Consider the following 144,179-nt stretch of genomic DNA (forward strand, 5'->3'; position numbering starts at 1 on the left):
GATGGAGCAAAAAAGGAAAAACAAACTCATGAAAATGGTCAAGAGTTTAGTGATGGGGTGGCAGGAGGGATGCATAAAAAGGATAAGTGGTAATAAAAATAAATTTCAAGAAATTAAAAAATAGTCATGAGATGTAATGTGCACCGTAGGGAATATAGTCAATAATATTTGAATAGCATATATGGTCAGGTGTGTGCAAAACATACTGGGGGTTGGGTGATTACGTTGTAAGTTATTTAAATGTCTAACTACTATTCTGTACACCTGAAATTAAAGTAGTATTGAATATCAGTCATAATTGGAAAATAAAAACTAAGGTAGAAGAAGTAGCAAAGATCTCAGATGGACAACTGAACTTTATACCTTGAGTAATTAGAAAAGGAACAATCAATGTATAAAGTTAACAAAAGGAAGGAAATAATAATTAGAGCGGAAATAAAATGAGACTAGAAAGAAAATAGAAGAGAAACAATAAAACAAATATTTGTCTTTTTGAAAATAGAAACAAAATTGACAAATCTTTAGCTAGACTAACCAAAAAAAAAAAAAAGAAAGAAAGAAAAAAGAAAAGAATAAGAGTATTGAAGTGAACAAAATTATAACTGAAAAAGAAAACATTACTGAACAACAGTGTACTATGCTCTGGTTATTAACCCCAAAGAAGTAGGGTATTATTTATTGGTTACTAATGCCAGGGGAGAACTTTACACTTTGCCCATTTTATCTTGGTATCAGAGTCATTAATAAACACACAATGCAGACAAGCACTGGATGAAACACTTTACATTGAGAAGAGACAGAACAAAACTAGAGGTATTTCAGTCCCTTGTGGTCAGCTGGTCTCTCTCGGTGGCTGATAAAAGGCAATTTTTCTATACACCTTCCTTTTATGCCACAGTGAGAAGACCCTGTCCCTTTCCCACAGAGGAAATATAAAACAATGGGTTGGCCAGGTTCCACATTTCTTAAAATTTCCAAATGGAGAAAAGAGAGCACACATTGAGCATGGAACAAGGAACAATATTCCCACACAAGGGGGTAAGCCCAGCTCAATCTGTGTAGGCTCTTTATCTCTTGGTAAGTAGACTTCCAAACGCAAGTTTCATTTTTATATGGCCAAGTTGGGGCTAAAAGACTACATGTTCAAGACTACATCTCCCTCAACTTACACCACCACAGAAATACAAAGGATCACAGTAGACTACTATGAACAATTATACACCATCAAACTGGATAATGTAGAAACAACGAATAAATACACAGAAACATACCAAGACTGAATCATAAAAAAATAAAAAATCTGGACAGACCAGGAATTACTAAAGAGGTTGAATCAGTAATCAAAAACCACGCAATAAAGGAAAGCTTAGTGTAAGATGATTTCACTGGTAAATTTTACCAAACATTTATAGAAGAATTAATGCCAATACTTTCAAACTCTTTCAAAAAAATTGGAAGAAAGGAAGCACTCCTAAACTTATCTTTTGAAACCAGCATTACCCTGAAAAAAAAGGTAGATAATGACACTACAAGAAGAATGCCAGACCAATATCTTGAGCATTGATGTAAAAATCCTCAACAAAATATTGTCAAGACAAACTTAACAGCACATTTAAAAAATTATACACCGTGGTCAAGTGGGAGTTATCCCTGGAATGCAAGTATGGTTTAACATTCACAAATCAATAAACACGAGACACCACATTAATCAAATGAATGATAGAAATCATGTTCAGCCCTGGCTGGTGTGGTTCAGTTGGTTGGAGCATTGTCCCATAGACCAAAGGGTTATGGGTTTGATTTCCAGTAAAAGCATATACTCTGGTTGCAGATTTGGTCCCTGGTTGGAGGGCATATGAGAGGGCAACCTACCGATGTTTTTTTCTGACATCTCTTTCCCTCTCTCTTTCCCCACTCTCGTCTCTCTCTCTCTCTCTCTCTCTCTCTGTCTCTCTGTCTCTCTCTCCCTTCCTCTCTCTGAAATTGATGAAAAAAAAAAGTGTTCTCAGGTGAGGCTTAACAGAAACCACATCGATCCTCTCAATAGATGCAGAAAAAGTGTTTCACAAAATCCAATAGGCTTTCATAAGAAAAGCTCTCAACAAATTGGGTATAAAAAGTCATATGTTAAAATTTTAAAGACCACACATGACAAACTCATATCTAGTACTATATTCAATACTGAAAAGCTGAGAGTTTTTCCTCTAAAACCAGGGACAAGTCAAGGTGTTCACTCTTATCATTCCTCTTCACCATTGTAATGGAATTTACAAATAATGAAATTAGGCATAAAAAAGGCATCCAGACTGGAAAGAGAAATGCAGATGACATGTATATATACTTAAAAAACTCCAGAGACTTCATATAAAATCTGGAGGAAAAAAATACAAATTCAGTAAATTTGCAGGATAGAAAATTTTTACACAAAAATTAGTGTTTCTGTAAACTAATAATGAACTATCTGAAAAATAAATAAACAATTTTATTTATAATAGGATCAAAGCAATAAAATATGAATTTAGAGGAGATGAAAGATCTCTATACTTAATTTTTTTTAATTTTGAAAGAAATTGAAGACACAAATAAATTAAAAGATAGCCTATGTTCATAGATTAGAAGAATTATTATTGTCAAAATGTCTATACTATGCAAGGCAATCTATAATTTTAATGCCACTACTATCACAGAAATAGAAAAAAAATTCTAAAATTTGTATTGAACCCCAAAAGTTCTGTAATAACTAAAGCAATCTTGAGATAGAGCAAATCTAGAGAAATTACACTTTATAATTCAAACTCACATACTACATAGCTATTGTAATAAAAACTTATGAAATTAGCATAAAAACAGACACGTAGATGAGTGGAGCACAATTGAGAGTCCAGAAATGAACCCATGTATACATGGTCAACTAATATTACAAAAGAAGTAAAAAATACTCAATGAGGGGAAAGATAGTCTCCAATAAACAGTATTGGAAAAATTGGATATCTACATTTGAAAGAATAAAATTGATTCTTTAATTTATACCACACCCAAAAATCAACTTGAAATAGGTTAAAAGCTTAAGTGTAGACCTAAAACCATAATTCTCCTATAGAAAACATAGGGGAAAATCTCCTTGACTTTAGTCTTGGCAACAATTTTGGATGTATAGATATGACACCAAAAACACAAACAACAAAAGCAAAAATAAACAAGGAGGACTACATCTAAAAATTTTCACAGCAAAAAGAAAAAACCAACAAGATGAGCAGACAATGTACAGAATAGGAGAATATGTTTGCAAACTATGTATGAGATGTGTGGTCAATATCCAAAATACTATATAAAAACCCTTCAACTCTGAGAAAGTCCCTATTCATGTCCTCTGCACATTTTTATTTGAGTTATTAGTGTTTCTGCTCTAAGAAAACATACAAATGGACAGCAAGTTTATGAAAATATGCTCAACCTTACTAATCATCAGGGAAATGCAAATCAAAACTACAGTATCATCTCATATCTGTTAGAATTACTGTCATCAAAAAGACAGGGGAATAGTCTTGGAAGTTCTAGCCGCCGCAATCAGACAAGAAAGAGAAATAAAAGGCATCCAAATTGGAAAAGAGGTAGTAAAACTGTCATTATTTGCAGATGACATGATAGTGTACATAGAAAACCCTATAGACTCCACAAAAAAACTACTCAACCTAATAAGCGAATTAGGCAAAATAGCAGGATACAAAGTCAATATTAAGAAATCGAAGGCATTTTTATACACCAACAATAAAAACTCAGAGGTAGAAACTGAAAGAAAAATCCCATTTACCATAGCAACAAGAAAAATAAAATACCTAGGAATAAACTTAACCAAGGAGGTAAAAGACCTGTACTCAGAAAACTACATAACACTGAAGAAGGAAATTAAAGAAGATACAAATAAATGGAAGCATATACCATGCTCATGGATGGGAAGAATCAACATCATTAAAATGTCCATACTACCCAAAGCAATTTATAGATTCAATGCAATCCCTATTAAAATACCAGCAACATATTTCACAGACCTAGAACAAATACTTCAAAAATTTATATGGAACCAAAAAAGAGCCCGAATAGCCACAGCAATTTTGAGGAAGAACACAGTAGGAGGAATCACAATACCTGATATCAAACTATACTACAAGGCCACGGTAATCAAAACAGTCTGGTACTGGCATAAAAACAGACATATAGATCAATGGAACGGAATAGAGAGCCCAGAAATAAACCCAGGTTCATATGGTCAACTAATATTTGACAAAGGGGGAAAGAACATCAAATGGAGTGAAAAGAGCCCCTTCAACAAATGGTGTTGGGAGAACTGGACAGGGACATGCAAAAAAATGAAACTAGACCACCAACTTACACCATACACCAGAACAAACTCAAAATGGATCAAAGACTTAAATGTAAGCCGTGATACCATAAAAGTCCTAGAGGAAAAAATAGGCAGGAAAATTTCAGATATCCCACGTAGCAACATTTTCACTGATATATCTCCTAAGGCAAGGGAAATAAAGGAAAGAATAAACAAATGGGACTACATCAAACTAAAAAGTTTCTGCTCAGCTAAAGAAAACATCAGCAAGGTGAAAAAGAAACCAACCATATGGGAAAATATATTCGCCAATGACATGTCAGACAAGGGATTGATCTCCAAAATATATAAAGAACACATACGACTCAACAACAAGAAGACAGACAACCCAATTAAAAAATGGGCAAAGGACCTGAACAAACACGTCTCCAAAGAAGACATACAGAGGGCCCATAGACATATGAAAGTATGCTCAACATCACTAGCCATAAGAGAGATGCATATAAAAACCACAATGAGATACCACCTCACACCAGTCAGAATGGCCATCATCAACAAATCAACAAACAACTTGTGGTGGAGAGGATGCGGAGAAACGGGAACCCTGGTGCATTGTTGGTGGGAATGCAGACTGGTGCAGCCACTATGGAAAACAGTTTGGAATTTCCTCAAAAAACTAAAAATGGAACTGCCTTTTGAACCAGCAATTCCATTGCTAGGATTATATCCGAAAAATCCTGAAACACCAATTCAAAAGAACCTATGCACTCCAAATGTTCATAGCTGCACTATTTACAATAGCCAAGTGCTGGAAACAACCTAAATGCCCATCTGTAGATGAATGGATCAAAAAACTGCGGTACATTTACACAATGGAGTTCTATGTAGCAGAAAGAAAGAAGGAACTTCTACCATTTGCAACAACATGGATGGAACTAGAGAGAATTATGCTTAGCGAAATAAGCCAGGCAACAAAAGAAAAATAGCTTATGCTGTCACCTACGTGAAATAAGTCAGATAGATAAGCCAGAGAAAGACAACTATATGTATGTCTCACTTATATGTTGAATCTAAAATATGCCAACTCATGAAAATATAGAGCAGAATCGTGGTTTCCAGGGGCCTGAGGATGACAGAAATGGGTAAATGTTGGTCAAAGGCTACAAACTTCCACTTTATAAAATTGATCAATTCTGGGTTTGTAATGTACAGTTGGTGACTATAGTTAATGATATTTATACTTTGTACTTGAAATATCCTAAGAGAATGGGTCTTAAATGTTCCCACTATTAAAAAAAATGTGGTATGATGGACATGTAACCTTATTGTGGTATTTATTTTGAGAGATATATATAGATATATATATATAGATATATGTATCTATCTATATATATATAAAATCAACATGGATAGACCTTGAGGATATCATGCTAAGTGAAATAAGTCAGACAGAAAAAGTTAAGAACCATATAATTTAACTCATATGTGGGATATAAAACTGAAAGCAGCAAATGAACAAACAAGAAAAACCTACTTCGTTCTTGTTTTCTCAATTGTTTTGTTCATAACAGTGATTCTAACAGGTATGAAGTGGTATCTCATCTCAGTTTTGATTTTAATTTTCCTAATAACTAGTGAAGCTGAGCATCTTTATGTATATCTGTTCACCATTTGTATGTCTTCTTGGGAAAAGTGTTCAGGTCTTCGGCTAATTTTTCAAATTGGATTGTTTGTTTGGTGTTGAGTTGTATAAGTTCTTTATATAATTTGGATATTAACCCCTTATTTGAGTTGTTGTTTGCGAACAACTCCCATTTGGCTGGGTTCCTTTTTGTTTTGTTGGTGGAGTCTTTTGCTGTGCAGAAGCTTATTAGTTTGATATAGTTCCATTCATTTATGTCTGCTTTTACTTTTTTGCCTTTGGGGTCAAATTCATAAAATTCTCTCTAAGACCAAGGTCCATAAGTATATTTCCTATTATTCCTTCTATGCAATTTATTGTTTCAGATATTATATTTAGGTTTTTGATCCATTTTGAGTTCATTTTTGTTTATAGGGACAAACAGTAGTCTAATTTCATTGTTTTTGCATGCGGTTTTCCAATTTTCCCAGCACTATTTATTGAAAAGCCTTTCCTCCATTGTGTGTTTTTGGCTCCTTTGTCAAAAAGTATCGGCCCATATACATGCGGTTTTATTATTACTTTTTATTATATATGTGAGTTGGATTATATTTAAATTTTATTTTATTTCTATTTGAAGTCAACTATGCCAAAAATGTCTATATCGATGTCAATACCTTTGTAATGACTATTTTTACTTTAAAAATAAATGAAAATATTCCCTTTTATGTGTTATAGAATAAGACTCAATGCTCTAAGAATTATAAAATTTTCTGTCTACAAAAATATCTGGGTCTGGAACCTTTGAAAGTGTTATTACATTAATTAAATTTTAATTTTTTTCATTTATTTTATTGTTCAATTACAGTTATCCCAGTTTTTCCCCTATTGCTTTCCCATGCCCAGCTCAGCCCCCATTCCCACAGTCAATCCCCACCCTGTTGTCCATGTCCATGGGTCCTTTATACTTGTTCTTTGGCTAGTCCCTTCTCCTTTCCCTGTTACCCTCCTTCTCCCTCCAATCTGGTCACTGCTTTTTAAAAAAAATTTTGTTTTTTTTGAAGTATATTTTCTTGATTATATTGTTACAATAGTTCCAATTTTTTTCCTTTGCTCGCCTCCGCTCAGCACCGCCCTCCCCCAAGTCCATGCCCATGGGTCGTACATACAAGCTCTCCTGCCTCGCCCTTTCACATATTCTTCTTCCTCTTTATTTTAATTAATTAATTAATTATTTTAACAATAAAAAATAACAATCCCTCCCTCTCAGACTTAAGACCCTTTACAATCTTATAAAGGACAATGGACGACGGTCTCGAGCTCTTCTAGCTGCTTCAAGCTGGACACGGTCGTCGTCCTACCTACCCTTGGGTCCAGAAATCCCTAATAAGAGGGGGGCTGTGGAGGGAAGGGTGGCCTTCCCACATGGGGAAGGATCGTGCAGACTCCAGGTCGGTTGGCTGTCCCCAGACAATGACATGCTTGATTTAACAGGCTGGCATCCTTGTATTCTGGAGGCAACAGATTTGGTAATAGGGTTAAAAGACATCATTCAATCTATAACCACTAGATGACAAAAGACAGGTATTAATTTTTCAATGTCCCACATTAGGGAAAAGAAGGGCTTCTTTGGAGGAAGGTGTGCCAGGTACATCTCACCTGTCCAAAACCCTTTTGCCCATTATACTTAGTTTGGGCTGAGGGAAGTATTTTAGGTTTCCCCCCTCTCAGACCTCTGGGCTCTTTCTGTCCAAGCCATTAGGACAGAAAAGAGAAACCAGTTTTAAAGTGAAGCCCACAGACCACCCCATTCTTCACCAAGCCAGCCACTTAGTTCAGCCAAACCATTGAGTCTCAGGAGACAGCGCTGCAGACAGGATTAAGTGAGGCCTATACATACAGACAATTGCTCAGGTAACGAGATCATAGGCTTATGCCCCTTGAAAACAGAAAACACATGTTAATTCATGTAACAGAACCCACATACAAGTCTCTAAATCTGTAGGACTGTCTTATCAGAAAGACATCCAGTGGCAAAACATTTGACATTCTTCTTGCCTGTAAATTAAACATCTTTGATGATACCACAGACATAGTTTAACTTTCAAATGAAAACAAATTTTAAATGAAAAGAAACTTTAAAGACAATTAGCTGCACTACTTTATAGTCTACCAATGAGCATTGTGATTTTCCTTGAATCACGATTTTTCTCCCCAAGATTACCCTCCTGTCATTAAAGGAACTGCATTAAGTTCATTTTTAATTTATCCTGTTCATTTGAATAAACACAACTAGAGCAGAAAATGATCACTTATGATCTTCAGTTCTGCTTTGCTGGAACTTACGCAAGGAAAATTTAGGGTGACCTTCAGTCTGCCCTTCAGGGCACAGAAGCAGAACCATATACCTGGCATTCCACCTTGCCTGTAAACACCTGTATTTTCCAAGTCCTTCTGGTTTTCCATTGTGCCTTAAGGTTCCTTCTAGCCATCTTTCAGGAAAACAACCTTCATTCCTTCCCTGGAAAGATTGCCATGGACCACGCATCCAACCAAGGTACCAGAGCTTTTATCTCGTGGGCTTTTATCACCTTTGAAAGTCAATCCCAGTCCCTCAGGGCTTTTTGGTAACAACAAGAACCCAAGCATGTCTCCTTTAGGCATGACATCCCAGTCAAAGTCTTAGGCAAAAAAAACCTCTATTAACAACCGGTCTTTTCAGTTTTATGCAAAGAAACTTATGTCATTACTCACTTTTTTAGAATGCCAAACTCTGGAGGGATTAGATAGGGAGAAAACATACAGTGTCAAGGAAAATTCTTGTCCTTCTAATATTCACTGAACTTGCATTTCCATTATTTATATTTTCATTTTTCCCCCCACTAAAAAACTTTGTTGTTTGTTTTTTCATTATGGTTGTCCCACTTTTTCCCCCCTTTTGCTTCCCTGCATCCTGCCCCCCCTTCTCCCACATTCAGTCCCCACCCAGTTGTCCATGTCCATGGGTCATTTATACATGTTCTTTGACTACACCCTTCCCCTTCTTACCCCCTTCTCACCCTCCCATCTTTCCCTTAGTTGCTGTTAATTTATTCCTTGTTCACATACCTCTGGTTCAATTTTGCTCATTTGTTTGTATTGTTCTTTAGTTTCCTGTAATAGCTGATAGCATAAGGTATTTTTCTTTCATTGCCTGGCTTATTTCGCTAAGCATAATTCTCTCTAGTTCCAATCATGTTGTTGCAAATGGTAGAAGTTCCTTCATACTTTCAGTATTTACTCATTGTCATTTTCCCTCTTTGTACTTGTGTTCCTCTCTGTCTCTCTCAGTTTCTTCATCTTCTTAAAGCAGACCCTTTAGCATCTCTTGCAATGCTGGTTTGGTGGAAATGTATTCTTTTAGCCTTCTTTTGTCTTGGAAGCTCCTTATTTCACCTTCCATTTTGAATGAGAGACTTGCTGGGTAGAGTATTCTTGGTTGTAAGTCTTTGTTTTTCATTGCGTGGAATATTTTTTGCCATTCCCTTCTAGCTTGTAGTGTTTCTCCTGAGAAATCTGATGATAGCTTTATTGCAGGGCCCTTGTATGTTATTAGTTGTTTCTCTCTTGTTGCTTTTAGGATTCTCTCTTTGTCTTTGAATGTTGCCATTTTAATTATAATGTGTCTTGAAGTGGGCCTAGTGGGTTCATCTTCATTGGGACTCTGTGCTTCCTGGACTTGTGTGACTCTTTCTCTCCTCATGTTAGAGAAGTTTTCTGTCATTAGTTTTTCAAAGAGTTTTTCTATCCCTTGCTCTTCTTCTTCTCCTGGAATTCCTATGATACTGATATTATTATATTTCATGTTTTCCTGCAGCTGTCTTAGAGCCTCTTCATTCTTTTTCAGTCTTTTTTCATTTTGCTGCACTGTCTGGGAGTTTTTGTGTACATTGTCTTCCAGCTTGCTGATCAGTTCTTCTGCTTCCTCTAGCCTGCTTTTAATTCCTTCTACTGTGTTCTTCAATTCAGAGATCATATTCTTCATTTTCTCCTGGCTCTTATTGATAGCTTCTGTGTCCTTTTTCATGCTGGTGTATTTCTCAGTAAGTTCCTTGTAGTTTTTCTGGAGTTTCTTGTAGTTTCCCTGGAGTTCCTTGTATTTTCCGCTGAACTCATTGATCTTCTGCATAATCCATGTTTTGAATTCCATATCTGATAGTTTGCTCCCCTCTATTTCATTTAGCACTCTTTCTGGGAATTCTTCCTTTTTATTTTTGATGGGGGGTTGTTTCTCTGTCTCCCCATTTTTGTGACTCATTGTTTGTTGCTGCTTCTTAGATCGATCTGCACTTCTTGGATGTGCCCCTGGTGGTGTCAGATTGTGTACCAGTCTGGCCCTAGGAAGCCTGTTGGAGACTTCCAGGGATCTACTGCCTTTGTCTGACTTCTTTAGTTGTTAATCTATTCAATCTGTGATTAGCCTTTAGGCTTAAGAACCATGGGTGTGGCAGCTTAATTCCTGTAGGCAGGGCTTTTGCTTCCCCTCAGGCTGATGCCACTTTGAGTTGGGGAAATGTTCTGCCTGCAGCACTGGGGAAGAGCCAGCACCGGGACCCCAGTTCCTCCCTCAAAGCCACCACACCAACCCCTCCCAAGCGTCCCCAGTCCTCTCTGCCCTCCCTCCGCTCAAGCCCAGGGTAAGTGGGAGCAAAAATATTTTCGTATGTGATCCACTTAAGAGCTCTTTTTATCCAGCTGTTTCTCTCCAGCTAGCAAGAAACCCTGTGGCTTTTCACTTTTCACAGCTGGATACTACTTTACTTTCCACTCTGTTGCTGTAGTCTGGGAAACTCAGCTGGGGGTTTAGATCCTGCCCTTCTCAGGGGGAACCCCTGGGTGTTGAGCTGTTTCCCAGTCCCTTCAGCTGCCACCCATGTGAGCCTAGCCAGCCCTTCCATGTCTCCACACTCCCTACTGGTCAAGTTGTGATATAGCAGTCTTTTCTGTCTCTCCATGGTTATAAGACTTCTCTCCAGCTAGTGCTCTGTTGGTTATTCCAGTTGATTTCTCCAAAATTAAGTTGTAAATCCAGACTAGTTTTGGGATGAGGTTAGTGTAGCTTCCACTTACTCTTCTGCCATCTTGTTTCTCTCTTTTTTTATTTTTTAAGTTATTCTTTTTTTCTTTTCTTTTGTTAAAATTTACTTATTTGTTTGTTTAATTTTAGAGAGAGGGGAAAGGAGAAAAAGAGGGAGAGAAACATCACTGTGTGGTTGCCTCTCCTGCACCCCCAACTGGGGACCTGACGTGAAAGTCATGTGCCCTGACTGGGAATCGAACCAGCAACACTTGGTTCGCAGGCCGGCATTCAGTGCACTGAGCCACAGCAGCCAGGGTCTGGTCACTGTTTTTAATTGTTTTATTTTTTTCTGTCATATTTTGCTTACTGTTTTTTTTATTGTTACTGTTGTTGTTTTTTTAAGTATCAATATTCCAGATTTTAAATTTAAATATTTCTAGTAGATAGAGAGATATATTGGTGGATAAATAATGATGTTTTGCAAAGAAATATAACCTAGTAACTGCCTGTCAAATCCCACCTATGAGTTAGATAGAGTTAGTCCTTTCCCAAAGTTGACTATTTCCCTTGTGGCAATGGCTGATATTTGTTTTGCCCTACAATCATCCTTAAAACTTATAAGTTACTTTTAAATATTTAAAAGTCTTGAAATTCCTTATACATATCTGCATTTTTAGTTTCTCTCGAGAAGTTAGATGACTCAGGAACTCCAGCCTGCATTTTATGTAGAGTTATTACTCTTACTGAGTGTAATAACTTTACATAAAATTTGTACTTTTTATTTCACTTCTGCTATTCATGTCACTTAAAACATCATCAGGCTTATTTCACTCACATTACATGCTTAGTCCCAGTAGACACTTGAGTTTACTAGCTGGAGAATAGAGTTTGAAATTTAAAACACAAAATTTATTTTAAGATTGTGCACTTAATAACTATGTAAAGTTCCAAAATATTCATCATCTCTCTAAGCTCTAATTTCCTCATATGTTTAAAGGGAATAAAATACCTACTTTCCAGAATACTTATGAGTGATAAATTAGATAATATTTGAAAAGTACTTAGTACATTATCTGGCATATAGTTGCTATTTCATAAGCTTTTAAGTTATTAGAAATTTGTATTAATTAAAAAATTGGTGTTAAATTGTGAAATAAATAAGGTTAAAAACTGGAAACAATAAATGAATGAGCAAGAAAAACAAACAAAAACTCATAGACACATACAACAGTTTGGTGGTTACCAGGGGGAAGAGAAATAGGAGAATAATAAAGGATAAATGGGGTCAATATTAATATACGGTGACAGAGGAAGATCTGACTTTGGGTGATGGGTACACAATGCAATGTACAGGCGATGTAGCATAGAATTGTATTTGAAAAACCTGTACAATCTTATTAAATATTGTCAACCAAATAAATCGAATTTAAAAAATTTTAAAAGGTTATGTAATTTTGAGGTAAAATATCTCTAATTAATTTTATGTGCTATCACTTTACTTCAGACAAAAGTTAGTTTTAAATAAACTAATTGGCAATCTGTTATTATTCCAGTGAACAGTGAAGCAGGCTCAGGAATTCCAGATACAGCAGAAAATATTCCACCTATGAATCCATCAATTAGTGACCTAATATTTCAATTTGATTTAAACAAAGTCATAGGTAAGTAGACATGATGTTTGGGCATATTAGAACACTGTCTAAAAGCTAAAGTACTTCAAATATATAATTCTGTCTTTAAAAGAAAACAAGAAATTCAAACATAAGGCAGTACCAGCTTTACTTAAACTATAATAAGTAGAAGATACAGAAGACAAAAATATATAAAATATGACATTAGAAATATAAAGCATGGAGCATGTAGTAATGATCTAGACATTTTAGAATTTATTCAAACTTAAACTTTTACCATCTTAAAATAGACTGCTATAGATAAAAATGGTATATGTAAGCATCACAGTAACCACAACCAAAAGGCCTACAAAAGATGCACAGAAAATGAAGAAAAATGAACCAAAACAAATCACTAAAGAAAACCAGAATACCACAAGAGAAGACCTCAAGAGAAGATGAAAGGAATAAAGAAGAACTACAAAGAACAACCAAAAAACAATTAATAATATGTATTAACTACATATCAAAATTAATTTAAATGTAAATGAATTAAATCCTTCAATAAAAAGACATGTCTCATTTTTATGCTGCTTACAAGAGACTAACCTCAAATTGAAAGACATATACAGGCTGAAAGTGAAGGGAGTGAAAAAGATATTCCATGCAAATTAAAATAAAAACAAAGCTGGGAAGTATGCTCATATCTGACAAAATAGAGTTTATAATAAAGGATAAAAAAAAGACAAAGAAAAACATTATATAATGATAAAGAAGTCAATCCTATAAGAAGATATAACAATTACAAATGTATTTGCACTGAGCCTAGGAGCACCTAAATATATAAAGAAAATATTAATAGACATAAGGGAGAAATTTACAATGATATATCAATAGTAGGGGATATTAATAGCCCATTCATAACAAAGGATATATCATCCAGACAGAAAATAAATACGGAAATAATGGCTTCAAAAGTGACATTAGAGAAGGTAAGATGGCGGAGGAGTGAGGAGAGGTTGCGGTTTTAGGCTCCGGAGACCCGTCTGCAGTTTGGGCTAATTGCAGACAGAACATCTCAGTGAGCAGCTGGACATTGGTGGGAGTTGAGCCAAGGCACTGCTGGATTAGAGAAAATCCATCTGGGAACAACCTGTTTAGTGAGGATAGCGGAGAAAAAGGGGACGAAACGGGATTCCTGACTGGGGTGGCTGCCCGAGCTGCGGCGGGAAGCACACAAAGGATTTTTGGCGACCACAGGCTTCCTGGAGAGGAGGCAGGCCGAGAGCAGATCTCTGCCCGCTGGCAGAGACGGGACTCAACCAAGTGGCATTGGCGCCGAAGGACAGGAGACAGCGTGCTGCTGGGCAAGTGAGAACATAATTCTCCTTTATATTTTTCTCTAGTGGACGGTGGAGAGGGGAGGAAAGTTTGGGGGTGGTAGGCTATTCTGGAGGAGGCCAGGTGCAGAGGCGCGCTCATCCACTCCCCAACCCTACCCTTGGGTCGCGGGGCGCGCATAGGGAAGTGCTCTCACTCACTGGCGCAGGTGCGTGGGGACGTGAGTCCAGGCGTCCCTCGGACACTCCCCAACAGACATAAGATCAGTGCCCCTAGGGGCACAGGGAGGGCCCACTGAACAGGCAGAGAACCGTGCACAGACACCCCTAGACAGCTCCCGTGGGCGCAGGGCCCCAGGCCGGAAAGCAGACCACTAGCGCAGGCTCTGTTTGTGCCCGCCCTGACGGATGAGGGAAGGTGGGAGGCTGCGGCACGGGAACAGCGGGAGGAGGCGACCCACGGACGCTCGCTTCCACTGAGCACAAGTGTCCCCGGCCCTGCCCTAAGAGGCCAGAGACCAACTCCCGGTGCTCGGCTCAGCGGGACTGAGGGCACGGGGCGGCGCGCGAGCACGAAATCACCTCAGCCCGGGGACAGGGCCGCCAATCCCGGGGAAAGCTCTCGGGCCCCCCGAGAATGCAGGGGCGCGCGTAGGGATTCCTCCGTGCGAACGCGGAACTGCCGCAGCCCAGCAACAGCAGGAGCCAATCCCGGTGAAAGCTCTCCGGCCGCCCGCGAGTGCAGGGACACGCGCAGGGATTCCTCGGCGCAAACGCGGAACTGCCGCAGCCCAGCGACAGCAGGAGCCAATCCCAGGGAAAGCGCTCCGGCCGCCCGCGCGGGCAGGGTCGTGCGCTGGGACACCTCGGCGCGAACGGGGAACCACCGCGGCCCGGCAGCAATGGGCTCCAACCTCGGGGCAAACTCTTGGGCCGCCTGAGCGCGCAGGGGCTCGCGCGCAAGGGCTCGAGCGCAAGGGCACCTCAACTGGCTCCAGCGGGCAGCAAGGGAGCGCGCCGTGCCGGCAACCGCCGGCGCGCACCATAGCGGCAACCGGGGGCGCACACCAGTCCTGCAAAAAACAAGAACCTCTGACCTGCCACACTAGACCAGCTGCGGACCCAGAAAAAGAAGGCAACACACCAAGGCTAAAACGGAGTAAAAACATCGCTTTTTAAAAAAAATTTTTTTTTCCAAAATTTTTCTCCCAAATTTTTTCTCCCTTGTTCTTTCTTTCTTCTTAATCATTTCTTTTATTTCCTTCTTTCTTTATTCTTTTCCTGGGGTTTTTTTGGGGGGTCTTTGGGGGGTATATATATATTTTTTTTCAATATTTTTTTTTCTCTCTCTTTTTTCTTTCTTTCTTCTTTATTCTTTCTTTTCTATCTTTCTTTGTTCCTTTCTTTCTTACCTTTTGGGGTTTTTTGGAGGGGTTTGTGGTAAATTTTGTATTTTCTCCTCTTTCTCTCTTTCTTCTTTTCTTCTATTTTCTTGGGGATTTTTTGGGGGGTGTTTTTCCTTCACCTCTTCCAATAATAACAAACTTTATCTCTAACGTGTTGCATATAACCTCTCCTTCTCATCCTTTCTCTTTAATCGTTGTTTATTCGTTTGTGTGTCTAGCTTAGCCCCCCATCACTCTAAATAATATAATATAATTACTATATAAACCCAAATACAATACAATCCCACTTTCTTACTATATTATGTATTTTTCTATCCTTTTCTTCTATTTTTTTAACATACAATGTAAATATTACTAACTGGCTTGCACAGTCTCAAATATTACTAATCTATCACCCCCTCTATCAAAAATTATATTTTTCCTCCCCAAAAACAACTCTTATCTATTCTTCTTATAGTATAAAAGCTCAAATCTCTTTACATTTATATTAATACGGGCTAGTTGGCTAACGATAGCAGGATAGAGCGGGGGATACTTTTTGAGGGTGTGGGTCTCCTGCCTGGGCTGTGTGTTTATGTCTTTAACAGCATATCCACAAAAGAACTCAAGACAAAGCGGATAGAGTGATTCTCAACCAACTAGCCAGAAGGAAGATCTATCAAAGAATGTATGAAATATAACCGAACAGCATAAACAAACGACATAAAGGGTAACTGAAGAACATCAGGCTCAGGATATCAAAGAGACTGCACCACTGAAACTCCCAGACCCTCGATAAAGAATATTACACCACAAAGGAGGGAAGTCAAAGAAGACTACACCCCCCAAAAAGATAAATAAATAAATAAATAAAAACAAAAAGAATCCAACATGGTAAGACACAAAAATAACCCCTCAATGAAAAGAAAAGAGGAATCCTCAGAAAGAGAGATAGATGAAATAGACATAGCCCAAATGTCAGACATGGATTTCAAAACAATGGTGGTAAAGAAGCTCAATATACTCGACATCCTTAAAATCAACTATGACAACCTTCAAGGAAGTTACCAACAGCTCCAAGAAAATTACAGGGAACTTGCAGAGAACTACACCAGCATAAAAAAAGACATAGAAATTGTTAACAAGAACCAGGAAGAACTTAAGAATACAATCTCTGAACTGAAAAACACAGTAGAATCAGTCAAAAGCAGACTAAATGAAGCAGAGGATCGGATTAGTAAGTTAGAAGATAATGTAGAGAAAAACTCCCAGACAATACAGCAAAATGAAAAACGATTGAAAAAATATGAACAAGATGTAAGGGAATTACAGGATAGCATTAGGAAAAATAATTTAAGGATCATCGGAATACGAGAAGAAGAAGAAAAGGAACATGGAATTGAAAATCTGATAGGAGAAATAGTGACAGAAAATTTTTTGAACCTGATGAGAGAAAAAGCTATGCAAGTCCAAGAAGCAATGAGAGTTCCAATCAAGAGGAACCCCCAAAAACCCACTCCAAGGCACATCATAGTTAAAATGGCAACATTCCAAGACAAAGAGAGAATCCTAAAAGCAGCAAGAGAAAAGCAGCAAATAACATACAAGGGAGCTCCGATAAGGCTATCAACTGATTTCTCAACAGAAACATTACAAGCCAGAAGGGAATGGTCAAAAATATTTCAAGCAATGAAAAACAAAGGCCTACAACCAAGAATACTCTACCCAGCAAGACTCTCATTCAAAATAGAAGGTGAAATAAGGAGTTTCTCAGACAAAGGAAGACTAAAAGAATACATCTCCACTAAACCAGCATTGCAAGAGATAATAAAGGGAATATTCTAAGAAAAAAGAAGGTAAAAACAAGAGAGGAGAGGAACAGAGGTACAAAGGGAAATGAATAAATACACGTCAATAATAACCTTAAATGTAAATGGATTAAATACTCCAATTAAAAGACATAGGGTAACGGAATGGATAAGAAAACAGGATCCACATATTTGCTGTCTACAAGAAACACACCTCAAAACAAAAGATTTACACAGACTGAAAGTAAAGGGATATAAAAAAATATTCCAAGCAAACGGACCGGAAAAAAAAGCCGGGGTAGCAGTTCTCATATCAGACAAAATGGATTTCAAAGCAAGGACAATAAAAAGAGACAAAGAAGGACATTTCATAATACTTAAAGGAACAATCCATCAAGAAGATATGACTTTGATAAACATATATGCACCCAACATAGGAGCACCCAAATACATAAAGCAAATACTAGAAGACCACAAAAAGGATATCAACAACAACACACTCATAGTAGGGGACTTCAACACTCCATTATCAACAATAGACAGATCATCCAAGCAAAGAAACACCAAGGATATACAGGCATTGAACAACACACTAAAACACATGGATCTAACTGACATATATAGAACTTTTCACCCCAAAGAAGCAAAATATACATTCTTTTCAAGTGCACATGGGACATTTTCAAAGATAGACCACATGATAGGTCACAAAACAAGCCTCAACAAATTCAAGAAAATTGAAATCATATCAAGCATCTTTTCAGATCACAATGCCTTGAAACTAGAAATCAACCTCAGAGAAAAAAAATCAAAGACACCCAAACTAATGGAGATTGAATAACATGCTATTAAATAATGAATGGGTTAACAATGACATCAAAGAAGAAATCAAGAAATTTCTAGAAACTAATGATAATGAGCACACAACAACCCAAAACCTGTGGGACACAGCAAAAACAGTCCTGAGAGGGAAGTTTATAGCAATACAGGCATATCTGAAAAGGATAGAAGAATCTCAAATAAAAAACCTAACCACAATGCTACAAGAACTAGAACAACAACAACAAACAAAGCCTAGGGCAAGAAGAAGGAATGAAATCATCAAGATCAGAGCAGAACTAAATGACATAGAGACTAAACAAACAATCCAAAAGATCAACAAAACTAGGAGCTGGTTCTTCGAAAAAATAAAAAAACCCGACAAGCCTCTAGCCAGTCTAATCAAGAAAAAAAGAGAGAAGACACAAATAAACAAAATCAGAAATGAAAGAGGAGAAATCACGACTGATACCTCAGAAATACAAATGATAGTTAGAAATTACTTCAGACAACTGTATGACAAGAAATTTGACAATCTAGAAGAAATGGAAAAATTTCTAGAAACATACAACCTTCCAAAACTGAATCAAGAAGAAGTGGAAAGTCTCAACAGACCAATAACAAAGAAGGAAATTGAAACAGTAATCCAAAATCTCCCGGCACACAAAAGCCCTGGACCGGATGGCTTCACAGGCGAATTCTACAAAACATTCAGGGAAGAACTAACTCCTATCCTCCTCAAACTGTTCCAAAAACTCCAAGAAGAGGGGAAAATCCCAAACTCTTTCTATGAAGCCAGTATTATCCTAATCCCCAAACCAGGTGAAGACACAACAAAGAAAGAAAACTACAGGCCAATATCACTGATGAACATCGATGCTAAAATCCTCAATAAAATATTGGCAAACAGGATCCAGCAATACATCAAAAAGATCATACATCATGATCAAGTGGGCTTCATTCCAGGGATGCCAGGATGGTTTAATATTCGCAAATCAATAAATATAATACATCACCTAAACAGAATGAAAGACAAAAATCACATGATCATTTCAATAGATGCAGAAAAAGCATTTGATAAAGTACAACACCCATTTATGATGAAAACACTCAACAAAATGGGAATAAAGGGAGCATATCTTAACATAATTAAGGCTATATATGAGAAGCCTGAGGCCAACATCATACTCAATGGACAAAAACTGAAAGCATTCCCCCTGAACTCAGGAACTAGACAAGGTTGTCCACTCTCTCCACTCCTTTTCAACATAGTGTTGGAAGTCCTAGCCACAGCAATCAGACAAGAAAAAGAAATAAAAGGCATCCAAATTGGGAAAGAGGAAGTAAAACTTTCATTATATGCAGATGACATGATAGTATACCTAGAAAATCCTATAAACTCCACTAAAAGACTACTCGATATAATAAGTGAATTTGGCAAATTCGCAGGGTACAAAACAAATATACAGAAATCTAAGGCATTTCTGTACACCAACAATAAAATAGCAGAGACAGAGACAAAAAAGAAAATACCATTTACTATAGCAACAAGAAAAATAAAGTACCTTGGAGTAAACTTAACCAAAGAGATAAAAGACCTGTATTCTGAAAATTACATAACATTGAAGAAAGAAATTAAGGAAGAAACAAATAAATGGAAGCAAATACCATGTTCTTGGATGGGAAGAATCAACATCATCAAAATGGCCATACTACCCAAAGCAATTTACAGATTCAATGCAATCCCTATTAAAATACCAATGACATATTTCACTGACCTAGAACAAATACTCCATAAATTCATATGGAACCAAAAAAGACCCCGAATAGCAAAAGCAATCTTGAGACAGAAGAACATAGCAGGAGGAATCACAACACCAGATATCAAACAATACTACAAAGCCACTGTAATCAAAACAGTCTGGTACTGGCATAAGAACAGACATATAGATCAGTGGAACAGAATAGAGAGTCCAGAAATAAACCCAGGCCTCTATGGTCAACTAATCTTCGATAAAGGAGGAAGGAACATAAAACGGAGTGAGAAGAGCCTTTTTAACAAATGGTGCTGGGAGAACTGGATAGGGACCTGCAAAAAAATGAAACTAGACCACCAACTTACACCACACACAAGAATAAACTCAAGATGGATCAAAGACTTAAATGTAAGCCGTGACACCATAAAAGTCCTAGAGGAAAACATAGGCAAGAAAATATCAGATATCTCACGTAACAATCTCTTCACGGATACATCTCCTAAAGCAAGAGAAATAAAGGAAAAAATAAATAAATGGCATTACATCAAACTGAAGAGTTTCTGCTCAGCAAAAGAAAACATCAGCAAGATGAAAAGGAAACCAACCATATGGGAAAACATATTTGCCAATGACATCACAGACAGGGGACTGATTTCCAAAATATATAAAGAGCTGATATGACTAAACATCAAGAAAACAAACAACCCAATTAAAAAATGGGCAAGGGACCTGAACAAACACTTCTCCGAAGAGGACATGCAGAAGGTCCATAGACACATGAAAAAATGCTCAACATCATTAGCCATCAGGGAGATGCAAATAAAAACCACAATGAGATACCATTTTACACGAGTCAGAATGGCCATCATCAACAAATCAACAAGCAACAAGTGCTGGCGAGGATGTGGAGAAATGGGAACCCTACTGCACTGTTGGTGGGAATGCAGACTGGTGCAGCCACTATGGAGAACAGTATGGAATTACCTCAAAAGATTAAAAATGGAACTGCCTTTTGAACCAGCGACTCCACTACTAGGATTATACCCGAAGAATCTTGAAACACCAGTTCAAAAGAACTTATGCACTCCTATGTTCATTGCAGCACTGTTTACAATAGCTAAGTGCTGGAAACAACCTAAGTGCCCATCTGTAGATGAGTGGATCAAAAAACTGTGGTACATTTACACAATGGAATACTATGCAGCAGAAAGAAAGAAGGAACTCCTGCCATTTGCAACAACATGGATGGAACTAGAGAGAATTATGCTTAGTGAAATAAGCCAGGCAAAGAAAGAAAAATACCATATGATATCACCTAATACAGGAAACTAAAGAACAACACAAACAAAGGAACTAAATAGAACAAAGAGCAGAATAGCAGTCAATAGGGGGGAGGGGAGAGGGAGAGAAGGGGGATAAGTAAGGGAAGGGATTAGTCAAAGAACCCATATAAAAGACTCATGGACATGGACAACGGGGAGGGATATGATTGTGGGAGAGGGGGTGGGTTAGGTGGGGGAGAGAAATTAGGGGAAAAGGGGACAACTGTAATTGAAAAACCAAAATAAAAAAAAAGTTTATAAAAAAAAAAAGTGACATTAGATCAGATCAACTTAGTAGACATTTATAGGATATTTCACCCCAAAAATTCAGATTACACATTTTTCAAGTGCCCATGGAATATTCTGAAGAATGGATTACATACTACACCATTAAATCAGCCTCAATATATTCAAAAAGATAAAAATTATATCAAGCATCATAAGGGCATAAAACTAGAAATCAACTATAGGAAGCAAGCTTGAAAGAACACAAAATATTTGGAAACTAAACAATATTCTATTAAACATCCAATACATCAAAGAGGAAATTAAAAATTACTTTAAAAAATAAAAATAAAAACAAAAATTTACAAAGTATATGGGATTCAATAAAAGCAGTTCTAAGAAGAAAGGTCATAACTATACTGGCCTACTTCAAGCAACAGGAAAATTCCTAAAAATTAACTTCACTTAGAAGAACCAGAAGTAGAATAATAAATGAAACCCAAAGTAGAAAAAAAGAAAACATCTTAACTCAGAGCAGAAATAAAATAAATATTTTTAAAACAATAAAAAAGATCAATGAAACCAAGAGCAGATCCTCTGAAAAAATAAAACTGACAATCTTATATAGTGAAATTTATCAAGAGAAAAGGAACTAATAAATAAATAAAATCATAGGAGGTACAACCAACACTATAGAAATACAAAGAATTATTAAGGAATACTCTGTTATATGTTAACAAATTCAAAAATCTGGAATAAATGGATAACTTTCTAGAAGCATACTACTTACCAAACTGAGCCAGGTAAAATAGAACATATATATAAATCAATTAACAGTCATGAAATTGAAACAAAAACTTGAAAACTCCCAACAGACAAAAGGCTAGGACCAGATGGTTTCACAGGTGAATTCCAGCAAACATTTTTTAAAAAGTTAATATCTATTCTTTTTAGACTATTCTAGAATATCAAAAAGGAAAACACACATTTGAATTTATTTTATGAAGCCCTGGTTATCCTGATATCAACCTCAGACAAACACGTCACAGAAAAAGAAATCAACAAAATATTAGCATACCTGATTTAACAATACATTAAACAATTATACACCATGACTGTGGGATTGATCCTACAGTTTCCTTTTTTTAATTATATTTTATTGATTATGCTATTCCAATTGTCCCAGTTTTCCCCCTTTGTCCCCCTACAACCAGCACCCCCACACTCCCCAGCAATCCCCACAACATTGTTCATGTCAATGGGTCATGCATATAGGTCTTTGACTACTTTAATTTATATACTGTACTTTACATCTCCATGGATATTCTGTAACTACCTATTTGTACTTCTTGATCCCCTCACCTCTTCACTCATTTTTTTATACCACCTCCCACCTGGCAACCTACAAAATGCTCTCTGTATCCATGATTTTGTCTCTTTCTTTTTATGTGCTGAGTTTGTTTTTTAGATTCAATTGTTAAAAGATATGTATTTATTGCCATTTTATTGTCCATAGTTTTGATATTTTTCTTAAATAAGTCCCTTTAACATTTCATTTAGTAATGGTTTGGTGATGATGAACTTCTTGATTTTTTCTTGTCTGGGAAGTTCTTCATCTTCACTTCAGTTCTAAATAATATCTTTGCTGGTTAGAGAAATGTTGGCTATACGTCCCTACTTTTCACGACCTTGAATATTTTTTGCCAATTCTTTCCAGCTTTCAAAGTTCCTTTTGATAAATCAGCTGATAGTCTTATGAGAACTCCCCTGAAGGTAACTATTTGATTTTCTGTTGCTGCTTTTAAGATTTTTTCTTTATCTTTAACCTTTGGCATGTTAATTATGATGTCTCTTGGAGTGGGCCACTTTTGCATCCATTTGTTTTGAACTCTCTGTGCTTCCTGGGCTTGTATGTCTATTTCCCTCACCAAATTAAGGAACTTTTCTTTCATTATTTTTTCAAATAGATTTTGAATTTCTTGCCCTTCTCTTCTCCTTCTGTCACCCCTATGATGCAAATGTTTGAATGTTTGAACTTATCCCAGAGGCTGCTTACACTGTCCTCATTTTTTTGGATTCTTTTTCCTTCTTGTTGTTCTAGTAGGTTGTTTTATACTTCCTTATGTTCCAAATAGTTGATTTGATTCCTGGCTATATGCACTTTATTGTTGTTTTCCTATAAATTGTCCTTTATTCAATTGGTGTATCCTTCATTTCAAGGATGGTTCAACATCTGTAAATCAATAAACATGATACACGACATCAACTGAATGAAAGATAAAAATAATGATCTTCTCAATAGAGGAAGAAAAAGCATTCAACAAAATTAGCATATCATCTTATGGCAGAAACTATCAACAAAATGGGTATCAAAGAAACTTACTTCAACATAATAATGGCTATATATGATAAACTCCTGCTAATATCAAATAAATCATGAAAATAATGTAAAATTTTCTCTAATATCAGGAAAAAGACAAGGATGCCCAAGTTCTATTCAACACAGTACTGAAAGTCCTAGCCATAGAAATCACATGAGAAAAAGAAAGAAATAGCATCCAAATCAGCAAGAGAGTAATAGAACTTCACTAATTGCCGATGCCATAACACCATATAAAAAGTCCTAAAGACTTCATAAAAAATTAATAGAATTAATATGCCATATGCTTCTGTATGCCAATAATGAGCAATCAGAAAAATAAATTAAGAAAAAATCCCATTTAATTTGCATGAAAAAGTATAAAATACCTAAGAATAAACTTAATGAATGAGGCGCAAGACCTTTACTCTGAAAACTTTAAGAGAATGAGAGGATACAAATAAATGGGAGGACATACCATAATTGTGGACAAGAATAATTAATTTCTTAAAATGTTTTTATACCTAAAACAATATATTGTTTCAATGAAATCTCTGTTAAAATACCAATAGCATTTTCTTCAGAACTAGAAAAACCAATTCTAAGTTTCATACGGAATCACAAAAGACTCACACAGATAAAAGAAACCTTGAGAGAGAGAGAAAAAAAAGAGAGGTATCCTACACTAAAAGATCCAGAAATAAATCCTCACTACTTTAATGGAGTTAACAATAAAACATGAGATAAAAATCTCTTCAAAAAGTTATGTTGAATTAGTGTTTCAGGATTCTTAGGATATATTCCCACCAGTGGTATCAGTAAGCCAAAATGTAGATCCATTTTTAACTTTTTGAGGAAACTTTGTACTGATTTTCACAGTGGTTGCACCAACCTGCATTACCATTAACAGTGCACTAGGGTTCCATTTTCTCCTTATCCTGGCCAGCACTAGTTTGTTGATTTATTAATAAAATCCATTTTGGATTTTATTAAGTGTTTCCCAGAAATGACAAAGCTAACATGAAATGTTAAAGGAACTTATTCAAGAAAATATCAAAACTATCAACATTAAAATGACAACAAACTCACAACTATCAAGAACTGAATCTAAAAAATAAAAACAAAACCCAAGTAAGCAAACCAGAATAGGAACAGAATCATAGGAATGGGGATCATTTGGAGGGTTATCAGCTGGGGTGGGGATGGGGATATGATGCAGGAATTAAGAAGCATAATCAATTGGTACAAAATAGACAGGGGGAAGTTAAGAATAATACAGGAAAGGGTGAAGCCAAAGAACTTATATGTGTGACCCATGGACATGAACTAAGGACGGGTGAGATTGCTGGAGGGAAGGGGGTACTGGGCAGAGGGGAGCAAAGGGGGAAAAAATGGAACTGCTGTAACAACATAATAAAATATACTTAAAAAAAAAAACCCACCACTCAGTCCAGTCAAACCATTGAGTCTCAGGAGACAGCAATGCAGATGGGCTTCTCAAATGAGGTCTATACTGTGAAAACAATCACCCAGGTAATGAGAAAGGACACATAGGTTAATTCACACAACAACCCACAAACCAGTCTCTGAGTCTACAAGGCTACCTTTTGAGAAGACATTCAGTTGCAAGGCTTCTGCTGGAATGATATTAAACAGTGACAATCTGAAAAATTCTTCTGATGCATAAAGTGAACATTTCTGATGATATCATATACCCAGTTCAACTTCTAAGTGAAAACAAAACTTTGAAGACAGCTACATTACAGTCTAATGTCCATCACTAAGCATTATAATTTTCCTTGAAACATGATTTTTCTCTTTAAGATCACCCTTATTATCCTCAAAGGGATTGCACTTAAGTCCAGTTTAGTTTTTGCCTATTCATTTTTATAAACACAACAAGCACAGCAATTGATCACATGGGCTTTTTGAATCTGTTTTGCTGGAACTTACACAAGGCACCTTTATATTGAACTTTAGTCAGCCATTCAGGGCACAAAAGCCAATCCACACAACTTCCATCTGGTTTGCCTGAAGTACCTATATTTTTCATGTTCTTGAGGTTCCCATCATGTCTTAAGATTCCTCCTTGCCATCTTTCAGGAAAACAACCTCTGTTCCTTCCCTCAAAAGACTGCCACAAACCACACAATAAAATGAGGTACTAGACCACTTCTCCAGAGGGCTTTCATTAGCTTTGAAAGTCAATATCAGTACACCAAGACATTCTGGTAACAATCAGAATCCAGGCATGCCTCCTTCAGGCACAGCATTCCAGTCAAAATTTTGGTTAATAAAATCATCAATTTCAATTTGTCTAATTGGTTTATGCAAAGAAATTTTATGCCATCACTCACTCATTAAGAATACCAAATTCTGGAAGGGTCAGGTAGGGAGAAAAATACAAAGCCTGAAAAAAAACTTTGCCCTTCCAATATCTATCAAGATTGTATTTCCATGCCTTATACCTTTTGTTGTTTACTTTCCACTTGATGTGAAGTTTTATCCCTCCCCGAGAAACCTAAATTTCCTTCTGAAACTGAAGTAAATCAAAGCACAAACCAAATACAGAATATCAAAAGTGGGAGAGGAGTAGATCCAGTCTTAGGATCTTTACTCACATCAACTGGTTCTACCAACCAGTTCCACAGATGACCTCTTCTAGGTCTAAATGGCCTGAAGCCCCAATGGTATAGATACTCTCTCACCTAACAGTATATCCACCGGTCTCCTGGAAGAGACAGGACCTCTCATCCCCAGTTGGTACACTCATCAGCATTCAATGGCACAAAGTCCCAGTGGTAGAGGCACTTTCTTGCCACAAGTGCACCCACTGGTCTCCTGGCAGAGAAATGACCTCTCACCAACCAGTCTCATGACAGAGACATGCTCCTTTTCCCCTCACTGGGCTTTATGCAATACCAAATGACCATTCTTAGGTCCCAAATGGTAGAGGCATTCTCTCCAACCAGTCTCACAGATTACCTCTCCTAAATCCCAATGGCCAAACAGTAGAGACAGAGGATTTCTGACTTATATGATACAAAACAACAGAGTTCTAACCAAGTCCCCATGAGATTATAAGGTAAGCAAAAAAAAAAAAAAGCAAAAAAAAAAAAAAAGCAAACAAAGATTAACCACACCCAAGAGCTGATAGAGTTAGAACCTGATCTGATAAAAATACTGTAGTAGCCTGCCCCAAAGTGAACTTTTCAGCTTCCTGGAAGATGTCTTTTCTTTTAGGTTTAAAACTTTCAAAACCTCTTATGGCCTTTACAAGTGTCTATACACCTTCTAAAACTTTCACAAACCTTCTATATACATTTACTCATTCAAAAATAATGACAACTTCCTTTCAATCCTTGTTTTTTCTCACAATGAGAAAGACCATATTTTAATTCAGTATCTGGCAGCTAAGAGTCCCTAGCTTTGCAAGCACATAAATAAAATAAAAGAAATATTGTCACTTTGCATTGGGGGTTGCTGTCTTTTCCAAAACAGAAATTTCAAATATCCTTCTAGAGTGCAGGTCTAGCTCTCCCTTTCAGAATCAACCACAGCAGCAGGATTTCAGTCTGCCTCGGACAGTGCCTATTTTAGCTGTGTGGTGGATGCAGGGCTTCATTTCTATTAACTTTAGGGAAAAGTGTGTTGTCAATAGGACATCACAGGGACCAATCATTCTTTGGCTATCTCCTGTTTGGGACCTTGAGTCTTCCAGATCTTTAGTAAAACTCATTCTCCCAGCTGGAATGGATGTAGGGGCTCATCAGATGGATAGATGGACCTGCAATGAGCAAACTTATACAAAATGTTTAGTGTTTGCCCTAAATGTACATATTGCTTAATTCTTGACTTGTGCACCAAATCTAAAGGAGGTGTTCCTAAAAGAGAGATTTGGAGGAATCTCCCAAAACTATTTTTAAAAGCACTCAATTTAAGCCCACTTCTGGGTGCCCCCCTAATTTGGAGCAGGGCAATGGGAAGTACCTGGTCACATTTCAAATGCATTTTCTGGCATATTTTTGCCAGGGTCGTCTTTATTGTGCAATTCATCCTCTCAGTTTTTCCCATAGATTGAGATCTTCAAGATGTATGTAATTTCCATCTCGTACATACTATTTGTAGTGCCATTCAACCTTCTGGGAGATCTCCAAAGTGAATGATGGTCCTTGTTGCTCTGAATCCTGTGAGGAAGTCCAAACATAGAAATTATTTCTTTAAGTAAAAATTTAGCTACCTCAGTTGCCTTCTCTGTTTTAGTAAAGTATGCTTCTACCCATCCGGAAAAAGTATCCATAAAACTAACATTTGAAATTCCCTCTGGATTTAGACATCTCTGTAAAGTCTACTTGACAGTCCTCAAATGGGCATAACCCCTTATATTGTACTCACTTTTATGTTGGGGCATGCTCCGTCTTTGGGATTATTCTTGAAAGATATCTGACAGGCTTGGGTGATCCTCTGAATGGTCCTGTGCAAATAAGAGTGCTTTAAATGTGGCCTAATTACATCCATCAAAGCATCCCTTCCATAATGGGTCTCTTCATGTAGGTGTTTGAGGATGGGATATACTAGAGCCTCAGGGAGTAAGATCATATACCATGGGTGTTGATCTTTCACATAAAATTAGGATCAGTGTTAGAGAATCTCCAGGTAGTGGGGTTTAAACTTTGATAAATCCAAACAGGGGGCCAAAGCCCCTAGACATGATGGCCCTCTTGCTGCTTGTCTTGCTGCTTTATCAGCAGTTTGGTTTCCCTGGTTCATCTGGGAACCATCCCTTCAGTTTCCTGGGCAGTGCATTATGGCAACCTGGTGTGGTAGATTCACTGCCTCTAACAGTTGTAAAATCTTTTCTGCATGTTTGACCACCTTGGTCCCCTAGGTTAGGAGCCCTCTCTTTCCATATTGCTCCACAGGCATGGACTACCATGAAGGCATATTTGGAATCCATGTAGATGTTAACCTTCTTTCCCTGGGACAGCACTAAGGCTCTCATAAGAGCTACCAACTCAGCCTTTTGTGCTGAGGTTTCCAGTGTAAGGGCTTGGGCTTCTATTACCTTGTCTATGGTGACTACTGCATACCTGGCTTGTCCATGAAGCTGCTTTTGTCTGTTATAGCTCTCAGTCTGATGCTGCAAGTGGCTGGGCCAGTAGATCCAGCCTGCTAGAATAAACTTGGTCAATGACCTCAAATCATGCTGGAGGGTTGGGTCTCCCTCCATGTCTGAGAGCAGAGTGACCAGATTCAAGGTTGTGGTCATCTGCAAGGTAATGTTTGGATTGTCCAACATAATGGCCTGGTGTTTCCCCATGCACCTGCCATCAACCAGTATCTTCCTTTCTGTTCCAATAGAGTTAAAACCTGGTGTGATAACAATACTGTAGTAGCCTTCCCCAAAGTGAAATTTTCAGCTTCCTGTAAGATGTCACAAGTAGCTGCTACTGCCTGGAAGCATGGTGGCCATCCCTTTGTCATCCAACTTCTTTGAGACATAGGCTATGGGTCAGGGAATGTTTCCCAGAATCTGGGTTAGTAACCTCAGTTCAATCCCCTACCTTTCATAAATGTACAATTTTAAAGGCTTCTATAAATTGGACATTCTGAGTGCAGGAGCTGAAACTAGCTTTTCCTTCAAGGCACCAAATGCTACCTGACAATCCTTTGCCTATTTGAAAGGTTCAGAGTCCAGTCCTTTCAATGAATCATAGTGGTTTTACTATAAGTCCAAAGTTTGGAAACCAAATTTGGCAAAACCTAGTAACCCCTTCAGCTCTCTGGGATTTTTAGTGTAGCAATTGCTTGTTTTCTATTCACCAACAAACTCCTAGAACTGTACCTTATTTCAGTTGAAGTCCCAAGAAGCCACCTCCTGTTTGCAAATACAAGCCTTGTAAGGTGTTGCCTTATATCCCCTTTTTGCCAAATGATTTAGAACTGTGATGATGTTGAGCAAACAGTCCTCACAGGTGATAGCGATCAATATATAATCTACATATTGCAAAAGAACTCCTAGTTTCAATAGAATATTCCTTATGTCTTTTGCCAATACTTCCCCAACTATAATCAGGGAGTTCTTAAGGTCCAGCAGTATTGTTGTGTGGCATTTGTTTCTGAGTCCTGCTATTTAAGGGCAAGCAGTAGTTGAGCCTGTTCATCTATTGGGATGTGGAAAAATGCATCTTTCAAGTCTAGAACTGAATACCATTTGCTAACTCTAGGCATCATGGTCCCTAGAGTATAGGGGTTGGGTACCATGGGATGAATATCCTGAACAATGTCATTTAAGGCTCTATGATCCTGCACAAACCAATATTGATCAGGGTTAGGCTTCCTGACTGGCAAAATGGGAGTATTATAGGAAGAACGGCATGGTTTAATTAATTTCAGTTTTATTCATTTTTAATTTAATATTTATTGCATTTTTCCATTATATTATACCCCCAGCATTCACCACACTGTTGTCTATGCCCATGAGTCCTTTTTCCTTTTTGCTCAATGTCTTCATCCCCTCACCAACCCCAGCTGTCACCCTGCTCCCTATCTATGAGTCTGTTAGCATATCCATTGTTAGTTCAGCTTGTTCATTAGATCCCATATCGTCGTCGGCAGCCGTCCGTCTCGAGAGACGATGGTGTAGCTTCTTAAGAGTCTATCTGCACCGCCGAGAATGGCTGTGCAGTCCGACTCGGGAGTGACACGGTATCTGTCTCCTCCCGTGTTGAATCGACATCTTACAATGACGCTGGAGTGTCCTCTCCAGTGAAGCTGAAGCTACAGAGCCTGGGCAGGATGATATGGAGGGTCTGCTGTTGCCCATGCAGCAGACCCCCCCTCTCTTCGCAGCTGAAGGGTCCAAGGGAAAGACGGAGTCAATACAGCTTGGCTTCAGGTGCGCCGCAGGAGTTGCCGGTGTTGACTGCAACGTCAAACCGCCTTAGGGACTCCGGCTCCGGATTTTCTGTCGGGGTTTACTCCCTTAGCCTTTCCCCTGAAGAGGTATGCCTCAAGGCAGCGGAGGTTTTTTGGAGTCAGAGTTTTCCTTCTCTGATGTGCCCTGACTGGAAGATCGAACCAGCAACACTTAGCTCGCAGGCCGACGCTCAATCCACTGAGCCAAACCAGCCAGGGCTGTAGATCCCATATATGAGTGAAATAATATGGCATTTGTCTTCCTCTGACTGGCTTATTTCACTTAGCATAATGTTTTCCAGGTCCATCTATACTGTTAGAAAGGGTAAATTTTTTCTTTTTTATGGCAGAGTAGTATTCCATTACTCTCAATTTTAAGAACTTTGCAATATTGGTTGAGTCCCCTCTAAAGTCTCCCTTTTAATCCCTTTTCATCCATGGAGCCTGTGCCACATATTTTAGGTTACTTTTAATGGGTTGGCCATTAACTGCTTTACCTGGGGTTCCATCACCCCAAATGGTTCTACCTATTCATAGATCTCAGGTGGGATGAGTTCACCTCTGGAGAGCATGTGACAGTGGGACCTCTACATGTAATAACTTCTTTCCAAGAGAAAAAGTTATTTGTGCATGTAATTCACAAAGTAAATCTTTGCCCAACAATTGAATGTGACAGTCCCACATGTAGAGAAAACTATGTACAATCTTCTGATCCCCAACCTGGCATTCTAGGAGTTGAAGGAATGCCTGTTTCTGTAATGGTTACTCCAGTAACCATTACTGCATTTTAACTTTTCTTAGTTAATTTCATATTCAACACTGAATATATAGCTCCTGTATCTACAAGGAAATAAATTGATTTGTTCCTCACCATCAATTGTACCTGGGGCTCCTGTGGGGAAATAGTAATAGGTCAGGAGATGTCCAAGGGGGCCCCTGGGCCTCCTTATTTGTCATCAAACTCCCCTCATCTTTTTAACATTTCTCAGTAAGGGTTTTCATCTCCATTTCCCTTTTGAATTTTGAGCATTCCTTTCTCCAATGGCCCTCCTCCTGGCAATAGACACATTGATTGTCTCCTAGTGGGTCTTCCTTCCTTCAGGGTCCTGCTTCTTCCTCTGGTTGCCCCACCTTGTTTCTAAGAACATCATGCCCTGCTCTAACTTCCTTTCTTCTCAGGCATTTTAAACTTAAAGGCTATCTCTACTAGCTGAGAAGGATTCATTCCCAATGTCCCATATAATTTCTGGAGTTTCCTCCTAATATCCAGGGAACTTTGTCCACTAAAGGTCATGTTCACCATCTGCACATTTTCTGATGCCTGCAGGTCAGCATCATTGTGCTTTCTATAGGCCTGGTAGGTCCTCTATAATAATTCACAGGAGTCCTCATTTGGCTTTTGCTGAAGGGCCTGTATAATATTCAGGCTCTTTTGCTTGGGCATCACCTTCTTAAGCCCTTCCAGTATGCACTTTCTGTAATATTCCAGGAAGGCTAGGTCCCCACCACTTGGGTTCCAGTCAGGCTCTGTCAAGGGAATTACCCCTGTTGGGTTTGGGGTCCCATTGGAATTCTCTTGGTGGAGACATTGGGCCTCTTCATTAGCCTAATTTCTAACCAGGTGTCTCTCATCTGCAGTTAACAAGATGTTAAGAAGAGCCTGTACATCTGCCCAGTTTGGACGATGAAAGGCAAAAATGGAGACAATATCTGTAATTCTCTGAGGATCTTCCCTAAATGAAGGGTTGGAATTCTTCCAATTCAGTACATCTGAAGTGGAGAACAGAGTATGGGCCTGATAATAGCCAGTGGGCTGGCCTTCCTGAATTACTCCTCCAACAGAATATTGCCCCAAAGGGAACTACCTTGCTCCACATAGGGATGCTCCATGGCCAAATTGGGTGCCCGGATGGGCCTTTGAGGGGGAGACCCATGCCTCGTCATATAGGGGAAAAGCTATTGGCTCTATTGGCTGTAATTCAGAAGTAGCTAGTAAAGAGGGTGATAGCAGGAGAGGTTCTCCTGCCACCAATCCTGAGTACCCTACATTCAGAGCATTGATGAGGTTCATTCTCCTTTTCTTCCTGTGCCTTACTGTTAGGGTGAGGTTTTGAGGCCTCTGCCCTTCTCTGCACCATCATATGGTTCTCTGTCCCTAGCAAAACCCTATTATGCAATGAGATAAATGCATTGACATAACAAATTTTATCCCATCTGTGGAACTGTTGGAAACACCATTTCAATTGCATGATGGTACAATAACTTAGGGAGCCATGCCCAAGTCACCTTTCCTCACAATCCAAAACATCCATAAGCCACAATAAATCAATACCTACCTGGATGTTAGATAATGACAGTATATGTTCCAGTCCATGAAAATCCTACCCAGTGGCTCGCTCTAGGAGCCAGCAAAGAACTGCCCTTACTGGCCTGGATGTACAGGCCAAAGTCTATAAACAGAAAATTAAAAAAAACCTGAGAGGATATAAACAAAACTGGTATCCATGACCCAATTATTTCAGAGTACTCACAAGCAAATCTTCTGCCAACCTATCTCACAAACTGTGGTCCCCACACAATGGCCCCTCCAAAGCAGCCTTCATCATATCAGTACCATTTCATTTTCACCTTCCAGGTATATTTAGGCAACTGGTACCACAAGTGGGCATGCAGATAAACTCCTGGAGAACTCTTGGGTCAACCAACTACAGACAGCTAGTATCCCACCGGAGTCACAATTGCTATTACCAAACAGCATGTGAGATCCTGCTGCCTGCTGCTACCCTCTAGGCAAAATTTCAGAGGCAAAGGTTTAGTGATAAAGGAAAGGAGTCTTTATTAAAAAACTACACAATTTTGGAATAAAGCTTTCCACATGCATTAGTCAGGTGAACTTATCAATTAGGGCTAAATTCTTTAACTTTTTGTTACAGCTTTAAGCACTTAAGCCTATCGAGGGTAAAATCTTTAACTCCTCAGTTCTCCTATCATTCCTCCTGTAAGTTTTAAATTATATTATTTCTATAGGATTGGTTTATAAAGTAAAACAACATAAGATACAAAAGCTACACAATTTTGGAAGAATGGCAGTCTTATGCCTCAGAGCTGGTCCCCTCTAGAACATCCAAAGAAAAATAACCTTGTCATCCTCTGCCAGGCCAGCTCAATTCTAGGCATACACAAATTTCAGACAACACCAGAGCTGTACCCAGAAGGAGAACCCAGAAGACAAGACTAAAATCTTAAGAGATGAATTCCACCTATTTCTTTTTCATAATTTGTGTTAATTTTCCTCCTCATAGATTTTTATTTTATTTTATTTTTTGGTTTTTGAATTACAGTTGTCCCATTTTTCCCCCATTGCACCATCCCCCACCCAGCCCACCCCTTCTCCCACAATCATATCCCTTCCCGTTATCCATGTCCATGAGTCATTTATACACATTCCTTGACTAAACCCTTCCCTTACTTACCCCCTTCTCTTCCTCCCCCTCCCCCCATTGACTGTTATTCTGCTCCTTGTCCTATTTAGTTCGTTTGTTTATGTTGTTCTTTAGTTTCCTGTATTAGGTGATATCATATGGTATATTTCTTTCTTTGCCTGGCTTATTTCACTAAGCATAATTCTCTCTAGTTCCATCTGTGTTGTTACAAATGGCAGGAGTTCCTTCTTTCTCTCTGCTGCATAGTATTCCATTGTGTAAATGTACCACAGTTTTTTGATCCACTCATCTACAGATGGGCAAGTAGGCTGTTTCCAGCATTTAGCTATTGTAAACAGTGCTGCTATGAACATAAAGGTGCATAGGTTATTTATATGGAATTTTGACCAGTGACAGATCAAAAAAAAGAAGACTGCACCCAAAGGTTGAACTGAGTAAAAACTCTTTCTTCTTTGTTTTTCTTCCCATTTTTTCTTTCTTTTTTTAAAAAAAACTCTTTAATCTGTGTCTTACCTTCTCTCCTTCCTATCCTTCTTCTTTAATTTTTGTTTGTTTCTTTCTTTGTCTGTTTTGTTTATCCTCCCTCTCACACTAATCATATAGCATATAACTGCTATAAAAACCTATTACTAAACACTTCCACTTTCTTACTTCATTTTGCATTCTTCCCTACCTTTTTAAACATACAATGTAAATATTACTTTGCTGTGTCACATAGCCTTGACCCTACTTGCTACTACTATTATTCTATCATCTTCCCTCTCAAATATCATCTTCCTTTCATTTAAAACAATTCTTACCTGTTTCTCCTATAGTATAATAGCCTATACCTCTCTACATTTATATTAATACTAGCTCATTTGCTGCTGATAGTGTGATTGTGGGTGGGGGATATTTTGAAGGGTGTGGGTTTCTTGCCTAGGTTGTGTGTTTATGTTTTAACAGCATCTCCACAAAATAACTCAAGACAAGGTGGGCAGAGTGACTCTCAATTAGCTAGCAAGAGGGAAGAATCCACCAAAGAGTAACTGAAATACAACCAGGCAGCTTAAACAAATGTCATAAAGAGCATCCCAAGAGCGTCAGGCTCAGGAGATCAAAGAGACTGCAACACTGAATCCTCCAGATCTCCTATAAAAAATCTCATACCACAAAGGCAGGAAATCAAAGCAGACAAATCTAATAAACAAAAGCAAACAAGAAGAATCCAACATGGGGAAACACAGAAACAACCTCCCAATGAAAGGAAAAGAGGAATTCCCGGAAGGACAGATAAAAGGAATAGACATAAGCCAACTATAAGAAATGGAATTCAAAAGAATGGTTATAAAGAAGCTGAATGAACCTGACAGTCTCAAAGAAAAATACATCAAACTCTAGGGAAATTACAAGGAATTACAAGGATACTACAAAGAATTGCAAGGAAGCTACAAGGAACTAACAGAGAACTACACCAGCATAAAAAAGGTTATAGAGGACTTCCGGCCAAGATGGAGGCTTAGACGGACACGCTAGGTCTCCCTCTGCAACTATAGGGGAATACAACTACTTCAAAACAAAGGATAACTAGAAATTCCAGAAAATAAAACTACACGGAAGTCCAACATATGAAGTTATAAACCAGCGGTGCCATTTGGGCAGGTAAGAGTTAAAGTGGGCAGTGCTGTTTGCGGTCGCACCCGGAGCGGCGGGCGGCGGGGAGTCCCGGTGGCCAAGCCCCTGGTGGTGCGCGACTCCGGAGCTGGGGATAGCGGCTGCGCAGGCCCCTGGCGGTGCGCGACCCCGGCGAGGAGTCCCGGTGGCCAAGCCCCTGGCGGTGCGCGACTCCGGAGCTGGGGAGAGCGGCTACGCAAGCCCCTGGCGGTGCGCGACCCCGGCGAGGAGTCCCGGTGGCCAAGCCCCTGGCGGTGCGCGACTCCGGCGCTGGGGAGAGCGGCCGCCGCATCGCCTTGAACAGTGAGGCCCAAGGGGGGCGGGAGGACGGATCCCGGTCTCCTAGCTGAATAACTGTGTGAATCCATCTTGGACCCCCGCCCCCAAAGAAAGCACCACAGGGCTGCGAAATAGGTCGCGGACAGGCAGGCGCCGGTCGCTAATTTGTGACGCGTACACAGGCACTGCCCCCGACAGCCAGCCCAAGAAAACAAAACGCATCTGTCAAAATGAGGCAGGCAACTTTAGAAATACCGGTAACACAACTCACCAGACAGCAGATAGAGAACCTGACAGATGAACAGATAAGAAACCTGTCAGAGGCTCAGTTCTGGGCCATTGTTATCAGGTGGCTTACAGAATTCACAAAAGAGCAGGAAAAAGATATGAAAGAAGCGAAAAACTTTCATAACGAAAGGAACAAAACAACATACGAGACAGAAGGAAAGGAAATAAAATCCAGAGTTCATTTCAACAAACTGGAATATGGAGAAGGAACAAGCAGTCAACCAATGCAGCGAGAGGTAATGGGAAGCAACAACGAAAGGATCAGAAACCTCTGGGACAGCTATAAAAGGCCCAACATAAGAATCATTGGTTTGCCAGAGAATGAGGAAGATGAACTAGAACTTGAAAAATTGAGTGAAAATATAATAAAGGAGAACTTCCCAGACTTGGGGAAGGGAATAGACTTGCAGGTCCAGGAAGCAAGGAGAGTTCCCAAGAGACTGGACCCAGGGAGAACCACTCCAAGACACATTATAATCAAAATGTCAAAAATTAAAGATAAAGAGAGAATCTTAAAAGCAGCAAGAGAGAAGAAAAGAATTATGTACAAAGGGGTCCCAATTAGACTATCAGCTGACTTCTCAAGGGAAACCCTACAGGCAAGAAGAGACTGGCAAGAAATATTCAAAGTAATGAAAATCCAAAACCTACAACCACGAATACTCTATCCAGCGAAATTGTCATTCAGAATAGAAGGACAGAGAAAGTGTTTCCAGGACAAAATAAAACTGAAAGAGTTCATTAGATCCAAACCACTGTTATATGAGATGTTAAAGGGACTGGTTTAAAAAAAAACAGAAGCTAGGGAGATGAAACAAAGGCAAACTAAATAGGCAACGAGAGGGGAAGAGGAACTGTGGGTACGGGAAGCATATTGGGGGGAGGTCAACAGGGAGGGGGAATGGGGAAAGGGAGGGAGATGATATAGGAATTGGGGATCAAGGTAGGAGGGAATGGAATAGACTGAGAGAGGTTGGGAGGAACTGTATGCACAACTAATGGACATAATCTAAAAGGGGGGGACAACTGGAGGGAGGGGGGCCACCGGGTGGAGGGGAGCAGAGGGAAGGGAAATTGGCACAAATGTAATAATTTAATCAATAAAACACATTAAATCTGAAAAAAAAAAAAGGTTATAGAAAGAAATAAAGAATACAATTTCTGAACTAGAGAATACAGTAGAATCAATCAAAAGCAGGCTAAATGAAGCCATGGATTGAATCAGTGAGTTAGAAAACAATATGGAAACAAATTCCTAGACAATACAACAAAATGAAAAAAACACATAAAAAGAGTGAAGAGGGTTTAGAGAACTGCAGGACAACATGAAATGAAACAATATCCTATCATAGGGATAAAAGAAGGAGAAGAGGAGGAGCAAGAAATAGAAAACCTGATAGAAAAAGTATTGACAGAAAATTTTCCTAACCTGATGAGATAAAAAATCATGCAAGTCCAAGAAGCACAGAGGGTCCCAATGAGTCCCACTCCAAGGCACATCATAATTAAAATGGTGACATTCAAAGATAAAGAGAGAATCCTAAAAGCAGTGAGAGAAAAACAGCAAATAACATACAAAAGAGCTCCAATAAGGCTATCAACTGATTTCTCAACAGAAAAACTACAACCCAGAAGGGAATGGCAAAAAATATTTCAAGCAATGGAAAACAAAGGTCTACAACCAAGACTACTCTACCCAGCAAGACTCTCATTCAAAATAGAAGGTGAAATAAGTAGTTTCTCAGACAAAGAAACACTAAAAGAATACATCTCCACCAAACAAACATTGCAGGAGATGCTAAAGGGAATGGTTTAAGAAAAAGAAAAAAAACAGAGAGGGAGAGGAACATAGGTACAAAGGGAAATGAATAAATACCTATCAATAATAACCTTAAATGTAAATGGTTTAAATGCTCCAATCAAAAGACATAGGGTAGCAGAATGGATACAAAAGCATGACCCACATATATGCTGTTTACAAGAGACACACCTCAAAACAAAAAAATCTACACAGACTGAAAATGAAGGGATGGAAAAAGTATTCCAAGGAAATGGACATGAAAAAAAAGCTGGGAGAGCAATACTTGTATCAGACAGAATACACTTCATAGCAAAGGCCACAAAAAGAGGCAAAGAAGGGCATTTCATAATACTTAAGAGAACGATCCATCAAGAAGATATAACCCTGGGAAACATATATGCACCCAACATAGGAGTACCCAAATATATAAGGAAAACACTAGAAGACTACAAGAAGGATATCAACAACAAAACACTCATAGTAGGGGACTTTAACACTCCATTATCAATAATAGACAGATATCTGAAGCAAAGAAACACCAAGGATATTGAGGCATTGAATAACACACTAAACCAAATGGACTTAACTGATATATATAGAACTTTTCACTCCAAAGAAGAAAAATATACCTTCTTTTCAAATGCACAATGGACATTTTCAAAGATATACCACATGATAGGACACAAAACAAGCCTCAACAAATTCAAGAAAATTGAAATCATATCAAGCATCTTTTCATACCACAATGCCTTGAAATTAGAAATAAACCTCAAAGAAAAAGTCAAAGACATCCAAACTCATGGAGAATGGATAACACGCTATTAAATAATGAATGGGTTAACAATGACATCAAGGAAGAAATCAAGAAGTTTCTGGAAACTAAAGATAATGAACACACAACAGCCCAAAAGCTATGGAACACAGCAAAAGAAGTCCTGAGAGGAAAGATCATAGCAATACAGGTCTACCTGAAAATGATAGAAGAATATCAGATAAAAAATCTAACCCCACATCTAAGAACTAGAACAACAACAACAAACAAAGCCCAGGGCAAGTAAAAGGAAAAAATCATCAAGATCAAAGCAGAATTTAATGCCATAGAGACTAAACAAACAATTCATAATATCAACAAATGTAGGAGTTGGTTCTTTGAAAAACTAAACAAAATCAATAAGCTTTTAGCCAGGCTCATCAAGAAAAAAAGAGAGAGGACCCAAATAAACAAAATCAGAAATGAAAGAGTAGAAATCACGACTGATACACAGAAATATAAAGGGTTATAAGAAATTACTACAAACAACTTTATGTATGGCAAGAAACTTGATAACCTAGATGAAATGGAGAAATTTCTGGAAACATATAATCTTCCAAAACTGAATCAAGAGGAAATAGAAAGCCTGAATAGACTGATAACAAAGAAGGAAATTGAAACAGTAATCAAAAATCTCCCAGCACATGAAAGGCCTGGACTGGATGGCTCATGGGCAAATTTTACAAAACATTTAGGGAAGAACTAACACCTACCCTTCTCAGACTATTCCAAAAAATTCAAGAAGAGGGAAAAATTCCAAACTATTTTTATGAAGCCAGTATTACCCTAATTCCAAAACAAGGAGAAGACACAACAAATAAAGAAATCTACAGGCCAATATCACTGATGAACATAATGCTAAAATCCTCAACAAAATATTGGCAAACAGGATCCAGCAACACATTAAAAAGATTATACACCACCATCAAGTGGGATTCAGCCCAGGGATGCAAGCATGGTTTAATATTTGCAAATCAGTAAATATAATACACCAACTAAACAAAATGAAATGCAAAAATCACATGATCATATCTATAGATACTGAAAAAGCTTTTGATAAAGTACAACACCCATTTATGATGAAAACACTCAGCAAAATGGGAGTAGAGGGAGCATATCTCAACATAATTAAGGCTATATATGAGAAGCCTGAAGCCAACATCATACTCAATGGACAAAATCAGAAAGCATTTCTCCTGAGATCAGGAAAAAGACTAGGATGTCCACTCTCTCCACTTCTATCCAACATAGTGTTGGAAGTTTTAGCCACAGCATTCAGACAAGAAAAAGAAATAAGAGGCATCCAAATTGGAAAAGAGGAAGTAACACTGTCATTATTTGGAGATGACATGATAGTGTACATAGAAAACCTTATAGACTTTATTAAAAAACTACTTGACATAGTAAGCGAATTTGGCAGAATACCAGGGTACAAAGTCAATATTCAGAAATTGAAGGCACTTCTGTACACCAACAATAAAATATCAGATATAGAAACTAAAAAAAATTAAAATCCCATTTACTATAGCAACAAGAAAACTAAAGTACCTAGGAATAAACAACCAAAGAGATAAAAGATGTGTACTCAGAAAACTACGTAACACTGAAGAAAGAAATTAAGGAAGATACAAATAAATAGAAGCAAATACAATGTACATGGACAGGAAGAATCAGCATCATTAAAATGTCTGTACTACCCAAAGCAATTTACAGATTCAATGCAATCCCTATTAAAATATGAATGACATATTTCACAGACCTAGAACAAATATTTCAAAAATTTATATGGAACCAAAAAAGACCCAGAATAGCCAAGCAATCTTGAGACAGAAGAACGCAGCAGGAGGAATCACAATACCTGACATCAAATTATACTACAAAGCCACTGTGATCAAAACAGTCTGGTACTAGCTTAAGAACAGACATATAAATCAACAAAACAGAATAGAGTGCCCAGAAATAAACCCAGGCCTATATTGTCAACTAATACTTGACAAAGGAGGAAGGAGCATAAAATGGAGTGAGAAGAGCCTCTTCAACAAATGGTGGTGGGAGAACTGGACAGGGACATGCAGAAAAATGAAATGAGACCACCAACTTAATGCCACACACCAGAATAAACTGAAGATTGATAAAGACTTAAATGTAAGCTGTGATACCATAAAAGTCCTAGAGGAAAACATAGGCAGGAAAACTTCAGATAGTCCACGTAGCAATAGTTTCACCAATATATCTCCTAAGGCAAGGGAAATAAAGGAAAAAATAAACAAATGGGACTACATCAAACTAAAGAGTTACTGCTCATCAAAAGAAAACATTAGCAAGATGAAAAAGAAACCAATCATATGGGAAAACATATTTGCCAATGATACCTCAGACAAAGGATTGATCTCCAAAATATATAAAAACTTAAACATCTCAACACCAAGAAGACAGACAACTCAATTAAAAAATGGGCAAAAGACCTGAACAAACACTTCTCCAAGGAGGATACACAGAGGGTCCATAGAAACATGAAAGAATGCTCAACATCACTAACAATCAGAGTGATGCAAATAAAAACCACAATGAGATACCATTTACACCTGTCAGAATGGCCCTCATCAATAAATCCACAAACAACAATTTCTGGTGAGGATGTGGAGAAATGGGAACCCTACTGCACTATTGGTGGGAATGCAGACTGGTGCAACCTCTATGGAAAACAGTATGGAATTTCCTCAAAAAACTAAAAATGGAACTGCCTTTTGAACCAGCGATTCCACTGCTAGGATTATACCTGAAGAATCCTGAAATCTTAATTCAAAATAACCTATGCACCCCTATGTTCATAGCAGCACTGTTTACAATAGCTAAGTGCTGGAAACAGCCTAAGTGCCCAAATGTAGTAGATGACTGGATTAAAAAACTGTGGTACATTTACACAATGGAATACTATGCAGCAGAAAGAAAGAAGGAACTCCTGCCATTTGCGACAACATGGATGGAACTAGAGAGAATTATGCTTAGTGAAATAAGCCAGGCAATGGAAGAAAAATACCATATGATATCACCTAATGCAGGAGACTAGTGAACAACACAAACAAATGAACAAAATTGAACAAGGAACAGAATAACAGTTATCAGGGGTGGGGGGAGTTAAAAAGGATAAGTAAGGGAAAGGTCTTGTCAAAGAACATGTATAAATGATCATGGACAATGGGGTGGAATATGACTGTGGGAGAAGGGGTGGGCTGGGTTAGGGGGAGCAATGGGGGGAAAATGGGACAACTGTATTTGAAAAACAAACAAACAAAAAAAAGCTATGGTACATTTACACAATGGAATACTATGCCACCATAAAAATGGAGGAAATATTACCTTTTGAGACAACACTGATAAACTTAGAGATTATTATACTATGTGAAATGAGCTAATCATAGAAAGACAAATACCATATGATCTGAATTACATGTGGAATCTAATGAACAAAATAAAAAAGCAAAACATATCAGACTCATAGATTTGGAAGTATAATTTTGTGTAGCCATTATGGGAAAGAAACACTCTTTCAAAGGTCAAGGCAAAATAGATTTCCCAATAAACTTTACAATTTGAGAGAATTAATTGCTAGATTTTCTTTATGGGAAATACAAAATAAAAGTAACATCAGACAGTAATTTGAATAACCTAAAGACAGAGAATGAGTAAAAGTAATTCTACAGTTACAAAAGACAATATAAGTACATATTCCATCAGTTTACTTCTCTTAATTGATATGAGGCAATTACATTAACACAATATGTATATGATTGTATTATTTGACCTATATATAATATATAGTTATGTAATATATTGCACAATAACAGCACAAAGGAGATGGGTGAAAGTGGTGATATGTTTGATTAAACAAATGTCTTCAGGTGAAATCTTGAATTCTCAGGAACAAATTAAAAGAACAGAGGTTGTGAGTAAAAACATTATTACCTTGTTTGGGAATTTTTGCTCCTTGGACTTGTATGTCCATTTCTTTCACCAATTAGGGAAGTTTTCTTTTACTGTTTTTTAAAATAAGTTTTCAATTTCTTTTTCTTCCTCTTCCAGAACCCATATAATTCAGATGTTGGTATGTTTGGAGTTGTCCCAGAGGCTCCTTACCCTCCCTTGTTTTTGTTTTTGTTTTTAATTCTTTTTTTTTCTTGTTGTTCTGATTGAATGTTTTTTGTCCTAAACCAGGTGGATCAAAGAGGACCATACCAAGACACATTATAATTAAAATGCCAAAAGTTAAAGATATAACCTGAAAAGCAGTTAGTTACCTACAAAGGTGTTCCCATAGGACTGTCAGCTGATTTCTTAAAAAAAATTTGCAGGCAAGAAGGGATTGGCAAGAAATATTCAAAGTCATGGAAAGCAGGGACCTAACACCTAGATTATGCTATCCAGCAAAGCTCTTATTTAGAATCAAAGGGCAGGTAAAGTTTTCTCAGACAGGTAAAGTTAAAGAAGTTCATCACCACTGAGCCTTTATTACATGAAATGTTAAAGGAATTTATTTAAAAAAAGGAAAATGAAAACTATGACACATTAAAATTGCAATAAATTCACAATTATCAACCATCGAATCTAAAAAACAAACTAAACAAACAAGCAGAACAGAAACAGAATAATAAATATTGAGATCACTTGGAGAGTTATCAGTTGGGAAAGGGAAGAGGAAGAATGGGGGAAAAGATGCAGGGACTAAGAAGTACAACTTAGTAGGTACAGAATAGACAAAAGGTGTTAAGAACAGCATAGGAAATGGAGTAGCCAAAAACTATATGCATGACCCATGGACATGAACTAAGAGAGGACTTCCAGAGGGAATAGTCAAGAGGGGCAAAGTAGGAAAATTTAGGACGACTATAATAGCACAATCAATAAAACATATTTTAAAAGATTATTATAACATTACAAAAATACCCATTCTTTGTTTCTCTCTCAGCTTTTAAAAAAGCTATAAGGTTGTATAAAACATAATTATAACAATAACTTCATATCTGTAGAGGTAATATGAATAATGATAGTGCAAAATGAGGAGGAAGGAATAATGCTATACAAGAGGTGACCCAAAAGGGTTTTATTTATAAAAAATTGAATACTTACTCTTACATGTTTAAACTTCAATCATCTTCAACGTACTTTCCATTTGATGCAGTACACCTATTGAGATATTGTTCCCTGCTCAAAACAGTTTTTCAATTCATTAATTTTGTGTCTTTTAATGCTTCTGCCGTTTTTTTGTTTCACCTCTTCTACATTGGCAAAATGTATCCCTTTGAGGCCTTTTTTCACCAAGAGAAACAAACAAAAAAGTCACTCAGGGCAAGTTTGGGTGGACAGGGAGGGTGAGATGTGGGGGTTATCTTGGTTTTGGTTAAAAACTGCTGACCATTCAGTGCAGTGTGGGCAGGTACACTTGTAAATCATCCATCATGAAAGGAGCAAATGCATTGAAAGAGTCTTCAAAAAACTTTACTGAAGTTGAACACAGTCTCTTATAACAATGCTAGCTGATACACTGATACAGATGGGTTCCTAGAACACTCACTTAGTGGGGGAAGCCTGTGCTGCAAGAGACCTATCCTCCAGAAAATAATTCCAGGTTTTTTTTGTTCTTTCCTCATATAAAAGCAGCATTTCTTTTTTTAAAATGTTTTATTGATTATGCTGTTACAGTTGTCCCAATTTCTCTTCCCTCTGCTCTCCTCCACCAGGTGGCCCCTCTCCCTCCAGTTGTCCCCCCCCCCCCTTTTAGTCCATGTCCATTGGTTGTGCATATAGTTCTTCTCAACCTCTTTCTGTTTATTCCATCCCCTCCTACTATGCTTCTTAATTTTTATACCATCTCCCTCCCTCTCCCCATTACCCCTCCCTGCTGACCTCCCTCCAGTATGTTCCCCATTCCAATAGTTCTTTTCCCACTCTCGTTGCCTATTTAGTTTGCCTTTGTTTCGATTCCCTAGCTTCTGTTGTTGGTTTTTGTGATGCAGTTTTCATTTTAATGTTCATAGTTTTGATCTTCCTTCTTCTAAACCAGTCCCTTTAACATCTCATATAATAGTGGTTTGGATCTAATGAACTCCTTCAGTTTTATTCTGTCCCAGAAGCACTTTCTCTGCCCTTCTATTCTAAATGACAGTTTCACTGGATAGAGTATTTGTGGTTGTCGGTTTTTGATTTTCATTCCTTTGAATGTTTCTTGCCAGTCCCTTCCTGCCTGCAGGGTCTCCCTTGAGAAGTCAGCGGATAGTCTAATTGGGACCCCTTTGTACATGATTCTTTTCTTCTCTCTTGCTGCTTTTAAGATTCTCTCTTTATCTTTAATTTTTGACAATTTGATTATAATGTGTCTTGGAGTGGTTCTCCATGGGTCCAGTTTTACTGGAACTCTGTGCTTCCTGGACCTGTAAGTCTATTTCCTTCCCCAAGTTTGGGAAGTTCTGCTTCATTATTTTTTCACATAATTTTTCAGTTTCTAGTTCTGCTTCTTTGCCCTCTGGCAATCCTATAATCCATGTGTTCATTCTCTTATAACTGTCCCAGAGGTTTCTGAGCCTCTCCTCACTTTCTTTCTTTTTTTTTTTTTTTGTTTCTCTTTCTGCACTGGTTGACTGTTTGTTCCTTCTCTATGTTCCGGTTTGTTGATTTGATCTCTGGATTTTATTTCCTCATCACTTGTCTCGTTTGTGTTTTCGTTCTTTTCAGTATGAGTGACTTTCTTTCCTTCCCTGTCCTGTTCCTGATCTTTTGTTAATTCTGTAAGCCACCTTATAACAATAGCTCTGAACTGAGCCTCTGAAATGTTTCTTATTTGTTCATCTGTCAGGTTCTTCATCTGCTGCCTGGTGAGCTGTGTCACCGGGATTTCAATTGTTGTCTCCTTTATTTTGACAGATTTGTGTTTTGCTTTGCTTCCTGGGCTAGCTGTGGGGGGGGGGGGGCCGGAGCCCCGTGTACTCATCACTACCTGGCAACCAGCGGCAATCATGACCTTTTTTGCCTTGCTGTGGCGCTTTGTGTGGGGGTGGGGGTCCAAGATGGATTCCTGTTATTCTCTGCTGGGAGACCGGGATTCATCCTCCCATCCTCTGGGCCTCACCACCTGATGCAATGGGTGGGCTGCCTTTCCCCACGTTGGGGTCACAAGCTGCCAGGGCTCGATTGCAGCTGGGATTGCTCCCCTGGCCTTTCTCAGAGTTCCACCACTATTTCTGAGGCTACTGTGGACAGCTCAGCTTGGCCTTTCCGTCCTGATTCTGATTTCACCCCTCCTACTCATCCAGGTGATCACCACTGGTTTATAACTTCATACGATGGGCTTCCATGTAGTTTTATTTTCTGGAATTTCTGGCTATCCTTTGTTTTGAGGTAGCTGTCTTCCTTTCTAGTTGTAGAGGGAGACCGAGCGTGTCCATCTAAGCCTCCATCTTGGCCAGAAGTCTTAACAGCAGCATTTCTTTATCTCACTGGTATTACTGGAATTTAAGTATTAGTCTGAAGTAGATTCTATTTATATTGAGATATAACTGACATATAACATGTAGAATCTATTAATTTGATACACTTATTTATTTAATATGTATAATGTGTTGATTTGTTACATTTATATGTTGCAACATAATTACCACCTTAGCATTAGCTAACACCTCCATCATGTCACAGTTATTTCTTCCTATTGGTAAGAACATGGCCTAGTCTCTTCTGAAATTGACTATGGTGGTGGTTATACAACTCTGTGGCTATATATAGGTGTATATTTTTAAAAGCATTGAACTGAATACTTCACATGGGCAAATTGTAGGGAAAGTTGTATATTTTTAAAAAGAGCGCAGTGAACCCCAAGCAGAATAAGATTTAAAATTTTTTGAAAAGTGGAAGAATATGTTTAGGGAGAAAATTGTGATTCATAGATTTTTTTCTAGCATATATCATTTAATTCCTTGTACCTAACCCATTTACTCAAATGCTATTCTCATTACCTCCTATTTAAGGATCCTTTTCTTCCTCAATTCAAATGGTTAAATTCTTATGTATACAAGTTAAAGAAAGAACCAGAGAAGCTAAAACATATCTGCTAATAGTCTCTAGTTTTGTGTTTCTATAGTTCTAAATTGCTTTCACAAGATATTATTTAATTATACTAAAACCCTTTTCTGCTCAATCTGATACACATTTGCTAATGATGCTGCAGCAGATCACCACCTCCATACAGACTGCAGTGTTGGTACATTTTGATTGCCAAGGTAATAGCACATTTAATACTTATTCGGTGACTTAGCAATTTCTCTAAAGAAAGAATTCCATCTGGGTGGCTAAGCATGGCAGATTTCCAGCTTCAGGTACATACTCTGCTAGAATGAACTTCACCACAAAACTATAGACCCAGGAGTCAACCTTAGGTGACCATTTCTAATTATTCATTTTTCAGTATGAAGTCTCCTTTAATAATGTCATGTATTTTCCTGTAATTTTACCTAGTGTAGTTTTCAAATCAAGCTAACCTTTCAAGTCATACAAAAATTCAAATGAAAAGAGACCCAACCTCAATCCTGATACTTCTGTAAATTTAACTGTTTTTCCCCTCCCAGTCTACAAGGACTACATGCTAGAGAGACCTAGGAATACACTTTTTCTCAGTCCACAAAATATTTTATTTTTTCTATTACTGATGCCTACTTGTTTATACATAAATAACATAAAATGAGCATTGAAATATTCCTAGACTAATGGAAGGATCTCTGCTTCATAGTAATTTTATGTGACAGTGAATTCCATATAGTATGCAATGTAATCTGTGGGGGAGGGGTATGGTGATAATTTTAATGTAAACTTGAAAGTTATATTACTATCTTAAACTCTCCAGAACATTTTAATTTAGCATAAAAGATAGCATTATATGGGAAAAGTACTGGTGAAAGAACTATGAAGTTTAAATTTTTGCATCAAAATGTTATTACCTATATAGAGTCTTAGTGAAATCATTTAGACCTCTAAGCCTTAGTATATGGAGGCTTAATGAGAGTTAACAGCCCTTCCAGTTCTAAGGCTTAGTGACTTTTTCAATCCAGACATTTCATTATAATATTATTTATTAATAACAAGGTAAATTAAGATATTATTATACACATACATATACAAACACACTTGTATGTTAGTGTTACTATACAAAGTGTTTTAATATCTGTATATTTCTATAGAGAGAGACATAGAACACTTCAGAGATTCTATTGAAAGGTGTATGCTAAAAAAAAAGAAGAAAAAGAAAGACATATGTTAATGGGAGAAATGAATATACAATCAAACAGTCACCTTGGTATGAACAAGAATTTTGCAAGTCTAATATTTCTGGTTTGTTTACCTTCTTTGGAGTTTAGATATGAATATTTAATGATAAATTTATAAATAGTATCCATATATAGGTAAATTCTTCATGATTATCCTATAATTAGTTGAACTCTGGTATTTACCAGAAATTAAAAACATAGATAGATATTATGAGTTTTAGAAATCATCCATTTAAAAATTAAAACATAAAAATTAAATGCTGTAATGACCTTAGAATATGCTTGATGCAAGTATGGTCAGTGATATTCTACTCACCTTCTATTTTTGGCTTAGATAGAAAGTTGTTTGAAATTTGCAAAAGGAGAAAAGCTACCTGACTAATGTAATAATAAGAATATAACAGATAGTTAACTCATTTGTACTACTTCCCTCTATTTGATGGGAATGTCAGGCATATTTATATCTCAGCTCTAATAAAGTCTATTAGTTGTGTTATATAGCCCAGATGTTATACTATTGCCTTATTGTTGTAACAATAATAGACAGTCTGCTCTTTGACTTCTGGTGTGATACCAAAACAGCAGGAAACTTAGAGAAATGGAGGGAAGAGAGAGTCAAAGACAGCCATTTTAAAATCACTGTTGACCCAATGTGACTGTGCATGTCCAAGTTTACCCTGTGAGGAGCAAGAGCAGCAGCTTTACACTGCAGAGGGAAATGAATTCGGTAAAATAACTCAGCCAAATATCTAAAAAGTAAACAAGAAAACAATATTAACTCTCCAAAAGAGGAAGAAAAAGATCAGTATGCACAGATGATATATGTCTAAAATGTCCAGCATGACTAGCTAGCAGAGAAATGCAAATTAAAACCACAAGGAGATATCACCTCACACCTGTCAGAATGGCCATCATCAATCAATCAACAGACAAGTGCTGGTGAGGATGCAGAGAAAAAGGAACCCTAGTGAACTGTTGGTCAGAATGCAGACTGGTGCAGCCACTGTAGAAAACAGTATGGAATTTCCTCAAAAAAAAAACAAAAAAACTAAAAATGGAACTGCCTTTACACTCAATGATTCTGCTGCTGGGAATATACCCTAAGAATCCCAAATCACCAATTCAAAAGAACTTATGCACTGCTGTGTTCATAGCAGCACTATTTACAACAGTCAAGTGCTGGAAACAGCCTAAGTGGCCATCAGTAAATAAGGGAAAACTGTGGTACATTTACACAATGGAATACTATGCAGCAGAAAGAAAGATGGAACTCCTACCTTTTGTGACAGCATGAATGAAACTGGAGAATATTATGCTAAGTGAAGTAAGTCAGGTAATGAAGAACAAATACCATATAAACTCAATTATAAGAGGGATCTAATGAACAAAATAAACTAAACAGCAAAACAGAACCAGAGACATGGAAACAGGGAACAGACTGACAGCTGCCAGAGGAAAGGGGGGAGGGAGGAAATGATGAAAAGAAGGGGAAGGGATTAGACAAAGAACACATATGAATGACTCATGGACATGGACAACAGTGTGGGAATGGGCTGTGGGAGTGGGGGTTGAGATAGGCGGAGGAGGACAAAGGTGGAAAAATTGGGACAACTGTAATAGAAGAACAATAAAAAGTGATTTAATAAAAAAACTAAAATGTCCAGTTTTTAGCACAAAATTATGCATCATGCATGAAAACAGTAAAGTGTGACACATAACAGAAACAGGACATGCAAAAAAATTGCTTTTAAAAATTCAGGCTGTTGGGCTTAAAGGACAAAACTAAAAAGCAGTTATTAAAGAGCTGTTCAAAGAACTGAAGATACCAGAGGGAAGGGAGATGGAGTAGGGGGTAGTAAAGTGTTAAGGAAGCCAAATATATGGTTACAGAAGATGGTTTGACTTTGGGTGGTGCACACATAATGCAATTTACAGGTCATGTACCCTAGAAATGTATACTTCAAACCTATACAATATTATTAACCAATATCACCCTAATAAATTTAATTTTTAAAGTTAATTTAAAAAGAACTAAAGATAACCATTCTTAAGAAAAACAAAGATATGATGATAATGTCCTATCAAATACGGAGCATCTACAAATAGAAAGATATTATTTTGAAAAGGATGACATGGATATCCAAGAGTCAAAAAGTACAATAACTGAAATCTAAAAAAAAATTACTAGAGGGGCTCACCAGATGTACACTATCAGAAGAATGAATCAGTTAACTTAAAAGTATTGAAATAAGACTTCTGGTCAAGATGGAGGCATAGACTGACATGCTCTGTCTACCTCCACAACTGAGAAGGACTACAACTACCGCAAAACCAAAAATAATAAGAAGTTCCAGAAAATAAAGCTACATGGAAGTCCAACATATGAAGTCATAAATGAATGGTGCTCTTCCGGACAGGTAAGAGGGCAAAACCACAGCTGAAAGATTGAACTGTGCTGGAGGCAGCAGCCACAGCAGCGAACAGCGGGACCCAGTAAGCAGACACCCATATTTGTGGGGAGGAGAGAAGTGCCTGGGAGCCAACCCTTGCTGCAGACCAGACCCATCAGCTCGCAATTCCAATGCTGGGGAAGGCAGACCCCATTGTCTCGGACTATGAGGCCCAGAGGGCGTGGGGACGGAGGAGGCTTCTGTTTCCTCAGCAGAGAGTAACAGCAGAAATCCATCTTGGACCCCTGCCCCTACGCAAAGCACCACAGTGTAGTGAGAAAGGTCACCAGGTTGTGATGAGCACATGGGGCTCCGCCCAATATAGCATAGGAGGTGTGACAGCCCCCTGCCCAAGAAGGAAAGATAAACAAAATGGTCAGAATGGCAGAATTAATGATTGAAATACCAATTACACAGCTAACCAAAAATAAAAAATAAATAAATAAATAAAGGCCTTGACCAATGAACAAATAGCAAATCTTTCTGAGGCTCAGTTCAGAGCTATAGTCATAAGGCAGCTTACAGACCTAACAGTGGGGCTGATTCAAGACAGGGAAGGAATGAAGGCTAGTCCTGCTGAAATGAACAAAAATACATACAAGACAAATGGTGAGGAAGGGAAAGCCATGGATCAATCAACAAATCGGAACATAGGGAGGGAACAGTCAACCAGTGCAGAAAGAGGAAACAAAAAGTGAGGAATATTAGGAGAGGCTCAGAAACCTCTGGGACAGCTATAAGCGAATGAACATTCGAATTATAGGATTGCCAGAGGGTGAAGAAGAAGAACTAAAAATTGAAAAATTATGTGAAAAAATAATGAAGCAGAACTTTCCTAACTTGAGGAAGGAAATGAACTTACAGGTCCAGGAAGCACAGAGAGTTCCAGATAGGCTGGACCCAGGGAGGACCACACCAAGACACATTATCATCAAAATGTCAAAAATTAAAGATAAAGAGAGAATCTTAAAAACAGCAAGAGAGAAGTGAAGAATTATGTACAAAGGGGTTCCCAATTAGACTATCAGCAGATTTCTCAAAGGAGACTTTACAGGCAAGAAGGGACTGGCAAGAAATATTCAAAGTAAAGAAAATCAAAAACCTACAACCATGATTACTCTATCCAGCAAAGCTGTCATTCAGGATAGAAGGGCAGAGAAAGTGTTTCCAGGACAAAGTAAAACTGAAGGAGTTTGTTAGATCCAAACCACTGTTATATGAGATGTTAAAGGGACTGGTTTAGAAGAAGGAGATCAAAACTATGAACATTAAAATGAAAACTGTATCACAACAACCAACAGCAGAAGCTAGGGAATTGAAACAAAGGCAAATTAAGTAGGCAACATGAGTGGAAAAAGAATTATAGGTATGGGGAACATATAGGGGGGAGGTCAGTGGGGAGGGGGAAGAGAAAAAGGGAGGGAGATGATGCAGGAATTAAGAAGCACAGTAGGAGGGAGTGGTAGATAGGAAGATGTTGAGAAGAATGATATGCACAACCAATGGGCATGCACTAAATGGGGGGACAACTGGAGGGAGGGGGGTCACAGGGTGGAAGGGAGTGGGGGAAAAGAAATTGGGACAACTGTAACAGCACAATCAATAAAATAAAAAATATGTATATTTTTAAAAGTATTGAAATAATACAAGGAGGGATTAAAGAGCAGAAAATATAATTTTTAAAATGGCTGAAAGAGAACCAGATATTACAAAGCATGGTTAATATAACAAAACTACACATGCACTTTCGGTTTCTGTATAGGGCACAAAGTTATGTAAACAAATAATTTTTAAATGAATATAACAAATGAAACTATATTTATAGTATGTTTAAAAAGAGTTAAAACTATGGAAAGAGTATAGTGACTTAGGACTTATGTAAGACTATATATATAGAATATGTAACATTTATATACAAGATGGGGAAAAGAAGATTTATAGTTGTGAGTAACCAAAACAGTTTATTCTTGTACTATTTATTATGCATTGTATTGTTTTTAATATAAACTGTAAACCTACCTTTGCCCAACTTTGTACATAAAAGTAACATACATAAAATATAAGAAAAGTAACATTAATAAACTCATTGTAATTTAATTAGTATAAATCTGAAGTGACTTGTAAATTTGACTGTGCTGATTGTTATCCAATTCTAAAAATGTTAGCAACCAATGATAAACATTTAAAATGTGATAATTGCATAGAATTTTTGAGAAATTGCTTCTAGGATACCAATGTAAGATATTTTTTAAAGGACATAAAAACAATGGAGGAATTTTTTTATCCCAAAGACTTATTTAGAGCAACTTTACATACACAGAAAAATTGAGAAGATACAGATATTTCCCATATTTCCCTTTCTCACATATACATAGCTTATCACATTATAAATATCACCAGGCTTATACATTTCTTATAGTTGATGAACCTGTACTGACACATGGAAGGATATTTTGAAGGGGAAAAATTGTGACTCAAAAAATCATAAGATTCACCACCACAAACTTTTTATAATCATAGTGTTATACCTAGTTTTTGCTCTCTCAATTCAAGTGAATCATATCTCCTAACTGTCATTATTGGAAGAAGACCAGGGATTAAAGTATGTCTGCTAAGGTTCTCCTATTATGTGTTGCTGTAATATTACTTTGACAAATTTCCTAACACTCATTGCAAAGTTGTTCTCTCCAATCCAGTGTCTTTGGCTTCACTAATGATGCCCTGCCTGGACCTCACCTCTGCTTATATGGCTGTGGTGGTATGTTTGTATAATCATGGTGACGTTCATTGGCTCAGAAATTTCACCAAAGCAAACTTCCAGTCTCTGATGTATGGATCATGGTAGATTTCCATTTCAGTTACATTTTGCCATAGAATCATTTTATTTTATTTTTTGTCCAGAAAACTTTACCCAGTAGGTGACCCAGAGTCATTAACCAAATTATTCTTTTTGCAATATGCAATTTTTAAAAATAATTTTATTTGATTTTTCCTGTTATCGGCCCTACAAAGTAGTTTCCAAATCCAGCAAAAGGAGACAATCACCTAAAGACTCAAATGGAAAGGACACAATAGCAAAGCTCAGATTTCTGGAAATCACCCATTTCCTCACCCAGCTAGAAGAGCTACATGCTTTTAAGACTTGAGAGGATGCTTTATTTCTGTTCACAAATTACCTGTTACTCTTTCCCAACTCTAGTGCCCAATTGTTTTGTGCTTATGTGACACAAAAGAGAGTGAGGACATTAATATATTCCCAGACAAGTCTAAGAATTTCTCTCTCATAGTAGGGTTTTGTGACTATGAAGACCATAATATACAACCTGTCCTGGGGAAACTGTTTTTACCTGATTCACCAGGTATATCCTTCCACTATAAATGTGTTTTATTGTACATTTGAAAGTTATATTATTAGGACAGCTCTCTAGGATGATTTAAATTTGCAAAAGAATTTGTATATTCTGAGAAAAATCTAGTTAAGGAATTACAAAACATCAGTTTGTGATTGAATTTTGCCACTAGGTGGATATGTCAATTTTAAAAAATTGCTTTGAGGCTTATGTGACCATTAATGGCTCTCCCAATTCTAAGGTGTTTATTTCCAAAATTCAGATATTACATCATAATTCTTTTTCTACAGTAAAAATGCTAATTAGAGGACTAGACACAAACACACTCATACATTCAAACCAACACATATGTTAATAGTTACCTTAAAAAACTGATTTGTAACTATTTATTTTTATAGAGACTGATACAGAACACTTACTGGATACTTTTGGAAGAAGTACAATAAAGGGGCAAGGCGAGAGTCAATCAAAGAGTCACACTGGTAAAAACAAGATTTTCAAGTCTATTTTTGGTTTATTTATTTTTTCAGGAATTTATTTAAGTTTGTGCCTTCAATGACCACACTACCTATATGCTATTATTACACAATAAAATATCTTCATAATTTTCTCCTATGATTAGTGGAACTTGAGCAATGGAAAATTATCTACATAATATGTTTTAGAACTCATCTGTTTAAAGTGATTTACAAAAATTCTGTTGTGAACCTGGATTATGATTGTTGAAACCCTTTAAAATGCTGTTCTACTCACTTTTTTTTTTCAGTCCTGATTGGATCATTGCTTTGTATTTGCAAAAGCAGAAATGCTGGCTTATGAATGGGATTAGAACAGGCATTTAGAAAGTAGATGTAGCATTGATTATTAATTCCCTCCATGTAAATAAACTATCAGGCAAGTAAGTTTCTAATATTTCAGGTGATGTAGCAACCTTTAGGTTTTTTAAAAGTATAGTTTATAGTATAGACTATTGCCTCTTTCTATGCAGATTAGTGCTTAACACACTTTGTCATGATCATTGATATGGTACCAAAGGAGGCAAGCAACTTAACAGCACGATAAGGGAAGGCAACAGTAAAAGAGGCTTTCAAAACAACTGTCATCCAGAGGGGATGGTGTGCAGGACCCGTCTGTGTCCTCACAGGAGCAACACTCCAAAGGAGAGGGCAACATGGTACCCACATTTGCTATAACACATTGCCTAAAATGCCCAGTTTTTGACACAAAATATGAGACATGCAAAGAAACTAGTGTGAGCAGACCACAAAAACTTTTGTGTGTATTCCAGTTGTAGGTTGATATATAATTTATAAATCTTTCAAATGAAGAATCCCATGCTTAAAAGAGAAAGGGGTATAAGTGACAATATCTCCTCAAATGAAAATATCAACAAAGATAAAATTATTCATGGGAAAAAACAATGAATATTATGATATTGAAAATCCAGTAGTAATAGATTTGAATGGTCAGAAGAAAGAATCTCTACACTTAAAATAAGGGGTGCCATAAAAGTAGAGCAGAGAGCAAAGGGGCAGAAAAATTATTGGAAGAAATTATGGCTGAATTTTTCAAACATGTTTGTTGATAAATATTAATCTGCACATCTAAGATCAATGTAATCTAAGTAGAATAAGTACAGTGAAATCCACAACCAGACCCATCATAGTAATAGTTATGAAGGACAGAGAAAATATTAAAAGCCACAAGGGAAAACAACTCATCATGTGAAAGGGAACCCTGGTAAGATAAATAGCTGACTTAACATCACAAACTATGGAGGCCCAAAGGGAGTGGGATAACATATTCAAAGTGATAATAGAAAAAAAAACCTGTCACCAAAAATGTTATTACAGCCAAACTATCTTTCAAAGTGAGGGTGAAATAGATTCCCAAATATTTTTTTGAAAATAAGAAAGCTGGTTGCTTGCAGACATGTACAATGAGGTGGGGATTGACTATGGGAGAAGGGGAAGGCTGGGTGGGGGGTAGCAATGAGGGGAAAAGTGGGACAATTGTAATAGAAAAACAATAAATAAATCAAAAAATTTTAAAAGTAATATCAAAGTAAGTTCTTTATGTTGAAAGCAACTGACCTCAGGCAGTAATTTGAATCCCTCCCTTAAAGAAGCAGGGGTTCAAGGAATTCTATAATTCCAAAAGACAGTATAAATGCATGTTTTGTCTGCCTAATTGATTAGAAAGACAACTGCATAATCAATATGTATGTATTATTTTGTTGTGCCTATAAAATGTGAAAAAGTAATACATACTGTCCACAGTAGCAGCACAAAATAGTTGTGTGGGAGTCATAATGTATTTGAGTAAGATGATATAGCAGATGTTAATTCAAATGTGCAGAAACAAATGAAGAAAACCTGAAATTATAAATAAGGAGGTTAATATAAAAGAACATTGTAAACATATTCTTTCTCTTCTTTCCTTAGTTTGCTTAGAGGGCATGCAGTGATATAAAATAAGTATAACAAAGAACTTTATATCATAAGTACTGCAATCTCCCATTGTATGCAGTTTTAATTTCTGCAGTTTTGGTTATCCATGGTCAACCATGATCTGAATATATTAAATGGAAAATCCCAGAAATATATAATTTATAAGTTTTAAATTATCACCATTCTGTGGAGTTTGATAAAAGTTATGCTCTCCCCCTCTATCCTACCCAGGACATAAATAACCCTTTGTTCAGCATAATACCATGCTGAGTATACTACCTGCCCTTCAGTCTTTAGAAGCCTTCTCAGTTATTACATCGGTAAGCACTGTCATGGTATCACAGCCTTGTGTTCAAGTAAACATGATTTTACTTCATAATGGTCCCAATGTGCAAGAGTAGTGATGCTGGCAGTTTAGATATGCCCAAGAGAAGCCATAAATTACAACATAGGTAAGTATGTATAGGAAAGCGCGTAACATATTTAAGGTTTGGTATCATTCACATTTTCAGACATCCATGCGCTGGGTGTCTTGGAATGTATACCCAGCAGATAAAGTGGGCCTGCTGTGTAATAATAGCACAAAAAATGGGCAAGAGGTTACAGGGATACATAGGAGTAATATTTCTAGATCTCTCTGGAACTTAGTATAAATTTGAAGTGAATTCTAAAATTTTCAATGTTGATAGTTACACAACTCAATATAAAGTTAAAGAAGCCATTGAATTTCATACCTTAAGTGAGCAAGTTGTATGGTATGTTATGTGTTTTACAAAAACAGCTTAGTGAACTACAAGGTGGAAGAGATTTAAAAAGATTACAAGCAATGGGAAGATATTTTGAGGGGAGAAAATTGTAATTCTTACTATATTATAAATTTCTTCAGCATTTGTCCTCTCAAATGATATTCTGATCACTTCCCACTTATCTTAATATACTTTGCATACTTGATTCTTATGACTCAGTCTTTTTTACTTATACCTATTCAAGACAGATCACAGCTAATATTCCTGTTTTGTGTTGCTATATCTCATATATATTTCACAAAATGTATCTAATTAAATAATAAATATCTGCTATGCCTAATTTGAGGCATTTTTGTTTATTTTGTTAGTGATACCTCAGCAAGTACCCTCTCTGTAAAGAAAGTGGTATGATACATTTGGGCTGCTAGAAGTATAGTGTAGCTTTTATATTTATTCATGGGCTTAGCCTAGTATTTCTTCAAAGTAAGAGTTCTGTTGTGCAGTTTCAGGGCCATGAGAGGTTTCCAGCTACATTTACATCGTCTACTAGAGCTGAACTGTTGACCCCATAATTGATTTTAGGTCACCAATCCTAGCTATTCCTCTCACACTACTAATTTCTCTTTAATACCTTTTGTGCATTTTTAATGTCACTATACCAAGCTAATAGTTGTTAATTATAGCAAAAACTTTGAATTATATTAATAACTCAAGTGGAAATGGATCCAGTCAAGACCATGGTGCTGCTACAAACTTAACCATTTCCTCCATGCAAGTCATTAAGGTCTCCATGCCAAAGGAGGCCCCTTATTCTCAGTCCACTCAATGTCTTATTATTCTTTTAATCACTGATACCTACATGGTTTACAGTTACAGAAACTAAGGAGGAATTAAAATCTTGGAGGAGTCAAAGTATTTCTGCTTCATAGTAAGTTTCTGTGACTGCCAAGTGTGTGCTTTTCAACTTGTCCTGTGGTAAAAATTTAAAAAGAAAAGAGAAAAAAAAAGAGTTAAGTTCTACTTTACCACGTACATCCCTACAGAGTGTGCTTTTAACATAAACCTGGAAGTTATTTTATTATTATAACTTCTCTGGGATGATTTCAATTTGAATAAAAGAGAATGTGCATGGAATAAGCACTGTTTAAGGAATAATGTGGCATTGTTCTTAAATGTATATCTATTTAGTCATTCCCTGAATATCTAGTTTTGAACAAGTCACTAAACATCTCTGAACAGCAACACAATCTGGCTTATATCTTTGCTCCATCTGTCCAAATTTAAGGTTTTGTGATTCTGTGATTCCGCAAACCAAACTTTTCAATATAACATTTTTCTGTATAATAAGACATGGTAATTATACATACACACACTCATGGAAACATGTATATTAATATGTAAATTATTTGTATGTAAATGATTATATGATGTATTTCAAAATCTGTTTGATCCTATAGGGACTAATGCAAAATACTCAACAGATAGAATTGCACGTGGTATAAAAAAGGGACAACTGAAGACAGAATCAATTAATCTCCCTGGTAAGAACAAGAATTTTAAAAATCTAATATTTCAGGTTTATTTATCCTCTTTGGAGTTGAATTAAGTGTGGATCTTTAATAACCAAAGTATCTATAGTTTATTATTACATGGAGAAAATTTTTTATGAATACCCTCCTTTAATTAGTTATATTCTTGTTTATTTTTTTAATTTTATTTTTTGTTATTCAATTACAGTTGTCCCATTTTTCCTCCCTTGCTCCCCCCTCCCAGCCCATCCCTTCTCCCACAATTATATCCCTCCCCGTTGTCCATGTCCATGAGTCATTCATATACGTTCCTTGAATAGACCCTTCCCTTACTTATCCCCCTTCTCTGCCTCCCCCCTCCCCCCTACTGACTACTATTCTAGTCTTTGCCTATTTAGTTCGTTTATTTGTGTTGCTCTTTAGTTTCCTGTATTGGGTGATATCATATGGTATTTTGTTTTCTTTGCCTGGCTTATTTCACTAAGCATAATTCTCTCTAATTCCATCCATGTTGTCAGAAATGGCAGGAGTTCCTTCTTTCTTTCTGCTACATAGTATTCCATTGTGTAGATGTACCACTGTTTTTTGATCCACTCATCCACAGACGGGCACGTAGGCTGTTTCCAGCACTTAGCTATTGTAAACAGGGCTGCTGTGAACATAGGGGTATATAAGTTCTCTTGAATTAGGGTTTCAGGATTTTTCGGGTATAATCCTAGCGGTGGAATCACTGGTTCAAATGGGAGTTCCATTTTTAATTTTTTGAGGTAATTCCATATTGTTTTCCATAGTGGCTGCACCAGTCTGCATTCCCACCAACAGTGCAGTAGGGTTCCTGTTTCTCCACATCCTCGCCGGGATTTGTTTGATGATTTGTTGATGATGGCCATTCTGACAGGCGTAAGGTGGTATCTCATTGTGGTTTTTACTTGCATCTCTCTGATGGCCAATGATGTTGAGCATTTTTTCATGTGCCTGTGGACCTTCTGTATGTCCTCTTCGGAGAAGTGTTTGTTCAGGTCCTTTGCCCACTTTTTAATTGGGTTGTTTGTTTTCTTGATGTTGAGTCATATAAGCTCTTTATATATTTTGGAGATCAGTCCTCTGTCTGTGATATCATTGGCAAATAGGTTTTCCCATATGGTTGGTTTCCTTTTCATCTTGCTGATGTTTTCTTTTGCTGAACAGAAATTTTTCAGTTTGATGTAGTCCCATCTGTTTATTTTTTCCTTTATTTCTCTTGCCTTGGGAGATGTATCTGTGAAGATATTGTTACGTGTGATATCTGAAATTTTCCTGCCTATGTTTTCCTCTAGGACTTTTATGGTATCACGGCTTACATTTAAGTCTTTAATCCATCCTGAGTTTATTCTCATGTGTGGTGTAAGTTGGAGGTCTAGTTTCATTTTTTTGCACATCCCTGTCCAATTGTCCCAGCACCATTTGTTAAAGAGGCTCTTCTCACTCCATTTTATGTTCTTTCCTCCTTTATCAAAGATTAGTTGACCATAGAGGCCTGGGTTTATTTTTGGGCTTTCAATTCTGTTCCACTGATCTATATGTCTGTTCTTATGCCAGTACCAGACTGTTTTGATCACAGTGGCTTTGTAGTATTGTTTGATGCCTGGTATCGTGATTCCTCCTGCTGTGTTCTTCTGATTCAAGATTGCTTTTGCTATTCGGGGTCTTTTTTGGTTCCATATGAATTTATGGAGTATTTGTTCTAGGTCAGTGAAATATGTCATTGGTATTTTAATAGGGATTGCATTGAATCTGTTAATTGCTTTGGGTAATATGGCCATTTTGATGATGTTGATTCTTCCCATCCAAGAACATGGTATTTGCCTCCATTTATTTGTATCTTCCTTAATTTCTTTCTTCAATGTTGCATAATTTTCAGTGTACAAGTCTTTTATCTCTTTGGTTAAGTTTATTTCTAGGTACTTTATTTTTCTTGTTATTATAGTAAATGGTATTTTCTTTTTTGCTTCTGTCTCTGAGATTTTATTGTTGGTTACAGAAATGCCTTAGATTTCTGTATATTTATTTTGTACCCTGCTATTTTGCCAAATTCACTTATTATATCAAGTAGTCTTTTAGTGGAGTTTATAGGGTTTTCTAGGTATACTACCATGTCGTCTGCAAATAGTGATAGTTTTACTTCTTCTTTCCCAATTTGGATGCCTTTTATTTCTTTGTCTTGTCTGATTGCTATAGCTAGGACTTCCAACACTATGTTGAATAGCAGTGGGGAGAGTGGACAGCATTGTCTAGTTCCTGATTTCAGGGGGAATGCTTTCAGTTTTTGTCCATTGTGTATGATGTTGGCTTCAGGCTTCTCATATATAGCCTTAATGATGTGAAGGTATGCTCCCTCTATTCCCATTTTGCTGAGTGTTTTCAACATAAATGAGTGTTGTACTTTATCAAATGCTTTTTCTGCACCTATAGATATGATCATGTGATTTTTGTCTTTCATTTTGTTTAGGTGATGTATTATATTTATTGATTTGTGAATATTAAACCATCCTTGCATCCCTGGGATGAATCCCACTTGATCATGGTGTATGATCTTTTTGATGTATTGTTGGATCTGCTTTACCAAAATTTTATTGAGGATTTTAGCATCTATGTTCATCAGTGATATTGGCCTGTAGTTTTCTTTCTTTGCTGTGTCTTGACCTGGTTTTGGGATGAGGGTAATACTGGCTTCATAGAAAGAGTTTGGGGTTTTTCCCTCTTCTTGGATTTTCTGGAATAGTTTGAGGAGGGTAGGCGTTAGTTCTTCCCTAAATGTTTTGTAAAATTCGCCTGTGAAGCCATCCAGTCCAGGGCTTTTGTGTGCAGGGAGATTTTGGATTACTGTTTCAATTTCCTTCTTTGTTATTGGTCTGTTGAGACTTTCTACTTCTTCTTGATTCAGTTTGGGAAGGTTATATGTTTCTAGAAATCTGTCCATTTCTACTAGGTTGTCAAATTTCTTGCCATAGAGTTGTTTGTAGTAATTTCTTATAATTGTTTGTATTTCTGTGGTATCAGTCGTGATTTCTCCTCTTTCATTTCTGATTTTGTTTATTTGGGTCTTCCCTCTTTTTTTCTTAATGAGCCTGGCTAGAGGTTTGTCAATTTTGTTTATTTTTTCAAAGAACCAGCTCCTAGTTTTGTTGATTTTTTGGATTGTTCTCTTTGTTTCTATGTCGTTTAATTCTGCTTTGATCTTGATGATTTCCTTTCTTGTTTTTGCCCTAGGCTTTGTTTGTTGTTGCTGTTCTAGTTCTTGTAGCTTTATGGATAGGTTTTTTATTTGAGATTCTTCTAGCCTTTTCAGATATGCCTGTATTGCTATGAACTTCCCTCTTAGGACTGCTTTTGCTGTGTCCCATAGGTTTTGGGCTGTTGTGTGTTCATTGTCATTAGTTTCTAGAAATTTCTTGATTTCCTCTTTGATGTCATTGTTAACCCATTCGTTATTTAAGAGCGTGTTATTCATTCTCCATGAGTTTGTGTGTCTTTGATTTTTTTCCCTGAGGTTGATTTTTAGTTTCAAGGCATTGTGGTCTGAAAAGATGCTTGATAGGATTTCAATTTTCTTGAATTTGTTGAGGCTTGTTTTGTGTCCTATTATGTGGTCTATCTTTGAAAATGTCCCATGTGCCTTTGAAAAGAATGTCTATTTTGCTTCTTTGGGGTGAAAAATTCTATATATATCAGTTAAGTCCATGTGGTTTAGTGTGTTGTTCAATGTCTGTATATCCTTGGTGTTTCTTTGCTTGGATGATCTGTCTATTGTTGATAATGGAGTGTTGAAGTCCCCTACTATGAGTGTGTTGTTGTTAATATCTTTCTTGTGGTCTTCTATTATTTTCTTTATGTATTTGGGTGCTCCTATGTTGGGTGCATATATGTTTATCAGTGTTATATCTTTTTGATGAATCGTTCCTTTAAGTATTATGAAATGTCCTTCTTTGTCTCTTTTTATTGCCCTTGCTTTGAAATCCGTTTTGTCTGATATGAGGACTGCTACCCCAGCTTTTTTTTCAGGTCCATTTGCTTGGAAGATTTTTTTATATCCCTTTACTTTCAGTCTATGTAAATCTTTTGTTTTGAGGTGTGTTTCTTGTAGACAGCAAATATGTGGGTCCTATTTTTTTATCCATTCCGTTACCCTATGTCTTTTAATGGGAGCATTTAATCCATTTACATTTAAGGTTATTATTGACATGTATTTATTCATTTCCCTTTTGTATCTCTGTTCCTCTATTCTTTTTTTTGGGTTTTTTCTCTTCCTTTTTCTTAGAATATTCCCTTTAGTATCTCTTGCAATGCTGGTTTGGTGGAGATGTATTCTTTTAGTCTTCCTTTGTCTGAGAAACTCCTTATTTCACCTTCTATTTTGAATGAGAGCCTTGCTGGGTAGAGTATTCTTGGTTGTAGGCCTTTGTTTTTCATTGCTTGAAATATTTTTGACCATTCCCTTCTGGCTTGTAATGTTTCTGCTGAGAAATCGGTCGATAGCCTTATTGGAGCTCCCTTATAAGTTATTTGCTGTTGTTCTCTTGCTGCTTTTAGGATTCTCTCTTTGTCTTGGAATGTTGCCATTTTAACTATGATGTACCTTGGGGTGGGTTTTTGGGGGTTCCTTTTTATTGGAAGTCTCAGTGCTTCTTGGACTTGCATAGCTTTTTCTCTCATCAGGTTCGGAAAATTTTCTGTCACTATTTCTCCTATCAGCTTTTCAATTCCATGCTCCTTTTCTTCTCCCTCTCTTATTCTGATGATTCTTAAATTATTTTTTCAATTGCTATCCTGTAATTCCCTTACATCTTGTTCATATTTTTTCAATCTTTTTTCATTTTGCTGTATCATTTGAGAATTATTACCTACATTATCCTCTAACTCACTAATCCAATCCTCTGCTTTGTTTAGTCTGCTTTTGACTGATTCTACTGCGTTTTTCAGTTCAGATTGCATTCTTCATTTCTTCCTGGTTCTTGTTGATCGTTTCTATGTCTTTTTTTATGCTGGTGTAGTTCTCTGCAAGTTCCCTGTAATCTTCTTGGAGCTGTTGGTAACTTCCTTGGAGGTTGTCATAGTTGTTTTTGAGGTTTTTGAGCATATTGAGCTTCTTCACCACCATAGTTTTGAATTCATTGTCTGACATTTGGGCTATGTCTATTCCATCTACCTCTCTTTCTGGGGATTCCTCTTTTCTTTTCATTGGGAGGTTGTTTCTGTGTCTTACCATGTTGGATTCTTCTTGTTTGCTTTTGTTATTTGGATTTGTCTGCTTTGCCTTCCCACCTTTGTGGTATGAGATTTTTTATGGTAGATCTGAGGGTTTCAGTGGTGCAGTCTCTTTGATCTCCTGAGCCTGATGTTCTTTGGGTACCTTTTATATCGTTTGTTTATGCTGTCTGATTATATTTCAGATTTTTTTTTTTTTGTTAGGATATTCCTTCTGGCTTGTTGATTGAGAGTCACTCTAGTCACTTTATCTCGAATCCTTTTGTGGAGATGTCAGTTCAGCCTTCCTGTGTCATCTTCTTTTTCTGCATCCACAGCTGGTCTAATGTGATGGATCAGAGATTCCTATTCCTTGCAGCAGTGGTGTGCGCGAGGTGGCCTGCAGGGCGCAATGCAAGGCAGCCAAGAGCCCACCTCAGGTTTGCCGCGCCGCGCTCCAGGAAAGCAGGCCACGCCGCGCTCTGTGGAAGCTGGCGAGGTGTTTTTTTTCACTCAAGCATCAGTGCGCGTCCAAGGCGGCTGGGGAACTAAGCTCAGGCCTGCCACGCTGCGCTCCTAGAAAGCAGGCCACACCAAGCTCCGGGAAGCCCTCCAGTTGTTTTTTGGCTGAAGCACCGGTGCGCGCCCAAGGTGTCCGGGGAACTAAGCTCCGGCCTGCCTCGCCGCGCTCTGAGAAAGCTGACCACGCTGTGCTCGGGGAAAGCCCTTGAGGTGTTTTTTGGCTCCAGTGTCGGTTTGCACCCAAGTGGCTGGGGAGCTAGCCTCAGGCCTACAGCGCCGTTTTCTGGGCATTGGTCTTTCACCTCTTAGGGCAGGGCTGCAGACACTTGTGCTCAGTAGAAGTGAGTGTCTGTGAGTCCTGCTGCCCACCGTTCCCGCACCTCATGAGCGGGCATGTGCAGAGCCTGGACAAGTGCTCTGCGCTCCGGATTCCGGCCTGGTACTTTGGCCTGGCGCCCACTGGGCTGGCCATGGGCGACTGCGCACAGTCTTCTGCATGTCCAGTGGGCCCTCCCTGCACCCGTTGGGTCACTTATTTTATGTCTGTTGGCATGTGTCTGAGAGGCACCTGGACGAACAGCCCTGCGCACCTGGGCCAGTGAATGAGGGCACTTCCCTATGCGTGCCCCCGCGACCCAAGGGGAGGTTTGGGGGGTGGATGAGCGCACCACTGCGCCTGTGCTCCTCAAGAATGGTCTACCACCCCCAAACTTTCCTCCCCTCTCCACCATCCACTAGAGAAAAATATAAAGGAGAATTATGTTCTCACTTGCCCGGCAGCACGCTGTCTCCTGTCCTTCAGCGCCAATGCCACTTGGTCAAGTCCGGTTTCTGCCAGTGGGCAGAGATCCGCTCTCCTCCCAACTCCTCTCCTGGGGCAGCCTGTGGTCCCCAAAAATCCTTTGTGTCCTTCCAGCCGCAACTCCAGCAGCCGCCCCAGTCAGGAATCCCATTTTGTCCCCTTTTCCTCCACTATCCTCAGTAAACAGGTTGTTCCCAGATGGATTTTCTCTAATCCAGCAGTGCCTTGGCTCGACTCCTGCCAGTGTCCAGCTGCTCACTGAGATGTTCTGTCTGCAGTTAGCTCAAACTGCAGAAGGGTCTCGGGAGCCTGAAACCTCAGCCTCTCCTCACTCTTCCGCCATCTTCCCTCTTCCTCTATGGACCTTCTGTATGTCCTCTTCGGAGAAGTGTTTGTTCAGGTCCTTTGCCCGTTTTTTAATTGGGTTGTTTGTTTTCTTGATGTTGAGTTGTACAGGCTCTTTATATATTTTGGAGATCAGCCCCTGTCTGTGATATCATTGGCAAATATGTTTTCCCATATGGTTGGTTTCCTTTTCATCTTGCTGATGTTTTCTTTTGCTGAGCAGAAACTCTTTAATTTGACGTAGTTCCATTTGTTTATTTTTTCCTTTATTTCTCTTGCCTTAGGAGATGTATCCATGAAGATACTGTTACGTGTGATATCTGAAATTTTCTGGCCTATGTTTTCCTCTAGGACTTTTATGGTGTCATGGCTTACATTTAAGTCTTTGATCCATCTTGAGTTTATTCTCATGTGTGGTGTAAGTTGGTGGTCTAGTTTCATTTTTTTGCAGGTCCCTATCCAGTTCTCCCAGCACCATTTGTTAAAGAGACTCTTCTCACTCCATTTTATGTTCTTTCCTCCTTTATCAAATATTAGTTAACCATAGAGGCCTGGGTTTATTTCTGCACTCTCTATTCTGTTCCACTGATCTATATGTCTGTTCTTATACCAGTACCAGACTGTTTTGATCACAGTAGCTTTGTAGCATTGTTTCATATCTAGTGTTGTGATTCCTCCTGCTGTGTTCTTCTGTCTCAAGATTGCTTTTGCTATTCGGAGTCTTTTTTGGTTCCATATGAATTTATGGAGTATTTGTTCTAGGTCAGTGAAATATGTCATTGGTATTTTAATAGGGATTGCATTGAATCTGTTAATTGCTTTGGGTAATATGGCCATTTTGATGATGTTGATTCTTCCCATCCAAGAACATGGTATTTACCTCCATTTATTTGTATCTTCCTTAATTTCTTTCTTCAATGTTGCATAATTTTCAGTGTACAGGTCTTTTATCTCTTTGGTTAAGTTTATTCCTAGGCACTTCATTTTTCTTGTTGCTATAGTAAGTGGTATTTTCTTTATTTTCTCTGTCTCTGATATTTTATTGTTGGTGTACAGAAATGCCTTAGATTTCTGTATATTTATTTTGTACCTTGCTATTTTGCCAAATCCACTTATTATATCGAGCAATCTTTTAGTGGAGTTTACAGGGTTTTCTAGATATACTATCATGTCATCTGCAAATAATGATAGTTTTACTTCTTCTTTCCCAATTTGGATGTCTTTTATTTCTTTTTCTTGTCTGATTGCTGTGGCTAGGACTTCCAACACTATGTTGAATAGGATTGGAGAGAGTGGACAGCCTTCTCTGGTTTCTGATTTCAGGGGGAATGCTTTCAGGTTTTGTCCATTGTGTATGATGTTGGCTTCAGGCTTCTCATATATAGCCTTAATGATGTTAAGGTATGCTCCCTCTTTTCCCATTTTGCTGAGTGTTTTCATCATAAATGGGTGTTGTACTTTATCAAATGCTTTTTCTGCATCTATTGATATGACCATGCGATATTGTCTTTCATTTTATTTAGCTGATGTATTATATTTATTGATTTGCGAATATTCAATCATCCTTGCATCCCTGGGATGATTCCCACTTGATCGTGGTATATGATCTTTTTGATGTATTGCTGGATCCTGTTTGCCAATATTTTGTTGAGGATTTTAGCATCTATGATCATTAGTGATATTGACCTGTAGTTTTCTTTCTTTGTTGTGTCTTGACCTGGTTTTGGGATTAGGGTAATACTGGCTTCATAGAAAGAGTTTGGGATTTTTCTCGCTTCTTGGATTTTTTGAAATAGTTTGAGGAGGGTAGAAGTTATTTCTTCCCTAAATGTTTTGTAAAATTCACCTGTGAAGCCATTCAGTCCAGGGCTTTTGTGTGCAGAGAGATTTTTTATTACTGTTTCAATTTCCTTCTTTGTTATTGGTTTGTTGAGACTTTCTACTTCTTCTTGATTCAGTTTGGGAAGGTTATATGTTTCTAGAAATTTGTCCATTTCTTCTAGGTTGTCATATTTCTTGCCATACAGCTGTTTATAGTCATTTCTTAGAATCGTTTGTATTTCTGTGGTATCAGTCGTGATTTCTTCTCTTTAATTTCTGATTTTGTTTATTTGGTTCTTCTCTCTTTTTTCCTTCATGAGCCTGGCTAGAGGCTTGTTGATTTTGTTTATTTATTCAAAGAACCCGCTCCTAGTTTTGTTGATCTTTTGGATTGTTTTTTTAGTCTCTATGTCATTTAATTCTGCTCTGATCTTGATGATTTTCTTCCTTATTCTTGCTTTGTTTGTTGTTGTTCTAGTTCTTGTAGCTTTAGGGTTAGATTTTTAATTTGAGGTAATTCTTTTAAGATATACCTCTATTGCTATGAACTTCCCTCTTAGGACTGATTTTGCTGTGTCCCATATGTTTTGGCTGTTGTGTGTTCATTATCATTAGTTTCTAGGAATTTCTTGATTTGTTCTTTGATGTCATTGTTAACCCACTCATTATTTAATATCCTGTTATTTATTCTCCATGAGTTTGGGTGTCTTTGATTTTTTTTCTCTGAGGTTGATTTTTAGTTTCAAGGTATGTGGTCTGAAAAGATGCTTGATATGATTTCAATTTTCTTGAATTTGTTGAGGCTTGTTTTGTGTCCTATCATGTGGTCTATCTTTGAAGATGTCCCATGTGCATTTGAAAAGAATGTATATTTTGCTTCTTTGGGGTGAAAAGTTCTATATACATCAGTTAAGTCCATGTGATTTAGTGTGTCCTTCAATGCCTGTATATCCTTGGTGTTTCTCTCTTTGGATGATCTGTCTATTGTTGATAATGGAGTGTTGAAGTCCCCTACTATGAGTGTGTTGTTGTTAATATCCTTCCTGTGGTCTTTTAGTATTTTCTTAATTTATTTGGGTGCTTCTAGGTTGGGTGCATATACGTTTATCAGTGTTATATCTTCTTGATAAGTTGTTCCTTTAAGTATTATGAAATGTACTTCTTTGTCTCCTTTTTATTGCCCTTGCTTTGAATTTCATTTTATCTGATATGAGGACTGCTACCCCAGCTTCTTTTTCAGGTCCGTTTGCTTGGAATACTTTTTTATATTTCTTTACTTTCAGTCTATGTAAATCTTTTGTTTTGAGGTGTGTTTCTTGTAGACAGCAAATATGTGGGTCCTGTTTTTTTATCCATTCCGTTACCCTATGTCTTTTGATTGGAGCATTTAATCCATTTACATTTAAGGTTATTATTGACACATATTTATTCATTGCCCTTTGTACCTCTGTTCCTCTCCTCTCTTTTTTTTCTTCTTTTTTCTTAGAACATTCCCTTTAGCATCTCTTGGAATGCTGGTTTGTTGGAGATGTATTCTTTTAGTCTTCCTTTGTCTGGGAAACGCCTTATTGCACCTTCCATTTTGAATGAGAGCCTTGCTTGGTAGAGTATTCTTGGTTGTACGCCTTTGTTTTTCATTGCTTGAAATATTTTTGACCATTCTCTTCTCGCTTGTAGTGCTTCTAATGAGAAATCAGTTGATAGCCTTATCGGAGCTCCCTTGTATGTTATTTGCTGTTTTTCTCTTGCTGCTTTCAGAATTCACTCTTTGTCTTTGAATGTTGCCATTTTAATTATGATGTGCCTTGGAGTGGGTTTTCTGGGGTTCCTCTTCATTGGAACTCTCTGTGCTTCCCGAACTTGCATAACTTTTTCTCTTATCAGATTCGGAAAATTTTCTGTCATTATTTCTCTTATCAGTTTTTCTATTCCTTGTTCCTCTTCTACCTCTTTAATTCCAATGATTCTGATATTGTTTTTTCCTTATACTATCCTATAATCCCCTTACTTCTTCTTTGTACTTTTTCAGTCTTTTTTCTTTTTGCTGTAGGGTCTCGGATTTTTTTTTTACATTATCTTCTAACTCACTAATCCAATCCTCTGCTTCGTTTAGTCTGCTTTGGACTGATTCTACTGTGATTTTCAGTTCAGAGATTGAATACTTCATTTCTTCCTGGTTCTTCTTAATAGTTTCTATGTCATTTTTTATGCTTGTGTAGTTCTCTGCAAGTTCTCTGTAATTTTCTTGGAGCTGTTGGTAACTTCCTTGGAGGCTGTCATAGTTGTTTTTTTTTTTTTTCAGATTTAATGTGTTTTATTGATTAAAATATTACATTTGTGCCAATTTCCCTTCCCTCTGCTCCCCTCCACCCGGTGGCCCCCCTCCCTCCAGTTGTCCCCCTCTTTTAGATTATGTCCATTAGTTGTGCATACAGTTCCTCCCAACCTCTCTCCGTCTATTCCATTCCCTCCTACCTTGATCCCCAATTCCTATATCATCTCCCTCCCTTTCCCCATTCCCCCTCCCTGTTGACCTCCCCCCAATATGCTTCCCGTACCCACAGTTCCTTTTCCACTCTCGTTGCCTATTTAGTTTGCCTTTGTTTCATCTCCCTAGCTTCTGTTTTTTTCAACCAGTCCCTTTAACATCTCATATAACAGTGGTTTGGATCTAATGAACTCTTTCAGTTTTATTTTGTCCTGGAAACACTTTCTCTGTCCTTCTATTCTGAATGACAATTTCGCTGGATAGAGTATTCGTGGTTGTAGGTTTTGGATTTTCATTACTTTGAATATTTCTTGCCAGTCTCTTCTTGCCTGTAGGGTCTCCCTTGAGAAATCAGCTGATAGTCTAATTGGGACCCCTTTGTACATAATTCTTTTCTTCTCTCTTGCTGCTTTTAAGATTCTCTCTTTATCTTTAATTTTTGACATTTTGATTATAATGTGTCTTGGAGTGGTTCTCCCTGGGTCCAGTCTCTTGGGAACTCTCCTTGCTTCCTGGACCTGCAAGTCAATTTCCTTCCCCAAGTCTGGGAAGTTCTCCTTTATTATATTTTCACTCAATTTTTCAAGTTCTAGTTCATCTTCCTCATTCTCTGGCAAACCAATGATTCTTATGTTGGGCCTTTTATAGCTGTCCCAGAGGTTTCTGATCCTCTCATTGTTGCTTCCCATTTCCTCTCGCTGCATTGGTTGACTGCTTGTTCCTTCTCCATATTCCAGTTTGTTGAAATGAACTCTGGATTTTTTTTTCTCACCATCTATCTCGTATGCGGTTTTGTTCCTTTCGTTATGAAAGTTTTTCGCTTCTTTCTTATCTTTTTCCTGCTCTTTTGTGAATTCTGTAAGCCACCTGATAACAATGGCCCAGAACTGAGCCTCTGACAGGTTTCTTATCTGTTCATCTGTCAGGTTCTCTATCTGCTGCCTGGTGAGTTGTGTCACCGGGATTTCTATAGTTGTCTGCCTCATTTTGACAGATGCGTTTTGTTTTCTTGGGCCGGCTGTCCGGGGCAGTGCCTGTGTACGCGTCATAAATCAGCGACCGGCGCCTGCCTGTCTGCGACCTATTTCGCAGCCCTGTGGTGCTTTCTTTGGGGGCGGGGGTCCAAGATGGATTCACACAGTTATTCAGCTAGGAGACCGGGATCCGTCCTCCCGCCCCCCTGGGCCTCACTGTTCAAGGCGATGCGGTGGCCACTCTCCCCAGCGCCGGAGTCGCGCACCGCCAGGGGCTTGACCGCAGCCGGGATTCCTCGCCGCCCGCCGCTCTGGGTGCGACCGCAAACAGCACTGCCCTCTTTAACTCTTACCTGCCCAAATGGCACCGCTGGTTTATAACTTCATATGTTGGACTTCCGTGTAGTTTTATTTTCTGGAATTTCTAGTTATCCTTTGTTTTGAAGTAGTTGTATTCCTCTCTAGTTGTAGAGGGAGACCTAGCGTGTCCGTCTAAGCCTCCATCTTGGCCGGAAGTCAAAATGTCATAGTTATTTTTGAGGTTGTTGAGTATATTGAGCTTCTTTACCACCATTGTTTTTAATTCCGTGTCTGACATTTGGGCTATGTCTATTCCATCTACCTCTCTTTCTGGGGATTCCTCTTTTTTCTTTTCATTTAGAGGTTGTTTCTGCATCTTACCATGTTGGATTCTTCTTGTTTGTTTTTGTTTTTTGGGTTTGCCTGCTTTGACTTCCCACTTTTGTGGTATGAGATTCTGTATAGGAGATCTGAGAGTTTCAGTGGTACAGTCTCTTTGATCTCCTGAGCTTGATGTTCTTGGTATACCCTTTATGTCATTCGTTTATGCTGTCTGGTTGTATTTCAGATGCTCTTTGGTAGGATCTTCTTTCTGGCTAGTTGATTGAGAGTCACTCTGTCCACTTTGTCTTGAGTTATTTCATGGAGTTGCTGTTATAAACATAAACACACAGCCCAGGCAGGAGAAGCACACCCTCAAAAATATCCCCCACCCTCTATCCCTCTATTGTGAACCATCATGCCAATATTAATATAAATGTAGAGAGATTAGTATAAAGGCTATTGGGAGAATAGATAAGAGTTTTTATTAAGGAGCAAACATGATTTTTGAGAGAGGGGATGATAGATTAATAATATTTGAGACTATGCAAAATAGTAGGTAATATTTACATTGTATGTTAATAACGATAGAAGAAAAAGAGGCAAGAATGCAGAATATAGTAAGAAAGTGGAATTGTATAGTATTGGATTTATATAGTATTTATATTGTATTTATTTAGAGTGAAAGGGAGGCTAAACTAGACACACAAAAAAATAAACAAAAATTAAAGAGGAAGGATGAGAAGGAGAGATTGTATGAAACAAATTAGAGATATAGTTCCCCCCCCTTAGGAAAGGGAAAAAAAGTAAGAATTAGAATTAAAATTAAATTTAGAATTAAAAATAAGAAATGCAAAAAAGTTTAAAGTAAAATAAAATACAAATAAAAAACTAAGATATAAATAGAAATTTAAAAAGCATATAAAAGCAATGTTTTTACTCAGTTCAGCCTTTGTGTGTCATCTTCTTTTTCTGCATCCACAGCTGGTCTAATGAGGCAGGTCAGAGATTCCTGTTCCTTGCAGCAGCAGTGTGCGCCCACGGTGGCCCTCACGGCACATTCCTTTAGTGCCTGTTGGAGCCAGCCAAGGTGCTTTTGCGCACACGCGCCCCTCTGCATGCAAGGCAGCCCGAGAGCTAGCCTCAGGCCTTCCAAGCCGCGCTCCGGGAGTTGGTCTACTGCCTCTTAGAGTGGGGCCCTGGACACTTGTGCACAGTGGAAGTCAGTGTCTGTGAGTCTCAGCCATCTGCCATTCCCACACCCACCTGGGTGAGCATGAGCAAAGCCTGAGCAAGTGGCCTGTGCTCCGGCCTGGTGCCCACTGGAGCTGGCCAGGGGTGTCAGTGCACAGTCTTCCGCATCTCCAGTGGGCCCTTCCTGCGCCCGTTGGGGCACTGATCTTATGTCTGTTGGGGTGTGTCCAAGGGGCACCTGGACACGCGGCCCCATGCACCTAGGCCAGTGAATGAGGGCACTTCCCTATGCACACATGCACGACCCAAGGGGAGGGTTGGGGAGTGGGTGAGCGGACTTTTGCGCCTGCACTCCTCAAGAATGTCCTATCACCCCCAAACTTTCCACCCCTTTCTGCATTTCACAAGAGAAAGATATAAAAAGAAATTATGTTCTCACATGCACAGCAGTACGCTGCTTCTGGTCTTTCAGCGCCAATGCCACCTGGTCCAGTCTTGTCTCTGCTAGCGGGCAGAGATCCGCTCTCCTCCCGATTTTTCTCTGGGGAATCTTGTGGCCACCAAAAAGCCTTTGTGTACTTCCAGCCACAGGTCGGGTAGCCACCCCAGTCAGAAATCCCATGTCGTCATTTTTTTCTCCACTATCCTCACTAAACAGGTTGTTCCCAGATTTTTTTTCTCTAATCCAGCAGTGCCAAGGCTCAACTCCTGCCAGTATCTGGCTGCTCAGTGAGATGTTCTGTCTGCAATTATTCCAAAGTACAGACGGGTCTCTGGAGTCTGAAAGCGCAGCCTCCCCTCACTCCTCCACCATCTTCCCAAAGTCCAGATACCTCTTTTTACTTAAACATTTTGTTTTTACATTCTACTGATAAGAATTTGGGACTACACAGAGCAAGCAGGCTTCATCAGCTTTAAAGAGTGCATTGAATTTCTATTCTACTTCTAAAATCCCCCGGAGTGTGGGACTGGCAGCATGGACTCTGGGGTGAATTTGCCAGCTGATTAAGGCATATAGGCCCATATCCTGGTCCTGGCTCCACACAGTGGTTACAGCCCTTTGTACCATACATACCAGTTTCCCACATCTCCCTTTTTTTTTTTTTCTACCTGAGATATAGTGGTAAGGCTAATGAAACCTGCTACTTGTTCTTCATGTGTTTTACCATGAGCAAATAATTTGCAAAGGCATCTTAACACACAGAATATAATAATAACCAGAATGCATCTAATAGCTCCCATTACCTAAATTCTTAAGTTCAGTCCATCAAACCAGTTTTTAAGGTTGAGTCATTGTACGTTCTCTTATAAGGTTTGAAAAATCTTTTGCTCGGTCAGTTTTGTAATGTTCTGAACTTTTTTCTGGAGCTCATGCTGTAATTTGGTCTACCTGGCCTTCAAAGTCCGTGGGAAAGGACCCCTCATATGATGTTGGACCTCCTCTTATGAATGCTGGCTAGAGTTCCATTTAAAGACACAAAGTTTGGAGAATCCTGGATCATAGGTGAGTCATTGGCAGGTGATTAGGGCACCTTGCCAGTCCCCAAGCCATATCATTGCAGGTTTAAGGGGTAAACATAAAGTATTAGTTAGGATAGAAAAACAGGCAGGTAATTCTTCTTCTAGAAAAGTGACACCCACCAGGGCATACAGCCAATGCCGTTTTTTCTCTAAAGGCCCATCAGTTGGGAGCCATGTCCTCCCTATCCATTCAGTGTCATTAGTGGACAGCAGGGGCTCTGAGTGCCACCAGGTTTGAAGCTTAAAGGTAGGTGGGTCAAGAACATGGCCCCAATATATATGATGAGGTTCTGAGCCTAGGCCTAAGCCTCCAAAGCAAGCCAGTAAGGTAATTATAAGTATTACTTTAGCTGAATTAGAGGACACTGTAGCTGTATAGGCTAAGAGTCTATTCTCTGGGATGTCCTCTGACCCTGCATCTTGAAGAGCCTTTTCAGCCTCTTTGTTAAGGGCTGTTAACTTCCCCAGGCTATTCCAGGGGATAGACTTTCTGCTTTCTTTCCTGCATCATGCCTCCAACAGCTTTTGCACCAGTAGCATCACTCATTCACTGCATCTTGTTTAGCTGTTTTGTCACATCCTCTAGGCATCTGATCTTCTCATCCTGGGATGGTTCCCTTTGGGGCAGTGGATGTTTGTCGCCAATGGAACAGTTTCACTCATTTTGCAGGAAGCCGCAAAGGACCTGTTGAGGTAGAAACACACACATACCCTCTTCCCCATGTAAGTAAATCAACTGGCCCTTCCTATTTTCCCTCTCCTTGAGGGTCCCAGTATAACACTAGGGAGCGAGTTTCCCTACCCTTTGGTCCATGGTGGCAAAAATGCCATTTAATAGCTGGAGTAAGAGAGTCATCACAGTTTAAAAAATTGTAAGTAGGAAAAGATTGTGGTGGAGTAGGTAGCAGTGTTGTCTGCTTGGTCCCATTGTGGAAGGACTTGGAGTACAAACACGGAGAGAAGTGAGTGAGTGCAGATTTCAGATAGGGCAAACAGGGAAGGGAGAGTGGGAACAGCGTGAAAGAGGGCAGAAAGCTCAGCCCGAGCTATACAAGCAGAGTCGCTGGGCCTCCCAGCCCTGTGCCTCTGCTGCACCACACCTGAATGGGCCGGCTGCTGACTGGCTCATTAGCTGGGTTCTTCTTGGAAACTTCCCCCTGCCATAGGAGCCCCAACCAGCAAAGTCCCAGAGAAAGTCAGAAAAAGGTCTGGTTGAAACAGAAGGAGGCATGGGAAGACAGTGAACAGCCCGGACAGTGAGAAACTGTATGAACTGAGTCTAGGTGGGAACTCCTTGGCTGGCAACCCTGGGCTAACAGCTCTGCCCACTGGGCACTTGCACCAAGCCTTCACCAAACAAAAAAGCAGAACCAAGATGGGGCAAGGGGTCCATACAGGAAAGTTACAGTGTAACTGCGGACTCAGTAGGGATTCCAGGCAGGCAAGTGGCACATGCAGGCATACAGGCAGGGATTAAGGCAAGTGATACAGCTTAGAGGCAACACAGAGATTTTTTGGAGGAGCAGAGACAGAACCTGAAGCTGGGCAGAGACTATTGGCATGGGTGCGCTGGCCCACCAGCAGAACAGCATTGTTAAACATGCCTGAGGAGGGCTGAGGATGCCACAGGACTGGGAGTTGGGGACTCAACTAAGTGCAGCTCACAGCACTGCTGAAGCAGGCCCATGAGTGATAGAATAGCAACCCCAGAATCAAGCTAGATCTCCTCACAGCCAGCCAGCCAGAAAAGATTTGAAACCCATGGAATTTTGACCAGGGGCAGACCAGAAAAAGAAGACAGTGCCCAAAAGTTATACTGCATAAAAACTCTTTCTTTAATCTATTTCCTACCTTCTCTTCCTCCTATTCTTTTTCTTAAATTTTTGTTTGTTTTGTTAATTCTCCCTCTCACAGTAAACATATAGCATATAACTGCTATATAAACTTAATACTATACACTTCCACTTCTTCACTTCATTCTGCATTCTTCCCTCCCTGTTTAAACATACAATGTAACTATTACTCACTGTCTCAAGTAGCGTTGACCCCACTTGCTATTATTATTCCATAATCTCCCCTCTCAAAAATCATCTTTCTTTCATTTAAAACAACTCTTACCTGTTTCTCCTATAGTATAATGGTCTTAACCTCTTTACATTTATAATAATACTGGCTCATTAGCTGCTGACAGTGTGATTGTGGGTGGGGTATATGTTGGAGCGTGTGGGTTTCTTGCCTGGGTTGTGTCTTTGTTTTAACAGCATCTCCACAAAAGGACTCAAGACAATGAGAACAGAATGACTCTCAATCAACTAGCAAGAAGGAAGGACCCACCAAAGAGTAACTGAAATACAACCAGACAGCTTAAACAAATGGCATAGGGGGCATCGCAGAGCATCAGGCTAAGGAGATCAAAGAGACTGCAACACTGAATCACCCAGGTCTACCATACATAATCTCATACCATGAAGGTGGGAAATCAAAGCAGACAAATCTAAGAAACAAAAACAAACAAGATACATTCAACATGAGGAGACAAAGAAACAACCTCCAGAGGAAAGGAGAAAAGGAATCCCCAGAAAGAGAGATAGATGGAACAGAAGTAAAGCAACTGTCAGAAATGAAATTAAAAACAATGGTTATAAAGAAGGTCAATGAACTTGAAAAACTCAAAGAAAACTACAATGAACACCAGAGGAATTACAAAAAACTCCAGGGAAACTACAAAAACTCCGGAAAAGCTTCAAGGAACTTACTGAGAACGACACCGGCATAAAAAAGGACATAGAAACTATCAATAAGAACCAGGAAGAAATTAAGAATACAATTTCTGAACTGAAGAACACAGTAGAGTCAATCAAAAGTAGGCTAAATGAAGCAGAGGGTTGGATCAGTGAGTTAGAGAACATGTAGAAAAAAATTCCCAGACAATAGAAAAAAATGAAAAAAACACTGAAAAAGAATGAAGAGGGTGTAGGACACCTGCTGGACAACATGAGACAAAAAAAATGTTGAATCATAGGGATACAAGAAGGTGAAGAAGTGGACCATGGGATAGAAAACCTGACTGAAAAAGTAATGACAGAAAATTTTCCTAATTTGATGAGAGAAAAAGTCATGCAAGTCCAGGAATCAGAGAGGGTCCAATGGAACCCAACAAGGCCTACTCCAAGGCACATCATAATTAAAATGGCGACATTCAAAGGCAAAGAGAGAATCCTAAAAGCAGTGAGAAAAAAACAGCAAATAACATACAAGGGAGCTCTGATAAGGCTATCAACTGATTTCCCAAAAGAAATATCATAAGCCAAAAGGCAATGGCAAAAAATATTTCAAGCAAGGAAAAACAAAGGCCTATAACTAAGAATACCCTACCCAGCAAAGCTCTTTCATAATGGAAGGTGAAATAAAGAGTTTCCCAGATAAAGGAAGACTAAAAGGATACATCTCCACCAAACCAGCATTGCAGGAGATGCTAAAGGGAATGCTTTAAGAAAAAGAAGAAAAACAGAGAGGAAAAGGAACACGGGTACAAAGGGAAATGAATAAATACTTTTCAATAATAACCTTAAATGAAAATGAGTTAATGCTCCAATCAGAAGACATAGGGTAGCAGAATGGATATAAAAACATGACCCACATATATGCTGTTCACAAGAGACACACCTCAAAACAAAATATTTACACAGACTGAAAGTGAAGGGATGGAAGAAAGTATTCCAAGCAAATGGACATAAAAAAAAAAAAAAAAGCTGGGGTAGTAATACTTGTATCAGACTAAACAGATTTCACAGTAAAAAGAGACAAAGAAGGACATTTCATAATACTTAAGGGAACAATCCATCAAGAAGATATAATGTAAACATATATGCACCCAACATAGGAGCACCCAAATATATAAGAAAAATTTTGGGAAACTACAAGAAGGATATCAACAGCAACACCCTCATAGAAGGGGACTTTAACACACCATTGTCAGCAATGGACAGATATTGCAAGGAAAGAAACATCAAGGATATTGAGGTATTGAACAATACTGTAAATTAGATGGACTTAATTAATATATATAGAACTATTCACCACAAAGAGGAAAATATATATATATTTTTAAGTGCACATAGGAAATTTTAAAAGACAGACCACATGGTAGGACACAAAACAAGTCTCAACAATTTCAAGAAACTTGAAATTATATCAAGCATCTTCTTAGATCACAATGCATTTAAACTAGAAATCAACCTCACAGAAAAAATTAAGACATTCAAACTCATGGAAAATGAATAACATGCTATTAAATAACAAATGGGTTAACAATGACATCAAGGAAGAAATCAAGAAGTATCTGGAAACTACTGATAATGAGCACACAACAGTCCAAAACCTATGGGTCACAGAAAAAGAAGTCTTGAGAGGAAAATTATTAGTAATACAGGCCTACCTAAAAGAATAGAAGAATTTCAAACAAAAAAATCTAACCTTACAGCTATGAGAACTAGAACAACATCAATAAGCAAAGCCCAGTGTGAGTACAAGGGAGGAAATCATCAAGATCAGAGCAGAATTAAATGACAGAGAGATTAAACAAACGATTCCAAAGATCAACAAAAGTAGGAGCTGGTTCTTTGAAAATATAAACAAAATCGACAAGCCTTTATCCAGGCTCATCAAGAAAAAAAGAGAGAAGACCTAAATAAACAAAATCAGAAACAAAAGAGGAGAAATCACGACTGATATCACAGATACAAAGAATTGTAAGAAATTACTACAAACAACTGTATGGCAAGAAACTTGACAACCTAGATGAAATGGACAAATTTCTAGAAACATATAACCTTCCAATACTGAATCAAGAAGAAGTAGAAAGTCTCAACAGACCAATAACAAAGAAGGAAATTGAAACAGTAATCAAAAATCTCCCTGCACACAAAAGCCCTGGACTGGATGGCTTCACAGGGAGTTTTACGAATCATTTAGGGAAGACCTAATGGCTATCCTTCTCAAACTATTCCAAAAAATCCAAGAAGGGGGAAGACTCCCAAACTCTTTCTATGAAGCCAGTATTACCCTAATCCCAAAACCAGGTCAAGACACAACAAAGAAACGAAAGTACAGGCCAATATCGCTGATGAACATAGATGCTAAAATCCTCAACAAAATATTGGCAAACAGGATCCAGCAACACATTAAAAAGATTATACATCACGATCAAGTGAGATTCATCCCAGGAATGCAAGGATGATTTAATATTTGCAAATCAATAATTATAATAGACCACCTAAACAAAGTGAAAGACAAAAATCACATGATTATATAAATAGATGCAGAAAAAGCATTTGATGAAGTACAACACCCATTTATGATGAAAACACTCAACAAAATAGGAATAGAGGGAGCATACCTCAATATAATTAAGGCTATATATAAGAAACCTGAAGCCATCATACTCAATAGATAAAAACCTGAAAGCATTCTCCCTGAGATCAGGAAAAAGACAAGGATGTCCACTCTCTCCACTCCTATTCAACATAGTATTGGAAGTTCTATCCACAGCAATCAGACAAGAGAAAGAAATAAAAGACATCCAAATTGGAAAAGAAGAAGTTAAACTGTCACTGTTTGCAGATGACATGATAGTATACATAGAAAACCCTATGGACTCCACTAAAAAACTACTTAACATAATAAGTGAATTTGGCAAAATAGCAGGGTACAAAGTCAATATTCAGAAATCGAAGTCATTTTTGTACACCAACAATAAAATATCAGAGATAAAAACTAAAAACAAACAAACAAAAAAAACCCTAAAGTATAAAAACAAGAAAAATAAAGTACCTATGAATAAACTTAACTAAAGAAATAAAAGACCTGTACTCAGAAAACTACATAACCCTCAAGAAAAAAATTAAGGAAGATACAAGTAAATGGAAACAAATACCATGTTCATGGATTGGAAGAATCAGCATCATTAAAATGTCTGTACTGCCCAAAGCAATTTACAGATTCAATGCAATCCCTATTAAAATATGAATGACATATTTCACAGACCTAGAACAAATGTTTCAAAAATTTATATGGAACCAAAAAAGACCCTGAATAACCAAAGCAATCATGAAACAGAAGAACACAGCAGGAGGAATCACAATACCAGACATCAAACAATACTGCAAAGGCACTATGATCAAAACCTTCTGTAACTGGCATATGATCAGACATATAGATCAATGAAACAGAATAGAGAGCCCAGAAATAAACTCAGGTCTATAGGGTCAACTAATATTTGACAAAGGGTGAAGGAGGATAAAATGGAGAAGAGCCTCTTCAACAAATGGTGTTGGGAGAACTGGACAGGGACATGCAAAAAATGAAACTAGACCACAACTTACACCATACACGAGAATAAACTCAAGATGGATCAAAGACTTAAATGTAAGCCATGATGCCATAGAAGTCCTAGAGGAAAACATAGTCAGGAAAATTTCAGATATTCAACATAGCAATATTTTCACTGATACATGTCCTAAGGCAAGGGAAATAAAGGAAAGAATAAACAAATGGGACTATATCAAACTAAAAAGTTTCTGTTCAGCAAAAGAAAATATCAGCAAGATGAAAAAGAAACTAATCATATGGGAAAACATATTTGCCAATGATACCTCAGACAAGGATTGATATCCAAAATATACAAAGAACTTACACATCTCAACACCAAGAATACAAACAGCCCAATTAAAAAATGGGCAAAGGACCTGAACAAACGCTTCTCCAAGAAGGATACACAGAAGGTCCATAGACACATGAAAGAATGCTCAGCATCACTAGTCATCAGAGAGACGCAAATAAAAACAACAATGAGATATCACTTAACACCTGTCAGAATGGCCATCATCAACAAATCAAGAAACAATGAGTGCTGGTGAGGATGTGGAGAAATGGGAACCCTAGTGCACTGCTGGTGAGAATGCAGACTGGTCCAACCACTATGGAAAACAGTATGGAATTACCTCAAAAAACTAAAAATGGAACTGCTTTTTGATTCAGTGATTCCACTGCTAGGATTATACCCAAAGAATCCTGAAACCTCAATTCAAAAGAACTTAAGCATCCCTATGTTCATAACAAAGTGCTGGAAACAGCCTAAGTGCCCATCTGTAGATGAGTGGGTTAAAAAACTACCGTATGTTCACACAATGGAATACTATGTAGCAGAAAGAAAGAAGGAACTCCTGCCATTTGCGACAACATGATGGAACTAGAGAGAATCGTGCTCAGTGAAATAAGCCAGGCAATGAAATAAAAATACTATATGATATCACCTTATACCGGAGATTAATGAACACCACAAACAAATGAACAAAATTGAACAAGGAATAGAATAACTGTTATCGGTGGGGAGGGGGGAAGGAGAGAATGGGGATAAGTAGGGGAAGGGTCTAGTCAAAGAACTCGTATAAATGACACATGGACATGGACAATGGGGTGGGGAATGACTGTGGGAGAAGGGGTGGGCTGGATGGGGGGGAGCTATGGGGGGAAATGGGACAACTATAATTAAAAAACAATAAAAAATATTTATAAATATACACTACTAACATAGTTAAGTTCTTGGGGTAGGACTTCATACTCCTCCTTTTTTGTTTTTTGAGAAGATTTTTAAAAGTATGGTCAGCCCATTCAACAATGGCCTGGGCTGGAGAATTATAAGGAATACCTGTTTTATGTTTAATATTTCATCTTTGTAAAAATTTCTGGATGGAGTGAGCTATATAGCCTGGTTAATTATTAGTTTTTTGGGTTTTTTCCTTTTCTTTTTTTTTTTTTTTTTTTGTGGACATCCTAAGCAGTTGAATGCCTCGAGCCAGTGCATTTGAATGTGCTTTGCTGACTTTCCTGCTAGGGCAGTGGTATGTAATGCTTTAGAATAGGTGTCAACTGAGACATGAATATACTTGAATTTTATAAAAGGAGGGTAATGAGTGATGTCCGTCTGCCAAGGGTTTACACCCGTGCTGGGTGGTGCATTGCTGATGGCCTGACAGTCCACACATTCTCTAATAATTTGCTTAGCCTGGGAGTATGGAAGGCCGAATTCACAGCAAAGTGCATGGCTATTTTGATTACAGAACTGATGCGAAGCAACTGCCTTTTGAAAGGTAGTTATGATGCTTACCAAGGAGTCAGCTGGGATGTTGCCTTCTGTCATAGGGGTAGGAAGGCCTGTATGGGAGCGAATATGAGTAATAAACAGTGCTCCCTTTTATCTAATAGGTTTGGTAAAGATAAAAACAGATTGAGTAACTGAGGATTAAGAGATTTCTTAATCAGGGCCTGGTCTAGATGAAGATTAGTATAGACTGTATAGCCTGAATCACAAACTAAACTTAGGGGCTTATGGGGCCACTGCTGCAGGGTCATAATGGCTCCTGCAAGCTTCATCCGTTGTGTGGTCAAGTGCCCATGGGTGACATAATGTTTTTATTCTTAGTCCTCCCACCAGGTAATGACAGCCTTGTCTGACTTTCCTGATTTATCTACAAAAATTGTTTTTGCTTCTGATATTGGTGTCTGGACTTGATTTATTCTCCAGCTGAATATTTAATTTTGGAATATTTTGCAAAAGTTTGTCAGAGGGAAGACTGAGATCTTTTTTTCTTTTCTTTTTTTTTTTTTTTTTTACATAATTAGCTATCACACACTGAAATTTTAAAGACTGACTGAATAGTTGCTAAAAATAAAGCTGCGTGAGAGAAACGTGAATGACTGCTGGGTCCTGGCCAAAAAGTTGCTAAGTTTTTTACAGTCCTTTATAATTAAGTGACAAAGAGCTGTTAAATAAGTGGTGATAGTACACTGAGGTTGATGAGAGAGAAATAGTCATTCAATCATGCTTCAATGTGGTTGCAATTGGCCTATTAATTTAGTAGGATTACTTAGACTGGGAAAGCAGAAAAGCCTGATAGGACACTCAGGGTTAATTTTTTCTAGCTGCCGATTACTAATATGCTAATTGACAAGGTTTAACTGTATCATGGCCTGCACTGAAAGGACTTGGGGTGAATTAAGATTAGTCTCCCTTCAAGGTGTTAAAAAGATAAGTTAATTGATGGGTTGTGATGCCAAGGTTAGGTCGTAGCTAATTGATGATGCCTAACAACTGTTAGAGATTGTTAAGAGTTAAGGACTTTGGTGGAATAATCTCAATTATTTGAGGCTGAAGTTTTGTGAGAGAGTATATAACCTAAATATTTTCAGGGCTTTGACTGTTGTACTTTTTTAGGTGCAATTTTTAAGCCTGCCTGGGCTATAAATTGTTGTAAATGAACAAAGGTATTAGCTAATTGTCCTTAAGATTGGGCACCAACTAAGATACCAACCATGTAGCGGTATATTATGTAGTTGGGGTGCTACTTTCTAGTAGGCTGTAAAGCCTGATGCACAAAATGCTGACAGATAGTAGGGCTATTTAGCATACCTTGCAGCAAGACTTTTCACTGGAATTGTTGCAGTGGCTGAGAATTATTAAGTAGAGGGATAGAGAAAGCAAATCATTTCCTATCCTTCTTTGCTAAAGGTATTGTAAAAAAGCAGTCTTTTAAATTTATGACTAAAAGCAGCCAGTCCTTAAGTATACAGGCTGGGTTAGGGACGCCTGGTTGTAAAGCTTCCATTGGTTGAAGAATTTCATTTATTTTTTTAAGGTCATGTACAAGTCTCCATTTTCCAGATTTTTTAGGGACTACAAAAATCAGAGTGCTCTAAGGACTAGTAGAAGATTTAATATGCCCTGCCTTAAGTTACTGTTGAATTAATTAATGAAGTTTGTCTAATTTTTCCTCCATTTAGAGTCTACTGCTCGACCCACACCAGTATATCTTTAAGCCAGGTGAGAGGTAGAAGAGACACTGGAACAGTGGCTACTAGGGAAAATGTGACAGGATAATTTTTATTTCCCATTGAGTAAGAAGGTCTCTTTCTCTTATATTTAATGGAGCTGGGAGGATGTAAGGTCAAATACGCCCCTTTTGGCCACTTGGGCCATACCAGAGTGACCAGACGCTCCTTCTAGGTTGGGTGAGACCTCCAATGCCTGTTATGCAAATATTGGCTTCTATTAGGGGCCATTCCGAGGGCCAGAATTGGTTGGAAATTACTGAAATATCAGCTTCCGTATCTAATAGTTCAGGGAAGATTTTATTCTTAATTGTAACCTCTTTTATAGGTTTATTTAATTGAATAAGAAGCTGTCCAACAGACAGATTCATTATTTGTACTTCCAAAACTTTCTTTTTCCCATATAACATTCTGAGTTCTGGGGGTTGTATAGGGGAGGAGGAGTTGCACTATACTGGTGCCTGGAGGGATAATATGATATTTTGAAGCCTGTAGCATTATTTTAATTTTTCCTTCATGGTCTGAGTTAATAATACCTGGTTGAGTTAAAATTTCTTTAGTAATAACACTGGATTTTTCTGTAATTAGCTCTACTGTGTCTTGAGGCAACAGCCTCCACACCCCAGTAGAAGCTAGGGATATCTGATTTTGTTCTTTTAAGATTAATTCCTGGGTAGTGACCAGGTCTAACCCTGCACTCCCCCTTGTGGCAGCACAGAGCTCTGTGACTTGGCACCTCCCTGAGTCCAAAACAACTGGTTGCTGGTCTCTGCAGGGTTCTGTTATAAATCGGGGTGCCGAAGCTCGCGCCCCTTTTTCCGTTTCCCTGTTGTTGTATAGGGTTGCTGTCTTTATTAAATTTTGATTGGCACTGATTGGCCCAATACATGCCTTTCCTGCAGTGGGTGCACGTCTCACTAGGAGCTTTTGATTTTTCTGCATTCTTAGATGCGGAACGGCAATCTCGCTGCATATGGCAGAGATTGCTGCACCGAAAGCACTTTTGGTTCCCTGAAATGGCAGTGGCTAGCAAGGCAGCCTTATGTTTCTCAGTCCCTATATTTTGGCATGCTTTTAAGTATTGCCCAATGTCAGGAGGTTTTATTGGGCCTAGTTCCACCTTACAATCAATATTGGCATTTTCGTAAGCTAGCTGAAGTAATAAGGTTTGAGCTGCTTTCTGGCTTTTTATCTGTCTTTGAATCGCTAGCTGATGTCTATCTATAAACTTCATATATGCTTCCGTGGACCCTTGGAGAATGTTAACAAAGGACCTGAGGCCATGGAAGTTGGATTCTGGGATTTGTCTTCATGTCTTTAAAGTGAGTGCCGAACATTGAGCGAACACTTAGGGATTCATACCGGCGTGTGCATCAGTTGTGTTATATTGGCCAGTGCCAGTAACCATTTTAAATTCAATAGGAATTTCATGGTCTGCATTTATTGTTGCCTGATGATGGCAGTGATCAGTAAATTCTGTAGCCTAAATGGTGTACTGGGCCAGAGTGAGAACAGTTCTGACTAGACATTTCCAGTCACAGGCAATCATACTGAATCCCTTTGTTATCACCTCAATTATTCCAAATGTAAAAGGGGACTGGAGTCCATTCTCTTGAACACATTTTTTTTTTAGTTTTTTGTATACTTTAAAAGATAAGGGCTCATAGGTTACCTGCCCCCTTTGTCCTTGCTTTGCAATGATGGGAAAGGCTGAAATAGCTTTCCAGTCTTTGGCATTCATTGCCTCCCACAGACAGCCATACAGAGCTGTCTGAATCTCATTAACAAGTGGGGGCAGGGGTGGCCAATTGTTTCTTTGCCCCAAGGCAGGAGATCTGCCATAGGTAAGGGAGTCCTGACTCCTGGTAGCCCTGTGGGCTAATTAACATCAAAAATCCCTGGTTACATATTACTATAACAAATTTAATACTAATAATTATAATGTTTGAAATAGTGTGAGAACTTACTAAAATGTGACTCAGAAACATAAAGTGAGAAAATGTTGGAAAAAGGGCCCCAATTACTTGCTTGGTGTAGGGTTGCCAAAATATCTTCAATTTGTAAAAAATGAAATATTTGCAAAGAAAATGAAGGTATGATGAAAATATTTTATCAAATAGATAGTATCAACCAAAAGATAAAAGTCAACATAAAAGAACCAAAACTGGGGAGAAATGATGGCAGCAGAGTAGATAGTAGTGTTGTCTGTTTGCTCCCATCATGGAAGAAGGACTTGGAGTGCAAACATAGAGTGAAGTGAGTGCCAATTTCAGATAGGGTGAACAGGGACAGGAGCATGGGAGCAGTGTGAGAGAGGACAGAAACCTCGGCCCACACTCTCCAACCAGAGTCACTGGGCTTCCCAGCCTGGCACCTCTGCCGCACCCAAAGGGGCTGCTGCTGACTAGCTCATTAGCTGGGATCTGCTTGGGAACTACCCCCTGCCTTAGGTGCCCTGAACAGTGAAGTCCTGGAGGGAGTCAGCGAGAAGGTTTGTTTGAAATAGCCAAAGGCATGGGAAGACAGAGAACAGCCCAGACTGTGAAAAACTGTGTGAATTGAGTTTTGGTGGGGACCCCTGGGCTTGTAACCCTGCAGCCAGAGGTGTATGCACCAAGGATCTGTGAGAAATGCTCACAATATTACACTCGGACACAGGACTTCAGCAGCAAAGAGAGGCATTTATTCGTGAGTCTGCAGAGTTAGGTGCACAGCCAGCCAGGGGCATGCGCACCTGACAAAATGGAACTGGCTGTTTTTATCCTAATGGGAGTAAACTCCCCCCTCCCCACCTCTGCCTCCTTCTCCTTCTCCATTTTTTTCCATGCTGGATACTCTGGAGTTACAATCTAACACGATTAACTAAATTAACCAAGGTTGATCTGGTTATAGGTCGGTCTCCAGCTCTCCTTTGAATTTCCCTATCATGTTTTCTGGACTGTCTAGCTACATTGTCCTATTTCCCAGAGTTTGGTGATGAATATCTACCCTGTTTTATCTCAGATAACCTTTGTTCTCAGAAGCATTTGTGCTGATCTGCGGAATGCCCCCTTCCTGACTTGTAAGTTTGCTAATACTGTTAACTCTGGCTCAGAGACCCTTTGATTACATTTGTCCTTTGCTGCTAATTATTTTCTACTGATTTGGGAGTCACCAGTTCCCTTGCCCTTTACCATCCCCCCTGTCTCTTTTGGGAAATTGACTGACTACTCAAACCTTTTTTTTTTTTTTCAGATTTAATGTGTTTTATTGATTAAATTATTACATTTGTGCCAATTTCCCTTCCCTCTGCTCCCCTCCACCCGGTGGCCCCCCTCCCTCCAGTTGTCCCCCCCTTTTAGATTATGTCCATTAGTTGTGCATACAGTTCCTCCCAACCTCTCTCCGTCTATTCCATTCCCTCCTACCTTGATCCCCAATTCCTATATCATCTCCCTCCCTTTCCCCATTCCCCCTCCCTGTTGACCTCCCCCCAATATGCTTCCCGTACCCACAGTTCCTCTTCCACTCTCATTGCCTATTTAGTTTGCCTTTGTTTCATCTCCCTAGCTTCTGTTTTTTTTTTAAACCAGTCCCTTTAACATCTCATATAACAGTGGTTTGGATCTAATGAACTCTTTCAGTTTTATTTTGTCCTGGAAACACTTTCTCTGTCCTTCTATTCTGAATGACAATTTCGCTGGATAGAGTATTCGTGGTTGTAGGTTTTGGATTTTCATTACTTTGAATATTTCTTGCCAGTCTCTTCTTGCCTGTAGGGTTTCCCTTGAGAAGTCAGCTGATAGTCTAATTGGGACCCCTTTGTACATAATTCTTTTCTTCTCTCTTGCTGCTTTTAAGATTCTCTCTTTATCTTTAATTTTTGACATTTTGATTATAATGTGTCTTGGAGTGGTTCTCCCTGGGTCCAGTCTCATGGGAACTCTCCTTGCTTCCTAGACCTGCAGGTCTATTCCCTTCCCCAAGTCTGGGAAGTTCTCCTTTATTATATTTTCACTCAATTTTTCAAGTTCTAGTTCATCTTCCTCATTCTCTGACAAACCAATGATTCTTATGTTGGGCCTTTTATAGCTGTCCCAGAGGTTTCTGATCCTCTCATTGTTGCTTCCCATTTCCTCTCGCTGCATTGGTTGACTGCTTGTTCCTTCTCCATATTCCAGTTTGTTGAAATGAACTCTGGATTTTATTTCCTTTCCTTCTGTCTCGTATGTGGTTTTGTTCCTTTCGTTATGAAAGTTTTTCGCTTCTTTCATATCTTTTTCCTGCTCTTTTGTGAATTCTGTAAGCCACCTGATAACAATGGCCCAGAACTGAGCCTCTGACAGGTTTCTTATCTGTTCATCTGTCAGGTTCTCTATCTGCTGCCTGGTGAGTTGTGTTACCGGTATTTCTAAAGTTGCCTGCCTCATTTTGACAGATGCGTTTTGTTTTCTTGGGCTGGCTGTCGGGGGCAGTGCCTGTGTATGCGTCACAAATTAGCGACCGGCGCCTGCCTGTCCGCGACCTATTTCGCAGCCCTGTGGTGCTTTCTTTGGGGGCGGGGGTCCAAGATGGATTCACACAGTTATTCAGCTAGGAGACCGGGATCCGTCCTCCCGCCCCCCTGGGCCTCACTCTTCAAGGCGATGCGGCGGCCGCTCTCCCCAGCTCTGGGGTCGCGCACCGCCAGGGGCTTGGCCGCCGGGATTCCTCGCCGGGGTCGCGGACCGCCAGGGGCTTGCGCAGCCGGGATTCCTCGCCGCCCGCCGCTCCGAGTGCGACCGCAAACAGCACTGCCCTCTTTAACTCTTACCTGCCCAAATGGTACCGCTGGTTTATAACTTCATATGTTGGACTTCCGTGTAGTTTTATTTTCTGGAATTTCTAGTTATCCTTTGTTTTGAAGTAGTTGTATTCCTCTATAGTTGTAGAGGGAGACCTAGCGTGTCCGTCTAAGCCTCCATCTTGGCCGGAAGTCTACTCAAACCTTTTTATTTGTCCCTTCAAACCTAAGAAGGATTTCTTGACTTTCTTTCTCATAGCAAGAATTTTCTTTGGCCTCTAGGAGGATTGCCAGCATCTGTTCAATTAGTGCAGTCTCAATCAGTCTCTGAACTAAACCTCTGACCCAGGGAATAATACAACAGCCTAAAGCTGTTAGTATGGGGAGCCAGGGTGCTTGGTGGTGGCGAATGTAGCTCATCCCCAGATTGGAAAACCACTGAGAGCGTGGCGGCACACGGGACCCACTCCCCACACTGGTTTTCCCATGGGAAACCAGGCCTGCATTTCTATAATAGCTAAAAGCTTGCTCTCTGCTAAAGGACCCCCTCATCCTGGGCTGAGAACAACAGATGTTCAGTGTGTAATCTTGAAGCAGTTTTTTAGGGCCTGTTCTGGGCCAATTTTTAAGAATAGGATGTGGCTAGACAAGTTATCCTTATCATTCATGCATATGTAACATTCTTTTATCTGTTATATAAAAATAATAGTCATATAAGGCAATGATTGGCACAATGATTTGTAACTTTCTTGGATGTAATCCACCTAAAGAATCAATAAATGCCTGTTAAGGCAGGAGTGAACTGTGATTTCTTCTCTAGAAAGTGTCCAGTTTTGTCCCCTCTTCTCCACAGGATTCTTGCAGTTGCTGTGCATTTATTCTCTTCACCCACAATACCATGGACTCTGCTGGTCAGAGGTCCATGACATGTTAGGATGCCTGCTACCACGATGAGGGATGCGAGAGCTGATGAGATCATTCCTTTTCAATTGCCAAACCAATTTTTTAACTATCCTGTTATAGGATTGTCAATGCCTGAGTTTTCTGCTAGTTCATTTGCTAAGGTAGTCAGTCCCTGCAGAGCCTTAGTGATAAGTTAAAATCCCTCCCATTTCCTTGGGGCCTTGGAAGAACCAAAGCCACCTGTATAACCAAGACACTAGCTACCAGCCATAGCTTTGCAAAGGCACCTCGAAAGCTGTCTTCTTCCCCTATCACCCAATGACAGGTTCTGGAGAACTCCTGGGAACCCTCCTCTGTAACAATTTCCTCTCTCAGACTTAAGACCCTTTGTAATCTTACAAAGGACAATGGTGAAGGTCTCCCCTAGCTGCTTCAAGCTGGACATAGTTGTCATTCTATTTACCCTTGGGTCTAGAAATTCCTAATAGAGTGAGAATGAGGAGGGGAGGGTGGCCTTCCCACATGGGGAAGGATTTTGCAAAGTTCAGGTCAGGTCAGTTGGCTGTCGCCAGGCAGCAGCATGCTTGGTTTTCAAGGGCTGGCACTGCTGAACAAACTGGCATCCTTGTTATATTCTGGGGGCAATAGATTTTGGCAACAGGGTTAAAAAGCATAATTAAAACTATAACCACTAGATGACAACAGGCATCGATTAATGTTTAATGTCTCCCATTCAGAAAAAAATTGGCTTCTTTGGCATAAGATTTGCAAGGTATGTCACACCTGTTCAAAGCCCTTTTCCCCACTATACTTAGTTTGAGTGGAGGGGAATATTTTTAGATTCTCCCTTCTCAGACCTCTGGGCCCTTTCTGTCTGAGCTATTAGGATAGAAAAGAGAAACCAGTTTTAAAGTGAAGCCCAAATATCATCCCATACTTCACCAACCCAACCGCTTAGTTCAGCCAAACAATTGAGTCTCAGGAGTTGGCAATGCAGACAGGCTTAAGTAAGGCCTATATGTACAGACAATCACTCAGGTAATGAGATCATAGGCTTATGCCCTATGAAAACAGCAGGGAGAACATACATGTTAATTCACATAACATAATCCACAAACCAGTCTCTGAATCTAGAAGACTGTGGAGACATTCAGTTTCAGAGCCTTTGCTGGAATGATATTTAACAGTGGCAATTTTACAGGTACTCCTTACCTATAGATTAAACATTTTTGATGATGTTATAAACCTAGTTTTAAATTTTAAATGAAAACAAACTTCTAAAGACATTTAGCTGCCCTAGTTTGTAGTCTACCACTGAGCATCATGATTTTCCTCAAATCATAATTTTTCTCCTTAAGATTACCCTCCTTGTTATTAAAGGGACTACATTAAATCCAGTTTTAATTTAGCCCATTCATTTGCATAAACACAACAAGAGCAGCAATTGATTACATATAATCTGTAAGTCTGCTTTGCTGGAACTCACACTAGGAGCATTCAGGTTGACTTTCAATCTGCCCTTCTGGGCACAGAAGCTGAGCCACACACTTGCCATCTGGCCTTGCCTGTAAAACCCATGCTTTTCATAAGTCCTTCAAGTTTTCCATTGTGCATTAAAGGTTTCTCCTGGCCATCTTTCAGGAAAGCAACCTTTATTCCTTCCCTAAAAAGATTGCCATGAATCGCACAACCAACCAGGGTATCAGGCCTTTTCCCCCTTGGCTTTCGTTAGCCTTGAAAGTCAACTTCCATTCCCCAGGGCTTTCTAGTAACAACCAGAGCCTAGGAATGCCTCCTTCAGGCATGACATCCCAGTCAAAGCCTTGGTTGACAAAACCACCATTATCAACTGGTCTTATTAGTTTTATGCAAAGAAACCTTATGTCATTGCTTACTTCTTTGGAATGTCAAATACTGGAGGGATCAGGTAGGGAGAAAAATATAGAAGCTTGAAAGAAAATCCTTGTTCTTCAAAACTGCATTTCCATGCATTTCACCTTCCATTACTAAAACTATACAATTTCTTTTCAAATCTTCCACAAACTTCTAACAAAACCTCTATATACTTGTCACAACCTTCTTCATTTCCGTGCCTTACACTTTCCCTTGTTCACTTTCTTTCATGTGGAGTTTTAACTTTCCCTGGGAAACCTCAATTTTTCCTTTCAGAGCATAAACAGAGCAATAATTCAAAACATAGACATCTAGGCTCTCTCTCTACAGCATGTCTATTGTCCTCCTAAAGAGATGTGCCCTGGCAGAGACATGCTCACTTGCCCAGGCTGGAATGTTCATCAGCCCTGAATGACCCTTTTGGGGTCCCAGGTGGCAAAAAGTATTTTCCTTGATCAGTTTACAGATGACCTTTTCTAAGTCTCATTGGTCAAAAACAAATACAGAGAACTCCACAACAGAACAGACCAAAGTACACTTCTATGAAATCAGAACATAAGCAGCTGAGGTTTTCTTTTTCCAGGTTTAAAACTTACATAACTGTTTTCTTTTTATTATTATTACTTTCCACAGACCTTCTGCAACATTTACAAGATTTCTAAATACCTTTTACTTCTTTAGATTAAACAATAACATGCCTCCAATCCTTGTTCTTTTCCATGCTGTGAAGGACTATACTCAAACTCAGTATTTGGCAGCTAAAAGTTTCTAGATTTGCAGAGATATTCTGCAGCTTTTTGAAGTTTTTGCTTCTCCTCTTTTATAATGTACACTTCTGTGCTTTTCTGAGGAGTTTTTCAATTGTTCTATCTGGCCCATTCATTTACCTTCTATAATTTTTACAAATATTTGGCCAGCTTCTGTTACAAAGATGACTTTTAAGAGTCCCTTCCCTATAGTGTTCTCTGGATTTAGACCAGAATATTTTCTCATCTGGTACCTGAGCTTCTATAGGAATGCTGATGGAGTTTTATCTCTTTCTTGCTGTATTTTGAATGCCTTGGAGACATTCTGTGTTTAGGGTAACAGACTCCTTGATTCCCCTGATGATGACACTCCTAAGGTCTCTCATCTGGGCCCTGTTATTATCTATCTAGGATCTATATTGGAAAACTTTTGTTTGGCCAGGGCAATTCCTTGGCCAGGAGGATGCTTGCTTTTCCATATTCTTATAGCAGCCCATCTGATTATTCCTCTTCCTTCCCCACTGAAGAAGATGCCTAGAATGGACATTATTCCATCCATGCGTAACAATGCTGTTCCTTAAGATATAGGCATGTCGCCCTGGTGAAGCAGTGAGGTGGTTGAGGGCGCCCCAGTTACAACCCTAGAGATGGTGTAGATTGGCAGCTAACCCACTACTACTGCCACTTGTACCACAGTTTGAAGAAAAGTGGCCTGAGTTTTAAAAATGTCATTTTTTTTTTGTTTGTTTCTCTGCTTTGGAGAGGCAGACGTCCTACTGTTTCTGTAACTTGTAGCAAGTTAATTATCATATTGTTCTCAGGACCTAGTAGCTTTTTAAGGAATTAGGTGGCCATGGCCAAGTAGCTAGCAAACTTAACATTGCCCCTCCTTGCAGCTCTAGCAGGGAGTATTCAAATGCAAATTGAATTGCTAGAAGTTATCTGGGGTAGGAGAAAATGCTGCAAGCAATTTCTTTGGGGAAATTCTCAAGGTCCTGTTTGTATTGCTCTAATTCCTTTCTGAGAGTAAATTTCTGCCTGAGCCCTGGGTATCATGGGCACAGCTTTTGGTTGGGCACCTGTTAGGTGTTCCTGGCCTGATCCGTCTGTACTGTCTATCTGTGGTTCCTCTGCCCAGTTGGCCACCGGCTGGCCAGGGCTATAAGGTGGCGACTCACATATAAGATCAGGGCTTAACAAACCCAGGTTTCATCAGACCCAAATTGGGACTAGAAAACAGATTGCCCCGTAATAGGTTCCTTTGGCCAAAGGAGACAGCAATATTTTACTATTTTTTTGTTTTTCCTTATTCTGGGTCCAGGGATCTTCTCCCCAATGCTCTAACATTTTCTCTAATGGACTATTGGGTGGAATGTATATGGGGTGTCTCTTTGCCCCATTTTCTTTAGTTTCCCTAGGCTTAGAATATTTAGTTCTCATCCTTAGTCGATCCCTGTGGCTGTGGCTGAATCTGGTTGTGTTCTCAACACCACTTACTGGAGATTTCTTGAACATGAGCCTCTGAACTCAACCCTCAGTATTGAAAGTTTCTTGCTCACACCCTGTATACTCAACCCCCCATACTGGAAATTTCTTGTACACAGACCCCGTGTAGTCAACCCACCTTATTGGAGGTTTCTTGTTCATGCCATGTGTGCTCAACACCCCATATTAGAGATTTCTTGCACACAGCCCGAGATTTGCTTCATCCATCTTGGGCCGCTTCCCTCGCGGGAGAATGAAACCACAGGTTGGGACTCCTCATTTGCTTCATATCTTGAGATATGTCTCAGCCACAAACACACTCTATCTCCGAGGATGCCCAGCCATCAAGGTAGTAATTAAGTCTAATTTTCTTACATTGGCTCATGCATGAGGTTGCCTAGTTACTGTGTTGTTTGGTTTCGTTTTCCCCCTGCATCAATCCACTGCTGTCCCCACAGTGTCATTTCCGGACACTGTGAGGCAGGTAGGCTCTGGGTTGAGTGAGCCACCCAAGAATGGGTAGGATGTGTCTCCCTGCCTCAGCTCAAAGCCACTTCCTGCACACAGGTGGAGGATGCTGGATGAACCCTCAAATTGTGAGAAATGCTCATATATTACACTGGGACACAGGACTTCAGCAGCAAAGCGAGGCATTTATTCATGAGACTGCAGAGTCGGGTACACAGCCAGCCAGGGGCATGCATGCCTGACAAAATGAAACTGGCTGTTTTTATCCTAATGGGAGTAAACTCCCCCCTCCCCACCTCTGCCTCCTTCTCCTTCTCCATTTTTCCATGCTGGATACTCTGGAGTTACAATCTAACATGATTAACTAAATTAACCAAGATTGATCTGGTTATAGGTCGGTCTCCAGCTCTCCTTTGAATTTCCCTATCATGTTTGCTGGGCTCTCTAGCTACATTGTCCTATTTCCCAGAGTTTGATGATGAATATATACCCCCCCTTTTTAAGTATATTTTATTGATTATGTTGTTATAGTAGTCCCAATTTTTTTCCCTTTGCTCCCCTCCACTTAGTACCAACCTTTCCTCCAGCAACCCCATCCCCTTAGTTCATGTCCATGGGTCATACATATAAGTTCTTTGGCATCACCCTTTCCTATATTATTCTTAACTTCCCCCTATTTTGTACCAACCAGTTATGCTTCTTAATCCCTGCACCATTTTCCCATTTCTCCACCTTCCACCTCCCAGCTGATAACCCTCCAAATGATCCCCATACCTATGATTCTATTTCTATTCTGGTTTGCTTAGTTGGATTTTGTTTTTATTTGTTTGATTCAGTTGTTGACAACTGTGAATTTGTTGTCATTTTAATGTTCATAATTTTGATTCTCTTTCTTAAGTAAGTCCCTTTGACATTTCATATGATAATGGTTTGGTGGTGACACACTCTATTAGCTTTACCTAGTCTTGGAAGCACTTCATCTGCCCTCCCATTCTAAATGATAGCTTTGCTGGATAGCAAATCTTGTTGTAGGTCTTTGCATTTCATCACATTGAATACTTGTTGCCAGTCCCTTCTTGCCTGCAAAGTTTCTTTTGAGAAATCAGCTGATAGTTTTATAGGCAGCCCTTCATATGTAACTCTCTTCTTTTCTCTTGAAGCTGTTAAGTTTTTCTCTTTATCTTGAACCTTTGGCATTTTAATTATGATGTGTCTGGGTGTGGTCCTCCTCGGGTCTAGCTTGTTTGGGATTCTCTGTGTTTCCTGGACTTGTATATGTCTATTTCCATCACCAAATTTGGGAAGTTTTCCTTCATTATTTTTTTTCACATAAGCTTTCCATTTCTTGCTCTTCCTCTTCTCCTTTTGGCACCACTATGATTTGGATGCTGGAATGGTTAAAGCTGTCCCAGAGGTTCCTATGCCTCTCCTTGTTTTTTTCAATTCTTGTTTCCTCATTCTGTACTAATTGACTTTTTTTACTTCCTGATGTTCCAAACAATTGATTGGAACCCTGGTTTCATTCCCTTCACCATAAGTTTTATGTGGATTTTCCTTTGTTTCATTTAACATAGTCTTCACTTCTTCCCTTATGCATTTGCCATACTTAAGCATATCTGTCAAGCCTGTGAGCATCTTTATCACTAGAGTTTTGAACTCAGCATCTGTTAGGTTGGTTATCTCCTCGTCGCTTAGTTCTTCCACTGGAATGGTACTACACTCCCTCTTTGGGGCTATACTTTTCTGTCTACTCACCATAACAGGCTCCTGTGTTTTTTTGCCTCTGTGTCTTAGGTAGAGCTCCTACCACCTTTTTATCTCAGATACCCTTTGTTCTCAGAGGCATTTGTGCTGAACTGTGCAATGCCCCACTTCTGACCTGTAAGTGTGATGATACTGTTAACTCTGGCTCAGAGACCTTTGATTACATTTGTCCTTTGCTACTAATTATTTTCTACTGGTTTGGGAGTAACCAGTTTCCTTGCCCCTTACATCTCCACCAAACAAAAACAGAACTTAGCTGCAGAGAGGGGCCCATGTGGAAAAGCTGAGGTGGAACCCCATACTTGGTGGGGATCCTGGGCACAGTATTGCACCCACATGTGTACATGCACAAAGGCTCTACCAAATAAAAATGCAGAACTGAGCCATGGAGAGGGGCCCATACAGGAAAGCTGTGGCAGAACCCCAGACTCAATAGGGACCCCAGGCAGGCCACTCTATGCACACATGTGCACCAAGGCTATGCCAGGAAGGGATGTGGGACCAGTGCTGGAGCTTGGAGGCAACACAGAGACTTTTTTGGAGTAGAATCAGAGATGGGACCGCAGTCTGGGCAGGAACTATAGGTGTGTGCACTGGCTCACCAGCAGTGTAGCATTGCTAGACAAGCACGAGGAGTGCTGGAGTGTGCCGCAGGACCAGTGTGGGGGACCCAACTCAGTTAGGCTCACAGCAGAAAGGTGCAGAAGGCCCATGAGTGAGAGAATAGCAGCCTCAGAAACCAGCTAGATCTCCTTACAGAGAGCTAGCCAGAAAAGAAGATTTGAAACCTATGGAATTTTGACCAGGGGCGGATCCAGAAAAAGAAGAAAGTGTCTGAAGTTTATACTGGGGAATAGCTCTTTATTTAATCTGTTTCCTGCCTTCTCTCCCTCTTATTTTTCTTCTTCTTTAATTTTTTGGTTTGTCTGTTTTGTTTATCTTCCCTCTCACACTAAATATATAACATATAACTGCTATGTAAACCTAATACCACATGCTTCCACGTTCTCACTTCATTCAGCCTCTTCCCTCCCTTTTTCAATATGCTATATAAATATTACTTACTGTCTCACATAACCTTGATCTGACTTGCTATTATTATTATTCTACCACATTCCCTCTCAAAAATAATCTTTGTTTCAGCTAGCCAACTCTTACCTGTTTTTCCTTCAGTATAATAGTCTTAACCTCTTTACATATGTATTAATGCTGGCTCATTTGCTGATAGTGTCATTGTGGGTGAAGAATATTTTTGAGGGTGTAGGTTTCTTGGCTGGGTTGTGCATTTATGTTTTAACAGCATCTCCACAAAAGAACTCAAGACATGATGAGTAGGGTGACACTCAAGCAACTAGCCAGAGGGAAATATCCACCAAAGAGTAACTTAAATACAACCAGACAGCTTAAACAAATGACTAAAGGACATCCCAAGAGCATCAAGCACATGAGGTCAAAGAGACAGCACTACTGAATCCCCCAGATCTCCTATTCAGGAGATCATACCACAAAGGTGGAAAATCACAGCAGGCAAGCCTAAGAAACAAAAACAAAGAAGAAGAGGCATTTAAAATGGGAAGACACATAAACAAACTCTCAAAGAAAGGAAAAGAGGAACCCCAGAAAGACTGCTACATGAAATAGAGGTAGGCAAACTATCAGACATAGAATTCAAAAGAATGGTTACAGGGAAGCTTATTGAACTTGAAAACTCCGATAAAACTACAACGAGCTCCAGAGGAATTACAGAGAACTCCAGGGAAACTACATTAAACTCCAGAGAAGCTACAAGGAACTTATTGAGAACTGCACCATTATTAAAAAGGACATAGAAATTATCAATAATATCCAGGAGGAAATGAAGAGTACAATTTCTGAAATGAAGAACACAGTAGAAACAATCAAAAGCAGGCTAAACAAAGCACAGGATCAGAACAGTGAGCTAAAGGAGAATGTAGAAAAAATTCCCAGACAGTGAAACAAAATGTAAAAAGACTGAAAAAGAATGAAGAGGTTTTAAGAGAACTTGAGGACAGCATGAAACACAACAATATCTGTACCACAGGGGTACCAGAAGGAGAAGAGGAGGAGCAAGGGATAGAAAACCTGATTGAAAAAGCAATGACAAAAAACTTCCCTAACGTAAGGAGAGAAAAAGTCTCACAAGTAGAGGAAGGACAGAGTGTCTCAATGAAGACCAACCCAAAGAGGTCCACTCCAAGACACATCATAATTAAAATGGCAACATTCATAGACAAAGAGAGAATCCTGAAGACAGCAAGAGAAAGATAGCAAATAACATACAAGGGAGCTCTGATAAGGCTATCAACTGATTTCTCAACAGAAACACTACAAGTCAGAAGGGAATGGCAAAAAATATTTCAAGCATATGATTGCAGGAGAGGGGGTGGGCTGGGTGGGGGAGAGAAATGGGGGAAAAATAGGACAACTGTAATTGAAAAACCAAAAATAAAAATAAATAAATAAATAAATAAAATATATATTTCAAGCAATGAAAAAGAAAGGTCTACAACCAAGACGACTCTACCCAGCAAGGTTCTCTTTCAAAATAGAAGGTGAAATAAGAAGTTTCTCAGACAAAGGAAAACTAAAAGAATACATCTCCACCAAATTAGCATTGCAAGAAATGCTAAAGGGTCTGCTTTAAGAAGAAGAAGAAGAAAAAAAGAGAGGGAGAGGAACACAGGTACAAAAGGAAATGAATAAATACCTGTCAATAATAACCTTAAATGTAAATGAATTTAATGCTCCAATCAAAAGACGTAGGGTAGCAGAATGTACATGAAAACATGACCCACATATATGCTGTCTACAAGAGACCAACTTCAAAACAAAAGATCTACACAAACTGAAAGTGGAGGAATTGAAAAAGGTATTCCAAGCAAATAGACATGAAAAAGATTTTACAGCAAAGACCATAAAAAGAGACAAAGAAGAGCATTTCATAATACTTAAGAAAACAATCCATCAAGAAGATATAACCATGTTAAACATATATGCACTCAAAATAGGAACACAAATATATAAAGAAAATCTTAAAAGACTATAAGAAGGATATCAATAGCAAAACACTAATAGGGGGTTTTAAAACCCCATTAACAACAGTAGACAGATCTTTGAAGCAAAGAAACACCAAGAACATTAAGACATTGAACAATACTCTAGATCAAATGGACTTAATTGACATATATATAACCTTTCACCCCAAAGAAACAAAATATGCATTCTTTTTTAGTGCACATGGGACATTTTCAAAGGTAGACCTCATAGTAGGACACAAAACAAGCCTCAACTAATTCAAGAAAACTGAAATTATACCAAACAACTAGCCTGAAACTAGAAACCAACCTCAAAGAAAAACTCGAAAACATTCAAATCTTTTGAGAATGAATAACATGCTATTAAATAATGGATGTATCAACAATGACATCAAGGAAGAAATCAAAACATTTCTGGAAATAAATGATAATGAACAAAAATCCACCCATAACATTTGGGACATGGAAGGCAGTCCTCAGAAGGAAGTTTAGAGCAATACAGGCCTATCTAAAAGGATAGAAGAATCTCAAATAAAAAATCCAACCTGACAACTACAACAGCTAGAGGAACAATAACACACAAAGCCAAGAGCAAGTAGAAGGAAGGAAATCATCAAGATCAGAGCAGAATTAAATGACATAGAAACTAAACAAACAATTCAAAAGATCAACAAAATAGGAGCTGGTTCTTTGAAAAGATAAACAAAATCAACAACCCTTTAGCTAGGCTCATTAAGTAAAAAAAGAGAGAGAACCCAAATAAATAAAATCAGAAATGAAAGAGGAAAAATCACAACTGATACCACAGAAAGACAAAGAATTGTAATGATTTATTACAAACAACTATATTACAATAAATTTGACAACCTGAATGAAATAGACAAATTTCTGGAAACATATAACCTTCAAAAATTGAATCAAGAAGAAGCAGAAAGCCTGAACAGACTGATAACAATGAGGGAAATTGAAGCAGTAATCAAAGAACTCCCAGCACACAAAAGTCCTTGACCAGATGTCTTCACAGGCAAATTTTACAAAACACTTAGGGTACAACTAACACCGACCCTTCTCAAACTATTCCAAACAGTCCAAGAAGAGAGCAGACTCTCAAACACTTTCTATGAGGCCAATATTACCCTAATTCCAAAACCAGGTCAAGACACCACAAAAAAAGAAAACAACAGGCCAGAATTTCCAGCCAAGATGCTTGGTCTCCCTCTACAACTAAAAAGGAATACAACTACCTCAAAACAAAAGATAACCAGAAATTCCAGAAAATAACACTACATGGAAGCCCAAAGTATGAAGTTATAAACCAGCGGTGCTCTTCCGAATGGGTAGGAGGGATGAGAAAATGCTGTCCTGTCCGTGGTAGCAGTGGGCATAGCAGTGGGACTGAGAGAAGTGCCAGGGGAGTAATCCCAGCTGCAATTGAGACCCTGCAGCTTGTGATTCCAATGCTGAGAAGGGCAGCCCCCCAACTGCCTCAGACGGTAAGGCCCAGAGGGCAGGGGGATGGATCCCAGTCTCTCAGTGGAGAATAACAGTAGGAATCCATCTTGGACCCCCACCCCACACAAAGTGCCACAGTGTGGTGAAAAAAGTCACTGATCGCCGGCAGTCACTGGACAGTAATGAGAGTACAGGGCTCTGCCCCTGATAGCCTGCCCAGGAAGCAAAGCTAAACACAAGTCTGTTAGAATGAAGCAGACAATGATTGAAATCCTGGTGATGCAGATAACCAGGCAGCAGATGCGACACCTTACAGATGAACAAATAAAAAACCTATCTGACGTTCAGTTCAGAGATATTGTTATAAGGTGGCTTACAGAATTAACAAAAGAGTTGGAACAAGACAGGGAAGGAAAGAATGCTACTCATACTGAAACGAACGAAAACAATAAGAGACAAGCAGTGAGGAAATAAAATCCAGAGATCAAATCAACAAACTGGAACATAAAGAAGGAACAAACAGTCAACCAGTGCAGAAAGAGGAAACAAACAAACAAACAAAAAGAGTGAGGAGAGGATCAGAAACCTCTGGGACAGTTATAAGAGAATGAACACATGGATTATAGGATTGCCAGAGGGAGAAGAAGAAGAACTAGAAATCGAAAAATTATGTGAATAAATAATGAAGCAGAACTTCCCAAACTTGGGGAAGGAAATAGGCTTACAGGTCCAGGAGGCACAGAAAGTACCAGAAAAACTGGACCCAGGGAAAACCATTCCAACACACATTATAATAAAATTGTCAAAAATTAAAGATAAAGAAAGAATCTTAAAAGCAGCAAGAGAAAAGAAAAGAATCATGTATGAAGGGGTCCCAATTAGACTATCCGCTGACTTCTCAAGGGAGACCCTGCAGGCAAGAAGGGACTGGCAAGAAATATTCAAAGGAATGAAAATAAAAAACCGACAACCACAAATACTCTCTCTATCCAGCAAAACTGTCATTCAGAATAGAAGGGCAGAGAAAGTGCTTCCAGGACAAAGTAAAACTGGAGGAGTTCATTAGATCCAAAGCACTATTATATGAGATGTTAAAGGGACTGGTTTAGAAGGAGGATCAAAACTATGAACATTTAAATGAAAACTGCATCACAAAAACCAACAACAGAAGCTAGGGAATTGAAACAATAACAAACTAAATAGGCAACGAGAGTGGAAAAAGACTATAGGTATGGGTAACGTATTGGGGGGAGGTCAGCAGGGAGGCGGAAGGGGGAAAGGTAGAAAGATGGTACAGGAATTAAGAATAGTAGGAGGGAATGGAATAGACAGGAAGAGGTTGAGAAAAACTATATGAACAACCAATGGACATGGACTAAAAAGGGGGGGACAACTGGAGGAATGGGGGCCACTGGGTGGAGGGGAGCAGAGGGAAGGGAAATTGGGACAACTATAACAGCATAATCAATAAAACATAGTTTAAAAAAAGAAAAGAAAACTACAGGCCAATATCACTGATGAACATAGATCCTAAAATCGTCAACAAAATATTGGCAAGCTGGATCCAGCAACACATTAAAAAGATCATACACCACGATCAAGTGGGATTCATCCCAGAGATGCAAAGAAAGTTTAATTTTCACAAATCTATAAATGCAATACACCACGTGAACAAAATGAAAGACAAAAATCACGTGATTATATTAATAGATGTAGAAAAAGCATTTGATAAAGTACAACACCCATTTATGATAAAAACACTCAGCAAAATGGGAATAGAGGGAGCATATTTCAACATAATAAAGGCCATATACGAGAAACCTGAAGCCAACATCATACACAATAGGCAAAAACTGGAAGCTTTCCCCCTGAGATCAAGAACAAGACAAGGATGCCCACTCTCTCCACTCCTTTTCAACATAGTTTTGGAAGTTCTAACCACAGCAATCAGACAAGAAAGAGAAATAAAAGGCATTAAATTGGAAAGGAGGAAGTAAAACAGTCTTCTTTGAAGATGACATGATGGTGTACACAGAAAACCCTATAGACACCACAAAACAATTACTTAACATAATAAGTGATATGGCAAAATACCAGGGTACGAAGTCTATATTCAGAAATTGAAGACATTTCTGTACACTAACAATAAAATATCAGGGTTAGAAACTAGAAAAAATTCCATTTACTACAGCAACATGAAAAATAAAATACTAGGAATAAACTTAACCCAGGAATGGTTGTGCAGTCCGACTCGGGAGTGACACGGTATCTGTCTCCTCCCGTGTTGAATCGACATCTTGCGATGATGCTGGAGTGTCCTCTCCAGTGAAGCTGAAGCTACAGAGCCTGGGCAGGGTGATATGGAGGGTCTGCTGTTGCCCATGCAGCAGACCCCCCCTCTCTTCGCAGCTGAAGGATCCAAGGGAAAGACGGAGTCAATACAGCTTGGCTTCAGGTGCGCCGCAGGAGTTGCCGGTGTTGACTACAACGTCAAACCGCCTTAGGGACTCCGGCTCCGGATTTTCTGTCGGGGTTTACTCCCTTAGCCTTTCCCCTGAAGAGGTATGCCGCAAGGCAGCAGAGGGTTTTTGGAATCAGAGTTTTCCTTCTCTGATGTGCCCTGACTGGAAGATCGAACCAGCAACACTTAGCTCGCAGGCCGACGCTCAATCCACTGAGCCAAACCAGCCAGGGGATCCCAAATATGTGTAATTGTACAGTATTCCATATTATTTATTTTGCCTTATTTACATTATTCCATAAATCTTCTCTTAAATATCAAAAAGGCAAACTCAGCCAAACGATTAACCTTATGTAAAATAATTACTCAAACAATAAAATCTGAGTTTTTCTTAATGAATTGGATTTCAAAATAAAAATGTAAATGGAAAACATTTTGTTGATCCTATTTTCCTTTAAGCATTAAGGTGACAACTTTTCATAATGACCTACCCCAAGGATTTCAATAAAAAGGAAAGAAAACAACAGAATTAGCTGCCAGTTTCAAGTTGAATGAGATAGTGTGGGTTGGTCTTCCCCCAAACTATTCTCACCTCCATCCCTATTCCTTGACTTTCTCTATCATAAAGACTAAAAAACTAAAGTTGATTTAACTTCTAGTGATGTTAGCATCGCCCATATGAAATGGTTCCGGCCATGAGATACAGGCAGAAGTCCCTGAGCAGAGCTACTCTACCTGAATAAAAATGAGAGAAGCCCTTTGTCCTTCCCTCTTTTCCCTGTCTGAAACATAGAAGTAATGCCTGGAGGTAGAACAACTATCTTGCAGATCTGGTGAAAAAAGTCAACTGCTAAGAGTGGCCCTGTACTGTTATTGATATTATTTTTTTAAATGTTTTATTGATTATGCTGTTACAATTGTCCTAATTTACCCTCCCTCTGCTCCCCTCCACCCAGTGGCCCCCCTCTTTCCAGTTGTCTCCCCCTTTCAGTCCATGTCCATTGGTTGTGCATATAGTTCCTCTCAACCTCTTCGTGTCTATTCCATTCCCTCCTACTATGCTTCTTAATTCCTATACCATCTCCCTCCCTCTCCCACTTCCCCCTCCCTGCTGACCTCCCCAGAGTATGTTCCCCATACCTACAGTTCTTTTTCCACTCTCGTTGCCTATTTAGTTTGCCTTTGTTTCAATATCTTAGCTTCTGTTGTTGGTTTTTGTGATGCAGTTTTCATTTTAATGTTCATAGTTTTGATCCTCCTTCTTCTAAACAGGTCCCTTTAACATCTCATATAAGAGTGGTTTGGATCTAATGAACTCCCTCAGTTTTATTTTGTCCTGGAAGCACTTTCTCTGCCCTTCTATTCTGAATGACAGTTTCACTGGATAGAGTATTTGTGGTTGTCAGTTTTTTATTTTCATTCCTTTGAATATTTCTTGCCAGTCCCTTCTTGCCTGCAGGGTCTCCCTTGAGAAGTCAGCAGATAGTCTAATTGGGACCCCTTCATACATGATTCTTTTCTTCTCTCTTGCTGCTTTTAGGATTCTCTCTTTAACTTTTGACATTTTGATTATAATGTGTCTTGGAGTGGTTCTCCCTGGGTCCAGTTTTTCTGGAACTCTCTGTGCTTCCTGGACCTGTAAGTCTATTTCCTTCCCCAAGTTCGGGAAGTTCTGCTTCATTATTTTTTCACATAATTTTTCAATTTCTAGTTCTTCTTCTTCTCCCTCTGGCAATCCTATAATCTGAATGTTCTATCTCTTATAGCTGTCCCAGAGGTTTCTGATCCTCTCCTCACTCTTTTTTTTTTTTTTTTTTTGTTTTTGTTTTTGTTTCCTCTTTCTGCACTGGTTGACTGTTCCTTCTCCATGTTCTGGTTTGTTGATTTGATCTCTGGATTTTATTTCCTCACCATTTGTCTCATATGTTTTTTCATTCTTTTCAGAATGAGTGTTTTTCTTTCCTTCCCTGTCCTGTTTCAAATCTTTTGTTAATTCTGTAAGCCACCTTATAACAATAGCTCTGAACTGAGCCTCAGATAGGTTTCTTATTTCTTCATTTGTCAGGTTCTTCATCTGCTGCCTGGTTAGCTGTGTAACCGGGATTTCAATTACTGTCTCCTTCATTTTGACAGATTTGTGTTTTGCTTTGCTTCCTGGGCAGGCTGTGGGGGGCGGAGCCCCATGTACTCATCACTACCCGGCAACCAGCGGCGATCTTGACCTTTTTCACCTTGCTGTGGCGCTTTGTGTGGGGGCGGGGGTCCAAGATGTATTCCTGCCGTTATTCTCCACTGGGAGAATGGGATACATCCTCCTGCCCTCTGGGCCTCACCATCCGATGCAATGGGGGGCTGCCTTTCCCAGTGTTGGGGTCGTGAGCTGCTGGGGCTTGACTGCAATTATGATTGCTCCCCCTGCCACTCTCCCTGCTGCTACCACAAACAACCCCACCACACCTTTCCATTCCAGTTCCGATTTCGCCACTCTTACCCCTCCAGGGGAGCACCGCTGGTTTATAACTTCATACGTTGGGCTTCCATATAGTTTTATTTTCTGGAATTTCTGGTTATCTTTTGTTTTGAGGTAGTTGTATTCCTTTCTAGTTGTCGAGGAAGACCGAGCATGTCCGGCTAAGCCTCCATCTTGGCTAGAAGTCTTGATATTAATTTTTTATTTTACTTTTCAATTATTATTTATTCCCCTTAAACCTCCCTGTAATCACCATACTGTCACCTATGTCCATTAGTCTTTTTTCCTTTTCGCTCAATTCCTCTATCCCCTAACTAGTCCCACAGAGTTGTCATCTTGCTCTCTATCTATGAGTCTCTTTATTTTGCTTGTTAGTTCAGTTTGTTCATTAGATTCCACATATCAGTGAAATTATATGTTACTTGTCTTTCTCTGTCTGGCTTATTTCACTTAGCATAATGTTCTTCAGGTCCATCCATACTGTCACAAAGGCTAAAATATTCTTCTTTGTTAAGGCCAAGTAGTATTACATTGTGTAAATGTACCATAGCTGTTTTATCCACTCATCTACTGAGGGATGCTTTTGTATCTTGGCAATTGTAAATAATGCTACAATGAACACAGGGGTGCTTATGTTATTTTGAAATAGTATTTCAGACTTCTTTGGATAAATTCCCAGAAGTGTAATTTCTGGGTCATAAGAAAGTTCCATTTAAAAATTTTGGGGACCTCTTCATCCTGCTTTCAACAGTGGCTGCACCAATCTGCTTTTGTGCATTTGTGCCAAGACTGCAAAAGGGTTCTTTTTTCTACACATCCTCAACCAAACTTGTTTGATGATTTGATGATAGTCATTCTGACTGGTATGATGGGATAACTGATTGTGGTTTTAATTGGCATTTATCTGATGATTAGTGATGTTGAGCATCTTTTCACATGTCTATTGGCCAACTACATGCCCTCTTGGTAGAAGTGACTATTCAGGTCCTTTGCCATTTTTTAATTGGGTTGTTTGTTTTTTGGTTTTGAGTTTTATAAAGTTATTTATAAAGTTTGAACATCAACTCCTTATCAGGTATATCAGCGAATATGTTCTACCCATTCAGTGAGTTGTCTTTTTATTTTGTTGGTGGTTTCCTTTGCCATGCAAAAAATTTTAGTTTAATGTAGTCCTATTTGTTTTTCTTTTTTTTTCCCTTGCCTGAGGATATATATCAGAAGAAAAATTGCTATGTGCAGTGTCTGAGATTTTACTGCCTGTTTTCTTCTAAGAATTTTATGGTTTGGTGTCTAATACTTAAGTCTTTAATCCACCTGGAAATTATTCTTATGTGTCGCATAAGCACATGGTCTAGTTCTTTTTTTTTTTCTTCTCTGCATGTATCTGCCCAATTTCCCCAACACCATTTATTGAATAAACTATCTTCATCTCATTGTATGTGCTTGCTTTCTCTGTCAAATATTAATCAACTATAAAGGCATGGGTTTACTCTGGGCTCTCTATTCTGTTCCATTAATCTATGTGACTGTTTTTATGCTATTAGCATGCTGCTTTGATTACTATCACCTTATAGTATAGTTTCATATTAGTGTGATTTATCCAACTTTGTTGTTCTTTCTCAAGATCACTATTGCTATTTGGGGGCCTTTTGTGGTTCCATATAAATTTTTGAAATATTTGTTCTAGTCCTGTCATTGGTATCTTGATAAGAATTCTGTTGAATCTACAGATTGCCTTGGGTATAATGGACTTTTAATGATGTTAATTCTTTCTATCAATGAACATGCTACATGCTTCATCTTGTTTGTATCTCCTTCAACTTCTTTCTTCAGTGTCTTTTAATTTTCTGAGTACAGGTCTTTTACATCCTTGGTTAGATTTATTCCTAAGTTTTATTCTTTTTGAAGCAATTGGAAATGGGATAGATTTCTAAATGTTATTTAGTTCATTATTGCTGTATAAAAATACAACTGATTTCTGCATATTAACTTTGTATCCTGCTACTTTACTGAATTTATGATATTTATCAATTCCAGTAGTTTCTTGGTGTAATCTTTGGGGTTTTCTATGTACAGTATCATATCATCTGCAAATAAAGGTAGTTTTACTTCTTCCTTTCCAATTTGTATGTCTTTTATTTCTTCTTGTCCAATTGTCTAGGCTAGGACATCCAGAACTAATTTTAATAACCATGGTGAATGCTAATATCCCGGTCTTGTTATAGATCTTTAAAGGAATGTTTGTAGTTTTTGCCCATTGAGTATGATGCTGGCAGTGGATATGTTATATATGGCTTTATTACCTTGAAGTATGTCTCCTCTAGTCCCAATTTGCTTAGGGTATTTTTGTTTTTTAAAAATAATTTATTTATTTATTTGTAGAGAGAGGGGAAAGAAGAAATAGAGGAAGAGAAACATCGCTGTGTGGTTGCCTCTCACTCGCACCCCCAACTGGGGACCTAACATGCAACCTAGTCATGTGCCCTGACTGGGAATCAAACCAGCGAAACTTGGCTCACAGGCCGACACTCAATCCACTGAACCACAGCAGCCAGGGCTGCTTAGGGTTTTTATCATAAAGAGCTGTTGGATTTTATCAAATCCTTTTTCTGCATCTATTGACATGATCAGATGGTTTTTATCTTTAATTTCTTTATGTGGTAAATCACACTTATTGATTTGCAAATGTTGTGCCAACCTTGTATTCCCAGAATAAAACCCACTTTATCATGGTGTATGATCTTTTTGATGCATTGCTGTATTCAGTTTGGAAATTTTTGTTGAGGATTTTAACATCTATATTCATCAGACATATTGGCCTATAATTTTCCTTTTTTCATGTCATTTTCTGACTTTGGAATTAGGATAATGTTGGCCCCATAAAATGATCTTGGAATTATTTATTCCCTGCTCTTGAGATTTTTGAAATAGTTTGAGAAGGAAAGTTGTTACTTCTGGGATGTTTCATAAAATTCACCTATGAAGCCATGCAGTCAAGGGCTTTTGTTTGTTGGGAGTGTTTGTATACTGCTTCAATTTAACTAGCTATTATTTGTATATTCAGATTCTCTGATTCTTCCTAATTTAGTGTTGGAAAATTGTGTGTTTCTAGGAATGTATCCATTTTGCCTATATTTCCCAATTTTTTGGCATAATTGTTCATGATCTTTTCTTACAATCCATGGTATTTCTTTGGTGTCGGTTGTTATTCCTTCTCTTTCATTCTGTTTCTATTTGATTCCTTTCCTTTTTTTTTTTTTTCTTGATGGGCCTGGTTAATGTTTTGTCAATTTGCTTATCTTTTCAAAGACCGAGCTCTTGGATTCATCCTTTACATCATTTTTAGACTCTACTTCATTTATTTATTCTCTGATCTTTATTATTTCTTTGGTGTTTGTTTGCTGTTCTTTTTCAAGTTCCTTTAAGTGCAAAGTTAGATTAATTATTTGAACTTCTTCTTGTTTCTTGAGATGGGACTGTAATGCTGTGAATTCCCTCTTAGGACTGCTTTCCTGGTGTCCTACAAATTCTGGGTTGTTGCGTTTTTATTTTAATTTGTTTCAAGGTATCCTTTGATTCTTCTTTGATCTTGTTGTTGACCCATTCATTGTTTAGTAGCTTGTTATTTACCTTCCATGTCTTTTTCTTTGTTTGTTTTAGTTTTTTTCTTGTGATTGATTTCTAGTTTCATAGCATTATAGTAAGAGAAAAAGCTTGATATGATTTTAATCTTCTTAAATTTATTGAGACTTGTTTTGTGTCATAACATGTAGTTTATCCTAGATAAAATTATATGTGCACTTGAAAAAGGATGTATATTCTGCTGCTTTGCAGTGGAATGCTATGAAATATCAATAAATCCCTTTGATCCAGTTTGTCATTTAAGGTAGCTGTCTCCTAGTTAATTTTCTGTCTAGAATATGTATTCACTGAAGGCAATGAAGGGTTAAAATCCCCTACTATGACTGTAATTTTGTTAATCATGCCCTTTATGTTCCTCAAGATTTGTTTTACATATATAGGAGCTCCTATGTTGGATGCATAAATGTTTACTAGGGTTATATCCTCTTGTAGGATTATTTTCTTTATTATTATATAGTGTCCTTCTTTGTCTCTTAATATAGCCTTAGATTTAAAGTTACTTTGTCAAAATAAGTATTGCTACCCCAGCTTTTTTTCCATTTTCATTTGCATGAAGTATCTTTTTCCATCCCTTTACTTTTAGTCTGAGTGTATCTTTTGTTGTGAGGTATTTCTCTTGGAGAAAGTATATATATATATACTGTCTTGTTTTTTTATCCATTCAGCTACTGTATGACTTATTAAGAAGCATTTAAATCATTTACATTTAAAGTAATTATTTGTAGATATGTATTTATTTCCATTTTTAATTCTTTCCTTTTCTCTTGTTCTCAACACAAACTCTTTAACATTTTTGACACTGGTTTGCTGGTAACACTCATTTAGCTTTTTTAAAATTTTGTCTGGGAAGCTCTTTATTTATTCATCAATTATAAATGATGTAGTCCCATTTGTGTATTCTTTAACTTATTTCCCTTGCCCCAGAGAATATATCAGCAAAAATGTTGCTATATGAGATAGCTGAAATTTTATGGTGTCACGGCCTACATTTAAGTCTTTTATCCATCTTGAGTTTATTCTGGTGTATGGTATAAATTTGTGCTCTAGTTCCATCTTTTTGCATGTCTCTATCCAGTTTTTTCAACACCATTTGTTGAAGACACTATTTTCACTAAATTTTATGCTCCTTCCCCTTTGTGAAATAGTTGACCATAGAGACCTGGGTTTATTTATGGAATCTCTATTCTGTGCCATTAATCTATATGCTTGTTCTTATGCCAGTACCAGACTGTTCTGATTACAGAGGCCTTGTAGTATAGTTTGATATCAGGTATTATGATTCCTCCTACTGTGTTCCTCTTTCTCAAGATTGCTGATTTTATTCAGGGTCTCTTTTTGGTTCCTACACATTTTTTAAATTTATTATTTACTTATTTAGTTAGTTAGTTAGTTTTAGGGGGACCCCCGCTCTGTAACAATTCCCTCCCTCAGACTTAAGACCCTTTATAATATTACAAAGGACAATGGGCAAAGGTCTCAAGCTCCTCTAGCTGATTCAAGCTGGAAATGATCATCATCCTACCTACCCTTGGTTCAGAAATCCTTAATAAGAGTGTGGGTGTAGATGTGAGGGCGGCCTTTCCACATGGGGAGTATCTTACAGATTCCAGGTCAGTTGGCTGTCCCCAGAAAACAGCATGCTTGGTTTAACAGGCTGGCATCTTTGTTGTATTACGGGGGCAACCGATTTGGCAACAGGGATAAAAGGCATGATTCAATCTACAACCACTAGATGACAAAAGGCAGCAATTAAATTTTTAATGTCCCACATTAGGAAAAAAAAAAGTCTTCTTTGGAAGAAAGTGTGCAAGGCATGTTACACCTGTCCAAAGCCCTTTTGCCCACTATACTTAGTTTGAACTGAGGGAAATATTTTAGATTTCCCCCCTCTCAGACCTCTGGGCTCTTTCTGTCCAAGCCATTAGGGTAGAAAAGAGAAACTAGTTTTAAAGTGAAGCCCACAGACCACCCCATACATTACCAACCCAGCCATTTAGTTCACCTAAACTGTTGAGTCTCAGGAGGCAGCGATGCAAACAGGATTGAGGCCTATACATACAGACAATCACTCAGGTAATGAGATCATAAACTTATGCTCTATGTAAACAGAACACACATGTTAATTTATACAACATAACTTACAAACCAGTCTCTAAATCTGTGAGACTGTATTATTGGGAAGACATCCAGTTGCAAGGCATTTGACATTATTCTTGTCTGTAAATTAAGCATCTTTGATGACATTTAACTTTCAAGTAAAAACAAACAATGAAAATAAACTTTAAAGACAGTTACCTGCACTACTTTATAGTCTACCACTGAGCATTGTGATTTTCCTTGATTGTGATTTTTTTCTCCTTAAGATTACCCTCCTTGTGATTAAAGGGACTACATTAAGTCCATTTTTAATTTGTCCTGTTCATTTTCATAAACACAATAAAAGTAGCAAGTGATCACATATGATCTTTATGTCTGCTTTGCTGGAAAATACATAAAGAACCTTTAGGGTGACATTCAGTCTGCCCTTCAGGGCACAGACCTGTCTTTTCCAAGTCCTTCAGGTTTTCCATTGTGCCTTAAGGTCCCTTCTAGCCATCTTTCAGGAAAGCAACCTTTGTTCTTTCCCTGGATAGATTGTCTAAACCACACAATGAACCAAGGTACAAGGCCTTTTTTCTCATGGGGTTTTATTACCTTCTAAAGTCATTCCCAGTTCCTCAGGGCTTTTTGGTAACAACCAGAGCCCAACCATCCATCCTTTATGCATGATGTCCCAGACAAAGTCTTGGTCAACAAAAATTTCTATTAACAATTAGTCTTATTAGTTTTATGCAAAGAACCATATGTCATTACTTACTTCTTCAGAATGCCAAACTCTGAAGGGATAAGATAGGGAGAAAATTATACAGTGTGAAGAAAAATCCTTATCCTTCTAATATTCACTAAAATTGCATTTCCACATTTTATTTATTTATTTTTGTTCACTTTCCTAAATGTGAGAGTTTCTTATTGGTGGGGGGAAGATGATTTGCTGGCTCATTTGTTAATTTATTCTGGTTTCATTTCTTTCTTCCACTAAATTTTTTTGTTAGTTTGTTTTTCTATTACAGTTGTTCCACTTTTTTCCCTAATGCTTCTCCACACTCTGCCCACCCCCACTCCCACAGTCAGTCCCCACCCAGCTGTCCATGTCCATGGGTCATTTATACATGTTCTTTGACTAGACCCTTCTCCTTTTTACCCTCTTTCTTTCCCTCCCCTCTTCCATATTGTCACTGTTAGTCTACTCTTTGTTTACATGCCTCTGGTTCAATTTTGCTTGTTTTTTTTTTTTTGTGTGTGTGTGTGTTATTCATTAGTCTCTTGTAATAGGTGATAGCATATGGTATTTTTTTTTTCATTGCCTGGATTACTTTGCTAAGCATAATTCTCTCTAGTTCCATCCATGTTGTCACAAATGGCAGGAGTTCCTTCTTTCTTTCTGCTGCATAGTACTTCATTGCATAAATGTACCAAGATTTGTGATACACTCATCTACAGATGGGCACTTAGGTTGTTTCCAGCACTTGGCTATTGTATACAGTGCTGCTATGAACATAGGGGTGCATAGGTTCTTTTGAATTGGTGTTTCAGGATTCTTCGGATATATGCTAGTTCAAAAGACAGTTCCATTTTTAGTTTTTTGAGGAAATTCCATACTGTCTTTCATAGTGGCTGCACCAGTCTGCATTCTCACCAGCAATGGAACAGGGTTCCCTTTTCTTCACATACTCGCCTGCACATGTTGTTATTCTATTGATAATGACCATTCTGACTGGTGTGAGGTGGTATCTCATTGTGGTTTTTATTTGCATCTCTCTGATGGCTAGTGATGTTGTGCATTCTTTCATATGTCTATGGACCCTCTGTGTGTCCTCCTTGAAAAAGTGTTCAGGGCCTTTTCAAATTTTTTAATTGTGTTGTATGTCTTCTTGTTGTTGGTATGTGTAAGATCTTTTTATATCTTGGAGATCAATTCCTTGTCTGAGGTATCATTGGAAAATAAGTTTTCCCATATGGTTGGGTCTCTTTTCATCTTGCTTATGTTTTCTTTTGCTCAGTAGAAACTCTTTAGTTTAATGTAGTCCTGTTTGTTTATTTTTTCTTTATTTCCCTTGCCTTAGGAGATGTATCAGTGAAAATAATGCCATATCTAATACCTGAAATTTTCCTGCCTATCTTTTTCTCAAGAATTTTTATGGTATCACAACTTACATTAAATCTTTGATATATCTTGAGTTTATTCTGGTGTATGGTGTAAGTCGGTGATCTAGTTTCTTTTTTTGCATGTCCCTGTTCAGTTCTTCCAACACCATTTGTTAAAGAGGCTCTTCTCACTCCATTTTATGCTCCTTCCCCCTTTGTCTAATATTAGTTGCCCATATAGATCTGGATTTATTTCTGGGTTCTCTATCCTGTTCCATTGGTCTCTACGTCTGTTCCTATGCCAGTACCCGGCTCTTTTGACTACAGTGGCCTTGTAGTATAGTTTGATGTCAGGTATTGTGATTCCTCCTATTACGTTATTCTGTATCCAGATTGCTTTGGCTATTCGGGGTCTTTTTTGGTTCCATATAAATTTTTGAAGTACTTTTTCTAGGTCTGTGAAATATGTCATTGGTATTTTAATTGGCATTGCATTGAATCTATAAGTTGCTTTAGGTAGTATAAACATTTTGATGATGTTGATTCTTCCCATCCATGAACATGGTATTTGCTTCCATTTATTTGTATCTTCCTTAATTTCTTTCTGCAGTGTTGTGTAGTTTTCTGAGTACAGGTCTTTTATCTCTTTAGTTAAAGTATATTCCTAGGTACAATTTTTTCTCCTGTTGCTATGGTAAATGGGATTTTTCTTTTAGTTTCTATCTCTGATAATTTATTGTTGGTATACAGAAATGCCTTTGATTTCTGAATATTGACTTTGTGCCCTGCTATTTTGCTGAATTCACTTATTAGGTAGAGTAGTTTTTTTGTGGAGTCTATAGGGTTTTCTATGTAACACTATCATGTCATCTGCAAATAATAACAGTTTTACTTCCTCTTTTCCAATTTGGATACCTTTATTTCTTTTTCTTCTCTGATTGTTGTGGTTAGAATTTCCAATACTATGTTGAATAGGAGTGGATAGAGTGGAGATCCTAGTCTTTTTCCTGATCTCAGGGCGAATGCTTTCAGTTTTTGCCCATTGAGTATGCAGTTGACTTCAGGTTTCTTTTATATAACCTTAATTATGTTGAGGTGTGCTCCCTCTATTCCCATTTTGCTGAGTGTTTTCATTATAAATGGGTATCTTACTTTATAAAATGCTTTTTCTGCATCTATTGATATGATCATGTGATTTTTGTCTTTCATTTTGTTTAGGTGGTGTATTATATTTATTAATGTGTGAATATTAAACCATCCTTGCATCCCTGGGATAAATCCCACTTGACCGTGGTGTATGATCTTTTTAATGTGTTGCTGGATCCTGTTTGCCAGTATTTTTGTTGAGGATTTTATCATCTATGTTCATGAGCGATATTGGCGTGTAGTTTTCTTTCTTTGTTGTGTCTTGACCTGGTTTTGGAATTAGGGTAATATTGGCTCCATAGAAAATTTGGGAGTCTTCCCTCATCTTGGAGTTTTTGGAATAGTTTGAGAAGGGTAGGCATTAATTCTTCCCTAAATGTTTTGGAAAGTTCACAGGGCTTTTGTGTGATGGTACTTTTTTTTATTACTGTACAATTTCATTCTTTGTTATCGGTCTGTTCAAGCTTCCTACTTCTTCTTGATTCGGTTTTGAAAGATTATATGTTTCTAAAAATTTGTCTATTTCATCTAGGTTGTCAAGTTTCTTGCCATATAGTTGTGTGTAGTAATTTTTTACAATCCTTTGTATTTCTGTGATATCGGTTGTGATTTCTCCTCTTTCATTTCTGATTTTCTTTATTTGGGTCATCTCCTTTTTTTTGTCGATGAGCCTGGATAAAGGTTTGTTGATTTAGTTTATTATTTCAAAGAACAAGCTCCTACTTTTGTTGATCTTTGGAATTGTTTGTTTAATCTCTGTGTCATTTAATTCGGCTCTGATCTTGATGATTTTCTCCCTTTTACTTGCTTGGGGCTTTGTTTGTTGTTGTTCTGCTAGTTCTTGTGGCTGCCAGGTTGGATTTTTTTATTTGAGATCTTCTGTCCTTTTCATGTAAGCCTGTATTGCTATGAACTTTCCTATCAGGACTGCTTTTGCTGTGTCCCATAAGTTTTGGGCTGTTGTGTGTTCATTTTCATTAGTTTCCAGAAACTTCTTGATTTCTTCCTTCATGTCTTTATTAATCCATTCATTATTTAATATCATTTTATTCATTCTGCATGAGTTTGAATGTCTTTGAGTGTTTTCCCTGAGGTTGATTTCTAGTTTTAAATCATTGTGATCTGAGAAGATGCTTGATATAATTTCAGTTTTCTTAAATTTGTTGAGGCATGTTTTGTGTCCTATCATGTGGTCTATCTTTGAAAATGTCCCATGTGCACTTGAAAAGATTGTATATTTTGCTCTTTGGGATGAAAACTTCTATATATATAAAGTCCACTTGGTATAGTGTGTTTGCAATGTCTTAATAGTCTTTGTGTTCCTTTGCTTCAAAGATCTGTCTACTGTTGATAATAGGGTGTTAAAGTTCCGTACTATGTGTGTTGCTCTTGATATCCTTCTTGTAGTGTTCCAGTGTAGTAGTCCCTCTTTATATTGTGGTTTACTTATTACAGTCTCATTGTATCACAGGATTTTAAAAATATTATGTTTTATATTCATCATGGATTTTTTGTGATATTGCGGGACTTTGCAGTACTGTATGGATAAGTTGTTAAAGTTACGTAGACTTAAGAGTGTAGAATATGTTTAAGAACATAAGTAAAAGTTTTTAAAAGTGTGGAAAAGGTTAATAAGGGACTGGGAATGGTTTATAAGTGTGTGGGAAGGATTTATAAAGCCTTAAAATATATCTAAATACTAAAATAAATGTAAGGTTCCTACTTCATGGATTTTCACCTATCGTGGCGGGTGGTCTAAACGTAATACCCCCGATAAGTGAGGGAATACTGTATTTTTTTTATATATTTGTGTGCTCCTATGTTGGGTGCATATATGTTTACTAGGGTTATATCTTCTTGATGGATTGTTCCCTTAAATATTATGAAATGTCCTTCTTTGTCTCTTTTTATCACCTGCTGTAAAATCTGTTTTGTTTGATATAAGTATTGCCACCCCAGCTTTTTTTCAGGTCCATTTGCTTGGAATATTTTTCCCATCCCTACACTTTACTCTGTGTAAATCTTTTGTTTTGAGGTGTGTCTCTTGTAGACAGCATATGTGTGGGTCATGTTTTCATATTCAGTCCGCTACTCTATGCCTTTTGATTGGAGCATTTAATCCATTCACACTTAAGGTTATTATTGACAAGTATTTATTCATTCTCCTTTGTACCTATGTTCCTCTCCCTCTCTTTTTAAATTCTTTTTCTTAAAGCATTCCTTTTAGTATTTCTTGCGATGCTGGTTTGGTGACGATGTATCCTTTTAGTCTTCCTTTGTCTGGGAAACTCCTTATTTCACCTTGCATTTTGAAAGAGAGCCTTGCTGGGTAGAGTAGTCTTGGTTATAGGCCTTTGTTTTTCATAGCTTGAAATATTTTTTGCCATTCCCTTCTGGTTTATGGTGTTTCTGTTGAAAAATCCGTTGATAGTCTTATCCAAGCTTCCTTGTATATCATTTGCTGTTTTTCTCTTGCTGCCTTTAGGATTCTCTCTTTGTCTTTGAATGTTTCCTTTTTAATTATGATGTTCCTTGGAGTCGGCCTTTTGGGGTTCATCTTCATTGGGACCCTCAGTGCTTCCTGGTCTTGCATGAATTTTTCTCTCATTAAGTTAAGAAACTTTTCTGTATTACTTTTTCAATTATGTTTTCTATCCCATGCTCCTCTTCTTCACCTTCTTGTATCCCTATGATATGAATATTTTTTTGTTTCATGTTGTCCAGCAGTTCTTTTACATCCTCTTTATTCTTTTTCAGTCTTTTTTCATTTTGTTGTATTGTCTGGGAATTTTTTTTCTACATTGTCTTCTAACTCACTGATCCAGTCCTCTGCTTCATTTAGCCTACTTTTGGTTGATTCTACTGTGTTCTTCAGTTCAGAAATTGTATTCTTCATTTCTTCCTTGTTCTTATTGATAGTTTCTATGTCCTTTTTTATGCTGGTGTAGTTATCAGTAAGTTCCTTGTAGTTTTCCTGGAGTTCTTTGTATTTTCCCTGGAGTTCTTTGTAAATCCCCTGGAGTTTGTTGTAGTTTTCTCTGAGTTTGTCAAGTTCATTGAGCTTCCTTATAACCATTCTTTTGAATTCTGTATCTGATAGTTTGCTTACCTCTGTTTAATCTAGCTCTCTTTCTGGGGCTTCCTTTTTTCCTTTCTTTGGGAAGTTGTTTTTGTGTGTCCCCATGTTGGATCCTTCTTGTTTGTCTTTGTTTCTTAGATTTGTCTGCTTTGATTTTTCATATTTGTTGTATGAGATTCTGTATAGGAGACCTAGGGGATTTAGTGGTGCAATCTTTGACCTTCTGTGCTTGATGCTTTTGGGATGCCCTTTATGCCATTTATTTAAGATCTCTGGTTGTATGTCAGTTACTCTTTGGCTGATCCTTCACTCTGGCTAGTTGATTGAGACTCATTCTGCCCACCTTATCTTGAGTTATTTTTTGGAGATGCTGTTAAAACATAAACACAAAACCCAGGCAAGAAACCCACACCCTCCAAAATATCCCCCACCCACAATTACACTATCAGCAGCAAATGAGCCAGTATTAATATAAGTGTAGAGGTTAAGACTATTATTCTATAGAAAAAATACATGAGCTGTTTGAAATGAAAGGAAGATGATTTTTGAGAGGACAGATGGTTGAATAGTAATAGTAGTAAGTAGGGTCAAGGCTATGTGAGACAGTAAGTAATATTTACATTGTATGTTTAAAAAGGGAGGGAAGAACACAGAATGAAGTGAGAAAGTGGAAATATATAGTGTAAAGTTTATATAGCAATTATATGCTATATATTTAGTGCAAGAGGGAGGATCCACAAAACAGACAAACAAAATTTAAAAAAAAGAATAGGAGGGAGAGAAGGTAGAAAATAGATTAAAGAAAGAGGTTTTTCCCCAATACAACCTTTGGATGTTGTCTTCTTTTCCTGGATTCACTCCTGGTCAAAATTCCATGGGTTTCAAATCTTTTCTGGCTGGCTGGCTGTGAGGAGATCTAGCTGGATTCTGAAGCTGCTATCCTCTTACTCACAGGCCTGCCACAGCTCTCTGCTGTGAGCTGCACTTAGTTTCCTCCTCCCTGGTCCTGCGGCACCCTCCAGTACTCCTCAGGCTTATCTAGCAATGCTTTTCTGCTGGTGAGCCAGCGCACATGCCAATAGTCCCTGCCCAGCCTCAGGTCCTGTCTCCACTCCTCCAAAAAAGTCTCTGTGTTGCCTCCAAGCAGCAGCACCGACCTGTATCCCTGCCTGGTGGAGCCTTCTTGTATGCCTGTGTGTGCCACTTTCCTGCCTGGGGTCCCTATGGAGTCTGCAGTTCTGCTGCAGCTTTCCCATATGGGCCCTTCTCCCTGGCTCAGTTTTCTTTATTTTTGGTGGAGCCTTGGTGCAAATGCCCGGGGTGCAAGGTTGCCCTGCCCAGGGTTGCCAGCCAAGGGAGTCCCCACATAGACTCAGTTCATACAGTTTCTCACAGTCCAGGCTGGGCTGTTCATTGTCTTCCCATGCCTCCTGCTATTTCAACCGAAACTTCTCACTGACTCTCTCCGGGACTTTGCTGGTTGGGGTGTCTATGGCAGGGGGCAGTTTCCAAGCAGAGCCTAGCTAATGAGCTAGTCAGAAGTTGCCCCTTTCAGGTGTGGTGTGGCAGAGGCTTTGGGCTGGGAACCCCAGCGACTCTTCTTGTAGAGCTCGCCCCAACCTTTCTTCTCTCTTTCACGCTGTTCCCACTCTCCCTTCTCTGTTCACAGTATCTGAAATCTGCACTTACTCACTCCTCTCCGTGATGGGAGCAAGCAGACAACACTGCTACCTACTCCATCGCCATCTTACTCCTCTCTCCAACATGCAATTTTTTTTTAAATTCTCCAAGGCTTTTACTCTTAACTGACAAATGTCAATAGCTAGCTTGGGGTCATGAAGAAGGTAAGAGGTACAGTTTGATCTTACCTGCATCATTTCTCCCCCTGGAAGCATATCTCAATGCCAAGAGAGCAGTGCTCATCCCATGTTCTGTCCTTTGGAGAAAGTGAGAGCATGTGAGTGAGCACCTAGCATCTCTGGCTGTCAAAATACCCACTTTTCTCTTTTCCAATTAAGAGGAGTCACAAGCTATATGACTTGGAAACTGTGAGTGACTGGGAGAATAGCAATCAGAGCATAGAATGGAATGTATTAAAGGGCTATGGATGCTGCCAATTACGTCAAGGACATGGGAGGTCCATGATGAGGTGTGCACATCAACTGCTGCAAATACCACAAGTAGATTGCCCTAAACTGACCCAAAGGCACCTTCTAGAACTCTGTATGCCTCACACGCACAAACCCCTATCCCCTAGTTGGTTCCTAATGGCAGCAAGAGTGAGTTTTTACAGACACTAGTGAAAAGTCACAGAAAACAGGCCTGATATGCATGCGGGAAAGAAACTTCAAATTTGAGCACTCAGCACTGCTTTAGGGAAAGCAAAAAGAAGGCTATCAGACACAATGAGATATCATCTCACACCAGTCAGAACAGCCATCATCAATAAATCAACAAACAATAAGTGCTGGTGAGGATGTGGAGAAAGGAAACCCTTTTGCATTGTTGATGGGAATGCCTATTGGTGCAGCCACTATGAAGAGCCTATGAAGTTACCTCAAAAAAATTAAAATGGAGCTGCCTTAGGACCCAGTGAATACACTTCTATGAATTTATCCAAGGAAACCTGAAACACTAATTTGAAAGAATATAAGCACCCCTATAGTCACTACAGTGTTATTTATGATAGCCAAAATTTGGAAGCAGCCCAAGTGTCCATCAGTAGATAAGTGTAAAAAACAAACTATGGGCATTTAAATTTTTACCTTTTGTGACAGCACAGATGAACATGGAAAACATTATGCTAAGTGAAATCATTTAGCCAGTCATCGAAAAATAAATACCATATGATTTCACTCATTTGTGGAATCTAATGAACAAACTTAACTAACAAGTAAAATAGAGACAGACTCATAGAGAGAGAGCAGGATAACAGCTCAGGGAGGAGGGATTCAGGGGTGGAGGGATTGTACAAAATGGAAAATGAACTCATGGACATGGATGACAGTGTGGTGGCTGAGGGGGCTAAGGGAGGAGGTTGGAAGTGGAAGAGGGTAAAAGAGGGATAAATGGTAATGGAAAAAATACAATTAAAAAGTAGCCATTCAGCAACCATCCATCTTTAAAGTTAGAGAGAAAGCATACAAGTTTAAAAATTCTGCTACTAAAGGGCACAAGAGATGTAGAGTAGGTGTACCCATAGGATAGTTCCAAGAAAGTCTCAAAATCCCTATCAGAGCTACAGAGGGATTTCTCTGCAGAATCCAGTCAGTAAAACCTGGAGAGGTACCTGCTTCTTCAAATGCAGGTAATCAAGGAACATTAAACAATTATAGAAACATGATACCTTTTAAGCGATACAGTAATTTTCTAATAACCCCAAAGAAGTTGAGATTTGTGATTTAACACATAAAGAACTCAAAATGGCTATTTTAAGTAAACTCGTCCACTCTAATGATCTCTGTGGTCTAGCTATGGGTCCTAAGAACTTTTCTTGGGAGCTCCGTGTGGGTAGTGGGCCAGGATGTGTAACCAGATTGGTGTGGAAGAAAGCCTTTGCTACTCTGATAACTCCTATTCAACTTAGTACTAGAATTCCTACCAAGAGCAATATGGCAAGAGAAAAAATTAAAGACATCCAATTAGAAAGGAAAAAGTAATACAGTCTCTCTTTGTAGATAATATAACCTTATACAGAGAAAATCTTAAAGATTCCACCATGAAACAATTAGAACTAATAAATGAAAAAAGTTGAAGGGTACAAAATTAACATACAGAAATCTGTTGCACTTCAATACACTAACAATGAAATATCTGAAATAGAAATAAAATAATCCAGATAGAGGGCTTCTGCTCAAGATGGAGGCATAGGTAGACACACTTCACCTCCTTGTACAACCATAGGGATTACAACGACCTCAAAACAAATAAACAAAAAATCCAGAACTGCCAGAAAATCTAACTGTATGGAAGTTTGACAACTAAAGATTTAAAGAAGTAATACTCATTCAGAGAGTTAGGAGGGGCAGAGACTGGGAGCTGGGGCAGAGAGGATGTGGTGTGGTGGAGGCAAGACTGCAGTTGGCCAGCTAGTGAGCAGTCACACATTATAAAAGCCAGGAAGGTCACCTGAGGAGAGATCCCAGCCCCAGGCCAGACCACATAGCTCATGAGTCCAGCACTGGGAAAATAAAACCTCATAGCTTCTGACTATGAAAACCAGTGGCAGGTGGGACAGTGGAAGAAACTACCCATCACTCAGGAGAGTTTGTTTAGAGAGCTCCCATGCAAACCTACCCATTCTGGGAGCTCTCACCTGGGCAACAGCTAGAGGGGCATGAATTGCATATGGGAAGCAAATTAAGTGACTGGGAAAGGGGTGAGTGCCAAGCAAGCAGCATTGTTCCTTCTCTGACCCTTCCCGATATACAGTGCCAAAAAGCAGTGAAATGGGTTGCCCCGCACTAACAAATACCTAAGACTCCACCCCTTACAACATAACAGGTGTGGCAGCTCTACATAATATGCAGAGGCAAACACAGAGAGGTTGTAAAATTGAGGAAACAGAGAAGTATGACCCAAAAGACGGAGCAGATCAAGACTCCAGAGGGAGAACTAAGTGTGAACAAAATAGCTAACCTAACATAGAAAAAGTTCAAAACACTGGTAAGAATGATGCTCAGAGAAATGATTGAGTGTGGCAAATGCATAAAAGAGAAAGTGAAGGCTATACTAAGAGAAATGAAGAAAAATATACACAGAATCAATAGTGAAGGAAAAGAAGCCAGGGTTCAAATCAATGTATTGGAACATAAGGAAGAAATAAACAGTCAACCAGTACAGAATGAAGAAACAAGAATTGAAAAAATGAGGAGAGGATTAGGAAACCCTGGGATGACTTTAAGCATACCAACATCCAAATCATAGGGGTGCCAGAAGGAGAAGAGGAAGAACAAGAAATTAAAAACTTATTTGAAAAAATAATGAAAGAAAACATCCTTAATTTGGTGAAGAAAATACACATACAAGTCCAGGAAGCACAGGGAGTCCCAAACAAGTTAGACCCAAGAGGACCACACCACAACACATCATAATTAAAATACCAAAGGCTAAATATAAAGAGAGAATTTTGAAAGCAGCAAGAGAAAAGAAGAGAGTTACCTACAAAAGAGTTCCCATAAGACTGTCAGCTGACTTCCAAAAAGAAAATTTTCAGGTAAGAAGGGACTGGCAAGAAGTATTCAAAGTGATGAAAAGCAAGGACCTACAACCAAGATTACTCTATCCAGCAAAGCTATCATTTAGAATGTAAGGCCAGATAAAGTGCTTCCCAGACAAGGTAAAGCTAAAGGAGTTCATCATCTCAACACCGGCAACTCCTGCGGCGCACCTGAAGCCAAGCTGTATTGACTCCGTCTTTCCCTTGGACCCTTCAGCTGCGAAGAGAGGGGGGGTCTGCTGCATGGGCAACAGCAGACCCTCCATATCACCCTGCCCAGGCTCTGTAGCTTCAGCTTCACTGGAGAGAACACGCCAGCATCATCGCAAGATGTTGATTTAACACGGGAGAAGACAGATACCGTGTCACTCCCGAGTCGGACTGCACAGCCATTCTCAGCGGTGCAGATAGACTCTTAAGAAGCTACACCATCGTCTCTCGAGATGGACGGCTGCCGACGACGGCGACGACGATGTGGCGGGCCCACAGGTGCCTGTGTGTGGCAGCCAGTGAGCTTGTTTCGGATCCCTTGCGGTGGGGTCATGGGCGCTTGTGCTTGTCAGCTGGTGTGTTGGTTTCATTCCTGTTGGGACAGGCTGGGGGTGCCTAGGCATGGCAGCTGGTGAGTTGGTTACGTGCCTGGGTGGGTGGCCTGGGTCACTTTTGTGTGTGTGCTCGCACGACCCAGGGGGAGGGTTGGGCAGTGGGCGAGTGTGCTTCTGTGCCTGTGTTAGTCAAGAGTCTTGTCCCACCCCTAGCCTCTACTCCCCTTCCCACAAAAAACAAAAGAGAAAAAGGAAAGGAAAAACACATTCATACACAAACAACAGTATGCTGTTTCTTGCCTCTCAGAGCCAGATGCCACCCAGCCCACTCCTGGCTCTGCCAGTGGGCAAAACCTCGCTCTCTTCCCACCAGTGGGCAGAACCTCACTCTCCTCCTGACTCCTCTCTAGGGAAACCTAGGATCACTAAATAAATCTTTGCGCACTGCCAGTTGCAGCTCGGGGAGCCAAGCCAGTCAGAAATCCCATCTCGTCCCCTTCTCATCCACTATCCTCACCAGACATGTTGCTCCCAGATGATCTTCTCTGATCCAGCAGCTCCAAGGCTCAGCTCCTGCCAGTATCCAGATTTCAACTGAGATGTTCTGTCTCTAATCAGCCTAAACTACAGACAGGTTTTGGGAGCAAGTAAGAGCAGCCTCCCCTCACTCCTCTGCCATCTTCTCCGATACATCATTGGTATTTTGATGAGGATTTTATTAAATCTGTATGTTGCTTTGGGTTTCTTTCCATTTTTTTGTGTGTGTCTTCTTAAATTTATTTTAATAGTGTCCTATAGTTTTCACTGTATAGGTCCTTCACATGCTTTAAGTTCGTTCCAAGGTATTTTATTCTTATTGTTGCAATTGGAAAATAAATTGTTTTTCCATTTCTTTTTCTGAAATTTCACTGTTAGTATATATACCCTGGCTGGTTTGGCTCAGCGGATTGAGCGTCGGCCTGCGAGCTAAGTGTCGCTGGTTCGATCTTCCAGTCAGGGCACATCAGAGAAGGAAAACTTTGATTCCAAAAAACCTCCGCTGCCTTGCGGCATACCTCTTCAGGGGAAAGGCTAAGGGAGTAAACCCCGACAGAAAATCCGGAGCCGGAGTCCCTAAGGCGGTTTGACGTTGTAGTCAACACCGGCAACTCCTGCGGCGCACCTGAAGCCAAGCTGTATTGACTCCGTCTTTCCCTTGGATCTTTCAGCTGTGAAGAGAGGGGGGGTCTGCTGCATGGGCAACAGCAGACCCTCCATATCACCCTGCCCAGGCTCTGTAGCTTCAGCTCCACTGGAGAGGACACTCCAGCGTCATCGCAAGATGTCGATTCAACACGGGAGGAGACAGATACCGTGTCACTCCCGAGTCGGACTGCACAACCATTCTCAGCGGTGCAGATAGACTCTTAAGAAGCTACACCATCGTCTCTCGAGACGGACGGCTGCCGACGGACGGTAATATAGATTTGCAGTGGATTTTTGTACATTGGTTTTGTATCCTGCAACTTTACTGCATTTGTGTATCATTTCTAATAGATTTTTGGTGGAGTCTTTAGTTTTCTATATAAAGAATCATGTCATCTGCGAAAAGTGACAGTTTTATTTTTCATTCCCAGTTTTGATACCTTTTATTTTTTTCTCTGACCTGGTTGCTCTGGCTAGAACTTCCTGAACTATGCTGAATAACAATGGTGAGAGTGGGCATCTTTGCCTTGTTCCTGATATTAGAAAAGAACTTCAGTTTTTCACCATTCAGTATGATATTGACTGAGGGTTTCTCATATATTGCCTTCATTATATTGAGGTGCTTTCCTTCTATACCCATTTAATTGAGTGTTTTAATCATAAGTGGATGTTGTATTTTTGTCAAATGCTTTTTCTGCATGTGTTGATATGATCATATAATTTTTACCCATTATTTTGTTAATGTGGTATATGACATTGATGTATTTGTGTATTGTTGAACCATCCTGGCTAACCTGGAATGAACCCCCAATCACTCAAGATGTATTGCGTTTTTGAGGTATTGTTGTGTTCAACTTGCTAGTATTTTGTTTAGGATGTTTGCATAGATATTTATCAGAGATGTTGGTCTGTAGTTTTCTTTTTTTGTGTTACCCTTGCCAAGACCTGGTATCAAGGTTACGTTAGCCTCATAAAATGAGTTAGAAAGTATTGCCTCGTGTTCAATTTTAGGAAAGATGTGTATTAAATCTTCTTTGAACATTTAGTAGAATTCCCTAGTGAAGCCATGTGGTCATGGACTTTTACTTTTGGGGATGTTTTGAATGGTTGTTTTAATTTCCATTTGGATTTTACAATTCGTTGTTATTCAGTCTAGGAAGTTTATATATTTCTAGGAACTTATCCATTTCTTCCAGGTTATTGAATTTGGTGGCATACAGTCTTCTTTTATATTCTTGTATGGTTTTTTGTACTTCTATGGTGTCCATTGTTATTTCTCCTCTTTCACTTCAGAGTTTCACTTCAGCCTTTTCTCTTTTTTCTTTAGTGAATTTAGCCTGAGATTTGTCCATTTTATTAGTATTTTCAAAGAACCAGTTCTTTGTTGCATTAATTTCTTGTATAGTATTTTTGTTCTCTATTTCATTTAATTCTGCTGTACTTATTATTGTTTATTTTCTTCTGCTGACTTTGAGCTCAGTTTTTTTTCTTCTCTTCTGGTTCTTTAAAGTAAAATATCAGGGTGTTTATTTGGACTATTTCTTCTCTTTTTAAGATAAGCCTATAATGATATAAAATTTCCTCTTATTACTGATTTCCCTGTCTACCAAAAGTTTTAATATGACGTATTGTCATTCTCCTATGCCTCTATGTATATTCTGATTTCTCCTTTTATTTATTTCTTCTTTGACCAAGAGTTTGTTTAGTAGCATGTTGTTTAATCTTCAAATATATTTGTTTTTTCCTGCTTTCTTTTTGCAGTTAATTTCCAATTTCAAATCCTTGTGGTTGGAGAATATGCTTGGTATGATTTCAATCTTATTAAATTTGTTCAGGCTAGTTTTGTGACCCAACATATGATCTATTTTTAAGAATGCTCCAAGTGCACTGGAGAAGAATGTATATCTGACGTTCTGGGATGAAAGGTTCTGTAAATGTCAATTATGTTTCTTTGATTTAATGTATCATTTGAGACTGATATTTTCTTGTTAATTTTCTGTTTGGTGATTTATCTGTAGCTATCAATGGGGTATTGACCATTACTATATAATAGTTTTTTTGTTAGTTTTTCCCTTTAGTTCTCTTAGTAGTCGCTGTATATACTTTGGTGCTTCCTTATTGGGTACATATATATTGATAACTTATGTTTACATAACATTTAGGTATATCATTAATAATGATATTTATTAATATAAGTATTTATCATGTCATTATTTTTTGTATCCTAAGATCTATTTTGTTAGATATAGGTATGGCTACACCCACTTTTCTATGGATGCTATTTGCTTGGAGTATCACCTTCACCCCTCCACTTTGAGTCTATATTTGCTCTTGCAGCTAAGTTGTGTCTCCTGGAGGCAGCATATGATTGAGCATTTTTCTTTTTTGATCCAGTCCTCTACTCTGTGCCTTTATATTGGTGAGTTTAGTTCATTTACATTTAGGGTGATTATTGATGTATGATTATTTCCTATAGCCATTTAATCTATTTTTTTCTTTTAGCTATGTGTCTTTATTGCTTTATTCCCTTAATTTATTTTTTCTCCTTTTTTAAAATTTTTATCATTTCTCTTTTAGTGTTGTCTTAATTTTTCCTCTATTGTTCTCCCCTGCCTGGCCCAATCTCCTGCTCCCAGCGTCATTCTGCACCCTATTGTCCATGTCCATGGGACAAGTATACATGTTTCTTGACTACATCCTTCCCTTTCTTGACCATTCTCCCTACTGCTCTGGTAATTGTCAGTCTCTTCCTAATTTCCACATCTCTGGTTCAATTATGCTCAACTGTCTGTTTTGTTAATTAGGTTCCTCTTATAGGAAAGATTATATTGTATTTGTCTTTTGACACTGGCTTATTTCACTTAACTTAATACACCCCAGTTATATCCATGCTGTTGTGAAAGGTAGGTGTCCCTTCTTTCTTTCTGCTGTGTAGTATTCCATTGTGTAAATGTACCAGTATTTTGATCCACTCATTTACTGATGGGCGCTCAGGCTGTTTCCAGCACTTGGCTATTGTAAATACATTGCTGTGAACATAGGGGTTCATAGGTTCTTTTAAATTGGTGTTTCAGGGTTCTTTCTTTTTTAATTGTTTTTCTATTACAGATGTGCCATTTTCCTCCCATTGCTGCCCACCTGCCCACGCCTTCTCCCACAGTCATTCCCCACCACATTGTCCATGTCCATGGCTTTTTTATACAAGTTCCTTTATGAAACCCTTCCCCTACTTACCCCTCTTCTCTCCCTTCCCCCCGACCCCCTGATAACTGTTATTCTGTTCCTTGTTCAATTTTGTTCATTCGTTTGTGTTGTTCATTAGTCTCCTGTATTGCGTAAGATCATATGGTATTTGTCTTTCATTGCCTGGCTTATTTTGCTAAGCATAATTCTCTCTACTTTCATCCATGTTGTCGCAAATGGTAGGAGTTCCTTCTCTCATTCTGCTGCATAGTATTACATTGTGTAAATGTACCACAGTTTTCTGATCCATTCATCTACAGGTGGGCACTTAGGCTGTTTCAAGCACTCAGCTATTGTAAATAACATTGCTATGTACATAGGGGTGCACAGGTTCTTTTGAATTGGTGTTTAGGGATTCTTCAGGTATAATCCTAGCAATGAAATTACTGGATCAAAAGGCAGTTGTAGGGGGTAGTGAAAGCTGAAGTTACAAAAGGAGGGCTAACTCGGTTGGCCAGGATCAGGTATTTGCAAGATCTTGCCTGATTGTCTACATTTACTGATGGGTCAGGTATTTGCAAGGTCTTGCCTGACTGAACACATCTGCAACATGTAGTGTTTTGATAACAAAAACGAGCCATCGGGACTGGAAACAAAGCAGGAGCAGGGAACATCCTGACTATTAAATTAGAGCAGAAGCTTCTTGCCAGATACCTGAGAACACTCCACGTACAGCTTTCTCATAAGTTTCTCATCATTTTCATTTCTTAGAAGTTTCAATAGTTAGTTTTCCCTCCTGACTGCTGATGCCAGTAGCTGATGTAATGGAACATTATAAATAAACTTGGTGGACTCAGGCCAGTGTCATTGTCTCTCCGTTTGAGGGCAATGGACCACCTGACTCCCGCTTTGCATTAATCTTGTGCCTTGTGTCTGTGTTTTTCTTTTAATCTCCAGGTCTCTCCCCTCTCTGGTACCTTAGGTTTTAACATCAAGCTACATGGCAGGCAATTCCATTTTTAGTTTTTTGAGGAAATTCAATACTGTTTTCCATAGTGGCCGCACCAATCTGCAGGCCCATTAACAGTGCACTAGGGTTCCTTTTCTCCACATCCTCACCAGCACTTTTTTTTTTTTTAACTTTAATAATGGGCATTTTGACTGAAGTGGTATCTCATTGTGGTTTTTATTTGCATCTCTCTGATGGCTAGTGGTGTTGAGCAATCTTTCATATGCCTGTGGACCCCTCTGTATGTCCTCTTTGGAGAAGTGTTTGTTCAGGTCCTTTGCCCATTTTTAAATTAGGTTGTCTGTCTTCTTGGTGTTGTGTCATATAAGTTCTTTATATATTTTGGAATCATTTCCTTGTCTGAGGTATCATTGGCAAATATGTTTTCTCATATGATTGGTTCCCTTTTCATCTTGCTGAAGTTTTATTTTTCTGAGAAGAAACTCTTTAGTTTGAGATGGTCCCATTTGTTTATTCTTTTCTTTATTTTCCTTGCCTTGGGAGATATATTGGGGAAAATATTGCTATGTGGGATATCTGAAATTTTAATGCCTATGTTTTCCTCTATGACTTTTATGGTTTCATGGCTTACATTTAATTCTTGGTCCATCTTGAGTTGATTCTGGTGTGGTGTAAGATCGTGGTCTAGTTTCATTTTTTGCATGTCCAGTTCTTCCTGCACAATTTCTTGAAGAGGCTCTTTTCAGTCAATTTTGCGTTCCTTCCCTTTTTGTCAAATATTAATTGTCCATAGAAGCCTGGGTTTATTTCTGGGCTCTCTATTCTGTTCCATTGACCTGTATGTCTGTTTTTATGCCAGTAACAGACTGTTGTGATTTACGGTGGTTTTAGATTATAGTTTGATATTAGGTATTGTGATTCCTCCTACAGTATTTTTCTTCATCAACATTGCTGTGGCTATTTGGGGTCTTTTTTGGTTCCATATAAATTTTTGAAGGAATTTTTCTAGGTCTGTGAAATATGTCACTAGCATTTTAATAGGGATTGCATTGAATCTATAAATTGCTTTGGGTAGTATGGACATTTTAATGATGTTGATTCTTCCCATTCATAAACATGGTATATGCTTCCATTTATTTGTATCTTTCTTAATTACTTTCTTCAATGTTTTGTAGTTTTCCAAGTATAGGTCTTTTACCTCCTTTGTTAAGTTTATTCCTGGGTACTATATTTTTCTTGTTGTTATAGTAAATGGAATTTTTTTTCTCATTTCTATCTCTGATACTTTATTGTAAGTGTACAGAAATCCCTTTGGTTTCTGAATATTAACTTTGTACCCTGCTATTTTGCCAAATTCACGTATTAGGTAGAGTAGTTTTTTAGTGGAGTCTATAGGGTTTTCTATGTACACTATCATGTCATCTGAAAATAATGACAGTTTACTTCCTCTTTTCCAATTTGGATGTCTTTTATTTCTCTTTTTTGTTTGTGTGGTTAGAACTTCCAAAAGAAGTGGTGAAAGTGTCCAATGGAAGTGGTGAAAGTGGTGAACGTGGACACCTTTGTCTTGTTTCTGATCTTATGGTGAATGCTTTCAGTTTTTGCCCATTGAGTATAATGTTAGTTTCAGGTTTCTCAATATTTTAGTGTTCATAGTTTTGATCTTCTTTTTCTTAAGTAATTCCCTTTGACATTTCATATAATAATGGCTTGGTGATGATGAGCTCCTTTAGCTTCACCTTGTCTGGGAAGCACTTCATTTGCCCTTCCATTCTAAATGATAGCTTCGCTGGATAGAGTAATCCTGGTTGCAGGTTGCCTTTCATCACATTGAATACTGCTTGCCAGACACTTCCTGTCTGTAAAGTGTCCTCTGAGAAATCAGCTGATATAGGCAACCCCCCACCCACCTCCGTAAGCAACTATCCGCCTCTCTCTTGCTGCCCCCAGGACTCTGTCTTTACCTTTCACCTTTGGCATCTCATTCATGATACGTCCTGGTGTGGTCCCCTCTTGGTCCACCTTGCCCAGGACCCTCCATGCTTCCTGGACCTGTACATCCATCTCCTTTGCAAAATTTGGGAAGTTTTTCTCATTAATTTCAATACTTGCTTTCTCATTCACTGATTGGCTGTTTTTTCTTATGTTCCAAATAATTGATTTGAACCCTGGTTTCCTTCCCTTCATCATTGGTTTTGTGTGGGTTTTCTTTGTCTCACTTAGCATAACCTTCACTTCTTCTCTTATGCGTTTGCTGTACTCAAGTGTATCTGTCAAGCCTGTGAGCATCTTTATCACCAGTGTTTTGAATTCTGCATTTGTTAGGTTGTCTATCTCCTCATCTGTTAGGTTGGCTATCTCCTTGTCACTTAGTTCTCCCACTGGAACCTTGATCCATTCCATGTTTTGGGTAATACTTCTCTGTCTCTTCATTCTGACAGACTAATGTGTTTTTTTGCCTCTGCATCCCAGGTAGAGCTGTCACACCTGTTATGTTGTAAGCGGCAGAGCCTTGGGGATTCGTCAGTACAGGGCTACTTGTTTCACCACGTTGTGGCGCTGTATGTGGGGGAGGGGTCCGAAAGGGAACTATGGCAACAGCCCAGCACTCCCCACTTTTATAGGCACCTCTCCCACTTCCGCACCAGACTGGCGCCCCTCTATCTGCTGCCCTGGCTGTTGTTCCCAGAGTGGGTGGGTCTGTGGACATTCTTGGACCATTGGGGCCCTTTAAAGAAGCCGATTCTGCGGAGAGACCAGCAGTTTCCGCCTCTACCCCAACTCTCACTGGTCTGCACAGTCAGAAGCAATGAGGCTTGATTTTCTCCAGTGTTGAGACCATGAGCTGCGAGGTCCAGTGAGAAGCTAGGAATGCTCCCCAGGTGTTTCTCCTGACTTTTTAAAATGTGTGACTGCACTTTCTGCCAGCCCACCTCTGCTGCCACAACTGCCGCTACCACACTGTGTTCTCTCCACCCTGGCTCTGCCCCTCCTACCTGTCTGGATGAATATTTCTTCTTTATACCTTTGTTTGCTGGACTTCCATGTAGTTTGATTTTTGGAACTTCTCATTGTTTATAGTTTTGAGTTAGTTGTATTCCTTCTTAGTTGTGGAGGGAGATGCAGTATGTGTGTCTAAGCCTCCATCTTGGGCAGAAGACCAGAAACTTTTTGATTTCTTCTTTGATGTCATTGATAACCCATTCATTATTTAATAGCATATATTCACTGTCCATGAATTTGCACGACATCAATGTAACCTGGCAGCCAAGGAGAGTGGACTGGAATGAGCATGCATGAACAATAACAACTTCATTGTACTAGTCAGTGTGGGCAGTAGACACCGTTGAGTGAACATGGCATGCAAAACGACTGAGCAAGTACAGCAATAAATCTGCGTCAACTTTTTCACTAAACTTGAACATTCCTCTGTGGAAACTATTTGAATGATTCAGAAGGCCATAGATATGGGCAAGTGGTTGTTGGCAGCTTCATCATGACAACATGCTTGTTCATGCATCACATCTGCAGTTTTTTGTTTTTTGTGAAACATCAAATTACCCAGGTGACTCAGCCCTGCTGCAGCCCAGATTTCGTACCCTGTGACTTATGGCTTTTCCTAAAACTAAAATCACTTTTGAAAGGGAAGAGATTTCAAACCATAGTTGAGACTCAGGATTATATGATGGGGCAGCTGATTTGATTGGGAGAACTGTGTGAGGTCCCAAGATGACTTCATTGAAGGTAACTGAGGCATCATTGTCCTATGTACAATGATTTTTTGTATTTTGTATCTTCTTCAATAAGTGTTTCCATTTTTCATATTACATGGCTGGATACCTTCTGGACAGACCTCCTTTAAGAATTTATTACCAGAATCTCAATTCTGTTCCTTGTATCTCATTACTTTAGCACACTGTTTTGAGAGAGTATAACTAATTTTATAATTTGGAAGGGAATATACTACAGTTTTATTCACCTTTTGCAAATGGTTTTGGCTATTCTACATCTTCTGCATTCCTATAAAAATTTTAGATTTAGATTGTTAATTTCTGCAAAGTAAGCTTTCTGGAATATTGATAGGGTTTACATTGAATCTATATATCCATTTTGGAAGAACTGTCATCTTAAAAATAGGAATGTTACAAGAGTTCCAGTTCAAAAAAATGACATAAGAGAGACCTGAACTCACCTCCTCTTACTGACACTCCCAGTCTACAGCTATACATAGCGCAATTCCCTCTGAAAGAAATACAGAAATTAACTGAGTGACACTTAAACCTTAAGTGAAGGAGTAAAAAAACATGTTAAAATGAATAGGAAAGGCTGAGAAAAAACCTTGTCATAAACCCCACTCTGGCTTAGTGACACAAAATGGGAAGGGAAGTCACAACTCCCAGATTCTCCTCAAGGAGCAAAGGGTTTAGACCCCACATCTGGCACCCCAGCTTTTAAGACTTTCACATGAGAGATGGGCCCTCAAAACATCTCTCTCTGAAGGCCAATGTCACTTGTGTCCACAGTACCCACAGGGAAATATCAAAATAAGAAATAGCTCTTAACTGGCTCATTGGCCATCTCTCCAGGGCCCAGCACAGAGGCAGCAGACTGAAACTAGCCTTTCCATGAAAGAAGGCTATGTTCTTATTTTAAAATCTGTGGCCTGTGGGTCAGGCTTCTAATTTAATACACATCTAATCTCTCCCTGCAGTACTCTCCAGAGACTGGGGAGGCCAGGAGGTACCACCTTTGCACTCTCCCTCTGCCTCATTCCAGGTTTCCAGTCTCTTCTAGAAAGGGGCCTGTGTACATATCTTGTGTCCTGACTTTCCTTGCTGCTACCAAAGGGTATGCACCTTTGGTGGCCAGCAGGGCTTATGTTCATGAATTCCACAGTACTGTAACAAAATAAACCTCTTAAGTAGCTATACCCTAAGGCCCAGGACAGAGGCATAAGACTGAAAGCAGTCTTTCAATGAAGGAGGTGTATTTGCAGATCTTAAAAGGTGCAGCCTGAGTAAGGCTTCTAATTTAACACACATCTAGGGGCCAACTACAATCCTCTCCAGAGGCTGGGGAGACCAGCAGGGACATGATTATAGCATGGTGACTATAGTTAACAATATTGTGTCATAAATTAGGAAGTTGCATAGAGTAGATCTTTAAAAGTTCTCATTGCAAGAAAAAAAATTATAACTATGTGTGATAATGGATGCTAACTAAATTTAATCACTTTTCAATACACACATATACATATATCAAATCATTAAATGTTACATTAAAACTAATACAGTATTATATCTCAATTATATTTCAAAAAAATAAATAAGAATATTCTAATTCATGAAGATTGAATTTATTTCTTGATTTAGATGAGCAATTTTCAACTGGTGTGCTGTGAGAATTTTTAAAATGTTCAATAACTAACCACTTTTCACTGAGGTTGTCAAATTTAAAAAATGACAATAGCCAACATAACCATAGCCATCTCATATAAGTGCCCTTTCCTGAACCATAAAAATAATTTTCATCATTTGCATCTTATTGTTTTTTTAAGTATATTTTATTGGTTAATTTGTTACAATAGTTACATTTTTCCCCTTTACTACCCTCTACCAGCACCACCCCTCACCCTAAAATCCCCCCCCGCCCCAAGTCCATGCCCATGGATTGTACATACAAGTTTTCTGGCTTCAACCTTTCATATATTCTTCTTTAAAAAGAAAATTAATTATTTTAACAATAAAAAATAACAACACCTCCCTCTCAGACTTTAAGATCATTTATAATCTTATAAAGGACAATCGGTGAAGGTCTCGAGCTCCTCCAGCTGCTTCAAGCTGGATATGGTCATCGTCCTACCAACCCTTGGGTCCAGAAATCCCTAGTAAGAGTGGGGGTGTGGAGTGGAGGGTGGCCTTCCCACATGGGGAAGGATCATGCAGACTTCAGGTCAGTTGGCTGTCTCTGGACAACAGCATGCTTGACTTAACAGACTGGCATCCTTGTTGTATTCTGGGTGCAACAGGTTTGGCAACAGGGTTAAAAGACATCATTCAATCCATAGCTACTAGATGACAAAAGGCAGGGATTAATTTTTCAATGTCCCACATCAGGGAAAAAAAAAAGGGCTTCTTTGGAGGAAGGTGTGCTAGGCACATCTCACCTGTCCAAAACCCTTTTGCCCATTATACTTAGTTTGGGCTGAGGGAAATATTTTAGGTTTCCCCTCTCTCTGACCTGTGGGCCATTTCTGTCCAAGCCATTAGGATAGAAAAGAGAAACCAGTTTTAAAGTGAAACCCACAGACCACCCCATTCTTCACCAACCCAGCCACTTAGTTCAGCCAAACCATTGAGCCTCAGGAAACAGCGATGCAGACAGGATTAAGTGAGGCTTATATGTACAGACAGTCATTCAGGCTTATGCCCTTTGAAAACAGAAAAAACATGTTAATTTATGTAACATAACCCACAAACAAGTCTAAATTTGTAAGACTATATTATTGGAAAGACATCCATTTGCAAGGCATGTGACATTCTTCTTGCCTGTAAATTAAACATCTTTGATGATACCACAGACATAGTTTAACTTTCAAATGAAAACAAATTTTAAATAAAAAGAAACTTTAAAGATGGTTAGTGCACTACTTTATAGTCTACCAATTAGCATTGTGATTTTCCTTGAATCACGATTTTTCTCCCTAAGATTACCCTCCTTGTCATTAAAGGAACTGCATTAAGTCCATTTTTAATTTATCCTGTTCATTTGCATAAACACAACAAGAGCAGCACATGATCACTTATGATCTTTAGTTCTGTTTTGCTGGAACTTATGCAAGGAACATTTAGGATGAGCTTCAGTCTGCCCTTTAGGGCACAGAAGCTGAGCCACATACATGGCATTCAGCCTTGCCTGTAACACCTGTCTTTTCCAAGTCCTTCTGATTTTTCATTGTGCCTTAAGGTCCCTTCTAGCCATCTTTCAGGAAAACAACCTTCATTCCTTCTCTCAAAAAATTGCCGTGGACGGCACAACCAATGAAGGAACCAGGCCTTTTATCTCATGGGCTTTTACTACCTTCGAAAGTCATTCCCAGTTCCTCAAGGCTTTTTGGTAACAACCAGAGCCAAAGCATGACTCCTTTAGGCCTTAATTATGTTAAGGTATGCTCCCTCTATTCCCATTGTGCTGAGAGTTTTCATCATAAATGGGTGTTGTACTTTATCAAATGCTTTTTCTGCATCTATTGATATGATCATGTGGTTTTTTTCTGTCATTTTGTTTATGTGGTGTATTACGTTTACTGATTTGCGAATATTAAACCATCCTTTTATCCTTGAGATGAATCCCACTTGGTCGTGGTGTATGATCTTTCTAATGTGTTGCTCGATCCCATTTTCCAATATTTTGTTGAGAATTTTAGCATTTATGTTCATGAGTGCTATTGGCCTGTAGTTTTCTTTCTTTGTTGTGTCTTTACCTGGTTTTGGAATTAGGGTAATACAGGCTTCATAGAAAGAGTTTTGGAGTCTTTCTTCTTCTTGGATTTTTTGGAATAATCTGAGGAGGATAGGAATTATTTCTTTCCTAAATGTTTTGTAGAATTCACTTGTGAAGCCATCCGGTCCAGGGCTTTTGTGTGCCAGGAGTTTTTTTATTACTGCTTCGATTTCACTAGTTGTTTTTGGTCTGTTCAAGCTTTCTGCTGCTTTCTGATTCAGTTTTGGAAGATTATATATTTCCAGGAATTTGTCCATTTCCTCTAGGTAGTCAAACTTCTTGCCATACAGTTGTTTGTAATACTTTTTTACAATCCTTTGTATTTCTCTGGTATCAGTTGTGATTTCTCCTCTTTCAATTCTGATATTATTTATTTGGGTCCTCTCTCTTTTGTTCTTCATGAGCCTGGTTAAAGGCTTGTCAGTTTTTTTTTTTTTTTATCTTTTCAAAGAACCTGCTCCTAGTTTTGTTGATCTTTTGAATTGTTAGTTTAGTCTCTATGTCATTTAATTCTGCTCTGATCTTGATGATTTCCTTCCTTCTCCTCGCTCTGGGCTTTGCTTGTTTTTTTCCCTCTAATTCTTATAGCTGTATGGTTAAATTTTTTATTAGAGATTCTTCTAGGTTTTTTAGGTGGGCCTGTATTGCTATGAACTTTCCTCTCATTACTGCTTTTGCTGTATCCATAGGTTTTGGGTTGTTGTGTGTTCATTATCAGTAGTTTCCAGATTCTACTTTATTTCTTTTTTGATGTCATTATTAACCCATTCACTATTTAATGGCATGTTATTCATTCTTCATGAGTTCGAACGTTTTTGAGTTTTTTCATTGAAATTGATTTCCAATTTTAAGCCATTGTGATCTGAGAAGATGCTTGATATAATTTTAATTTTCTTGAATTTGTTGAGGCTTCTTTTGTGTCCTACCATGTGGTCTGTCTTTAAAAATGTCCATGTGCACTTGAAAAGTATGTATATTTTTCTTCTTTGGAGTAAAAAGTTCTCTCTCTATATATATCAATTAAGTCCATTTGATCTAGAGTGCTCTTCAATGCCTCAATATCTTTGGTGTTTCTTTGCTTTGAAGATCTGTCCGTTGTTGACAATGGGGTGTTAAAGTCCCCTACTATGAGTGTGTTGCTGTCTATATCTTTCTTGGAGTCTTTCAAAAATTTCCTTACATATGTGGGTGCTCCTAAGTTGGGTGCATATATATTTATAAGAGTTATATCTTCTTGATGGATTTTTCCTGTATTATGAAATGTCCTTCTTTATCTCCTTTTATGGCCTTTGCTGTGAAATCTGTTTTGTCTGATATAAGTATTACTCTCCCAGCTTTTATTTCATGTCCATTTGCTTGAAATACTTTTTTCCATCCCTTCACTTTCAGTCTGTGTAGATCTTTTGTTCTCAGGTGGGTCTCTTGTAGACAGCATATATGTGGGTCATGCTTTCTAATCCATTCAGCTACCCTATGTCTTTTGGTTGGAGCATTTAATCCGTTTACATTTAAGGTTATTACTTATAGGTACTTATTCATTGTCATTTTTCCCCTTTTTACTTGTGTTCCTCTCCATCTTTCTCTGTTTCTTCATCTTCTTAAAGCAGACCCTTTGGCATCTCTTGCAATGCTGGTTTGGTGGAGATGTATTCTTTTAGCCTTCTTTTATCTTGGAAACTCCTTATTTCATCTTGCATTTTGAATGAGAGTCTTGATGGGTAGAGTATTCTTGGTTGTAGGCCTGTGTTTTCATTGCTTGGAATATATTTTGCCATTCCCTTCTGGCTTGTAGTGTTTCTGCTGAGAAATCTGATAATAGCCTTATTAAAGCTCCCTTGTATGTTATTAGTTGTTTCTCTCTTGCTTTTTTTGGGATTCTCTCTTTGTCTTTGAATGTTTCGAATTTAATTATGATGTGTCTTGAAGTGGGTCTGTTGGGGTTCATTTTCATTGGCACCCTCTGTGCTTCCTGGACTTGTGTCACTCTTTCTTTCCTCATGTTAGGGAAGGTTTTTGTCATTAGTTTTTCAAACAGATTTTCTATCTCTTGCTCTTCTCCTTCTCTTTCTGGAATTCCTATGATATGGATATTATTATGTTTCATGTTGTCCTGCAGTTGTCTTCAAACCTCTTCATTCTTTTCAGTCTTTTTTCATTTTGTTGCACTGTCTTGGATTTTTTGTCTATGTTGTCCTCTAGCTTGCTAATCCAATCTTCTGCTTCCTCTAGCCTGGTTTTAATTCCTTCTACTGTGTTCTTCAATTCAGAAACTGTATTCTTCATTTCCTCCTGGCTCTTATTGATAGCTTCTATGTCCTTTTTCATGCTGGTGTAATTCTTAGTAAGTTCCTTGTAATTTCCCTGGAGTTCCTTGTAATTTCCCTGGAGTTCTTCGTAGTTTTCCTTCAGCTCGCTGAGCTCATTGATCTTTCCCATCATCCATGTTTTGAATTCCATATCTGATAGTTTTCTCCCCTGTATTTCATTTAGCACTCTTTCTGGGGATTCTACCTTTCCTTTCAATGGGGGGTTGTTTCTCTGTCTCCCCATTTTTGTCAGTCTTATTGTTTGTTGCTACTTCTTAGATTGATCTGCACTTCCTGTTTCTGCCCCTGGTGGTGTCAGATCATGTACCAGTCTGGCTCTAGGCAGCCTGTTGGAGACTTCCAGGGATCTACTGCCTTTGTCTTTCTCCTTTAGTTGTTAATCTACTCAATCTGTGATTAGTCGGCAGGCTTAAGAACCGAGGGTGTGGTAGCTTAATCTTTGTAGGCAGGGCTTTTGCTTCCCCTCAGGCTGATGCCACTTGGAGAGGAATGGTCTGCCTGCAGTACTGGGGATAAGTCAGCACTGGGACACAGTCGGCTGCTCCCCCACTTCTCCCCTCAAAACCGCCGCGCCAAATTCTCCCCAAGCATCTCTAGTCCTCTCTGCCTTCCCTCTGCTTGAGTCCAGGGTAAGTGGGGACCAAACTATTTTCCTACGTGATCCACTTAAAAGCTCTTTTTCTCCAGTTATTTCTCTCCAGCTAGCAAGAAATCCTGTGGCTTTTTGCTTTTCACAGCTGGATACTATGATACTTTCCATTCTGTTGCTGTAGGCTGGGAAGCCCAGCTGGGGATTTAGACCCTGCCCTTTTCAGGGGGAACCCCCGGCTGCTGAGCTGTTTCTCAGTCCCTTCAGCTGCCACCCATGGGAGCCCAGCCAGCCCTTCTGCGTGTCTGCACTCCCTACTGGTCACGTTGTGATGTGACAGCCTTTTCTGTCTCTCCGTGGTTGTAAGAATTCTCTCCAGCTAGTGTTCGGTTGGTTATTCCAGAGGATTTCTCCAAAATTAAGTTGTAACTCCAGACTGTTCCTGAGAGGAGGTTAGTGTAGCTTCCACTTACTCCTCCACCATCTTGGATCTAGCTGCATCTTATCGTTTATGTTGCATAAGAAGACTGCATCTGATTGGTTAATACTTGGTAACAGAAATCCTTATAAATAGCTATAGACACCTGTTTTTTAAAAAGTCAATTTGCAGTCAAAAGGGTAGGTAATTACTATTATTTTTTTGTAAATTAATAAAAATCATATCTATTTGTTGTCAGATTGGCAAAAAATAATTTTTTGGTGTGCTTCAGAATTTTAGTAGTTTATGTGTGTCATGAGATAAAAAAAAGGTTGAAAATGACTGATTTAGATCTTTCATTTCCTTCAGCAATGCTTTATAACTTTAGTACTAGCCTCATTCCTCTGTTAAATTTAATATTTTATTTGCAATATGCTATTGCAAATAAAATTGTTTTTCTAATTTAGTTTTTGGATTATTGAGTTCTCAAGTATAGAAGTAAAACTGAATTTTGCTTTATGTGTCCAGCAATACACTTTTATGCAGTTGCCTTTTTAACTAGTTAATTGAAGAGAAAAGTAAAAAATGTGTAGTGTGATATATATTCAAATGCCATACAATTTACTCACTTAAAGTGCGTAATTCAAAGGCTTTTAGTACTCCCTGGAGCTGTGCTTTTATCACCACACTCAACTTTGAAACATTTTCATTATGTGCAAAAAGAAAACCTTCACATTCCTTGGCCATCATCTTCCAGTCTTTTTATACCTCCAATTTTTAAAACGTTTTATTGTTACTGGCAACTAACTCACCGTGTATTAAAAATAGTTATAAGTGTAATACATTTTATAGCTCACATATTTTCTAAATATTTCTAGGCAGAACTTATGAGGACTTTTCACCCCACGTGACAGAACCTTCAAAAGAACTTAATAGAACATCTAGGGCTAAGTCAGGCATTTATAAAACCATTCATTTTCCTTAACTGAATAAAGAACCTTCAGGTAATCATTACTATTCTTAATGTAAAATGTGACTTTTTAAATTAATAATTTTAATTATATGAAAATAATGAGATTGTACTAGCCTTAGTCATATAACCAGTTTTGCAAAATATAAGTGAAAGTAAATGATGAATTAAGCTCATCTAACATATGAGTATATGCATTCTTTTTAAAAATTTTTATTTGTTTAATTGTTTTTCTATTACAGTTGTTCCATTTATTCCCCCATTGCTCTCCTCTGCTCTGCACACCTCCCCCCTCTCTCACGGTCAGTCCCCACCCTGTTGTCCATGTCCATGGGTCACTTATACTAGTTATTTGACTAGACCCTCCCCTGTCTATCCCCCTTTAGCAGCTGCCTAGTGTCCCTGGTATGGCCCTTCCTTCCCCACTACCACTAAAGGAGAACTCCATTTTCCCCTCAACCTTCCTTTCTTTCACTGTGATAGATTCTGCAGATGAGTGAGATAAAGTCATCTTACAATCCTATTCCTTATATGTGCTTTTTGGCCAATCCAAGATAGGGTCTGCAATAGAAAGACTTAACAAGAAGAGTGATGGAATGGAAAATAAACATTATGTTCATGTTTCCCTTTTCCGTCATCACCATCCCCTCAGCCATTTATATCTAAGAACTAATTTACAGACTCTTTTTCTTGTACATTGCTCCAGAGGCATTATATAATCATTACTCTAGTATATTTTCTACAGATAGTGAGTTTGAATTTTTTTTAAGTAGATAATTTTTCTTTTATCTATTATGTTCTCTAAAACCCAAAATACTTATATAAGCTATCAGTACCTTCACCAGTTTTTGTTCTAACTCTGCATCTTTATTTCTTACTGTCATGCTATTAATAGGCTACATTTTACCATTCTGTAGCTACACAGACTGAGGCAAAAATAGATTTACAGTTATGAGTATGCAAAACACAGTTTATTCTTGTATTATTATTTATTATATACTGTATTATTTTTCACATGAACAACTGTAAACCTACTTTTGCCCCACGCTGTATAATTTAAAGGTAAGAAAAGTTTGACTTGTTAACTAAGATATATTAGGCAAACAAACATGCAAGATTAAAAATTAATTATAATATGGCCTTTATGTTCAAATAGACTATCCTCATCTTTCTACTAACTGCCAGACAGTAAGGTCAGGAACTTTCAGCATATTTTAGAAAATGTAATTGATTTTAGATTCACCAGCCACTTTATATCACCTATAATACCGCTTTCCAGTTTCACCTGAAATTTTGTTTTCCTCTTCTAAGCCTTTTTGATGGTGATATTAATTATAAGCAGTAATATTGCCTAAAGAAGTAACAAAGAAGAAGAGAGTAAGAACTAACAAATAATCCAGTATCTAAAGTTTTACTCCATAATTGGAGAACAATAATAATGGTCTTCTTTTGTGGATTGACTGAAAATAATGCTACATACATATTTTTATTTTGCATCATAAGTCTTTTAATTTAAAAATAATGGTAGATCAATATTTTAAAATAAACACTTGCCTTAACATGAAACTGTTTAATGCTTTATTTCTTTGTAAGACATGCATCATAGAAATTCAACACATCAATGTATACTTTTCACACTAACTTTGGAAAAGCACTATCTAAATGCCCATATTATGCTTTTCTTAGTGTATTTTTCTCTAAGTTAGTATGTTAAAACTATTTTTATTATTGCACTAGATTTTTTGTTGTTGTGGAGATACAAACTTTATCAAGGAATTTAATTAAGGTTTTTACTGTCTTACTATTTTAAAAAAAGCTCTTACTTTGATATATATATATACAGCATTCCTTTTTCTTGATTTGAATTCTTACTAGTACTTCTTTTTTTTTAAATTTGAACTCTTACTGGTGATGTCATAAATATCAAATAACCAGTAAGAAAAACTCAGACATAAAATATTTGTGTTTGTAAATCTGCTTTATTTAAGTTGTTGAAAAGCATAAGAAATTTGTGCATTAGAGGTGGATTAGAATTCATTTTTAACTTTTTAATTGTTGTAATCAAGTAATTTGGGGAATAATTTAATAATACTATTTTCATTTTTTAGGGAATCCAAGAAATTTAATCTTAAACCAAAAAACTGTTGAAATTATGAACACTCAGCCTAATGTGACCTTTAAAGCAAGTAAACCTATCTATAAAGGTAAAAAAATTACCTCTATACAAAGATATGTGAAATAAAACCTTACTATGTTTTTATTGTTTCTATTTACCAATTGCCTCAAACCTATAGACCTCTTCCCCAGACAACCAATCTTATGAGCCAAGTATATTTTTTCAAACCTTTCTTCAAACATGTGTGTGTATATAAATTTTCTAGTTGTGCAATAATAGGATATTATGCATTGATCCTCCTCACCTGTGATTCAGGCATATTGATATAAATATCTTTTATCATTCACACCTTTAAATTGCTGTGTAATAGTTTATAATGTGAATGTGCTATTCAACCATTTCTCTCTTGAATGACAGTTACATTTTTTATCAGATTGTTTTTTACTATTAAAAGCAATAGTGCGATAAATATCATTGTGCATATATATTGATATTGTGGGCTGTATTAAAGGGTATGTCTTTATTTTAATAGATTTGAAAAATTACTTCCCAAATGACTTTATTAAAAATTCTGCAAAGCAAATTCATTAAAGACTTGTTTCCCAGCCTCTTAGCCAGCACTAGGCTTTTTAAAGATTGGAAAATAATATTGTTAAGATACCAGTATTACCCAAAGTGCTCTAAAGATCCAGTACATTTCCTATTAAAATCACAATGATGTTTTATTAATAAATAGAAAAATTCATCCTTAAATTCATATGGAATCTTCAGGTCTCTGAATAGTCCAAATAATCTTTAGAAATAACAAAGTTGGAGGACTCATACTTTAAAATTTCAAAGATTCCTACAAATCTACAGTAATCAAAACAGGATGGTACTGTCATAAAGGCAGACATATAGACCAACTAAATAGAATAGAGAACCCAAAAATAAATTCTCAAATATATGGTCAAATAATTTTTAACAAGAATATGAAGACTGTTCAATGGGAAATGAGAATTGTTACAACATACTGTGCTGAGAAAAGTAGATATCCACAATGTAAAATAGTGAAATTGGACCCTTACCTTTTTTCATATGCAAAAGTTAGCTTAAAGACATAAAAGTAAGTGCTAAACTATAAAACGCTTAGAAAAAAACATAGGGAGAAATTTTCATGACATTGGATCTGTCAATGTTATCTTGGATGTGACATCAAAGGCAAGTCAAACAAAAGAAAAAATAGATGAATGTTATCAAAATTAAAAAATTGTTCAACAAAAGACAACATTAATAAAGTAAAGAGCAAACCTCCAACTGGGAGAAAATATTTACAAGTTATATGTCAGAATATATACAAAACTTCTAAAACTCAACCATGAAAACAAAATCTTGATTTAAGAAATGAGCAAACAGAGATTGGTACACAATCTGATGCCACCAGGGGCAGATCAAGAAAATGCAGATCAATCTAAGAAGCAGCAACAAACAAGAAGAGTCACAAAAATGGGGAGAGAGAGAAATAACCCCCCATCAAAAGGAAAGGAAGAATCCCCCAGAAAGAGTGCTTAATGAAATAGAAGGAAGCAAAC

This window comes from Furipterus horrens, unplaced genomic scaffold, assembly GCF_987537825.1.
Source record: "Furipterus horrens unplaced genomic scaffold, mFurHor1.1.pri manual_scaffold_2, whole genome shotgun sequence".
NCBI classification, from domain to species: domain Eukaryota; kingdom Metazoa; phylum Chordata; class Mammalia; order Chiroptera; family Furipteridae; genus Furipterus; species Furipterus horrens.